The sequence below is a fragment of the Tauraco erythrolophus genome, chromosome 4 (assembly GCF_009769465.1).
Source record: "Tauraco erythrolophus isolate bTauEry1 chromosome 4, bTauEry1.pri, whole genome shotgun sequence".
Classification (NCBI taxonomy): domain Eukaryota; kingdom Metazoa; phylum Chordata; class Aves; order Musophagiformes; family Musophagidae; genus Tauraco; species Tauraco erythrolophus.
In genome coordinates this window covers 75,075,673-75,219,851 of record NC_141468.1, presented here as the reverse complement: position 1 = coordinate 75,219,851, position 144,179 = coordinate 75,075,673, and the positions used below count along the sequence as shown (strand labels likewise).

The window sequence follows — 144,179 nt, the reverse complement described above, 5'->3', positions numbered from 1 at the left end:
CCACTCTGTCTCCTGAATTATGTGAGGTCCCCTTTGTCCTGGGGGTACAACGTGGGGCTGCACACGTGCAGAAGCTCAACATGAGCCGGCAATGTGCACTGGCAGCCCAGGAAGCAAATCGTATCCTGGGCTGTATCAAAAGAAGTGTGGCCAGCAGGTTGAGGGAAGTGATTCTGCCCCTCTGCTCAGCTCTCGTGAGACCCCACCTGGAAGACTGTGTTCAGCTCTGGAGTCCCCAGCATAAGAAGGACGTGGAGCTACTGGAACGAGTCCAGAGGAGGGCCATGAAGATGATCCGAGGGCTGGAGCACCTCTGCTGTGAAGACAAGCTGAGAGAGTTGGGGCTGTTCAGCCTGGAGAAGAGAAGGCTCCGGGGGGATCTTGTTGCAGCTTTCCAGTACCTAAAGGGAGCCTACAGGAAAGCTGGAGAGGGACTTTTTACAAGAGCGTGTAGTGATAGGACAAGGGGCAATGGCTTTAAACTGAAAGAGGGCAGATTTCGATCAGATATAAGGAAGAAATTTTTTACATTGAGGGTGGTGAGGCACTGGAACATGTTGCCCAGAGAAGTTGTGGATGCCCCATCCCTGGAAGTGTTCAAGGCCAGGTTAGACGAGGCTTTGGGCAACTGATCTAGTGGAGGATTTCTCTGCCCATGGCAGGGGGCTTGGAACTAGATGATCTTTGAGGTCCCTTCCAACCCTAACCATTCTATGATTCTATGTGTGGTGCACCTGGGCAGCACATTGGGTCTTGGCAGCAGCGCTGGGTTGCTTCTCCAAACACAGCATGAACATTTCCCCTGCGTGGTCTTTTGGAAGTGTCTAGAGAAAGTCTTGAAAAGTCCTAATAGTTTTATTGGACTATGTTTAACCCACTGACTGATGGAGAGTAGGGCTGATTGGCCTCCACACTGGTTTGTCCTTCAGCACCTTGGAGCAAGGCCACCCCTTTGGCAGGGCAGGGGTCTGAGACATCAGGAACTCTTGTTTTACCACTTCATTACTTACCTGGACAGTCATCTCTTGCAGCGTAAAGTTTGCTATTGCTGGCATCATATTCAAATAAAAAATACTAAAAATGAAAATGCCCACATAAAAAGAAAAGCCAAACCCAAACCAGAGTTCAAGGTTGCTCATTAAATTTGGGGCTTTCTGTTGCTTGTATGAGAGAAATGAGGGACTTGGATTTTTTCCTTCCCCCTTAGCCCTTCTTCCATTTTCTAATTTCTTCTGGTTACATTCATTTTCTTTCCCAGTTGCAGTTCTCTCGTGTTAAACCTGCACTAAGTCATGAGCCAGGGATGTGTGTTGTTCATCACACCATGAGGACCTCGCTAGCTGTACGTCTTGATGCAGTTTTCTGTGGATGATTGCAGAGTTTGCAGATCCTTTTCCCCCTCCCTCATAGCTGTTTGTGAGGTTTTGAGCCCTTTTCTTCTGTGAGCCTTGCTGCCATGGTTTTCTTTTCAGTGGTTTGGATGCTGAGGCTAGCAGACGCGCCAGTGCCATATTGCTTGTTTTCAGCAGCACTGCTGGACTATTTAACTTTTTTCCTGACTCGGATCGAATCTCAGAGTTTGGTTATCTGTGCTGTTTGAAGTCTGCCTCCAGCCATCCTGGAGGAGCTTTGGAGTCCTGTGGGTCCTGGACTGCTGCTCTTATATCAGCTTCACTGCTGACTTCCTATGTGATCTTGGAGAAGTCATTTTGGATGCAGTCTTCAAAAGCACTGTTGAAAGTAAGTGAGACTTCTGCTCCTAAGCCTTTCAGAGCATTGTTCTGTGTCTTTGCCATCTGTTTGTCTTCCCACCTCTCCTCCTAATGACTTGTTCAGGCTGCCAGCTCTTTGGAGCACTGCTGCTTCTTCTTGCTGTTGCTGTGTACGTGCCTTTGGCCTAAGGTGGTGGCATCCTGGTCTCAGTTAATAGCGACAGCATCTTGGGGTGGACAAATGCAGGACTGAACTGGAGCTCCCCGTGAATGAATCTGAAATCTAGGCTGGAATGACCTGACCAGGGGATGCTGATATTAAATGTTCTTTTCAGTTAATCAGTGGCCTGAATAGAGAGGTGTATGCAGGGCTGGGTGCAGCCCTGATTCACATTCAGGAGTTTGCATCTGCAGGCCTGGGTCACAAGCAGCGAGCGTGGAGGAGCCAGCGACCTTCAGTGAGCCCACGAGTTGTGAATGTATCTGACCCACGTGAGCAAGGCAGCAGCTGCTCGTCAGGGCTTGCAGATGCTGTACGTCCAATCTAACGAGCATCTAATGCTCTGGTGCGGGCAGTCAGTGATCCGAGAGCCAAAGCAACGCACTGCTGCAGCCGCTGCAAGTGGAGGAAGGAGAGAGTAAGGACCCATTACCTGCCTTTAATGAACCTGTACCCAGCTGTGATGTAACGAAAGCTGCAGAAGGTACAGGTGGGACTGTGGGTAGTGCAGATATTATTTTTTTAATCTCATTTTGGTTGAGGAAATAGAAAACATTGCTATGTAAAATATGATTTATTTTTTTTAGAGATAAATATTTCCAGGGAGTTTATTCCTCCAGCATTTCCACATACATGTTACGGTATTTGAATGAATGTTTTAAAAAGAAGAATTTAAAGCAGAAAACCTGGTACATGACTTTACGTAAACGAATGATGAATACACATCAGTTCCATCAGAGGTTGACCTGAGGTGCACAGGAGATACTGCTGGGTAGTGGGAGTTGTTGCTCTTTGTGCTGTTTCTTTGCAAGTGGGAATTTGGGGTCTTAACTTTATGGCTCTGTTTTGCAAATCTGGTATAGCGCTGCTCGCTGGAAAATGTTACAATCTATGCGAAACTATAAGTATTCTGTGCCACAAGCCTCAAGTTTTCATCACTTGACTATTACACCAGCTGTGTGTAATTAACAGCTCGACATCAGATGACAACTAGAAAGTTACATTAAAACAGAAAACCTAGACAACCTGATTTTCTATTTTAGTTTTAAACAGACAAGAATAGACACCACAAATGCGTACTGGTCCCTTCTGTGGACATATTCTCTCTAACATTTCTTAGAAGTTTTGCTCTTTTTAACCGAGGACATAACTGGCTGAATGCATATCAAACACGTTATTCATGCTAATATTTTCAAATTAGAAGCTATCTGTGGTATATTTTACAGAAACTGTTTCAGTGCTAGCCAAAACCTGAAAGCTGCAGTTACTGGAGGTCTGGCAAGACAGAAATCTAAGGCTGGTTTAAAGGAGCAATGCGTTGTGAGTGCTTGACTTGCCTTCAGGAGCAGTTCTGACAGACGGAAGGTTTTAGGCTTATTAACGTTGTCAGTCAGGCAGATGGTTTAATGCCTGTGTTGTCCATGCTGAACAAACATAGAACTGTCACAGAAAGACTGGGCTGAGGCAGAATGTCTGCTCAGAGCAAGAAAAAATGGGGACTTCTTTGTGTTATGGCTCTTGGGTATGGGTGACACTCACGTTTTAGGAGTGCCCAGAAGAGCGTAGCACCTGAATCTCATTGCATTGCCTGCTTAAATGGTAACCAAAAAAAGTGAGTGCCAGCCCTGAAGCACACACACACCCCCGGGCTTTAAGATCCTCCCACCACATCCTTTCCCTAGGACTGGCTTCTCTGCCGGCAGGCTGCCCGCAGCACAGCACAACCACATGAAACCCGTCTGGCCGACTGCGAGGTTTCTGGTTACAGAGCCAGCTTCAGAGTGAACTTGGCCCTGGCTGTAGAGTTAATTGGAAATATTTGTCCAGCGAACTTGTCTGGCAGATTTCATGTGCTGTTTGATTTCCTCGTTCTTGGAGGAAATATATCATCTGATATCCGTCATATCAGAATGTGTGGTTTAGCACAGTTGGTTGGTACCGTCTAGAGGAGTGGGAAGGATGGCGGGTGAAGCCAGCAGACGGTGCAGTCCCCAGCGAGGCAAGTCCCGTGGACTTCCACCCACTGGCAAGACTGAAAGGGATGAGGGGGGTGAGGATTCGGCCAGCAATTTTGGAGGAGGAGGGTTGATGGACAGTGGCCTGCTGATAGCAGGCGCTGGTTGGATCGTTGGCATTCAGTACAATGCCTTCCTTTGGGTAGAAGTGATAGAAGTAGGATATCTCTGTGCAGGATCGTTGGCTGATTACCCCAGTGTAATTGCCAAGAAATCCTAATTGCGTTCGTTCTTTAATCCAAAATGTTCTTAACTGAGCCATCTGAACTCTTGAAAATAAAAATATTTGTTCCATTGCTGCATTGAAAATGGGTAAATCTCTTCTTCCTTGCTCTTTTTAAACTAGTTGAGCAATACCTTAACTTTGTTTTAAAGCTCTTTTGCCGAGTTTTTGTTTTAAGCACCAGTGACAAGAATATGAAAGGAATTAGAAAAATATTATGGGATTAAGACAGAATCTTGCTTATACACAAAAGACATGTTGATTCCTTGTCCTCTAAAGAGAGCAGTATAGATTCTGAAATTAAATCTGGTGTAGACAAATACCAAAGGAGCTCATGTGCAGTAATGTATATGGTAGGTAAGAAAGTAATGCATGGAACGAGCTTTGATTTAAAAAAAAAAAAAAAAAAAACAACAAACACCCCCCCAAAACAGTCTTTAAAGTAATAGCCAAAAATCTATCAATTTTTAGTGGGCTGAAGAAAAAGTATTCATCACCTATGTTTGTGAAGAAGTGGTTGTTTCTGTCTATGATAAATAGCAAAATTGGGTACACTTCGGACTTATTGATTTCATAATATGTTGTTTCAGCCTCTCTCATCAGCAGAGAGATGCTTTGCTGCATGGACAGACATTTTTCTAATTTCATAGTAATTTCCCATATTGATTAAAATTACATGGGATGCAAAGTAATTTATTTGATACTTCTTTGAGAGTTGTCCTCCACATCTAATTTTCAGTGAATAGAAATGCCCCCCTTCATATTCTCTTCCTTGTAACCACAGATATGTCCACAGTTTTCATAACAATGCCATGTATATGGGAAAGAAACTTTTTTTTGTGGAAAATGACATACAACTCTCTGGATTCCTGTTTGTTACAAAATCTGACCAAAAAATAATTACTTTAAAACTCTACTGAGTGGACTTTCAGCTATTTGAAACTCCCAGCTAACTGACAGTCAGTCTTAAACCATGAACTCTAAGCTTGGTGCTTGCAAACCATAAAGTTAATGTCAATGGGAATCTTACATCAGTGAGGACTTCAGGATGTGGCCGTGTGCATTACTCTGTTGCTTGTTCCAGTTCCTGTTTTCTTCTCCCTTTGAAAGCCTCGTTTGAAGTTGCTTCTTAATCTCCTAAATTGTTGACTTGAAAGTGCATATCGACCCTCTCAAGTATGAGTCACACCAGCCCTCAGTCATCAGTATTGTCCAGAAATGTAACATTTCCCTTCTCATCTCTTCTTACCCCCTTAACCAAGGGCAGCTATGATTCATACTGTAAAAAGACTTGATTTGCATTTGATATGAGTCAACAACTGGTTCAAGATCAAGAAACAGCATCAAACAGGCCTTACAAAAAGGGAAGGAAGCTTTCTTGTTTACTGTGCTGAATAGAGGCAGAAACATACTTGAAAAACCAAAAGGTAGGTTACACTGTCTTGAAAACCCCTTCGCACAGATACTACAAATGTTTGAAGAAATGAATATGTGTTAAAATATACTATGTTCCAAGCAAATCAAAATGTTGTTTCTTTCTTAAACATCCTTGCCAAGGAAACATTTCTGCTTTAATTTCTTTACAGAAATCTTTGTGCTAGACTCTTTACAGATGAACAAAACGATGGAAAAAATCTCCCATAAGAAATCCTTTTAGGAATGCACTTAAAGTGTACAAATCTCATCTTTATTTTAGACATAAGTAATTATGTGCTTACCTGCTATTGACATGCGTAGGCTTTAATCGCCTCTTTAAAGTTAAGTACATTTATAAATTATTTTCCTCTATTGAGGTCTAAATGCACAAAGTGAGGCAGAGATCTAGGGAGGGTTCAAGACAGGTCATACAGCTATAATAAATCCATAGGTCCCTGCTCGCAAATCTAGAAATTTACTTCAGGGATCTTGAACTACTACCATTGATCAATTCTGAATGAGTAATACAGCTGAGCAGGAACAGACACGACGGAATGATTGCACCCTGTGGTCTCAGGGCAATTTTCCTTGGAGCAAATTAATATACTATGCTATGAATCTTGTCTGTCTTTTACCATCTCTTTTTCAAAACTCACTATGCCCAGAAGGTGACCTGTTTTTTTAAACTATCTTGAAAGAAGAAGCTGGAGGAGATGGAAAGGGAAGTTTTTAATAACATAGTAAAGGAATTAGTATGTTCTCCCTCTGCTTGTCTCTTAATATTCAGCTTCTGTTGCTTCACTTTTCCCATCTGCCATCATCACGGTTGTCCACCTGAACTGTAAGTTCTGTGAGGCTCATCTTGAGTCTTTAGGTGGTGGCCAACAAATCACAGAAATGAATAAACCTGTTTTACAGGAAACAAGTGATTTTTATAACTGCATTTGCTGTCAAATACCTTGTGTGTGCTATTTTGTGACTAGAAAGACTTCAAGCCATGTGATATACTGCCACAGTATGTCTTCTGCTGCAATTTGTTTCAATATATTTATAAAAATTTACAAAAATGCATTGTTAGTATCATTGGTTCTCCATGGGAGGTAAGTTATATGCAAACAGAAATTTTATATGTAACATCATTTATTTCATGGTTGCACACTCTAATGGTGATGTTTCTTGAAATTAGGGATAATAATCCACAACCAAAACATGAATAGTTATTCAGCTGTATTTATAAACCTATGTACACCAAATGTGGCCTGTGTTTCTAACCTTGTTTAAAATTACATCAGTTCCCTTTTTTTGCCCCCCACAGTTTCCAAATGTTCCTGTATTTTACATACGTTGTGGTGGTGGGTTTTTTCCCCCCTTAATCTGCATTAATTCTCAGGCAAATGCTACAGGTTTCTAACTAGTCTTCTCCACTCCTGGTATCCACACACCTTTCACATACTCACTTTTGTATTTCCTGTGTTAAAGTTTTACACACTAGCAATCTAGAACCTGTGAGTAAGGTGCCATCTGCAACATAAATTTCTCCCTGAAAGCTGTTAAAAGGAGGAGGTATACGTTCAGAAGGCCAGCCAGCCCTCATCGCTGAAATTACCTTTTGCAAAGTCTCACTTTAGCATTATGGTCTCTTGCAGTGACAGACCGCATCCCGTCTGAGACCGAGAAAGTTCTCTCAAACCTGTTTACATGAACAACATCAGACTCCGGTGTTGGTACTACCTCTCTTTTGTTTAAAGCTCAGACAGAGTGTCTGCTGACAGGAGGTCTTTTCCAGGTTTATATTCCAGCTATAAATTATCCAACTGCAATTGAAAGAATAGCCGTTTCAAGCAAAGTTGTGTTTGTGAAACCCTTTTCTGTGCCATTGTCGTAAGCAGTTTGCAGTCTGCTTCTACAAAAAAAGGATCTGGGTTTTTTTTTGTGCATGGAAAAGCAGTGTAGACTTTTCATTTTCCTGTCCTGATACTGTGTTCACTGGTATTCAGCTGAAGTTAGGTTTCCTGCAGTGTTAATTACAGTCTCTGGTGCTTGCCATCTTCACAAAAACGTCGTTGCGAGGCCCCACATAATGGGCTCAGTTGACAATTTTGTTTAGCAATTACCATCAGAGAATCAAAGTAAGGATGTCTTCTTTATAACTGTTCTTAGGCTAATTGTTATGACGAGCATCTTTCATACACTATCCATTTTTTGCAGATTAAAGTTTTTAGATCAACAGTGATAGCAGCCCGATTGGATACATTTTTTTCAGCCAAATTTATCATTCTTGTGTACTTTCCTTCTCTGTAAGTGGAGAAATATTGATAACCATCTATAACCCCCCAAAGCCTAGGAGGGCCTCTAAGATCAGTCCTGGTTTTCCTACATGAGTTAATTATTCACCCTTACATTTACATTGCTGTCTGTCAAGTTTCAAACTGACACCGCCGGCTCCGTGTCCACGATACCATTCCATTCTTTATACTCACAGCAAAATGCCATTGGTAAACTTCAGTATCTTCCCGTGCTTGGATATCCTTTTGTGAAATGTTACGGATGCAGAGCGTAGTCTAAAAGTTACAGTAAAGTTAAAATTTCACAGATGTGAACTCTCTTTCTAAAAAATTTTCCACAACCCCGTTGAAGTACTTGGGATGGGATGAGATGGAGAGGAGCAAAATACATTTATTAAGAAACATCTGGAGGCACTGGAATAGGTTGCCCAGAGAAGTTGTGGCTGCCCCATCCCTGGAGGTGATCAAGGCCAGGCTAGATGAGGCTTTGAGCAACATGGTGTAGTGGAAGATGTCCCTGCCCATGGCAGGGGGGTTGGAACTAGATGGTCTTTGAGGTCCCTTCCAACCCTAACCATTCTGTGATTCTATGATTCTGTGATCTTTCCTGGTAGATATGTGGAGTTCTGTACACAGGCATTGGCTCACCCTTTAGGAGGTAGGTGTAAGTAAATAGTTTCCCCTTTCTCTTCTGGAGCTGGTAGAGACAAGACCCATTCTAAAGCTGCATCAGTACTCTCTGCTAGATTCCGAGTACTACATCTGATTTCTTCCTTAAGTTTTAGTCTAAATACGCTTCTAAGTATGTGTTGGCACATATATAAAAGGGAAATTGAGTTCTGTTAACTTTATTTCGTATTCCGTTGATAGGTTTTCTATGCCATTAAAAACATCTGAGAATATATTTTCTACCTTTTAGTGGCTTCTGTCCTCCTACTGTATTCGCTTTCTTAACAACCTAGTATCTGGCATTTTCACCCCTAGAGTAAGTACTCCCTTTCCTGAAAATGTTTTATAAGAAAACAATTATAAATGTTATTTCTTCAAGATTTTGTTATACTTTCACATGGAGTTCATATCCACACATAATGGTTTGATTTCACTGTAGTGTCATCAAAGAAAGCTTTTATCAACTCGTTTTCATATAAAAAGGTTTTCTTTTCAAAACTATTTTTGTAGCTTCAGCTAACTAGCAGCCTGTAACACTGGGTGTGAGAATAACTTATGCACCAAAGTCTGACCTATAAAAACATGATATTTCAGTTACTGGTTATTGCTGTATATGCAAAGAGTCCCACAATGTTTTCCTCTCTTTTCCTCTTCACAGTAGGGGCATGCACACTCTGTTCCTTTTTATCCTGGGGTTTGACTATGTCACAGCCTTGCTAAAGCCAATGTATACAACATGCTCTGCCTTCCCTACTGCCTTTGTCCAGAGGGATGGTCAGCTTGTCAGAGAAAGCAATGAGGTTGGTCAGCATCCTTTGTCCTTGGTAGATCTTTGGTGACTGCTCCCAGTCGCCTACTTGCCCTTGGCATACCTGGAAAGGGCTTCTATGAGGATTTGCTCTATAACCTTCCCAGGGACCAAGGTGAGGTCGATTGACCTAGACTGTCCTCCTTGACACTCTCTGGTAGATGAAGGTGGTATTTGCCTTTCTCCGGTGATCAGGAATCTCCACCAACGGCCATGACCTTTCAAAAGGACAGAGAGCAGCTTCGCAATGACATTGGACTGCTCCTTCAGCAGCCTTGGACCCATCCACTCCAGTCCATGGAGTTCTGCACGTTCAAGTGGATTAAGTGATCCCTAACAGATCTTCCTCTGCTATGGGTTCTGCTTCACACCCACACACTGTGCTAGAAGTCTCAGGTCCTTGGAGGTCTGGGGGCAAAGCCTACCAGTGAAAACTGAGACAAAAAGGCATGGTGTAACTTAGACTTTTAGATGTCCTTTGTCACTAGATCCCAATGAGCAATGGGCCCATGCTGTTCTTAGCCTTCCTTTTGTTGTCAATATGCTTGTGAAAAAACCTTCTTGCCTTTCACATCCTTTCTAGTGCCAGCTCCAGCTGAGTTTTGGTTTTCCTAGGTCTGTCCCTGCCAGCTCAAGCAGTGCCTCTGTTCCTCCTGGGTAGCTCGTCTGTGCCTCCACCTTGTATGGGCTTCCTTTTGGTATCTAAATCAGATCAGTCTTCCTCTTCAGTTTCTTTGGTTCTGTGATCCACAGAACCAAATCAAAATCTAATTACAAATTTAAGCAGTCACAGTCAAAAAATTGTTATAAATACCTCAGAAGTCTTTCTATCTTTTTATCTCTCCTAGGAAATTTCTATCCCTGTAGCTTAAGTTTTCCTTCATTTTCCCTCCCTTTTTCATGTCTTCATGAAGAGGAGAATGTTTCTTGAACCTCTTCCAGTTGTGTGCCAGATGTACTGGAGCAGTGCTGTGACTGGCATAAGCCCTGCACTTACTCCTTTATCTTTTCCTCAAGTTCTAGAGGCTGCCTCCAAGTTTATGGCACCAGATAATGCTCAAGAGTCATCACCACTCCGGTGAGAATTTTGCATTGCAACTTCTAAACTGTGGTGAGTCTTCTAAAGAATAAGCAAACTGTGAAAAGAAGGAATTAGTGAGAAACTGAGGCAGAGAAGGCTCTCCACAAGGACAGCTAAATTTAAGGACAGGGTAAAATTCAAAGGCTCTATGCCTTTTAGAGGGCTAGTTCTCTTGCAGCATATGTCTTCTTTTGCTCCAACCCACAAAAACATTGCCATAGTTCTCGCAGGAGCAATAATAAGGTCGTTTTTTTAATCATGTTCCAGTTACTCTTGTGCTTGATCTGGAAAGAAAAATGCAGGAGACCAATACTTGGCAAACTCTTTTTGTACAACAGTTAAGATTAAATAGATGTACCACTGAGCCAATAATCAGAGAAAATTTGTATCCAAAGCCGATTGTGAAAATACATATTCATTTTTTTGAAAACGTTTCCAAACTTACTTGCCTTCCGCAATATTTCAAAGAAAGCGTGTTAATTCACATTTTCCCAGTTTTCTCTGTGAACCAGCTTCCTCTCTGAATAGTCCACAGGCTTTCACTGAAGGTACCGATACTTAAGATAACATTCTGCTCTTTGTCAGAGACCGCTGCTTTCACAAGATTATTTATATTGTATAGATTATATTTTGAACGGGTGTTTTGGCATAAATTTTGAAAATTATTTTATTCCAGTATTCAAGCTTTTGGGAATTCACCTTTTCCCAACAAGCTTTGAACTGCTCAAATATTAGTTGAAGGATGAGAATGAATCACAAACAAAATGGAGTAAAACCTAATTTTGCATTTCTAATGAGTTATTTACTGATCATCTCACCTGCTTTTGCAGTGTAGAAAGGAGGAGACAGATAAAAGCTGAGTGCCTGCAAATTCATATTTTATTTGTATAGAATAATGCAATTCTCATTATTACAGTTTCAGAGGAGGGACACAGAGCAGTTTTCGTATATTTGTCTGTAACACGTAGCATAGGTTGTAAAGCCAGACTGATTTTAATTAAAATAAATACAAATGAGTGCAGGTCGTAGAAAGAGATCAGCAAAACCTGAAAAGTTTTCTACATCAGAGCATGATTCAGCTTTTACAATATCTCTGTGCTCTGATGCCTGCAGAGTTATGCTTATGCATTGCCTGTGATCTGTTTGGGTCTTGCATTTTCTCTTGAAAGAAGTTCACAGGAAAGTTTTGATTTGTTAAAGTACTCGAAAGTTAAATGGGTAGCTTGAAAAATGCCAAGTGAAATGGCATCTTTCAGTGTTCACAGCTGATTTTCCTATGTTTCAGAGCAATGTAACTCTAAGCCAGTGTGTCACAGTACATGAAATTCCTGTGAAAGTCAGTCAGGATATATCCTGTAGGATTGTTATGGAGCATGCAACCGCGAAATATGGATCAGAAAAATCAAAATGGACCCAGAAATCTGCAACTAGTTAGGGCTATGCAAGATGTCCACAAGGAAAACGGAAACTGCATGAGATTTGTTTAGTTAGAGGTTTTGTTTAGAAGTTCAGAATAAAAACTGTGGTTGTCCGAAGGTCTGTTCAAGTTCACTAACTTGCCTACCGACTCTAAATTCATGTTCAAATAAACCTGGGTTGATTTATAAACTGGTATCAAAATCACACTAAACTTGTGGTTTCATACAGTTTAAACTGGCCGTGCTGCTAGACCAGGTAGCACTCGGTGGTTTTGGCTGGGTTTTGACCGGCGATCTCGAGTTCGTTAGAGCCCCAAGCTCAAGGTGGAAAGCCTGGAGGTGCCAACCCTGCCCCGCTTCCCCTCGGGAGCCTTTGGCAGGGCTGCAGGAGTCGCGCAGGGGAGCCAGGTCGGCTTCTGCAAGGGCAGGACTGTAAGCGAAGGAATCGGTCTCTTTCCCGGGAGTAGAGACGCTTCCATGCTGGATCGCAGAAGAAAGCGCGTGTGTGCGTGTCTGTAAAGAGCTGAAAAGCTGATTTGGGGAGTGTGCATTCAGACAGAGGAGTAACTGCTGCAAATTCAAGACTTATTTATCCAGTTGTGAGTTGAGAGTGTTTCTACTTGCCTTATTATGTCTGCTAGTATTAACCTCTTTCTTCAGCGCATGCCAGATTTTATCAGCGATACATGTTTCGAGAGATGAGTAGCTATTCTTAAAATGGGGCTTATGTTTCCGTTACCGCTTCTTCTGCATCTGTCTTTGGTGATTCGGGAGTAAATTCATCCACTTGTCCTCTCTGAAGTATAACCCTCCACGTTTCTCCTATTATGTGCATAATTTCACATATTACATTTATTTCTTGCACTCTATTTATTTTAAAACTTTATTTAGTCATGTGTCTCTGTGTGCATTTAAAAGGAGCCAAAAATATTTACGAAGCAATTTTAAAGCTTAGCAATTACTTTTGTGGGGCTTGGTATTAGAGTAGGTGCTTTAAAAGCTGTGGTTGTATCGACCTTGGCTGATATTTCCTAATTATTCATATCTAGAGGTGCTATCGGCCGTCACAGAGCGTTACCAGCATCATTTTAAGCTCTCTTCACCTTCTTCAGTCTGGGTTTTATTTGAAAAGCAGACATGCAGTCCCCAGCGAGAATTAAAGTAGAAGCATTAGCTTGCAAAATATATGCCAATGACCTAATGATTCTGACATTTCCACAATACAAGCTTTACAAGAAGGCATGCAGACAGCAAAGTCTGTTTTTCTATCTCATATTTTTTTAATGGCTAAATGTTTGGAGGAAACAAAATGGATTTATTCTGCTCAATCCAGGGTATAATATCAGGACTTATCCGGTTCCGGGCCCCAGGGCTTCAGACAACTAACAAAACACATCTTACTTCTGCTCTGCTAGCTCTCTGTTATGCTTTTCACATGCAGGAAGAAAGAGTAAAAGCATAACCCAATTGAATAAAGCAGCATGGCCTGCTATTCTTTGCTTATGAAGCATCACATGATAGACACCAAATTAAGAAGAACCCCCCACCTGTGGTTAAGTATGTATGCAACTGTCAAGCCGTTTTCTATAATACAGAGGGAATTTTGCCATCCCCTTCACTGCCAGAGTGCAGGAATATGTTAAAAATGTTAATGTCTTACCAAAGCACGCTTCATTATTTTTGAATAATCCGGTGATTTTACGCCATTTAAATAAAATCAAAGATGCTGCTCCCCAATTTATTTTGAAATGCTCCAGCTTTTCAAATCTTTTGCTCTGATATATGGAAAGAAAACTAATCTGAGGTTCTCCTTGTAGAATTTAAGTTGCAATTTGTTTTTTGGCTATTCAGTCACTGTTTATGTAAGGATGGATAGGGATAGGGCTGTCTGCCATGATATGGTAAAAAAAATAACATCTTTTCTAATAAAAATAAGATGCTATTTAAACAAGAAGTTAAAGGAAATCTATCCTCTCCATTGACCTTTCAGACTGTGGTAAGCATAGAACATATAGTGCCAATTTTATGACAGTCGCGTCAAACAGATTGTGTATGATAGATTTCAGTTGCGATTTCGAAGAAGGTTTTCGTAGTGAGAGTTAGAAGGAAAAACTTATTCAAATGTGTTCCTATTACTTTCTGTACAGTACCTTCATGGACCAACCACCTAACACCTAAGACATGCCATATTCAAGAATATGAAAAAAACCCCATGGGGGTTTCTGGTTCATTTGCTTGAAGGACTCCAAATTTTTTCTGTAGTTGCCCTGAGAAGTTCCAAGGAAATCTGATGGCCATGTCAAAATCTTAGAGGTGTCTGAAATTTGTTCGGATACTGGGCTGGCAATTTTGTCTTTTGTGGTTTTTCTTCCTCTCCCTCTTTTGCAGTCTTTATCTACTTAGGTGATGAGCTAGTTGCGGTGATTTCTCATACCTACGTATATTAGGGGCCTTGCAGCAAAAGGGCTTAAATTTCAGAGGTGGCCTGTGTGCAGTAAAACCCTGTAAGTTTGGATTGTTTTCTTGTGATACAGTGTTCCGTAAATAAGCAATGAAGGAATCATTTCACACTCATGAGAAGGAGCTGTACCACCGTTTCTGTGACAGAAATATTTCAAATACCTGGCTACAGACCAAGGCAATGCAAGCTTCAAAAGGGGCTCGTCACTCGGTGTGAAAGCCCAGTCTTTGCAAAGCGTAAGAATCGTTAGTTGCTTTAGCCTGGGATTAACACATCTCCTTTTCTGCCAAAATTTCTTCCCTGCAGTTGCTGTTTCTCTCGGTGCATATAGAGGACAAGCATTGCTAGTGCCATCATTACCGTACGGCGTCTTTCTTTTCGTTTTAACGTGGGCTTCTGTTTGCTGCAGAGGTGAAAGCTGCGGAAGCCTTCTGCCTTTGAAGAACTACTTAAGATGAAATGGTTCTGAAGTGCATTTAAGGGCGTTTACTTTAGCCACTTTATTTTTTTCTTTATTTTTATTCCTATTGGAATTGGCTAGTGTTATTCATTAAACTAACAGTTTCTCCCCTGCCTGTTCTTAAGTGTGACTTGTGACCTTGCAATCTGTGTATTTTGTCATCACAATGTGTTACCATGGAACTGATTTTGATGTCATGAATAAGGGCATTGTGAGTTTCCACGTTCCCAAGCATATTTGAGACACAGGTTTGGAAACAAAAATGACTTCACCGGTTAAATATTGTTAGATCCTATAGTATATCAAAGGTAAGAATTCTTGTGCCCTATATTCCTTTACATAGAAGAATCTAAGGTTAGGAATTTCAAAGCAGGTATATACAAGAATGACACTACAAATAACATTTCACAAGATTAAATATTTTGCGAGAGCGTTGAACTCTAACCCCTTTATGTTTCTGTAGACAAAAATCTTTCATATCGTTCATGGAGACTCCTCAGACTGTCTAATACGGAGCCTATATAAAGAGGAAGAAACGCAGTGTGCATAACAGCACTTGGATGCTGCTTAACTCCTTCAGGACAGTAGTGGCCAAAGGGAATTTTTTGCCTGAGATCGCTCACAGGCAGACAGAGGGCAATGTAGCATTGCTGGATCTGAAGCTGAGAGTAATATTTGGACATTTTTCAGAAGAGAGCCTTACACAATGCACAAAGGAAAAATAGGGTTGCCTTGTGCAGCAGAGCGCATGTGTTGCGTGCCTTAAATTAAAAAGAAAGCAAGTTCTCTCAGTGATCTACCTACCAACATGAAGTTAAAAGAGCTCAATTGAATCCCTTGTCAAGCTGTTCCCCAGGGTGTTTAACTCATCACAATTAAAGGATTGATACGATTCTGTAGTAACAAAAAAGTTTGAAAAGCCTCAAGTGAGGTTAAAATCTGGGTCGCATAAGAAGTGCTAATATAATAGTGACCTCAGATATATTTCTGTTTATTTCCTCTGCTATTTTTTTTGTCCAGTCGAGATGTACCCATCCTTTGCATTTTACACTCTAGCTCAGTACCATTTTGCTCCTGGAAGCAGGCAAATATGTCCTCATTAAGTAAAATTTATGCTAATACCATTCCGATTAGCCAGCAGTCATTGATATTCACTCTCATTAGCTAAATTAGTTCGCTGGAAGACATCCCACTGAGGATTTTTTTTTTTTTTTTTTTTGCTGTTTTAAGTGGAATATAAAATGTATGGATTCACAGAGATGACAGATGATGATAATTATACCCTGTGTTTACTCAAGCAGGTTTTTTTTATCCTAAAGGCTCCCAAAGTACTTTGCAGCATTTACATCTGCAAGGAGAGAGAAGACTCCTTTCCTTCTCCTTCTGAGAAAGAGCCTCTGTCAAAAATATAGAAGCCATTCCGGTTTCACTGTTATTAGGACAGAGTGCACAAAAGGAATCTTCGATTTTGAGTTCAGGAGCACTTTTCAGTGAGCCAGAATGCAGGTCGGTTCATAGGAAATCTGGCTGGGGAATAAACTCAATTCATGCAGTACCGGACTTTCTGCGTACAGTCTCTTTTGGCGTAGTCTTGCAACTGTGACTTGTCATCTCTGGGAGTTTCGTCTGCGGTAATACTGCAAAACTAGGCTCAGTGTGAACTTTCTTCAAAATTACAATGATTCTGTCAGCCCACTCTTACACATTTTGGTTGAGAGGACTGATAATTTCAGCTGAGAATTTTATTATGTTTTCCTGTGTTAAAACATATATGATTAATTCAAGCCGTGGCTTAATACAGTCTGGTATGATGCTGTGATGAATTATCATCTATTTTCTGCTAACTCTCTTAAAGGGCTGGTTATGCAGGGATGACCACGTAGGAAGCTGTTATTGCCAAGGTGTGATAATCTTGTCATCAACACTATTAGGGTTAAGAATATGTTTCTTTGTATCATAGCTTCCATTTCAAGTGCCAGGTGGAAAGCAGTTATCTTAACGCCTTATATTCTTAGTTAAATTTTTTAAAAAATCACAGTAGATGCCTGTCTCTATATTTATGCATATGTATCCTTTAGAAACTCTGCCTCTATATTCTGCTGATAAAACTCTGTTCGCACTTAGATATTGGCACTGCGTATACTCTGTTTTCTTTAAAAAGGGAAAACATTTCTCTGGTCCGTTCAATCCTTGACATCACTGGAAGGATTATAAACAAGGATGTCTCTTCGTGCCAATTTTTTAGCTTTTGAATCTGTAGTCAATACTACTTCATTTAGGCTGCCAAGCAGCAAGCAGATGGCAGCAACAATTGACCATCAGCAATGGCAAGATGGGAAACGCTGGCCTGTAGTGACCTTCAACTGGGCTTGAAATTCCTCAGTTTGTCTTTGAATCCCCACTACTGAATAGTTCACATCACTCTTGTGCAATAATTGCAGTTGTTTTCACATGTGCTCTTCTGTTTCAAATCATCTCACTCTTATATTGATCTCATCTTTTCTTCAGTAATCAAAACTAATTTCACATCCAAAAGATGCTTTGGAGGGGAGGTCTGTGACCACAAATAGTAACGTGAAACCACCCAGATGCAGATAAATTGCCATTCTCCCTCACTGGGCAGAGAAATTGCATCCTAATAGTATGGCAATTACTTTGTTTCCATGGTGACGTGTGTGTGTGAGAAAGCTATAAATAATGTTTGATGTTTATAAACAATTCAGTTTATACTGAATTATACGTACTATTTGTATGCTAATATCCAGGATGCACTTCTAGTTATCTCACAGCAACAGAATAGCGAACAAAAAGCTGAAAGTTTTGGAAGTGCTGCAGTGAACCATGAGATTTGGTTTTGAGGGTTTTTTTTCTGCATTTACGTCCAAAGAAAAAGCTGCATGAGCTGAATTTATTTCCTTATCATATGGTATATACTATATAACTAAAAAAAATTTCAGAAAGAAAAGCTCACAGTGTTAACAGATTATTTTGCTACCCATCATCATTACTATACTGGGATTTTGTCTCAGAAGGGTACAAAACATTTTGGTAAAAATTCAGCATACTGTTTCTGCGCATGCTCATTTTTAAGCCTGTAAAATGAGAAAATGTCTTCGTTCAGAGTTTTAAAATTACTTTTTCCCCCTGTTATTGCATAATAGCAAAAGATTTTCTGCGTTTTCTTTCTGCACTGCGTTTTCATGAATACTGCAAAACCAGCGAAGAGCCATCAGCGTTTGCTCAAATAAGGTAATAAATTCACTTCAATAGCAGCGTGTTTGCTAGTCACAAATCGTCGTCAGGGAAAAAATGGGATGATTCCTACTGTTTAATGTGGTTGCAAGGATAGTTGCAGTGAAGGCAGATTTTAAGAACAGGCATGCGAATATCCCCTGGCAGGTAGAAATATGTGGGCAGGGGTGCTGCAGCTCTGAGACGAAGGAGTGCTGTTGATAGCAGCACATCAGAGGCACGAAGGAAGTTCCTCCTCCTTCCTGCGGCGAGGCTGGGGAAGCACAGTTCACTTCTGCAGCTCCTTGGCCAGTGGCCAGCGCGATTAAAACGCTGCACCCTACCTCAGCGTGCTTTAATTGCTGCCTACACACTTTGCGAGCGGTGTTTGTACTTGTTTAGCTTGGGATCTTTGATAGGCTTAGCAGCCAGGCTGGAAGAGGGAAGCAAACACAAGGGAACAAATTTATGTTAACAGACGGTAAGCGCTCCTTGTGCATAACACCTGTGGGCAGACACGTAGACAGCGGTGGGTATGCCATTTAAACAGCAAAAGAGTGCCATTTACCCATTGTTTAGGAGTAAATGAAATCCATTGCATTAAATTTGTTCCTTGGCAGTCATCCCAGTCAAACTGCCATGCTGGTTAGCCGGGGACGCCCCTGTATTTACATTAAAATAGTTTGGAAAATTTCACCTTTATTCGTGCCCTGAGTAGGCAAACACGATCTGCTCAACACGAGGTGTGCTGGCGGCTGGGCTCGCGCCTCGCCGGCTCCTCGGTCCGTGCTGGGGCCGTTTGCCGGTGGCAGGGAAGCCTCCCAAGGGCAACAGTCTCCAGGCGATCCCCTGAGGGAATGGGGGTCCCCTGTGCCTATTTCCTGACACACGCCACTGCCAAAATGACATGAATGGAAAATTTGCTTGATCAGCGGAGGGGATTGGTTTGTTTGTTTGCCTCATCCACACTTGTAGTGACTCTGCAACCTGTGCTGAAGATGTGTAACAACACATTCTCGTGGCAGCAGGTTTATTGTGCACTGATTTGTCGCTGGTCTTGAAAAGAAAGACGCTTGCTGTCAACTTTTGGGAAAACACCAAGAAAACGAATATGACCCAAGGCTTTCTGATTAATAGAAGCTAAATGTTGTGAGATTCAATAGGGAGCTGTTAGCGTTGCAACAGGGCTGCAGTGTCACTTGAGAAGAGCTCTGTGCTGGGGCACCGACTGCATCTCACTCCTCTCTCAAATAGTTTCTCCATCACTGGCCACCAAGTGTTCTCTTGAGCTTGGTGCCACCATAAGCAGAAATGACCACACCGATGCTGGAGCACCAGTTTTCGAGCAGTTTAGCTGTAGCTCTCAAAATCAAGAGTTGGAGACTTGCATTCTGCCCTCTTCTCCCCCAGAAGATGCAGAAGCCATCACCGCCTAATGGTGCGGAGAAGATGAGTGCTTTTCATCAGGCTCTAGTCATGGCTGAAAATAACTCCAGCCATGAGTTGCCTATGGTACGGCTGTTGGTATGAGTATTTTTGTGTTTCGCAAACGGCTGGGGAGATGTTGAAAAAGCCATGCCAGTCTGTGCATTGCCACAGCTGGTGTGTGCTCCCTGGCTTTCCAGGTTTGGTTTGGTCTCCCTGAAGTGTCCTCTGCTACACCTGACCTCAGGATCAAGTCCTACCAGGGTTTTCTGAATGAAGGAAAAGGGGAAACTACCTAGTAGTTGCACAATATTTCACAAATAAGATCTCAAGTCTGGCCAGTAAACTTATTTAATCACTTCTGTTTATTTTAAAACTGTGAGAGAATATGACAACCTGACTTTGTTTTAATATTAAGCTTCTGCTATTTAAATGTTGTTTTCTGTGGTTTTTTTTTTTATTATGTCTTTAAAAAAATACTCTTGATACTTTTTGACTTTATATATTTATCTGAGATGTCTTTATCTAAGATGAAGATGACAGTGTAGTCCACTTTGGTTTGTTTCGGGTGTCTGAGCTTGGAAGAATGGCGTCTTATAATATGTAGTATATGTCTGAGAAGGCTTAGAGAGAAGAAAAAGAAGGAGCTGTCTTCATTTGGAACTGAATATGAAACTCCACCACTGTCACGTGGTCGGGATTTTTACCCAAGTAGAAGGGGAAGAAAGATTATGGGCTCTATTTGAACAGAAACGTTCAAAAAGATAACGTACTCCTTAAGCTAGGAGTAAAATTATTTTCCCATCATGCACATGCACAAAAAACAAAATCCTGAAAAGTATTCTCTTTGCAAGGCAGCACAAAAATTTATAGTTCTGGGATTTCTTGGATCTGAGAGAGGGTCTGGCTTGGACCAGAGAGCTTCCGTCAGTCTGATTATTATGAAATCTTTTTGTATCTTGTTTCTTTCCCTTTTTTGAGCTTTTAGCTTAAATATATTAAAATACATAGTTGGAATTAAATAAAATTAAGTCATTGAGGAAACCTACTCTAAAAAGTTTTCTCACTTGACATAAAAAGTCTCCCATTTTTATGATCAATTTGAGAGATTCATCCTAACTCTACCTTATTTTGGTCTTGATTAACCTGTCTTTTTTCACCAAATAAAATTTTTTTAAAAGCTCTCTCACAGGTTTGGATTTTTTCCAACCAAGGTAAGTATGTGAACATGTTATAGGAGAGATGAATGTCTGCAACCCTGCTGGCCTTGTAACTGTTGCAATTATATACTGAGCAGGATCTGTGCTAAAATTACTCTTCTGCACAGATACCATCTTTTCAGTAGCTTTAATTTTTTAAGCTTTGTGTGCTGTTTTTATAATTCATTTTTTTTTACTCTCTGCAGCTTTTTTTGAGTGTGTGGGCTACAGTACCATTTTGAGACTAATCCTGAAAATCCCGTGTTTGGAGGTCTTTTTTCAAGAGCTGAATTACTGAAAAGTAGTAAAATATGGGAATGATGCTAAACACAGAGCTTTTAAACAAAAAGCATTTCAAAGTTTTCAAAACTGAAATGGGATGTTTGGGATGAGGCGTTCAAAAGTGAGAGTCAGAGGGATTTAATCATTTTTGAAACCAGAATTAGAAAACTCTCATTTGGGTCACTGCATCCTCCAGTCCAGCTTTGCTGGATGTAGAGTCAGAGCTGAATTTGGTGGAAACCTTCACCTTTGACAAGTTGCAGGTCAGGAGCTTGAGCAGGGCCTGATTTGATTTATTGCTCCTGAAATTGGTGTGGCTTACCTCACAGTTATCCACGGTTGAAGGATAAGCTCGGTTCCCTCCTCTTTCAGCTGGAGATGATGGGAGCAGGCAAACACTTCACTGCTCTGAAGTGCCAGCGGAAAGGCTTTCCAGACTGTGGCCAACACCCTCTACAAGTGCTTTTTGGATCTGTCTCAGCTTGAGCAGAGACATTTGAACAGACATCAGATCGTGAAGGGAGTGTAGCGAACTAAAAAGCTGAAGTGGAGAAAGAAACTCGAGCGAACCCACCTAGGGAAAAGAGGCATCTCTTGAATGCAAAAGGTTTTAAAACAGAAAACCAAGGGCACTGGTTTTTAAAGGAAAGCAAATAGAGGCCCTTGGAAAAGCATCCACTTGGCTGTTTTTTAAAAAAAATGATTTCTGTTTGTTCTCTTTGCTGGTGGATGATTAAAGATGGGGAGAGAAAGGAGAGAGGAATGCCTGAAGACAAAAAATTGTCAGCTGATACTTTCACTGAGTGGGCTTTACATATACATATTGACTTGTGCATACATAGTCAAGGGCTATAAAAAGGGTTCAAACGCGAGTAGAGGACATTGGACTTATTAAACCTTAATTTACACTTCAGGGAGCCATCACCAAAGAGGCGTATGACCTATTATCTGCTTGTAAAAATTATTTGAATGAAGTACTGCCCCTCATTTTTTAAGGCAATATAATTTGAAAAATATGCACTGATTAAAAATAAACATTCTCCATACAAACCTTATTATTGTAATACTAAGTTTCCAAACACAGTCAAATCACACAGTAGCCCTACCAGGGAGTGTTTATGGCACCTTGCTTCCTCTTTCAGGTCTTTGGGACTGAAAGTTGGTATTTACAGGTACCTCTAAAATGGTGATACCTCTAGATGAGCTAATGGGAGCATAACCTCGCTCAGGAGTTTCTGTTTTATTAACCTGAAGACTAGTGAAGCGGAGAACGAGTAAAGTCCTTCGGAGCAAGGAAATATGATGTTCTGACCCAATGCCTGTGTGCTTTTACTATGACTTTCTCCTTTTATAAAATGAATTTGATAATTTTGTTGGATATCAGAGGGATTATTTCTATTTCATGGAAAATTTTCAGTGCAGAATATTTGGACTGTTGCAAAGGATTTGGAGATGAAGAGTGTTAGGGGTACAATTAGTCAAAATTAGCGTGGGTGAAAAAAATCCAGGATATTCAACTTCTGTAAAGAGACCTTCAACCAGAATAAAAGAATCTTGTTCAGGGGCTTATGCTAAGAATAAAATGTACTATTAATGCGTAGGAGTGGCTCTGTTTGACTAAGAAAATGCCATTAGAACCAAGTATTTATGACTAAACACACTTGAATAGAAAACATGCAGAGAAAACTCTTGGTAGTTCATTTGTCAAAAGCTGGCTGAACTGTAGCCCTGTAATAATTATGTACTGGATATCACAGACAGAGAAGCTGGTGACCGCAAACTGACTTCCTCATTCTTTCTCCTTCCTCCAGGAGTGGTTTGGATTAGGTAGTCAGCTGAAACTTCCAAAGCACGTATTTTCTTACCATGCTGCTGTGACCAATCTGCAGGTATTTCTTGCTTAAATTCCCATTATATGCTTTTTTTTTTTGTCTTTTGTTCATGGAATGATAAATTTATTAACGCATTGACTTAGTTAAATGCTTCCCAAGTGCCCCTGCATGCGTGCAAACACACAGACAAATGCAGAGAGGAAAGCAACCTATGCACTGAAAAAAAAAAAAAAAAGACAACTGGGCATTGCTGAATGTAATCCAACAACTTTCTGGTTCCCTGTCCTGAACAACAGATATTCTGTATCACCTAATATTAACAAACAAAAGACTTTTTCCCACGCCATTATATATTTACATTAGCCTACTGTTGAAGCTTGGCACGTTGGCTTCCTAAGACTATTTGATCCCAGATGCAACTCGGTGCCAGAATTGCTGGAACAAAATGCAGTGGGTGGACAAACCTGTTGTGCTGCATTGCTTCTAGCCTTTTAAAAACAGAAAGCATTTATCTGACTCATTACTGTAAATGTACTAACAGAGCATGCCGGTGATGATTTTCTGACTGAAAGTGCCTGCATCTGCTCAAAAGGTTAACACGGGTGCAAAGTAAGTGCGTATCATGACACATTTGTTGATACCAGCCAGGGGCAAATATTAAGTAGCTTATCTTTTAAAGAGAGAGATAAGGAAGAGGGGTTGTGAGATTCTTGCCAATAAACCTGTATTCATCACAACTGACGCTCCCGTGCATTGCAGTAACCACGGCGGGTAGGGCTGGTGATTGGAGCCCCGGACTGAAAACCCTGGCCCTAACTCTTGACGTTTGCTGGAGCCTTTGGCAAGTGATTTAGAGCTAAATTAGGCTGCCTCCTCTTCCTGAGTAGGTGAAGGGGGGCAGGGGAAGGTTTCACACATCTCCACTTCTCCAACTGCAAAAGGAGAGCTTTTTTGCTTTCCTTTGACACCTACAGATAAAAAGACGTACAAATGAAAGGAAGAAGTGTTATCAGGTGTTATTATAGTGCTGATGACACAGTACAACTGAAAGGAAATTTGGAAAGTTTGTATCCTTGTATTTCAGTAAGAGGCCACAAAATCCACTCCCCTTGAAAAGGGAAAAATTGAGGAAAGATCTTAGTGAAATTGCTCTGAATATTTGCAGTGTGTATTTTTCAAATATGCACACATTTATATATTTTTAATATATTTACATATTTTTGTATGTACGTGTATGGAAATGTGTGTATGTGCATTAGGCTTTTTATTTAGGATATATGATACAATTTGATGAGTGCCTGTTTTGCTCTGTAAGGGTGGGTTGATGTTTTTTAAGTAGTTGTATATATTTATCTTTGTCTTTATAAGATATAATACTTACCTCAGAAAGGTGTTGAGACAAGTAGCCATATTCCGTGTGATGGCTAGCGTTACTGAGAATATCTGACTTATATTTCACTGCTTTTTTAACAAGCCTAACCTGAAGGCTGAACTCGGCTTCAATGGCAGGGTGCAATCTCTGCAGGTAATTGGGATGCAGCTGCTGTGAGAGGCTTTTGGCATAGCCTGATGTGCTCAAGAACAGCAGCCTGGGTGCACTGTGATGGAATAACGAGGAGAGCGTTACAATGCTCACCCCTTAGGATCTTTCAGAACCGGTATCATAATACTATTAAAAGCTTCCCCCCGCGGATTAGAGTTCTCTACACAGCGCAAATCTTAAGAGGAAGTCAAAATCATAAATAAGCCGCTTTGTAGGAAACTGCTTCATCGCATCGCGGGATAATAGCCTGGCTTTTACAATTCTCTTTGAAATAATTTCTGCAGGGAAATAGTTCATGCATAAAATTGGGGGTCGGAGATTGGTTGGAAGAGATGAGAACAGGGTGGTAGTAGAAAGAAAAGCGAAGCCGATTTCATTGACATAATACAGTGTCTATTCCACAACACGTAAAATAATAAAGCTTGCAGTTAAAAAAAAAGCCTAAGGAAAATATCGTTAGTGCCCAAGAGCAGCTGAGGCAAACGGTAGAGGGGAAATGGGAGTTCATTCACACGACACAATTTTTGGCACTTAATTTCAGCAGATGAATTATCCAGCGCATCTCCCTGGGGTTTTTCTCCAGTTGAGAAGGAGGAGAGGGTCTATCAGAGCTGAACTAACACCTCCCCCAGAGCAAGTTCGCTCTCCTTATTGTGGAGGGAGCCCAGAGAGGCGATCAGCTCACTTAGCCCGTCTTTTAGTCTTTTAAGTTGAGTGGTGTGAATAGTCTTCAAAATGCCTTTGGGTTTCCCTTTACCCAAAGATTGAGGGAATGCTCCTTTTTGTTCTCAGCCACAGGAATTAAACAATAAGATCAAAATCTTGTAATCTCCTTGGGAATTCCTTTTAGCTGTATGGGATCTAAAACGCTGGTTTTCCCCTAAATTTCTGGGCAAATGAAGGCAGAGGCTAATCACACAGCTGGTTTTGATGCAAACATTTCCAATGTCTGGTGCGGTGCCATTTGTTTGGGATTGCCTATGAAACAAATATCTTAATTGTTTTTAATACCTATGCCCAAGTTTAAATGTCATTAAACTAGTTCCTTATTGATCTTATTGTCTGTTTACAGAAAGAATGCGAGGACCCAGAACCAAAGTAAACTTTATTATTCCCAGTGTTTTGGTCTTTTGTAGTACCAAATTATGGAAAGGACCATCCTATAAAATAGGATCACACTAGGGTCTCCAAACAGGTAGCGTATTGCTTTCAGTAAAAACAACACAACTGAAGATTTTTAATTTACAGCAGTGTTATTCCCTTTGCCTCAGCACTCTGTGGAACACATTATAACCGACAACCATGTATTACGTGAAAACTGCCATCTTTATTCTTCACCAAACAAATCTTTTAAAGCACATATATCTGCAGGAATGTGCAGGGGAAAACAAACAAACAAACAAAAAAAAACCACAAAAAAAAACCCAAACAAGAAACTTTACATCTTAATTTAAAAGAAGAGATGCAAATTTTAAATTTGCAACTGCATCTCCTCTGTCAGAAAGTGATCCCCTACAATTTCCTAATAGCAGCTAAAACACCAAAAGGAAAATACTTGCCAGCCTTTGGGTGTGCTTGTTCTCCAGTGAAACAGTCTGGATTTGCAGAGATGCAGACAGGGACTTTGGATATGAGGGGAAAAAGGTTTGTGGGTGAAGCTCAGCCTGCAACGCGGTTTGTTTTGCGTGCAGGAGGTTTCTTACAATATCAGTATTACAAACTGAAATTGCTTACAACTTCCCCTGCCTTTCCAACTTTGATGTTTTTTTTCCCTTAGACATAGTTTTAGTTGTGTATATCCCACATCTCATTGTGGCGGTCACTCGGAGAGAAGAATGTTGGGTCTTTACTGTACCGCCTTCGCTGTGGGAACTGTCATTGCAACAAAAGGTCTGAAGGATTGGAAAGGAAACGTGCAGTCATTCTGTCCAGTTATGAAAATTGCCATGAATGCAAATTATCTCTAGCTTTGTACAAAGCGTTTTCTGTTGAACACCCATAGTGTCTTCAGTAGAGAAAGGCACATCAAGTTATTCGCACGGGAAAGTTGCTGTAAGGGAAGGTCTTGATTTGATACGTTCAGTATCACTTTTGGGGTTTAACCTTAAACTAAGAAAGAAATCCATGGAAATATGATTGAAACTTTGAGTGACCTACTCGCGACATGCTTTAGATTTGTTAAAAGATTTGCAAACCTTTTGATGAGTTTCATCTACTTTCCAGATGTAGAAACGAATGTAGTATTACTGTTCACTATAAAAACTTCCTGCAGCTCTAGTAACAAGTTTCCCATGATGTAATTAGAAAGAAGGTGCAGTGTTTTCTTTGGCATCTGTAGGTAAAATGCTGTGCATTCTTATACTGCTGTAAACCCAGGGCAACTTGGTTCATTTTAATGAAGTTTTTTTGGACTTAGTTCATGTGCAATTTGGGCATACCTTTATCTATATCTGGATGTCTTCCCTGAGGGGCAAATACAACAAAGGTTGTACATTTTCCTTAGATTTTTTATAGGAAGACACTATTTTCAATATCAAGGAGGTTACTACTACTCTGACCAAGGTAAATGCTGCAAAATCTTTTAAGTCCAGATTTGGGTATGTTTTCAGATGTGTCCCTAACTTGCTTGAATGAGCTGGAGCATATGCAAGTGCTGAAGTCAGAGCTTTCAGGACTCTCCTCTATGCCTCTTACTGCTCTTTGTTCACTGCTCTGTTATGGTCGAGAACCGTTTTGGAGTCTGATGCCACATTTCTATCACAAAACATTTACCACCTTCTTATTTGAGCCAACCAAAGTCTCTGGTAGTAGCAAAGTTGGTGCTTGTGCCAGTTTCTCTGTACCACTGGTGTAGGAGGATTACTTTGGACTTTGATACCAAACACAGGCACGTTCATTACTGTTTCTCACAAAACACAAAAACAGCTTTGGACTTGGAATCTGCCTATCATTTGTCATCCAGAGAAGCCTATACACAAATGGCCTTTGCATAAGGCCTTATTGCCTTATATCTTCTTTCTAAATGAATGACAAACAAAAAGAAAGGGAACTAGAAGGGGAAAAAATTAAGTTTTAATGGAAACACATTTCATCTTTTGTTTTCTGCTTGCCATAAAACATTAACATAGTAAACAAATTGATCGTTGCTCTTAAATTCATTAATAACATACAGTATTTTGAATTTTGTCATGGCTAAGGTATGGTTAAACGACTTAGTGTCGCTGGTCGCATTCAAACTTCTATTGTCACAGTTCTCTGACATCAAACTACATTTTTAAAAACTAAAGTTGTGTGTAACCCACTTCTGTTCTTAGATACCTTCGTTAAAAGGTCACCCTTTTGGGGGGATGTTTCAGTACGTTAGTGGTAATAGTGTTTTCTGACCAAAACTGCTTTTTCTTGGGACATAGTTTAAAGTCCATGCGTTTTTGTCGTCAGCCCCTGCTTTGTGCCATACAGTACCTTTCTGAATGCTGCACCCCCACACAAGCAAAGCTTTTATAGGATGCTCTGAAACGTTATATTCTAGACAGCTAATCTGTTACCATGGTGTTACAATAGCTGACAGAGCTATTTGAAATAGAGATATGTAAAAAAAAAGAGAAAGTGTCACTTTGGTCCACTTTTTAGAGTGGTTGGTGTTATAATATATAACCTTTTTTTTTTCTTTTTTAACGCAGTGTAGTTCACAATAATTTAAAATACTCTATAGACATTTAAACGATATACAATAATATAACTTAATTGGATTCCTCAATTGTACTTAACAAATACTATTCTAATATATTTACAGTATCTAGTACCATAAGACTGTGCATTACTGTGCTTGGGAGCTGTATTTGCTTCCTGTCAAGAATGTAGTGAAAGTACAGTATATCACTATTATTCAGCAACAATACCCATGAATCAAAGGGACTTTAAATTATATGGAGTGACTGTAGCATTTTTGGGGGCCGCTGTGGACTTCTGTGGAGTTGCACTCGTTCACACCAAGGCTGAGTTTGAATTTCAAACTGATAACTTAGAAACCAACAGCAACAACAAAAAAAAAAACCATGAGCTCTTCAATTTTGGATTGCTCCATGGGAGACTCATCAAAGGGGTCTGATTTTCAGAGGGTAAGTACTTGGGGTCAGAAAGGCGAGTCCTCGTGAGTGTTTGAATGAAGGTCCCCAGGTGATTAGTTACTTTTGATAATACAGTTCCATAAATTACAGACATAATCCTGACTCATTCACATATCCAGCGTGGGAGCTGGTGGAGCAGTAGCTCCACCAGCCCCTTGCCCCAAGAGCACTGTGTGCTGTGGGAAGTGCTCCCATGTCAGGTGGGGAGAGCTCATGGCTGTGCAGCCTCTCGATAAAAGTAATAAAATGAAACAAAAGCTGGAAATGCAGATACACAGATGTTAGGAAATTTTTAATCCAAGTTTTCAGAAAATCAGGTAGGGACCCTTGCTACAAGCAAACATTTATGTGATTAAATGTGCTGTGTTATGAGCTCTTGGGGTTAAAACCACTAGATTTTACAGTAGTAAAATATCTGAGGAGTTTTTTTCAATCTCTTGTAGGGAAAAGATGCGTGAATTACAGTTGAGTGCTGGTGTAAAAAGTCAGCTTCTTTCTTAACATCCTTGTATTTACCAGGGGGTATCTTATTGCCAACCTTAGAATAACGACGACACAGACTAACCCAAATTTTAGCTTTCTTATGCTTGTGAAGCCACCACAGGTTGCAGCAACCTAGTGCTAAGCTACCACATTTTTATTAACTTCTCAGTTCATACTGAGCATAAGTTATTTAAAACTATTGGTAATAGTAACTTTCCACTGTTAAAGGCAAAATGCAACGCTTGGAAGATCCTGCCAGTGCATTTGACGGCAAAGCAAAACCTTTGATCTTTGTCGAAGCATGTGTCTGTATCCTAGAACTCCCTAGGAGGAGCTGAGGGCAGGTGCTCCACGCCTTAAGCCTGAGTCTAAAAAGAGTCATTCTTATTCAGGAGGCAAGTGGGAAAAGTCTTTATCAAGCATTTGTAACCACAGTTTCGAGTGATCTTTTTTGCTCAGTTCTGGTAATTGCTTAAGGCCTACAGTAATTGAACTCTCTAATAGTGGAGTGACAACAGATCAGTAGCATTGAAGAACTTAGGGAGAACCAAATACAAAAATCATAAAGTCAGAGTTCCAATAAGTTTACATTTAGTACAGAATTAAGACATAGCTACCCGTTAGTGCTTAGAATTTTTTGATACTATTAAAAACATAAATAATTATTTTTAGTGTTCATTCAAAGAGTTCCAGTGTCACTGGCAGCTGATGTACTTTTGTGAACTTTATTTTTTCCAAACTGATAGTGGAGTATTTCTGCCATAGACTTTGTCTCCCTACCAGTTGTTTTCTCTCTACCTGCTTTCTTAGAAATTTAGGGTTTGCAGCAAGACTGCTGTGTTCTAGTCAGTGAAGGTTTCACTTCCTTAAAAAAAAGTCTTTATTTGCACAGGGCTTGGTGGTTTTGTTGTTGTAAAATAAAACAAAGTGTCTTTTTCTTTTAAATCTCATGGGAGCTGCAATGCAATCAGCTTCTCTGATATGTATAACTAAAAACACTTACTAGGAGACCTCTGCAACACCCAGATTGTAGTTAAAAAACAAAAAAAAGAGAGAGAGAGAGAAAGTTTCATGTGGTTGTCAACTTCACCTTAATCCTGTTGCCCTTGTTTCCAAAGCAGTTACAACAGCCAGCCAGCCAAAATGCACCATCCTTAGAAGTGTAAGTGGTGGGGAGGGAGTGGTTGTTGTGGTATAGGTCGTTTGTTTTTTTTCCCAAAAAGAAGGTTAGATGTGCAAAATGATGCTGTCATCGTTTGTTGTACTCCGCTTTCTTCACTCGTGGTGATTTGTTCTGTTCGTTTGCACATGATGCCGTTATTTGCAGGTGAACACCTCTGTCCGCTCGCTACACGTGTTGCACTTCACAAAGCAGCACCAGTGGAATTTGCAATTACATTGCCACACCTTGGTGTACTGGTGTGTGTTGTACCCTCTTCCGCAGCACATCATGTCGCACCCATCCGCGTTGGGAGAGGTACGGTTGCAGAGTCGTCCCTGGGTACCGACGCTCCCCGTGGAAGCGTCTTCCTCACAGTAGTTGGGTGACTTTTCGATGTACACTAAATCCGTTTCCATGGGTTTCTGGTAACTCTTAATCTGCTTGATCTTCAGGAAGGTCGGCTGTCTTAGTCTACTGGCTCGTACCACCTCCACTTGCACTGCAGCATTGTATTTCTCTTTCAGAATATATCCAATCTCTCTGAATTTAGGAAGCGTGGTCCAGCAGGTCTTAGTTGTACAGGAACCTGAAACTCCATGGCACTTGCACTCCAATTTCATTCTCTCTTCGAGAACCTATGTGTACAGACATTTGCACATTGTTACTGCAGGAAAACAGTATTGCAAGCTTGCCAAAATCTCAGTCTGTTTAGTTCATATGGACGTTCATTACCACTGGTTGAAATTTTTTAAAGGCATGCTTATAAAGCTTCTCACCTCCCAGCAGAATGCTTGCAACACATTTTGTTTTACATGGCACCTCATGGGAAACGCAGTGTTTTGTCATTTTATTCAAAAATATTTGCATTCTGTTTCCAAATATTGAAGAAGATTTACTCGAATTTCAGAAGACATATCTTTAGAGACAAAGTAATTCATGGGACAACAGTGACTTAAAAAAAAAATCAAACCATTGTCATTTTGAAAACAGAAAAAAAAAAAAAAGTGTTTTAAGATTCAGAATATTTAGCCTTAAGTAATGTTCAAAGAATGTTTAAAAAATTTTCACCAGCTTTAATATCACAGAACAAAATATACTATGTGGCTGAATAGGCATTCATGTTCACAGCATAATTAAAAATTTTGCCTATACCAGCAGTGGCCATACCAGCATACCTATTAACTATTTAACCCACAGAGCATGCCATCCCCTTTGTAAGCAGCACTCCTTGCAGTATGTAGCCCAAACATCAAACAAACGTTCAGCCAGAAATACCTTTTTTGCACCAGAGCAACAATTGCACAATGTTAGAGGAAATACAATCCACTGGAAGGGTCCTGCTCAGCTGTGAGCCAAAGAGAAGTGGGAGTGTTTACTATTGCGATTGCTAGAGGACATTAATCTGGAGGAGGTTAATCCAGCATCAGATGGTCCTTAGAAGGAACCCAAACACTGACGGGGGCTTGGGCTCATGCTCCGCTCCCAACCTCCCGCCTCCGCTGCAGCCGAGCGGCACCACGGCGGGCACATCCCTCCTTCCCCAGTCACGGGTGTATACCTGGGGGAATGGCAAGCAGATGCCCTTCTGCGCCCTGTGTGCAGCGGAGGGGAAACCAGCCTCACGGAAGCGCCTCTGTTTTTCTGCCCTTGTGCTACCACTTAAGCCTGACCACAATTACACCCGCAGTCATCATTAGCTTATGAAAATCGGGGCCTAAGAACAAAGCAAACTGATCTTTCTCCTTCGCAATGGGATGCTAACAAAGAAACACGAGCTACCGAGCTTGTCTTAAAGCATTACTGATGCTGCAGACCATCTCCTGTAGTGGTTTCGTTGCAGATCCCAGAACATGACTGAAATGGGCAAAGGATAAAAGGGACGAAATCTGAGTACAATGGCATAATGAAGTAGAAGGGAAGTAAAAAATGCTTACTGCTTAAGAAACTGGCCTTAAAATAAAAGCTGTACAGATCTGGTTATCCCTGCAAATAGAGGGCACCCTCCTGAGTTGTTTGAGTTTCACTTAAATTGTATGTTTTGTTTTTTCCCAAATTTCTGGGGTTTCAATATTAAAGAGAATATTTGATTTTGGATCTCCTTTGCCAACATACAGTAGCAAGTACAAGATAGCCAAGCATCCTATTCAAAAATTCCCTAGACCTTCTGGAACCACAGACTTTTCCCAGGTCAAGGTCAAGTTAGCCTTTCAGAGACAGAAAAGGTGATTTCCTGGAAGGTTTACTGAGGTAGGGAAGAAGCTTCTATAGCAGCAACTACTCTAAAAAGAAAATCAGCAAGGCTGTGATGAGCAGCTTTTTATGGACACTGGAAAGGCCACTGCTCTCCAACATGCTGTATCACCTTCCTGTCTTCCCTACGGAAAAAAAAAAGAAGCCAGAAAACTTGCCAAGGTCTGCTGCAGCAGCAGCGTTTCAGTGGCAGTGAGAAGAGGAATGCCTTATGGAACACTCCGGGGTCTTTCAGGATTCCTCTGTCTCTACTTCGTGCCTGTGCAGAAGAACATGATTTTTCAAAGACCCTCCCAAGCAAGATTCCCACCCACAAATCTGGGTTAAAATAATCTATTGGTATTTAGGTGGGCATGTAGATATGTATAAAAGTGCTTATAAGTTTTGCTTGATATTGCTGAAATACCTTTTTTTTCAAACTAGCCTGTTTCTATAGCTCTCTCAACCACATGCAGTTGCAGCCACAGAACTTCAGCAAAATCATGACAAAAAGCAGATAGAGACAACCTTCTCTATGCCTTCGCCAAAGAGCACTAAGATCTAAGGACTTCCAGGAAGGTGTTACCGATGGAATGGATCTGCCAGACCTAATTCATGCTCCTCTTCTCCCTAAGTAGTAGATCTTGGTGAAAAGCAAGTTTGTGGTTTAATACGTATTTTGTCAGGTTCTGCTTGTGTTTGTGATGCCCGTTTTTTAGTTTGAAAAGGCCAAGTCAGTAACTTGCTCAGGGAGTGGGAGGAGGTGAAGCTTGTGAGGCTCCTTATTCTTGTGTGGACTCAACACTCTGGACACTGTTCCAAGGATCCTCCTCCATCTCTCTGGTGGATGTGCTTCCCTGATGCAACAGAGAGTGTCATTATTCCTGAAAAACCAAGATATCACCTGTTCTGGTGTCCTAGGTGATATCTTCGTATATGTGTATTCATATAGGAATGTGTGTGCATATATATTGTTTGCCTTTGGTTGAGATGCTGCCATTTATATACAGCACTGCCTGACACCTCCCGTAGTACAGTCTCCAGCAACTTTATCGTAAGTCTTGATTTCTTTTTTTGTTGTCTTTTCTGAAAGTCCAGTTTTGTGAGTCATTTTGCTGTAAAGAAATCTGATTTCACTGCTGTATTTTTTCAAAGGTTCCCACTGTTTGTGATGGTGGAAGAACTTGCAAATGCAAGCCACGCAGGCTCAAAAAAGCAGAAGTTTCAAAAAGTATTAATTCATGATCCTGAAGCCAACCTCACAGGTTTTTTTATTTTTTTGGAGGCTTCTCTCATGAATGTGGAATGCTTGGGGTTACAACGCTGAGCGCAGGCCCAATCATCAGGTAGTTAAATTCCTGAATGCTATAATTTGTGTGCCCACAGTCAGCTGTGGGTATCAAATTGTGCCCAAAAACTTGGAGGTCAGGGAATACAAGGCCCAAACTAAGCAGATTCTAAGTAAGATTTTTTTTTTATTCTTTCCACTCAGATGCTGCAGAGCATTCCTCTTTGCTGACAAGCCAGCATGCTCTGGCTTTCCCAGAGGTATGTCTCTCTGCGTGGTATCTCAGGCAGCTTCCTGCTCTCCAACCAGGTGCCACTGGACCTAGCAAAGGTGGCAGGATTTGACCTGTTCCCTCAATGCTGTGAATGAAGAGCAACTAACATTTTTCTTCCTAAATGTCCATCCAGCTCAGTTTTCCTCAGCAAAATTCCCATCAAAGCTTTGACCCTGAGCCTTAAAGGTACTTGTTTACTCAAATCTAATACACTATGCTAAGCTAGGTGCCTGATTAAAGACTGAAAATCATTAGCTCATACGACCCACTCTCTCAGCAGTTTCATTTGTCATATGTCAGTGCCTCGTATCTAATCTTGGATGGTTTACAGCAAGATCTACCTCCCAAAGCAAATTCCCATCATTGGACTGTGCTGCCTCAGACTAATTGTAGGAACATTCCTTAGGTCCCTTTTCCACATACGGGTGCACTCCCACCCCAGTGTCACCTTGCCAAGTAAAATTTTCTAACTACTGCTACTTCGTTAAAAGAATTGTGAAATATAGTGTTAAAACTTTCTTATCCCACATATTTCTATACCTATATAAATCACATGCTGAAAATGCAATTTGAGGGCTCTGCACTGCCAGTTAAGTAGAAAAAGACTTGCGAAGACTGAAATAAAACAAAATGATACGCATGAAAAGAAATTCATTTTTTCAATTCCATATCTTAGACCCAACTGCATAACATCAGATACAGTTTCTGTACATATTAAAAATCCTATCTGGGTAAAATATGTAAAAACAATAGTAACATTTTGTGTGTGTTTGTTTTGGCTTGCCTTTTCTGGTTTGTGTTTTCCTTAGTGGAAATACACATTTTTGGACCAGATGTTGAATGTAACGAAATCCATATTACTTTTTTGACTGCAGTATCAAAAAGAAATAGAAGACTTCAGGAGTTTTTTCCCCATCAAATATGCAAGTTATTGACTTTTGTTTTGGGTACTACCAGTACCAAGAGATGGATCCTGATTGTAAGATCAGGTCACCACCCCTTTGATACTCAAGCGGCTGCTCAAGTGGCCATCAGCCACAAGAGCTGATGGCTTGCCAATGATATGTAAGACCTTAGCCTCAGTGCAGCCTGGGGTCCACCACTGCTGACAAAATGCTTATCTCATGGACCCAACATTAGTAGCATGTCATACTACTCCTCTAATACAAATATCTTGAAAATATTCTTCATTGATAGCAGATCATAGAGCCCAAAATTGACCAGTTCATGCCATGTCTCTTCAGGTTGTGCCCAGCCATGTGAAGAGAAGACATGGAGCCAGCAGGAGAGGAATATGAGTGCTTCAGCTGCATATTTTTCTTTCTGCTCCTGTAAGGTTGCTTCTTCAAGCATCAAAACAGTATGTATGCTCTGTGGGATGGGAGATGAACAACTGAATTACTGTGCTTACTCTCTCTCTCTTGTCACATCCTTATTTTTCTTCTTGTTTAGTTTGATGGGAGTGGGGAACCTCTGCTTTGCAGCAGGTCTGTATCCAGCCACAGCATGAGATGGCACTCGTCAGAGCTCAGCAGGACTGGGGACCCTCTGAGTTGCCGAGAGGCATTGAGTCACCTCCTCCTGCCCTTCACCTGCCTCCCTAGGTAAGGCACACACTCCTGTAGTATCCCCACTGAATGCGTTAAAAAAAGTTAAGAAGGTCTACTGCTTTTTTTACCCACATTCTCCTCTTGGCCAGTAGGAAAATAAGCCTGGGATTTTGAGACCTGCTGCCCATCAGATGAAAGCCCCTACTGTTATGAGGACAGGCTGTAGAGCTTAACCATCTGTGCCCCTTCACTGCCTTCTAGAAGCAGAGAAAGTAGCTTCTAAGTTTGAGCAATAAACTGTTGCAATTGGTTAAAACTTTCTGAATTTTATTTTTACAGGGAAATGTTGCAAAAAGCAAAAATCCTGAGAAGCAGCCTTTAAATCATTCCCAAACCGAGTGCAATTGCAGGATTTCGCTCTCCTTTCTATGGAATTTGCGGTAAAGCTTGAAGGTAAAATTTTAAATATCATCTTAGAAGGGTTAGAAGTATTTCATTGCTGGTTTCATTCAGGCAGTATAGAGATGTCAGGTTTGAGGGGGTGCGGTAATATTATACTAGATGGATGATATCTGTCTTGCATACATTGCATGATATGCATGGGCATGTGCATTCCTAGAATAAAACCATTTAGCAAGTCCTAAAATATTTGACTATATTCCCCCTCTAATTTTAAAGCAAAAACGTTCAAAAAGTAGGATAGTACCAGATGTAGCTTCTGGCAGTCAATGTTAAGGGTGTGTTTCTGGAAGAAAAAAATAGGCTAGTAAATCCAGCCCAACTGGAAGCAGGAGAACTATCCTCATGAGATTTTGAGCCAAAGCTTGCATATTCAGGACATATGGATAAGCATTAGCTATCCATCCAACCCACCCAAGCTGTAACACCAAACTTTTTGAAACTGGATTTTGAAACTGTCTGCAAATCAGTTGAAGTGGGAAAGCGGAAAGTATGCCATCAAGCAGAACTATCAAAAGCTTTTCTTTCATGAGTGTTCTCACAAGGGATGTGCAGTGAAATAGTTTGTCTCTCTTAGAGAAAGAAACTTACAGCAAATGATGGACTCAGGGCTGTAAAACCTGGAAAGTCACATTCTTTAAATTGCTGAGATGGCTTAGGAGACAAAGTCACATTTTGAATAATATTTTAGGCTTATAGGAGCTTAAAACTAGTTGGCTTTCATTTTTGGAACTAGGATTTGGACTCCTCTGTGACTTTGGAGCATTTCATCCAGGGACTTTTTTTAGTGATTGCTTCTAATTTTTATGTCCTGTTAGGTGACAGTGAGGGCAGTTTGCAACATATTAGGGCATGCTGTGCATCTTGCAGAAGTGAGCTTATTAATTTAAATGTTTCATGTGGGGTGAAGTGAGCTAACACTTTCTTACACATTTTATGCACAGACAACACATAAATATGTATAAATCTGCATAATTATGTACACATACATATATGTGTGTCTATGAATGTATATATACAACGTGAATGGTGACCAACCAATCACCTCATTAGCTGTCCTACCGCCAAAGCATGTCAGCAAAAAAACTCTTCCCAGTACCACAGTCCTGTGGCGCCAGGAACTGCGAGAACGAGCCATGGCTTAGATGGAAATGTTGTCCCAAGCAGTTGAATAATCTCTTCTAAAGAGAGTCTGAATTTCTTTTTTTTTTTTTTTTTTTTTTTATCCCCACACTTATTGTTTCAGATGTAAAATAAGATGTTGTCATCTTCCAGGCCTTCCAAAAAAACAACAAGAAAAACCCATCGACATTGCAAAGGAATAAATATTGGGATGGTACCAGGCTGAATTGCTGGCAGTCAGTGTGATGGGTGTGTTTCTGGAAGGGAAAGGAATAGGCCAGCTTTTTCTCCACATAACCACAGTCATTGTCTATCGTTAAGAGCCTAATTGATTGATAAACTGTTAGAAGCATTTCTTTTGTTCTTTTTGGTAAAAGCTGTGATCTGCTACCAATTTGTCAGCTTGCTCTCTTAGCTCCCCCCTTAAAAACAAACAAACAGAAAAACCCATTTTTGTAATTGAGATTCCCCATGAGAGCCCGTCATTGTTTTGAAGCTTTCAACAAAAAGTTAAGATTAATGGCGCGTGTTCCCAGATGTTACTCTTTCTAAGTTCATTTATCCCAGAATAAAGATACTTGTTTCTAAAAATACGTGGTAGAAAGCTGTCTCATAAAACAGCATCAAAGCTTACTTGGTTTTGTTGGTATTTAATTTTCGTTACTCTATCAAACTTTTGCCCACAGATCTCTCTGTAATCATTCAGATTTGCAGCAAGCCATTCTTTCAGTAACGTTTGCGTTAGACTTACACTGATCTTCCTTTGGGGCTTGTTTTCATTTACCACACTTGTACTTTCCATCCTGAATCACAGCAACCATTTAAAAAATGATGGTGAAGTTAACTACTTCGCTCTTTTGCACAGCACGGCGCTGTTCTGCTGCAAAGCATAAATCTCCCATCAGCAGCGTCTCGTGCCACCAGGAGTCGCTAAGAATTTATTTCTTCCAAATGACACCGATTTGTCACTCGTGCTATTCATTACAAATTCGTTAGAAACTTCACAAACTTGCCAATTAACTGGAACAATTCTTTGAAACGTAATGCAGAGCCATTAGGGATGCAGTGCACGGCAATTAGGGGATTCATTCTTTCCACAGTCATCAGAAATTCCCTGAAAAGCCAAATATTGTCTTTTTTCCAAGGATGTACTTTATCAGAGTGTTGTGCTGAGCATCTCAGCCCCAGGATCAAGTTAAAGAGCCCCAGAACTATTTCGCCCCTCATCTGTTTGCAAACTTCGGGCAATTATTTATACAGCATGCCATTTGTTCCTCAAAGAGAGATTCCTCACGATTCCATTTTTAACAGAAGTGAAACACCAGCAGGTCAGCTTTTGAGAACATTTCTATGAGAAAAAAAAACAACATTGTAGTCACTTCTATAGTTAACAAACGCCGCTGTCTCCCAGGTGCGTCTGGGACAAGTGCTGGGAGAGGTTGAGGATGGGCAAAATTCCTGCCTTGGGTCATGGAAAATTCCATATGAAGATATAAAAGAGCATCTAAATTGCTCTGAGGGCAAAACTGTGGGTCAGAGTCCTAGATAATGATCCTAACAATGATCTTCTGGGCACCTGGTAGAAGTCTAGTGAGGTCATCAAGGGCCTTCCACTGACTTCAGAGCAAGTTGGAAGTAACTGTAGGTGGGGGTTGGGAGCTCTTTGCATCCTTTTTTCCTCATGTTTCTGTCTTAGGAGACTGTGGGATTTAAAGAGAAGACTAAAATGAAGGTAGCAGATTTATTGGCTAAATATTGTTCTTACCTAACTCAAAAAGCCAATTGGTATGAACTGAGCCCAGACTAAATAAGAGCTGTGAGCTTTACCATTACAGATGTAAAGTGGGGTTTAAAATAGTGAAAGTGCTGTGAAATATAAGACCTTGGGAAATGATCCAATGTTCATATAATCCAGTTGTTGGATTTTTTTTCCCTATGCTAGTTTTGATAAGATTGAACTGTAACTAAGAAATATTTTAATGGTTGGCAGAATCTCTGTAGGAAGGTACAAAAGCATATATTTTCTTTACTGTCTTGGCATTCCCACTTTAAAGTCAAAAAAATTATTTGAGAACTTCTGAAGCAATACAGAGGTAAAAAAAAAAATCTGAGTTGCCTGTGGTCTCGTTTTTACCTTTTATTCCTATTCAGAACAAGGGAAAAATATCCTTGCTTTGGTTCTTAATAGTAGTAGTCATGAACCAGAGGCTTGGCTCCAAACTGTTTCCAAATGTTAAGTTACACACAGATCAGCAGGATGGTACTGACTGAGTCTTATTCAGAGAGGTATGAGCTTTTCTCAGTTGTGTCGTGAGATTTTTGGAGGGGAAAAGGAGGAGGATGGATGTTCAATGTTATGCTTCAACAAGTGTCCGGACATAAATGCAGTTATTTCTGGCTTGAGTGTGAATAAGAACCATGTGGAGTGTGTCAGGATGACATCCACATATAAGCAAAATCTCCTGGTTTCAGATTTTGTTTCAGCCTCACAATGCAATCCAAGTTTACCCAGGATCCTCAAAACTGCCAAATTTCAGGTGGATGTAGGTCAGATTTCAAGTTTGCCTTGAATTCTGATTCTCAGGAGGGACTTGTGATTTCACATTGAAGTTGCATAAAACTCTGTGGCTGCTTTTGTAAAGGTCCAACCCAGAAAACATATCCTAGTTTCCAGAGTTTTGTTCTAACCTTAAGTTTCAGTCAGTCTCAGATTCAGAGTGTCTAATTTATACAAATAGCAGATGATCTCAGGTGAACCAAAATCTAATTATTACTAATTATTATATACTGTACAACTTTACATATTCATTTCATGGGAATGTATGTCATAACACCAATATTATTTCTAAACATGACCCCCAAACCATCTTTTATATGAGCACATTCCTCAGGATTTGATGAATTGTACTTAAAAATGAAAACAAAAAGCTGCACCAAATCCTTTCAGTCATCCTTAGCTTTCAAAAACAATTATGATGCATTAATGATTACAATAAAAATATATAGGTATAAATAACTACTGAAAACTGCCAACAGCAAAAAACGTGGGAATTCCAAAATACTATTTATGAAAAAGTGTATTTGGGAAAAAAAACCTATGTTGTCAGTATTTACAAGCCTTTTTACTCCTAGCTGAAAAACATGGAAGTGAGTGTTATCATTTGGTTTTGCAAGAACATTTGCAGAAAATGAAGGTTTTAGAAATGTTAAAATAAATGCATTTGCATGAATGCTGCTACCAGAAATATCTGTGAAAACACACACTCCTTGGGTTTGCTTATGTCCTCCTGTTTATGAAATTCTGATGAAGAGTAAAAATTTAATTTGCTTAATAAGAATCAGCAATGCGGTCTAGTGGTTACTGGACTATATTTAGACCCGGGGGCACTTGGGATCAGTGCCGGGCTCAGATGCTGTGCCACCTTCTGTCCTTGGGCTAGGGACTTCAGTATTCTCCATCTTATGCATCCCCTTTTGCTCTTTTGTCCCTCTTTCACGTCTAGACTGAAACATGTTTGAAACAGGACATGCATCAGCATCTCCATGGAGTGGTACAGTGCCCACCACAGCGGGTTTCCAGTTTAAGCAGGGATGATAATGCATCTAGCAGTAATGACGGCTCCCTTGCAAATTTAACATGTGGCTTCCACCTTCTTTTGCATCCAAACATAATGCATGACGCCAAGATGAAATGTCCAGGCTAAAAAAAGTCATCAGACCTCAAGCTCATCTTCTAAGCTGCTGGTCTTCCACATTCGTGGCAGCAAGTTTTGGGAAAAAAAAGATTGTGCCCCTCTTGAGGGTACTTTTCTGTCTGGCTCTTCAGTTAGCTGTCTCCTTCACATCTGGAGACCTCAGTATCAAGCATCGATCGAGTATCGATCCTGTCTCTGCACTTGAGATTATGCCCCGTGACTGCTCTTTATCACTACGTTGAATTTATATAGTACTTTCATGCCAGTGGATAACTGCCCATAAACCACCTTTGGCTTCAGTGCACAGCCAGCTACAATTCCCAGGTGGTTTCGTTGCATGCACTGGGTGTTAATAAGCAAAATACAGGCAGTAAGATAATTGTACATCTCTGCCCACCTCAGCGGCTAGTGCTTGGTGTGGGACTGAAAGCACACACTGGTTTTGAGGAGAAAATTTCAGTCTAACTTTGGGGGCTAGGTGTGGAGGAGTGACACGTTGGAGTCTCCTACAACACTGGAGGGTAGAAGTGGCATTTTTTGACCTGGGGGAAAACAGTTTGAAGAGTATAGTAAAATCTCTCCTGAGACAGGTACGTATTATGCAGAAAGTTTTGTTATACTTTTTAAAGGGCAAGCTTTGAGACCTGTGAGGGTTGTTATTCAATGGACATAAATCAACGTAGCTCCATGATGTTTATTGTTTCCATTGCAAACCATTCAGTCATGGTTGTAGACATGAAGCTGTTTCTTCTTCCAAAGTGACACTTCTGCAGTCATTTGTAGGCTGACAGTGAGAAACGGACAATTGTGCGTTTGCTGTGAAGTGTGTATTTCATTAGAGCTGTGGTCAAAGAAGTGTTTTGGTTTGGGATGGAATAAATATCTGCGAGTGCTGTGGGAATTCAGCAATGCAGACACTCTGTCCTGTCCCATCACAAACCCCGACATCTCTTGCTAAATTTTTGCAAAGGAGATGAAAAACAAAGATTTATCGTTATGCCAAACAGCTCCAGCAAAGTCCTCTCTGTTATCAGTGGGACTGGAAAGCAGGCTTAGAAAGCAGAAACGTTTGAGGGAGCATCTATAATACAAGGCCAGCTCTGAATTAAAAGAAACAGCAACAAAACGTAAACATTAGATGCCATCAGGTAATTCGATGTGGGTGTGGGATAACAGCAGAGAGAGGGGTAAGTTCTCAGGGAATGCCTCCTGCCACCAAGCCAGCCTCCCCCCCGTCCTCCAGTGCACACGTTTCCCCATCCCTCATCCTTTCTGGAATACCTTTCTTCCAGCCTCATTGTTGTGCAAGTTCATCAGCCTCCGTGCATTCTTTTTGATTTCTCGGGCATCAACAAACCTCCGGGAGAACTCAATGCCGTATCTGATATCCGCAGAGCAGCCTCCCCACTTCCAGCCCTCCTCCTGGTTGTAGTAGCCCTGTTTCTCTCGGTCACAGCCACAATTGCTGAGGTTGCCCTGGCTGCAGGCGGCCGTGACAGCGTGTGCAACCCCGGCAGCAGTAATGGCATAGGTGAACGCAGCTTCCCTGCTTCCTGTGGAGAGAAGCCAAAAGCTGATGGGTTGGCAGCAAGGCAGCACTTACTTAGTAAAGAAAGTACACACATTATCTGCAGCAACGGTGTCAGGCAGAAAGGTGAGGAGGGCATTACTTCTAGTGGGTAATTCTCGTTCTTACAAAATTACATACGTATTTAAAATGCTTGGCTCAGCTGGGACTTATTACCCTAGGATAGTCCCATCTAACCCCCTTCACCAGAGGGGAATTATTTGACAATGAGGTGAGGCAACACCATTTGGTCTTACGCTGTCTAGTCAGGTTTGCAAGCTGAACTTTGTCTTCAGATGAACAATAAGCGAGTCACTGGTGGCAGTGCTCGCTGGAAAACGGTGGTTACCTCTAACCATTTGCACTACATGGAAAAATAGAAGTGTTCAGGCAACATAAGAAATACCAGACCCTTTCAGATGTGTGCGAGAGGACTAGGACACAAACGGGGAAGATTATTAATCCGCCTTTATAAATTCTCCAGTAGCACCCATTAGTGACACTGAGTGTAAAGTGTTGCAAGAGAGGCCTGTAGAGAGAAGAGCTAGATAGGTTTTGTTTGCTTTCAAGGTAAAGTAGAGGCTACCCCTTTCCCTCGCTGTCTTCTCTTACATGGTAGTTTTGCTGTAACGACCCTTTTCTACCCCTACTCTGACTCAAAGCTCTGCATTAGCTGCTGTGGCAGCATTATTTCCTCTCCAAAACAAGTGAGATACTGTCGTGGAAGCACAGTCTTGTTTAGAAAAAAGTTTTTTCAGAGAACATTCTTTTTTTTTTTTACTATGATACCACCAGCTGCCAAGGTTCCTCATTCCCAGCTCCGTGTTATAGCTCTTGGTTACGAGTATATGAAGAGAGGAAAATAAACCCCCTTTCTTTTCTAGACGCTGGTTGGCTGAGTCGCCTGTGGGATGCACATAAGCCAGGAGATGGAGAGGCAGAAAGATCGAAAGGGATGCTACAGCCCATTCCTGCTCTCACGTGAGACCGCACTCTGTCAGTGGCTTCATGTAGGGCTGGGTCATGGCCCTTGGTGTTTTGCTGTTCATATTTATAATGTTTCCCTACAAATTCCCTTCTCAGCACTATCATCATTTTCCTCTGTGTGTTTCTCTGGTGATAAACAGACAATCTTGTAGTACCGCAGCCAAAGAATAACTGTAAAGAATTTGCAGAAAGTTGCTGAAATGCTTTAATGACCACACACAGAGCTTTAACATCATTAATGGATTTGGGAAGGAAAAAAAAGAACAGATTTTTCTAGAGGAGAAAAAAAAAAAAAATAAAAAGCTTAGAAGCTATTTTTAATTTTTTATTTTAGGATTCACAGATACCATAACTATTCTGCAATGACCAGTGTACAGTGAGGGGGGGGGGGGGGTTATGTTTTATATTCCTTATTTTCATAGATAGCTTCCTGAAAGGTTACACCGCTGCCGGATATGAGAAAGATCCTACAAGAAACAATCATAAACTGCTTTTTGGCACCATTTGCTTGTTCCTCTAAAGCAATAAAAAAGAAACTTAAGGTAAGAGAAAAATAAAAGGGTGCTGTGTTCTTCAGGTACCAAGGTTAAACTGACTCATGTATTATTTGAGTACATGGCGCAATAGAAGGACTGACTCTGATTCCAGACACAGGAGTGTTTTGTTGGGGTGTACGATGTGTGTAGTCTGGTTCAGTGGTTCCCAAAGCGTGGTCTGCAGAACACTGGTGGTCCAGGAGGCCACGGCAAAGGGTTCACAGCTAATCCGCAGAGCCGTATTAAACACTGTTTTTAATAGTGTTTTCAATTAAAAGTTTGATGATAACGATGCCTGGTGGTCTGCAAGAAATTCTGAGGGTTGATAGCAATCCAAAAAAGTTTGGGAACCTCTGTTCTAGTTCCTATTGTGTTCTCTAAAAACTCATATCGATATTCACGCCTCTCTTCTTCACCCACTAGCTGAAGTCAAAGCCAAGATATGTGTTTTAAAAGGCATCTTGTTGACTTGCACAATTTCTTTCTTCATCTCCTTTCAAAACAATCTATTCTTAATCTATAAATTGAAAGATCAGAAATATGAGATATAATAGAAACTGCATATATAGATACATTTTCCTTCCTCTTCAGAATGAGAGTAGACGAGAGTGCAAAATCAGATCCAGGAAAATTTTTGCATTCGAACACCTTTGAAACACATGTAGAAATGCTTATAAACAAGCAGAAGCATTTTCCTGTCAGGGAGCACAGCAGCTGTGAGCCACAGTTCAGTAGATTTACTCAGAGATTAACCAGCAAGAAATTGCTTACATTTTATTTTTAAGCTCAATGTATTCCACATGTATGCAGAGTAGAAGGTAAGGCGTTTTATCATGGCCACTGTGTCTGTGACCTGTCCGTGAGTTTTCACACAGCGCTTCTCTTGATCAGTTTTGTAAAACTAAAGAATATCTCGTATTTTTCTGCCTTTTGCTCCACCTCGTTCCCATTATACCCCTGATTACGTTCAGGAACAGAGGAAAATATCTTTTCTTCACCCACTTGAGAGCTATAGCAGTGATGGAATTATCTCAAGTCACGGGATAAGATCAAATGGAAACCATATTGACTCTCTGAAGAGATTACTCTTCTCTTTCAATGCAGCTCTCACATAAGAAGGGCTGAGAAATAAACCTGGCTTGAAAATCAGATTCCTTTTGCAAGTTGTCCTGCTAAGAATTAAGTTTTTTTGATTTTACGTGTTTTTAGCTAGAGGATGTTCCAAAACATCTCTTGAACTTCAGTGTAAGCATTACCTCAGCAGTTCTCTAAAGTCCTAGGATCAGTAGAGTCTATCAGAAAATGCTGATGGAGGAGGGAGGGGAACCTCTGTGCTCAAATAATGTGTCTGCTGTACACAAAGCTTTCCATTAGCATGTCATCACTTGGAATCAGTTCTAAGCAAGTCTTTGTTAGACAGCTAGAAATATTTAAGTAATGATTGCTATGATACCTGAGTGGAGAACAATAATCTCATTTTATGGAATTTTCTGAGATTTCAAAAATATTCTTGTTCTACAGCAAAACAGAGACAAGTCTTTCCAGAAATGTTCATGAAATGGAGGAAGGTTATAAATAGCAGAAGATTTGAGATTTGACCCAATTTTGAAGCTAGGTATTTCTTTTTCCAGTGAATAACCTAGTTATTTGGCACTATATATGCTCACTATCTGTGTCTCAGAAGAAAAAATATGACTTTTTAATGTTTTCTGTCACGTAGACCAGAATAATTCTGTTGAGATTTTATTTTGGTGGAAAAGATACTTTTTTGTGCAACCCGTGGATTCATCCATTTCCCTCTTAGAAATGCCTGCTTTAGCATTGAAGATGACAGTTCTGATTTAATTCCCAAAACACAGAATGAATGGTTTCATGAGTAACGTGAATGTTACTCTGTCTGATCTGATAACTGTCTGATCTAATAACCCCAGTAGAAGATCACCACCAGTGCTAATTGAAATGAAGCCTTTTGTCTTTGGTGAAGGTGCTGAAGGTCACTTCTTGCAATCTGCCAGGCCGTGAGAGAAGTCTTGCCTGTGGTCTGCCGGTCTGAGCTGCTGCCATTTGCTTGGGTTCATTTGCATTCTAACTGAGGGCTGTATTTTAAAAGTGCTTTAATACCCAGTAATGCAGGCAGTTGCCACTCAGACAGACAGCTATTGGATGATTGCTTCCTAAAATGAGTGATTTCTGGCAGATAGGGTGAGAGGAGCCTATTTATCCGTTGTTGCAGTCCTGGAACAGCCTATACTTTACTCCTAATTAAGATGTCATCTCTGACTAAGTTTTAGAAGGCTAACCGAGCACTAAACTTAGCATAGTCTGATATGGAAATTATTACAAGTTCCATAATTGCTGTAGTTTACTACACTGTAACATGCATATATTCAACAGCGTATTTTCAGCATGTTAGCACAATCAGCTGAGAATCATGTATGCTAAATACATATTTTGATTATTCAGCTGTGAGCACAGGGTTAAAGATTTAACTGCTTCCTAATTGTTAGCAAGGCATCTATTTTTCTGAGTAACTTAATGAGAATATTGCTATTCAACACATCATTCTGAAATGTCTTATGTCAGCAGCTAGATAGTAAGTCTGCCACTGAATATCAGCTATTACGACTGTAATTTAGCTTCAAATATTAAACTATAGAATATACATTGTTTAGCCAGTAATTTGCTAAACCTTGGATCAACAATGATAGAAAAAGATACTACACGCTGCTGTTAAACAAAACAAATGCCTCATGTACTTACACAAGACACCAGACTGATTATATGACACAATACAATATAGGTCAGTGGTAAGAAGAAATGAACCACGGCAGAAGTTTTATTTTTTTGCAAAACCTATCCTTTACAACAAGTCTTCTTTGGCAAGTAAAAGCTGAGGACATATCGAGTCATGTTTTATGGGCAAAAGACAATGGATACATCCAGATGAGTAAACTTAAAACTCTGACAACAGCACCCTAAGTGGGATTGGATGAAGACTTTTACAGACAAGTTTAGTTCCTTTGTAATTTTGTATTTTATTCCACACACTCATTAGCAATTCTCAAGGAAAATAGTACAAGCTCTTCTCTTTGGATTCAATCCAAGGGCAATACAAGTCAGTGAGAGTTTTCTAACTGTCTGGAGCAGTTCCTTTCTCTATTTGCATTTTCAGTGTAATTAATTAATTTTTTGCTTTATAATCTAAAAGCAGGGATTGATTTAACTTCTCTGTCCCTCTAATTTACTATACCTGGTGCTGCATGTCAGAACTACGGACCACTGAAATCACTTTATACAAGCAGAAAAAAACACCATAGAAAAGCAGGGCTGGCAGGAACCTCAGGAAGGTCTCTCATCCATCCCTCAACCTTAAGGTAGGCTAATAACATGGATGTCGTTCACAGTAGCTTTTTACTTATCCTGTTCTTAAAGATCTTCATTGGTGAGGATTCCACAACCTATTCCACTGCCTCGGGGCCCCTATGGGTACACATTTTACTAATATTAAACTGAAACTCTTTCAGAATGCAAGCCCACCTCTTCTTCCTCTACAGATGCTGAGAGCCGATTGTTCCCGTCTAGCAGCAGCCTTTAAATATTTAAAGACTTCCACCCCTTTCTAGATATGTTCCATCATCAGCCCTTCCAGAGCAGTTTTAGGAGCTCTGATTGTTCTCCCTGCCCTCCCCGGGCTCTCCCAGTGCCCAAGGCCTGCCTTTGCCTTGCGGTGCTGTGCAAGAGATGAGAGAGGGAGCTCCAGCTGAGGCTTTGCCTGCTTGGGGCTAGCACAGAAGGAGCACTTCATATGTCTTGCATGCTACACTCCTGTTTACTCATGCCAGCATGGAGTTTTCACAGCAGCAGGATTTTTTTTGACTCTTACTCAGTTTGCAGTCATCTTCTGTGCAGCTGCTATCACACCAGATGTTTCTCATCTTGCATTTGTGCAGCTGATTATTCCCACGTATAGATCCCCATGTATTTGTCTTTCTGATTTGCCTCCTCTTTCTTTTTTTTTTTCTTTTTTCTTCTTTTCCAGATCATTTCTCCATGATCATTTTCTATTTTGACCCAAACTTCATCCAACTTCCTTGCAGTCCTTCCCAGCCTGACATCATTTGTAAATTCAAAGTGCACTGGTTATTCCCTTGGTCAAGTCAAAAGTGTAATGCTGACTCATACCAGATCCAGCACAGATCAGAAAGGAAACCCAGTTAGTGCATCCTTCCATTTTGATAACTACCCTCCGAGTACAATTTCTAGATAGTAGGTACCCATTTGGTGTTTCCTTAGTTTTCTTATGAGAATGTCACATAAAGCAGTGTCAAAACCTTCATTTAAGTCCAAGATATATGGTATAAACTGCTGCTTCTCTGCCTCTGAGGCCCTGGGTGGCAAAAGAAGGAAATTAGATTGGTTTAACATGATTAGTTCTTGACAGATCCTTGTTGACTATTACTCATCTCCTTATTTTCAGTTATAAGCTTACAAATAGGTTTTTGTTCCCATATTTTTTCACTTACTGAAGTTAAGCTGATTGGTCCTATAATTCTTTTCTTTTTTTTTTCTTTTAGACAGAAGAAATACATTTGTCTTTTCAATTCTTCTTAATTAGAGTTCTCCACAAGTTTTCAGCGCTAATGGCTGTCAGGACTAACGGCTCTAAAATTACTTCATTAAATGTTCTGAGATGAGGGACAGCTAACTGGAAAACATTCAGCCTGGACAAATACTTCCTTCTGACTAAAGTTGAGGTGGTATTTCTCTGATGATTGTATTAGTTCTATAACCATCTGCTCACCATTGACCTTTTTAGTGAAGGCTGATGCAAGAATTGCTTGGCCTGCTTGGCATTATCCTTGGTTTACACTCTCCTCAGGGGTCCACTCCACTGAGTAGTGGACAAGCTTTTTTCTTCATCTTCCACTCACCGACAAAGTGCCAACTGAAAGATTACTGTGTAGCCTGACGTTAAAAAAACAGGTATAGTCATATGTGATCATGAGGTTCCTCTTGTAGCACCTGTGCTCAGAAGTGGTCTTGAATGATGAACCTGGTGCAAATTGAATATCTGTTACTCTGACAGGACTTTCTGGTCAAATCTGATGGAGTCTTCTGATGGTCATGTTGTGTAACGTACTCTTTAGAATATTTATTTGTTTCCCATTTCCTCCCTAAAATCTTTTTTTTTTCTACTACAGTCTAATTAAAGTAGTCTTGTTTAATTTTACTTCATCATGATAGAGCTAGAGCAAGAGTTGTACATGATTTCAGCGCCTTCTTGCTAGATGGCTCATGATGTCTGTTTCCGACTACACTTGGTTGGGACAGAGAACATTGCAGATTTGAAAGCCAAGAATGTGTAGTGCTATGACATAATGGTTTATTTACAGTTTCTTCTCTTATTCAGCATTTTTCATCTCTAGACTCCCACTAAGTTTTTATGATTGGAAGTGCCAGAATTTTGGCCATTCGTCTAGAATCACTCTGTCAACTGGATTGTTTTCTGTTGCTCATGTGGGTTTGTCAAATTTTCTTTTAGAATGAACTGTACATGAGCCAGATTTATTTCACACTTGCTTTTTTGCAGCTCCTTGCTGTCCCTATTTATATACTTTCAGAAGCATGTCTTTTAAAAAGAGCTATTTACTATGCCTCTGCTTTTCACATTTTTTCAAGCATTTTTCCAATTTCATGGTTATTTTCTGAAGGCTTGGTGGTGCTTTCCACAGTGGTTTCTGTAATGAGGCTTCCAACAATTTACAGGGGTTTTTTACTTAATTTACCCCCTAAACATATTCAGTTAACTCCTGGCAACCGTAAACAATAGTCAGCGTTTCTGTTCCAAAGTGAGCATAGTTCTGTTGTGTTTCTGACTGTCTTTTGGCAGCGTGTCCCTTGGTGGAGTTTTCTGGGACAGCTCCTGTGAGGTTAGTAAGTTAGCTGTGATCTTTGAAAGGATGTTTAGAAGTGCCCAGAGAAATATGAAATTTTTTGGCTCTCCCCTGTAAAACTATATTTGTTGCAGCAAATATTTTTTACTAACTCAGCCCTAACAAACAATCTGTATCTCATTCTTACAAAAAATGGGGAAATTAAGTTTTGATCCAAAAGCACAACTGCTTGTTTTTGTCAGAGTTTAATCAGAACATGGTGCTAAGCACTCATTTAAAGAATGCACAAGAGCATGGCTTGAGAAATACACAGTGCACAAAGCATGAGGAGGTAGTTCCCAGATACACTGTACCATTGAGAAAAGCCTGTACAGTGTCACAGCTGGCTGTGTTTTCACAATGCTACTGCTAATACTGTCAAAGTAGTATGTGGGAAGCAATAGCTGGAGCAGAGAGATCGTCTCCTGCCTGTGTTCTTCTCTGGACCTACTGACATCCCATTGTGGGACTTAATGATTCCCTGCTGAATGTTTGGTGCTTTTTCTTTTCAATGATGACTAGTGGTTTGATATATCGTAATATGTGAAAGCTCAGCTGGAGACGTCTTGCAGTGTACTGTGGTTTTAAAAAGTTCTTTGCACTCCTTGTCGGAAAGCTTGGGCTCCTGAAGGCATCTCAGAGAAACTGGGTCCTAAAGTATGCTAACATCCTTAAATTAAATGGGGCTATGAGGAACCAGATGTTGTTATAATAATTCGATCACCTCAATCTATTCATGATAATATTTCTTATGTGTAGGATTTGCCAATGCGTTATGGTATCTTTTTTTAAGGACATTTCACAGGGAGAAATAAAAAAGAAAAAAAAAAACATTTAAGAAAAACCAAAGGGAATCTATAGCTGTGTGGGCATATATTGTTCTTGGGTTTTGGGGCTTGCTCTTAATCTTGTTCTTGCACTGCAGTATGGCCTGTTAAGGATTTCTGAAATACCTGTGTGATGCTCAGCAAGCGAAATGTCCACTTTTATTTAAGAAATAGATGCTTGCCACATCATCAAACAAAAACCCCAAAAACAACACAGCAGAAAACAAATCTCCACTCTGAACCTTCCAGGGAAATGGAGGACAGTACTACCATATTTTTAAAGTAGATTTGTTTTCAGGTCAATTTCATGCTCAATTTAGTAGGATACAACACCAGTATAGGTTGCTACCAAATTAGTCACTGAGATTTTCATGTGCATGGATTTTATACGCTTGAGCCTTTAGTGAGTGAATCGGTTCAGAACGGATATTCTCCTTGGATGTCAATAGCGGATCCTTCCAACCTAAATTGTTCTGTGATTCTGTGATTATATTTGACTTTGCTATGGTCACAATTTCACAAATACTCTGTCATCCTTACTATCATGCTCATGAATATTAAGAAGTCATTGCCTTGCAGAATCAGACCTTCTCAGTGGACTCTCTGCTGGGTCAGTATTTTAATTAACTCATTTCAATCATTTCAGTGGCCTGACATAAATATACTGTGTTGAAGATCATCTCTTTAAAAATAAATCTACACTGCCATTTGCATGAAGTCATCTTTTCCTGTATTATCTTATGTCACTTCTAACCTAGATAATAAATCCCTGAGGGCAGTGGTCATGTCTTTATTCTTTTGTAAATCACTGCACACACCTGTGCTTTGCTGTAAAAACATGTTAAATAATAACGCCTTTCAAAGGGTTCATTGAATTATGAGTAGTTGTAAGCACTGAACTCCTATACCTGGGCATGCCAGAGTATCTGAGGGTGGGTGTCTCTGGGTGTGAATGCCTGTATATGTTGCAGATGAAATTTCAGCTCTTGCTTCAGAAATTCTTGAGGCGGTTTAGTTAAATCGTGACTGTTACCTCAATATATTTTGCAGAGTCTATTAATGGGCCAGTACCACTTTGCCACAATTATTTAATTACAGATATACTAAGTGATACCCAACTGAAATCGGTGTTAGATGTAAATCTGTTTATGCAAGAGGTAGTCCTTGCCTTAAGAAGCTGCATCTTTCAGCTGGAGAGGGCAACAGAAGAGAGGTACTTTTACCTCTCTTTCACAGGGGCACAAGGAGGTTAAGGCATATATCCGTACAGCAGAAGGACCTGTAAAAGAACAAGCTGTCCTCTTGTTGGGCTGTTTTTGTGGGAAGGCCACAGAGGAATTTAGCTGTAGACTTCTCAACCAACAACTGAAACACAAATTCAGGGAGGATGTCCATGCAGCTGCATGATGGGACAGGAGAGCTCCAAGAAAGAAGCAGCAGCTCCTGGGACTGCGACTTCTCTGCTCTGCTCTTCCACATACTGTTCTAGCATAATATTGAACTGGTCATCTACCATCAGAACCATAAAGGGATTTGGACACAGCAATGCTCAGCATCACCATGCCTGCCAGAGAAGTACCTGGCACTTAGATTCCACTCCTAACATTCTGAACTCACACTTCCTCATATGCCATGCCTGCATAGCATTAGATCTACATTCTTTCTTTACTTTTAATTTGAAAAAATAACTAATTCAAGTGTCTTGCCAAAATTTTTGCTGAGTTTACATTTCCTTCTGTTTCAGATAGATGCTAAATGTTTTCATGTGCCCATTTGCAGTTGATGACATTTCTTGACTACTAGTAAGACTTACGCAACTTTAACCAGAATCTTAAAAGCTGTCATCTTCTATTTGTCAGCATAGACTTTTTTCTCTTACTTGCTTCTTATGTTAGCCAACACAATTGTTTGAGATATATATGTGTATTAATCTAGAAACCCCCTTTTGGAAGCACATACAAAGCAAAAGCAGTAGCAAGCGAGCCTAGCCCAAGATATTTTGCAGGTGTGAGGTACCGTTTTCAGATTAGATGCCAATTTTTTACAGTATATGAAATTCATTACAGTATATGAAATTCATTACATCTATAGGGCAAGAGCTAAATCTGCAAAGGGATGTTGCTCTAAAGCCTGTCTCTTAAATATTCTTCCAGCTGGTATTTTCCATGTGGCCGGAATAGGAATCCAGCCTTACCAAGCACTGAGAGAGTCAGACACCAAAAAAGCAAGACTTCCAGAGCTATCAAGCTGCATAAGGAAGCCCTAAAACTGGAAGTAGAGAACACAAAAAAAAGAGAGTCTAAACTTATCCCATCAGAGAGTAAAGCCAGATTTCCCTGCACAGTGAGCCTTTCCAACTATGCTGGCAGCAGTCATCTAAGTGTAATTGCTGAGACTATATGGTGGTTTTAGAAAAGGAGATCCCACCCTTAAAATATTCCACTATCAGTCCCTTATCCTGTTTTATATTCTGGGGAAAAAAGACTTCATTGCATTAAAAGCCAGAAGATGACTTTGTTGGTTTCATTGATTAGGATAAAGATATTCTACTGAACATAATATAACTTTTTCTAATATATTTTTATAGGTTTTTTTCCAAAGTATCATTTAATTTGATTCTATCAAGTATAGAATTAGGATGATTTTATATAAAATAAAGTACTAACTCTACTTAGTCATGACATTTGTAAAATAAGGTTTATGCAGTTCATCAGTATCTTTTATTTAACTGAATTACATACACTAGGCATCTAATTGGTCTAGACATGATCTAATAAATAAATATTTATTTAAATTATTTGTCAGATTTTCAGTCTAAATCCAGAGAAATATCATAAAATGGCATAACCATCCATCGCATTGTAGCTTTCACTGCAACAGCAATACAAGAGGAGAGTTATATCAAATAAGTATGAAATAATGACATCTAGAAATACCTTGATCTACATACCCTTTTTTGGTAATAGCAATGAATATGGAGAAAGTACTGCCCAACCTCAGAAACAGTGACAGCCAGGCTGAGAGCTCTGAAAAGCTCATTTCAGATGACTGGTCATGGAGAAAGAGCTCATGTGTGCCTGGGATAGCACTTTCCAGGCACAGGAATTGTTATGCTTTGATCTTGTCCAGTGACTGTTCTTCAAGGTGGCCTCAAGATATTCTTCGAAACTGTATAGACATAGACAAAAGACTATTTCCTATGCTTGACAAAAAAAAAGGAAAAATAATTTGTGTCAAATAGTGTACCAGAATGTTGCCTTTTTCTGTAAAATTCTGCAGAGGGATGTAGCAGAGAAGTTCTCGTTGCGTTTGCTGGGAATTGCTGTTGGATCGTCTCCTGGAGGGTAATTCTGCATATTGTTCATTAAGGTTGTCCTACAAATCCGTTGCTCACATAAATTTCTGGCGTGGTTTCTGATGCCTGGCAGGACACCTTAGAGGACCAACTTAATATGTCCAATTTCACAAGCAAACATGTAATATGAGCACTATCACTGGTGGCTCACCACTCATCCTTTAAGTGAGAGGGTTTTAATGTGTTTCTCTGGTGCCTTCTTGGCAAGGTAGGGTTTGACAGGTAAGATGCAGGGAGTCTTAATGTGACTGTTTAGGATGTTACCACTCCCTTAGTATCTCCCATGGTAGCAGAAGGACCATGCGTTATTGGCTTTAGCTTACAGTCCAGCCCAAACCAGCCTTTCCTTGGTGGCTGCAGCGCAGAGGCTGGGTTTGCTGATCATCAGGCTGATCACAGCCTGTGTTCAGCTCTTCTAATTCTGCTGCAGAGATCACATCTTCCAGGCATAGGGCAAATAGCTGGGCAGTAACCCCGTAAGCCACTGGCGTCCCCTGTCAGAGCTCAGATTTTGTGGAAAGCAAATGAGAACGTTCTAGTGAAAGGGCTGGGTTGAAGGTTGCTTTCGAATTTGCTTAAATATTTTCCAAATGCTCCTGCACTGCTTGTGTGGCTGCATTCACATTTCTTATACATTTGGCTTGCCTTACAGTCATTCTGGGAGGAGAGCTAGGTTCAAGTAATGGTGTCTGCCCTTCTTGGTGTTCAAAGGGTCTTTGCCTGGTAGTCAAGTTTGTAACCCCAGTGAACAAGACACGGCACAGATCACACATATGAAAGAGATTTAAAAGAGTAAAGAGCTCAGAGGGTTTTGGATAAATACACAAAGTCTAGATTCTGGTCCAAACCTCTCTGGTTTGCAAAATGAGTCTGGAAGCATCACAAGAGCAAAGCCTTTTTTTTTTCAGCTCTGGAGTTTCTGGTCCTCACAGGAGTTGGGAATTAACAAGATTCACATAAACAAGAATAATTATGTGAATTTTCTCAGGACTCCTGAAAGATACCGAATCAGTGTTTAATCTGAACCTGTTCAGCTAACCTTACCCGTCAGGTTACTTTATCTAGTAGACTAGTGGTTGTTATTTATTATTTGTGTTGTGCTAAGCTTGTGTTTTGCCAGGTAGTGAGCAAGCTCACCCTAGGATGCTACTCCACACCTGCAAGAGTTTGACAAATGGGTGGATGCTGGCCCTGTGAGTTCAGTTGAAAAAAAAAAAAAATGTTATGAGGGTACAAAGATCAAATTTCTAGCCCACAAAGAGCTTCCATTGGTTTTAAGTACAGTACCCTAGAACTGAAGGATGAGTTTTGAACAAAGATCAGAAGCAAAATCTGTAGATTTTTACCATACTCCAGCTTCAGACCAGGATTCAGGCTTTGTGACCAGGAAAGGGGGGACAAGTGCCTTTTTGCAGTATAAATACAAGAGTATTTAAATAGATTGCTATTAACATCAGTCTTCAAGACACTGCTTATGTAAAAGAACTTTAAAAAAACACTAGCAAGTGCCTCTACTACAAATCCCCCATTAAAACAAGATGTGGGTCTCATTAAATAATCTTTTCAGCCCCTCTCTTTGTAGCAGCCTTTTTCCAGATTGAACTTTGAAGCTGACCCCTGTCTTTGTGATGGGCCAAACCAAAAGCCAGATCTGAACACCACTGAACTCTGGGAAAGTTCAAATCTATCGTTTGTGGTTCAGGTTGAGCTCTAATTAAAACAGACCAGTTAGAAAGGCAAATGTCCTAAAACCAAAACAAAACAAATGTTTCACGTGAAAAGTCTTGGATTAGGCTATATGGTACCCAGTAGTGTGTTTGTCTATCACATGATGTAATGTTCCTCTGGCTAACACAAACTGACAGCATGCACATGCTGCTATATGAAATACTCATAGAATCATAGAATCATAGAATCATAGAATGGTTAGGGTTGGAAGGAACCTTAAAGATCATCTAGTTCCAACCCCCCAGCCATGGGCAGAGAAATCCTTCACTACACCAGGTTGCCCAAAGCCTCATCTAACCTGTCCTTGAACACTTCCAGGGATGGGGCATCCACAACTTCTCTGGGCAACCTGTTCCAGTGCCTCACCACCCTCAATGTAAAAAAATTCTTCCTTATATGTAGTCAAAATCTGCCCTCTTTCAGTTTGAATCCATTGCCCCTTGTCCTATCACTACACGCCCTTGTAAAAAGTCCCTCTCCAGCTTTCCTGTAGGCTCCCTTTAGGTACTGGAAAGCTGCTATAAGATCCCCCCGGAGCCTTCTCTTCTCCAGGCTGAACAGCTCCAACTCTCTCAGCCTGTCTTCATAGCAGAGGTGCTCCAGCCCTCGGATCATCTTCGTGGCCCTCCTCTGGACTCGCTCCAGTAGCTCCATGTCCTTCTTGTGTTGCGGACTCCAGAGCTGAACGCAGTATTCCAGGTGGGGTCTCATGAGAGCAGAGTAGAGGGGCAGAATCACTTCCCTCAACCTGCTGGCCACACTTCTCTTGATACAGCCCATATATTATATGCATACATATTATATATGTATGCATACATATTATAATATGCATACATATTATATATATATGCATGCATAATATTCCTCGCATACACTTGGAATTTAACTTTGAGCAGGACACAATAGTCACGGAAATACTTCATGCTACGTAAAACCTATCACCAGTCTTACTGCCACTCAGATTTGAGGGAAGTCTGCCGCCTTTCAAACTTTCCATGCCTATCCCTAGTAGCACAGTAGCCCACGGTCTTTTAAAAATCAGTGTCTTGCCTTCTTTGAGGGAAGCTTATGCCTCATTATGTCAGCAGAATGTGGAATATTGCCACTGATCCCTGAAAACAAACAAGAAAGTGGTGCTGCAGAAACTTCAGTTGTGTAAGAGGGCAGGGAAATCCCAGCTAACTCTCCCGCCAAGAGCTTCTGTTTGTGCTGTAGTTAATACTACAGTGTCTGTAATAAAGCAACGTGGTTGATCAATAGGTGAGGGAAAAGCAAACAAAAGGGATGAGAACTTGGTTTCAGCATTACTGAACTGACGAAGTAAAAGAAAATGGGAGACAGCAAGAAAAAGAGAAAGGGAAGGAGGGGAAAAGTGTTCCAGCCCCATCGCTCGTGTCAGGATGTCGCTGTGCACCAGTGGCTGGAAAAAGGGGGGCCTTGGACAGGAAGATTTACTCAAAGAATCACGGCGCACATACAGCGAGCGTACAGTAAGTAACCAGCAGCTTCTCTCCCTGTGGGCTTCATTCTCTCTTTTATGTCACATGTAAGTACTGAACACGTAAGTGTTTCCTCTTTGTGAAATTTGTCTTTGGGATCTTCATAGACAACTACCTATAGTTTCCAAAATTCCTTCTTATGCAAACTCAGCTAATAATCTCACCAGGCCTATTCTACTGAGATTTTTCAGTATGGTCTTTTTTCAGGCTTGGACTCAGTTTCTAGAAATGAAATCCCTGCACCACGTTTCTGTCCTTTGCTTCCTGTTTGGATAAAAAGACTTCAACAGCAATCATTTTTGATTGATGATCCCAGAGTGTTTCACAAATGTTTAAGGGGAGGTTAGTCCACATTAATTAAGCCTTTCAATTCCCCACTGAAATTAGTCATCTTTAGTCTCCAGACCACGAGATATGAAGTGACTTGTCCAAGGTCACAAGAGAAGTATATGGCACAGCAGGGAACAGAGTTCAAGTCCATTATCTCCTGTTCCGTGCTTTAACCATAAAATGATAGTTTTCAATTGAACTAGGAGCCGCAGGGGGTGTGAAAAATGATAGGAACCGTATGGAGCTTCTTGAGGTGATGCCTTCCTCTTGGCTTGGACAAAGAGAATGAAAAATTATTTTATCCATTCTGAAGGAGTACTTCTCAGGTTAAAGAATATTCAAATGTTTTTACTTTTTGCTCAGAGGAAATTCTCAGTTTAGGCATTTCTTTATTGGTAAGGTTGTAATAAAAAGGACAACCTTTCTAATGAATCGTTCTCAAGTAAGATAATTAATTCTATTTACGGCATCCTTTAAAACATACCAAAACAATAGGAAGCAGTAAAAGATGGACCTATGCAACGGAATAAGAGACTCACAGTATTTTCTTCTGCATCAGTTTTGTAATGTTCGTGAAAAAGGATTGCCAGGAACCTAGGTATCACTTTAGAATTTTCTTTAAAGCAGGAAGTAGAGTAGAATGGGAAGAGAGACCTACTCATATCCTACACATGATGATGTATTGATTTAGAGCATATCTAGTTAAAAGAATCGCATGGTCTCGTGACATTGTGAGAAGTATGACAGAAAATGTATGCTTATTGACTTGTGCCAATCTTTCTCTGAGTATGGAGTATCACAAGTGCTTAGGAATGAGAAGCAGTTAGAGAACAAAAGCCCACTTCACTGTTTAGGAAGATTCACCACCTTTGCTATACAGTTAATAAAATGTCCCATGTGTTTTCGCCTGGGATACTAGCATTGGCAGTTTTCCAAAATACAGCCTTATACATCAAGACTATCCTTCAGAAATGCCCTGACCTCAACCTTCTCCCAGCTACCTACCATTAATAACCAGAACTAGCCCAGCTTAATGAAACAGCAATGTACAGATGCTCTGTACTGACCACTTCTGATGTTGGAGCCTGCTCTTTGCCATTCGCCATCACCAATTTTTCCTGCTCCCAGCCCATCTCTTTTCCTTTCCTTCTCCTTTTACATGCATTCATAGATCTACACTCTTTCCCACTTCCTCATGTCCCCCAGCCAGGCAGTTGAAAGGCTTCCATCGTGGAGATTGAAAACATACTCCATATTAAATGTAACAGAATAGTATGACCAGCAGGTCCATGTTTCAAACACATTCAATTTATATCACAGCTGAGAATAAACAGCAGGGGAAGCAACTTGATGGGTTGCTGGAGGCTGTGGCTACCCTTTCTTGTGGAACATGTCTCTGTCACTTGCTAAATAGGTGCACCATCTGGTGGTAATTTTGGACTCCCACTTGTTCTTAAGTTTCCAAATAGCAGTGGTGGAGTTATGCCTGTGGTTGCAGCATTTTTTTTTTTTGCCAGTATCTGTCTGAAAGTCATCAGCTAAGACAACTTTTGCAGGTACTACTAGTGAATGAGTACCAAGAATAGCTAGGCTTTAAATGAAGGTCATGTTTCCATGTCTGCTGTGTGTGGCAAGCAGGTATATTAAGGAACCACATGGTCTCCTGAGAAATGTACATGGAGAGGAGGAAAAATTTCACAGACAAACCAAAATTAGACATTAACTGACTTAATACCTAGTCAGGGAGTTTACGCTCCCAGGATAGTCAACTGGGACCTCCAGCCAGTCATGCAGTCAAATTAAGATCCAAATCGCCCTCTGGAAGTGCTTCTCTCTCTTCTTTGACCTTACAAGGAATGCAAGCTGACTAGGTTCCTGCCTTAGACATCTCATCCAAATGCCTGGAGCTATGTGGTATGAAAATGGGCCAAAGGAAACAAGTGAGGAAGAGGGTCCCCATTTTTCTGCCTCTATTGTCTGAGTTCAGCAACAGAGACAGAAATCACTGCTACCTCTTATGCCGTTCCCCTCAGAAACTGCAAGGTTGCATTTACCATGTCAGATGCAACATTGTGTGAAGACCTCTTCTAAAAGGATGGGCGAAGGCTGAGCCAGACAGAAAACAATTTGCCACATTGTCATGAAGAAACAAGTCAACAGGTATAAATAAATTGTGATCTATTAATAAACTTTGTTCATTTTAGCAACTTTAATAGAGCTCTTCAGTCTACAGCAGTTCAGTCCATGTCTGTTGAGCTTCTATCTAGAAATAGAAGTGTCTTCTCCCAGTGCACCATTGAGCTTCCTGAGGAGCAGTCTACTTAAAGACTCCTCAGCCATCCAAGCCCACTTTTTACACCAACACTGGTTACATCTTAGCAATTATCTTTCTTTCACAGTCCCAGAAATCATAGGTTGAACTTCTGCAGTGGAGAGAGCATCATAGATTGCAACAGATTATACTTGTGGCTAGAAGTTTCTCCTAGATCCACTTCAATCCTAAGGCCAAATCAGATCAAAACTGGATAGGTGTGACAACTTTTACTAGCTGAAGGACCCATCATATCGTCAGCTCAATCTTGCGTGCTGGCTTTCTCTATGACTTCTGTATTCTGCAAACCACTTGGGCATGCAGTTTAAGTGAAACACTTTCAAACCCTCTTTTACTTTAATATGACTCAAAACAGAGGATTTAAAGTTAAGCACATATTGGGTAAACAGAGCACCACTAAAGTTGTTGGCCAGTTTGAATCCTGAGAGAATGGCTACCTTATCACTACCATGCTAGATTCATTTTTTCAAGCCTCCAAATAATAGATGATATACTCCTCTGGCTTGCTTGCTTGCTTGCTTTCATTTTAATTTGCCTCTTGTATGAGTAACAATAATATTATACTTCACAGTTATGGACATACAATACACCAGTAAGAAATAAACTACAGTCACGGGTTATTTAATCCAATGCTAAAAAAGTCATGCACGATACTCAGGAAGGAAATTTTGTCAATTAGAAAATAAGATATTTGTCAGACGTAATATTTTGGAATATGCCGGTCACTTCATTAGAAAGAGAAATTGCTCGTGACTAGAGGCAAGTCAGCAAACTGCATGGATCAATGAGGTAAGCCCGAATGCTAAAACATTTGTTTGCAAACCAAAATGTACAGATCAACAAACGCTATGTTTTTTGTAATGTTTGTAAATGCCTCTCTGTGCGTTTCAAGCTTTTCAATTTAGAAACAGATGGTTTACCAAACAGAACGTATCCCAAAGAACAGAGGAGGGAAGGGAGGGAGGGATGCTGCTACACATGTAACTCTGAAGTCTAATGTTATGTTTAGCCTGTCCTGCCTGATGTAGAGGTTGAACTAGATGACCAAACCTATCATCTGTAATTCTAGGGAAGAGACTTTGACAACATAGTTAACCGCAGGAGTAAAGCTCAAGGAATCTCCCAAGTCATTAGAACCCTAAGTTATTCCAGGATCACATACTGGCAGGTTAGCTGCCGTCCCACGCTACCTGTCATCTTGCGTAAAGAACTTTCCTTGCAATGGCATGTTTTGGCAGCACCTGCCTGTTTGCAAAGTTTCTCTGTACTTCAAGAATCAAATGTTGCATAGTTGATTTCCATTTAAATAGTTAGGTTTTATTTGAGTCCCTGCTATGGAATTCAGCTCCACTTTGAACTTCTGCTCATACCCAAAAGCCAGGAGCCTTTTTAGTGGCTGTAAAACCCTCGCTTTAGTGAAAGCAGTGGCAAAATTTCTACTGACTGCAATAGGCCCAGAATTTGGCCCCTGTCATTTTGGATTAAGCCCAGCACCATTTTATTTAACTTTAAATATTATTTCCCTTCCTGTTTTAAGCATGCATTACATTGTAAGTCATTGGCCAATAGGACTGGGACACTGGAAGCAACTAATCGCGTTAGCATGCCATGGATCATTTGTAGCCATCCATTTCATTACAAAGTGACATGAAAAAAATGACATTAAAGGAACGTTCCAAGTGAGGCGCTTAGAAGGAAATGCCAAACTTAATGTTGCTATGCAAAGTTAGCCCTGTTGTGTCCAAATTTTGATACAGTATTCAATTAAATAATAGCCTAGAATTTGCATACTATCTTTTCCACGGGACCTCTGGCTCACTCATCCCAAGGCAGACCAGTAAAGTAACATGGAAAATTTTATCCTGAGTAGCTAAAGACAAAGTTAAAAGCAACAGAAAATGAGGATTTTTGTTCTGGCAATGCTGAACAGGAGATAATCAGTTACAGGTCATTACAGACTCTGCCTATAAGGCCACATTGTACAGTACTCTTTTCCACTACAGCTAATTATTTATTAGGATGATCACAGAATGCCTAAAACCATAAGTACCCACTCCTCTCCAAAAAAAATGTTTCTTTTCCACGTGGACACTTAAATGGAGCTACTTCATTTAATTAAAACCAGGTCCATTTAGTTTTGCACCATTGAAACAAAGTATTAAACTGCATCCCCACACCAGTCCCTTGGTTTTCTGAGAACATTAATAGCCTTTTTTTAACCTGAGGTTTAAGGTCACAGGAAGGCAGTGCGTCACGCTACGTGATGTCTCTTATCAAGCTGTGCAGTCTGTTATGGAACCATATAGCTTAGAACGCATACAGAAGCATGAGAGAGCAGAGCTCAGGAGACAGAGAGTCTTGAGTCTCCCCAGTTACAATTCCCTGCATCAATTTACATCAATGCACTTAACCAGTTTAAAATTAAGTGCACTTAGCAAACCAAAATGAAGTTGTTCGAAGTCAGGTATATCAGTGTATTTTAGTTTGAAAATGCCTACAGAAAAACATCTGTTCCAAGAAAATCTTCATTTTTATGTGTAAAAATGGAATGTAACAGAAGTTTTAAAAGTTAGCACTTTCCCCAGGATGGAAATTCCAGATTTCATTCAGGTTAACATCTACCATTTCTCATCCAGCTGCAAGCCACGCAGAGTTCATGAAGTCATTGTATTAACATATTAGTGCTGTTTAGGATAAGGATGCCTGCCTTTTAAAGCAAGCCTGCTGCCAAAGAGGTAAATATTTAAATGGCAACAATAACATTTTAATTGAAGAGAACTTATACTGTTCTTCAAACTCATGACCCTTGAGTGAAAAGAAAACACAATCAACCTACACTTGGACTAGACAGTAGTACCTTACAAAAAGACCAGGGAGTAGAGAATATAAATTGAGAAATACAAAAATTTGTCTATTCATGGTTAGAAATTATTATATCCTACAGGTTATATATGATAGACATTTCTTTTATAGGGAGACAAACAAAAAGAGATAGAGATTATAATGTAGCAAAGAAACATTTTTTCTGGTAAAAAGTCAAACAGAATTTATTACTGTCAATGCATAGTTTACAAATGATAATGTCTATTCACGTTTATCTTTTCCTCTATCATTTGCAGTGTGTTTTGAAAACATTAATTAAGCCTCACAAGACCATTATGAGGTTCTGGCATCTAAAGGCATTTTTAAAGCACAGAGAAATTATCACGCACGGATTTTCGAATTGATTTGCTAAGCTGGGAATCCTCCATCCTCTCAAAATAGGATTTTTCTTTAATACAACAGTACTTCCTTGGAATAGAAAGATATTTTTATTTTTTTAAAAACCTCCGAGTGACAGAAATTCACTAAAATGAAAAAGAGTCTGAACCCACAACTCTCACAATAGGTTGTCTCCTCAGTTGAAATAATATAAATTCTCAGCACAGTAGTTGTTTCATAACTTTTTTCCCAACCTTTCCCAAACTCAGCTGCTGCCAGCTGGGACACTTATTTTCTTATTCTGGTTTAGGCTACTGTCCTGGTTTGCTCCTTGTTATAGTAAAAAGGTTATCCACCCTTTTTACAGTCAGAAAGCATGAACTGTTTGAATCAATCCTTTAATCTCCTCAAAAGATGGTAACACAGACTAAAATAGCCCTCTCACTTACTTTACCTTGTAACAACTCGATTATATCACAGCTTTTTTCCCACTGTTTAGCTTTCCATCGAAATGAGTTGCACTGGAAAAACCTTTTTCATAAGGCAGCTTGCATGCCTTATAGTACCTACTGACCTTACTGCTGTAGGGTAACTAATTTAAGTATGTAGATCTTTAAGTGGAATAAGCCAGCTTTGTTCCAGAATGGCCTTTCTGCCTTTGCAAGGCAACTTATGGGATAGTCACTGACATAACTGCATAAATATATATCTAATAAGCTAGAACAAATATGCTGGATATCCTTAAGGTTAAGGATATTTTTGTTTCTTCTTCCAGCAACATGTCAGTCATGAAAAGAAATGTGCTGTTTGAGACGTTTTAAGGGAAGGCTTTGCAATGAGTGGTTCCACTGTGATAAATCTTCCTGCAAAATGAGCACGCTGAGGACGTCTTCAGATTTGGGTTTTTTTCTCTTTACCAGCTGCCTCTGCCTGCCTGCCTGTCAGTTACCCAGCTCGTATGGGTGGTGGTTCACTACGCATGTCTTGTTTTGTGTTTTTTTCTTTAATTCAGCCGAATAATGAGAAAACTCTCTCTCTAAATAACTGAGAATTACACATCTCGTTATACACCACTGCACTTCCATTAAAAACTATCCTTGCATAAGCCACAGCTCATTAAATTTGCCGTGGTATTTATAGCATCTACTAGTTTAATTAAATCACACTTGCAAATGTGATGACTCCATATGACATTTTGTGAAATGAACATCAGCAGTCACTCCAAGGTAGCCATGTAAGTAATAAAGACCCAGTTTGTTTTGGTCCTGCGTGGTCTTCTGGAAGTCACACACAGTCCTAGCACAGATTTCAGCTGATTGAATGCATCCTTTGCACCTCTCTCCTGGCACCTCTGCTGGACTAGGAGTTGAAAGCCAATGCCATCCCCTAAGAACCCACCGCTCACACTGAAACGTTTTTTACCATATTCTAGCATCAATGCAGACATCCAGTTAAAATTACTGAAAACCAGTTTCTTTCTGATCAGCTGCTTGAACGCTCAAAGGTCATTATTGTCTGGGACCATGCTATATGACAACAACAAAAAACCAGAAATTTTTCTGCATTAGGTCTAAAAGCTACTGTGCAATTGAGGTTCGCAGTAACTGACAAATGCCTAGACCGATCATAGCACCTACTGCTATGACACAGATAATTACTGCCTTTCCGTTGGTGAAGTGTGTACCCTGCTCTGTATCACATTTAAAATAATCTAATTCCAACTCATTTTCTCCCTCCAAATTGTTTCCAGCTGTACAATTCCTTTCTTTCCCCCATATTGTTTTTATTGGATATAACGCAAGTCTGTAAAGATAGATTTTCCCATAATAAATACACAGATGTTAGAATAATAAACATACAGTCAACCTGATATATGAATATTGCTAAGCATTAATAAATATATAACTAACAACATAAATCGATTAAAAATTGGAAAATGAGAACATAAAGTAACGGAGAAAGAAATGGCAGGAGGAAAGACAGGCAAAACATGAGCTAGAAAAGTACTTACTCTAAGCAAACTGTCTGGATTCATTTACGGTTCCCTTTATTGATTTGCTGATAGCATTAAAGCACAAGTATGGTTGTAAAGCATTCCTAAGAATGCCGCCTGTCTTCTTCTATTGGAAGTTTTCTGCTTGTACTGAAAGTCAAGCTTTCCAAGTTGGCCAACTCATACCATAGTAGACACCACTGTGCTAGATTAGTGTATCTGCTTGGACGCAAATTTCCATTTTTGGAGAATAATGAAGCTCTCTACTCCTCCCATTTTTGGTAGGAAGTTTTTATGAACATTTGGCATCTCGGTTAAACCACCATCGTGGCCCAGAATAAAAATGACTGGATTCATATGTGAGTCTGAATCCATATTTAATTAAGCCTATATATGGCCTGAACCAAGAATAAGTTACTGACTGACACCCCCTCAGCATGTACAATAAAACGTCAACCCTTCTTCCATGGTGCCATCACTTACGTATCTTTCATGCCCAATTCCATGTTTTTTCAGGCCTGCAGCTAGAACACTGGGATCCAATGTGAACTTAGTTACCTATTTCCAGTGAAAATACAGAAATTATCACATTTTTTATAAGTATCTTTTCTTGAGAAGATGTTCCCTTCCCTTTCTTAATCTTCTGTTTGAAATTATGCTGTCTTCTTAAGCAGTTTTATGTGTGCATGTGTATGAGTGCGTGCTTGTCTATAATCGTGACATTCAGCTTTGTTTTCTGATTGTGTTTCTCAAAATAACTTGTAAAGTCTTGTTCACCTGTGAGTTAATAAAATCCATGCACAGATTTTGCTGGTCTTTAAAACGCTAGTTTTCTCTCCCACCCTTTCCCCTTTCTGCCGCAAGAATGGATCAGAAGTTGAGAATATGCATGACGACAGGAAGCGTCTTAAGATGTCGTTCTTCTCCTAAACCTCTCACGGCAAGCAAGGTTTTAACCTCACTTCAGATGCATCCTTTCAATATGCCAGAAAACTACAGATCAATACAAAAGGTCAGAGATTTTTTTTTTTTAAAAATCCAAACTCCCTTGGGTTTTGCCAATTTGTTGATTCCTCCCTGTCAGATGTCCAGTTCAATGATTTGCCAAATTATTGTACCAATGACACAGCCAGATGAATACTAAATCATGATCATTTTCCACATCATGAGGCTGACATAGGAGACATCTACAGATTACTTTTGATATCTTGACAGCTATATTTTTCGAAACACCTCTGTGTTCTGTGCCTCATTTTTGCCCTGGATTTAGCACTGGTAAGAGCAGTCTGTTTATGAGCACTTCAATTTAGAGAATTCCCGTGGAAATGGTCATTGTGCAAATAATTAGCCAGAATAATCTGCTTTCAAAGAACAACAGTAGGTTGCACTTCTGTTGTTGGTTCTGACTCCATACTTCAGAGGCTGCACTGCTGACTATTTTACTTGGAGTTATTTACTTCCAACAGTTACTAAAGATCTGTAACTTTTAGAGGTACCTACATGATAGATTGCTTCAACCATCATTTCGGGGAATAGAGACCAGTCCTTAGTGCTAGATCTCTTTTGGAGTAATAATGTGATAGGACCAGAAGCTATACTCTTATAGATCAGGGTCCTTGCCTTCAACAAGTTAGAAGGACAATTATATTTCAAAAATGGTTATCAAGCATCAAATGCCGATTGATATATCATCAAGAAATTAATTTGTGAATCCATTTGTTAAAGAGGTGATCTTTAAAGAGGTAATTTGTTAAAGAGGCTTATAGCAAGAGGAAATGAGTGGAGGGTGCAAAAGATGACTTTATGTGAGAAGCTGGCATGTAAACTACGGATGAACGCACAAAGGTGACAAATACAGGTATGTACAGGGACAGCATGAGCAAAGTGAGTGTAGTAGTGACTTTTATTTGGGGATGGCACAACTATGGAAAAGTTCCCAGCTATAAATATACCAGAAAACGCTATTCACAATGCTTGGCTAATTCATCCCATGCTACATCCTTTGTTCATGCTACAAATTTGGATCTCTGTCACTTTTTATCTCTGGCTGCTATAAATCTTTCACACCAACACGAATGCCCCGTGTCTAACATAATTGCTACAGTTGTTATTTTGTCCTCTGAACAAAGTATTTCAATTGCTTTTGACTCCCATGTATTATGTAGGTGGTGCAGCCCACATTCACTCAAGTACCTCTTTGAAAAAACAGCTCAGCAACAACCCAGCTTAGCTAACTTACTAGGGATTCCCCTGGCACATTAGGATCCCCAGAAGTCACAGGAATGGACATTTGCTCCTGCGTCATGCCTTCTGGCTGCTGCTTGGTTGTGAACAGAAGACACGCACAGTTGTAGTGCAATGGCACCCAAGAGGTGATGTTGGCAACAGATGCGCAGCTGTTGGAGAAACCTCATGCTGGGTGAGTCTGAGGATTTGCTTTGAATTTAGCGGGGAGAAGTGTTGCATAAGGATATAAATTAGAATAACCCTAAGTCTGCACTTGTCAGTGCTTGTGGTAGAGCTTTGGCCCAGTGGCTAAAGAGTAGGTCCTCTCTTTTGCATACAGATATAGAGCAATTAATATCACTTTATCATAGCTTACTCACCCTCTCCTCCCTATGACTTGAATAATTTGCCTTGATCATCTCCCTGTGTGGTTCTGGGAAGAAGCTAGGTGAGGTTTTCTCTCATGTGAAGTAAAAACCATGCCCGTCCTAGTTAGTGTTAACTCTTTCTTCGGTCCATTCAGGCAGAACCAAATGTCTGGTTTAGTGTTTCTATATGTGTCAGACACGGATGTGTTTTGTTACACGAGTGAATATTTATGCTTACAAGTAGTTTGTACCTTTTAAGTTTGGAGGTTGTTTTAAGCTTTGTCCTTTTTTTACATTTTTTCCCTTAACTAGTGTAATAACACCACTTCCTAAACCCTATCCTTTTCCTAGATACTGACCACATCGTCTCTGGGTGCTAATCCACTAATAAAACAAACAAAGACATGTGGATTATGGGATTCTTTATAGACCTGCATGGAACTCAGCTGGCTCAGCTGGCAGGGGTCATGTAAACCTTCTCCATCCGTTACAGTTTGTGTGGTTTCACACCCAACAAATGTCAAAGCAGAACTCAGCTGCAACTGCCAAGTTTTGTCTGCATTTGGGTTAAGCCATAAAAGAACCCACCAAATTCCACATCAGTCATTTCAGACTTGCAAGAAACCACCCAGGTTCGGTGAAGAGGTCAAGAATCTGGTGAGCATTTTGGCAAATATGGCCTGAACAGTGTTCAAGAAAACCCTGTTTTTTCAAACTTTGTATAGGCTGACCAAACAGATAGCTGGTCCATCCTGATGCTAAACAATTTTTGTTCCCTGTAGCTCCTATTTTGTATAGAAACATTCAGAATAAAAGCACAGGCATGACTTGTAGTCCTCTTTATGCATTTGGACTGTGCTCACTTGCAAGGTTTCAGAAGATAAAAGGAGAATCTCTGTGGTGTAGAGGATTATTACTCATGAGTACAAGAATAGAGTTGAGATGTCAACTTCAAGGGCAAAAGTGATCTCACAGAACTTAAGAGGACTTACTTGTCTAAGGGTCAGAGCATGCCTGCAAGCTTTGGCAGATCAAGACAACATAGCATGAAGAACTACAGTGGTGGTAGGCTTGGCAACTGTATATTTTCTGGCAGCAACATCATTTTGGACATCAATTTAAGACAAACAAACATAAGACCAACCAAGGAGGACTAAATGTTTTTCTGGTTCCTTTAAAGTTGAAGGTAAAAGTCGAATGTTAGGATATTTCCTGTATATGGTGTCTTGAAGATGTTTGATGCCTTCCACTTACACTCTCTTTAAGAAACAGAAGTTAGGCAAGAAGTATTGTCTAAGCAGTATTAGGAATGTCTTAGGACAAATGTGGGAAGATACACTGATGAACAAATTCCTCACCATCAACTTTTCAGCATCAAAACCAAATTCTACCAAACTTCTTTATGAAGTTCAAAAAGTTCAGACTTTTTTTTTTTTGGCCATTAATTTGGTTTACTGTGTCTTTTTATTAGTAGTTTTAGCTGTCTGCACTGCTGTGATTTGGTGTGGAGTAATGCTCACAGAATAGAATCATAGAATCATAGAATGGCATAGGCTGGAAGGGACCTTAGAGATCATCTAATCCAACCTCCCTGTCATGGGCAGGGACGCCTCTCAACTAGATCAGGCTACTCAAGGCTCCGTCCAACCTGGCCTTGAACACCTCCAGGGAGGGGGCATCCACAACTTCTCTGGGCAATTTATTCCAAAGTCTTACCACCCTTGTACTGAAGAATTTCTTCCTAAGATCTAATCTAAATCTCTTCTCCTTCAACTTAAACCCATTTCCCCTTGTCCTATTAGTGGACACTCTTGCAAAAAGTCCCTCCCCAGCCTTCCTGTAGGTTCCCTTCAGGTACTGGAAGGCAGCTATTAGGTCCCCCTGAAATCTTCTCTTTTAAAGGCTGAACAATCCCAGCTCCCGCAACCTGTCCTTGTAGCAGAGGTGCTACAGCCCCTGGATCATCTTTGTGGCCCTCCTCTGAACACGCTCCAACAGATCTATGTGTCTCTTATGGTGGGGACACCAGAACTGGACGCAGCATTCGAGGAGGGGTCTCACAAGAGCAGAGTAAAGGGGGAGAATCACCTCTCTTGACCTGCTGACCACGCTTCTCTTGATACATCCCAGAATGCGGTTGGCCTTCTGGGCCGCTTGAGCGCACTGCCGGCTCATGTTGAGCTTCTTATCTATAAACACCCCCAAATCCTTCTCTCAGGGCTATAGAATAGGACAGATTCTCTGTGAGTGTGAGTCAGTTCCCCTGATGCCAAAGGATTTATTCAATTATAACACTTTACAGCTGGGCCACTGTGCCCTTAGAAAGTCCAGACCTCAGTCAGAGTCTCAGATTTGCATGTTCTTTGGAAAAATATTCAATTCAATCGTTGACTTCAGCGTACCTCAGCTTTTGAGTGTTTGTTTCACAAGGGTGTTGGAAAAAAACCACAAAGCCTTCTTCTCCAGTAACGACCAAAGCGCCATGTAAGTCGTTTCCTCTTTGCACAGATGGGATGAAGTGCTATGCCTTTTTTCACACACTTTTAACAAGATTTTATGTCTGACCAAATTCAGTTGTGTTGCAGGCACAAGACTCACCTGAACCACTGAATTCAAGAAAGAGATGTCACCCAAAGAAGAATCAGACACAAGAACATGCTCCAGCCCCACTAAGAAGCTGGATGGTATCACTCTGAGCACACTTATGAGAGTCACACACCACAGATAGCAAGGGGATGGTAAGTGGGCAGCCCTTGGGAAGAGAAGGAAGGTCAGGGGTAGGCTAAGGATACTGAGCTGGGTTATGAGGAAAATAATGATCTCAGTGCATAATCTTCCCTATGGTATAGTATCAGACATAGGGTAAGTGGAAAGCGATCACTTTAACTTTTGCCAGCTAACAGTTTGTCAGGCCAAGGTCCTGGATTATTTTCTTTGAATAGGTTTCCTGCTTCAAATTACTTGCAGTATTTTCTTCACAACATGATAGCAACACTAAAATGGATATGTATCGCTGCCGTATATTGGAAGGCCAGTGTCGTATGCACTGTACTTCCATCAGTTAATTGGAATTCTCCCATTGCTGAAGCTTTTGCAAAGTCCGCAGAGGTTTTTTTTGGAGCTGATTTTAGTTCCTTTTTGATTGGCCATAACACACACCACAGTTATCATGGCAACCTCTTACAGGACAACAATTGGAAATATTTTTTCACAGGGTGTGATGACTGTGTCCTTGGATGCCTCTGCAGGCATGTGGGTCGTTGCTGGGTGTGAAGTTGCACAGATATAAATGACTTCATCTAGAGATCTCCTGTCTCTTGCCAGTTGTTTTCCAATGAGTGAAAACACACAGACCACAGTTGTTCTGGAAGCATCACTGTTGAACTCCAGTAGGCAAACACCAGAGAGATATAAACCTTTCCAGGACCACAGTGAGAAAGCTGAAGGAAAACCAGCCCCAACGCATCACTTCAGTACTGTATCAGAGACACCCTTACCTACTCGAAGCTCTTGTCCAAAGACTGTTTTCTCTCCCAGCGCGGAGCAGTTCCACCTCCCGTACCGAAACTGGTACTGGCACTCATTGATTCCCATTTGTGCCCCTTCCCCGATCACAATGATGGCATCAGGGCGGCTCTGGCAGATCGCTCGCTGCCGAGGGGCCAGGCCTGGGATTTTGTTGCAGATGATATTAGCTCCTAAAGCCACCACAGATGACAAAGCTCTGAAGAAAAATAAAAAGCAGAAAGACACGTTATGACCGAATTGAGGCTATTAATTGCTTTTGCCATGTGCTGCCATGTGGCAGGCAAGGCACTGGACAAAAGGGGAAGGATTGGAAGGTGGGTTCCTATAATTATGCCAACTTATCCCAACCTTTCTGGTCTGGCAAAAGAGGTTGCAAATCTTGAAGCAATCCCTGATCTGATTTGTGCCAGAAACAACAAAGAAATGGAATTTTGGCACTTTTGCTTCCAGTCCTACACAGAGCCATCAGCTGATGAGATGTGGAAAGCAAGACGTATTTAAAAGCAAAAAACAGTGATAATTGATTGTCCACGTATCTCTGAAACTCATGTCTGCTTTCAATGGCCTAGGTAGATTCAGGCTCAGTGTTTTAGTTACCGCAGCCAGTTCATCCATGCCTTGTCTGAAACTGTTAAGCACAATTTAGAGAATGACTTGATGCTACCAACCCTCTTACCCATTATTACACTCAGGGTATTGAGTGATTAATGAAATGTCACCAGCATGACTGTGCTTTTAGATCTGGCAAATATCATGGAGCACACAGGAGTGATCCTTAATATGAGCCATTCAGACTAGAAACATTTTAGTTCTCATTCATAAAGTACATTTTCAGAATTCATTATAAAGTTTGCATGTGACTTGCACCTGCCATATGTTTTCACTTTAGTGCATTTATTTTTCATTTTTCAGCTCATTTTTCAACATCTTCACAGGCTCATTTTTCAACATCTTTACAGGCTACATTTTAAGTGGCAATATTTTGAAAAAATAAGAGAACATGAGATGTTCAGTGATGCCTCGAATTGCATCTAGCAAGTACCAGCCAGGCCCATGCCAGGATGCTTCAGCTGGCGTTGGACAAACCAGCAGGAGCAAAGAACACGGTATAGCTACAACAGCAAAACAAGCCTTGCTCAGCCTGGTGTGCTGGATCTTGAGACAGGTATGCAACCAAAGCCTGGAAAAGCCCCTGCCATGCTGCCCAGCCAACTGTCCTGCTCCTCGGCTGGCAAACTGGGGTGCCCAGAGCATCACTGCTTCTCAGCAGCTGCAGGGAAGTAGCTCTGCAAACCAAACCCTCTCCCCTCTTTAGCTTGTCCCCGCCTGGTATTGGATCATACAGGTAATTTCATTTTCCCATCAAATGCTGTTGTTGACCATCTCTATGATATAAAGATGCTTTCCCAGCTTGTGGTGCAGCACTTTGGGTTTAGGTGGAATTTCACAGTAACAGAAGTCACCATAGATAACAGGTTAGTAACAGGATACAGACTAACTTCCCCATTACCTTCCTCTCCATTTTGAACATTGACTTAAGCCTTTCTTCTTGGTGTTAAAAATTTCCCACTGGAAATGCTCTTTTTGAAAAATGCTGGCTAAACAAAATTTAATTGTTTTAAAGGAATTTATCTACTTGATTTCAAAGGTAACTGCAAAATTACATGAAAGTTGCATTTCAAAGAAATCAGTGTTTTATTTTGCCATTTCAACAAACTATAGTAAAGCCAGAGCAAAAAGGGTGAAATGGAGAACTCTTCCTTGGCCAAGATGAAATACCACTTTTACTGTGGAATGTAAATTCCGTGATGATTCTCTCTGCCTTTAATAGGTACTTGTGCATCTTTTCCGAAACTAATAATCCATGAGAAATTCACCAGTTGTGTGTTTTTATTTATGGCTTAGGGGGTTTTTATAGTTATAAATACAAGGTATTGTAAACACAGAGTATATGTGCCCTGGGTACTACCTATTAAACAAGAATAAACAAAATGTAGTTGCAGCTCCGACCACTCACGGTGTTTGGAACAGGAGAGCTCAGACCTGTAGCTTTAATTCATGTTCCTCTGGGTTCTGAGCAACAAAGCTGGAGCATCAATTGGAACCAGCAAGTCTCCAAGATTCATGCAGGTTTTGAGCTAAGGTTGGCCCACCTCTACTTAAACAACTGAATAAAATATTGAAATTATGATCTCTTTAAATCAGGACTTTCCAAGAGATACGATAATCTTCAAAAAACATCATGCGTTTGATGTAGAGATAATAAGATTCTCTGACCTTTACAATTGCACTTAATATATTAACTTATGGCTTCAAAAGGTAATGAATATCACAGAGGAAAGTATCAATATTTAATTTTTTAAAATTCAGGCACTTCTCAATACTGAAAAGTAAAAGTGTTGTTTTCTTTCATAGCTCATGGAGCTTTAATCTCTCTGACTTCAGTGACTTTCCACGTCAATTAGGATGTATATTCTGAAAATGTTGCAGTAAAATGCAAAGTATTTTTCCTTTATAGCTGATGTGTTGTATTCAGAATCGTATACTCTTTGATGACTCTAAAATGCCAGGACCCTTTCCCAAATCATGTTGGGATCTAGGTCTGGCCCTTCCATGATTTTAAAGTTATGACAAGTGAAAGGTATCTCATACAAAATAAGTAACCTGAAGATGCTGGGGGAACAGGGGACTCTGCCATTACAGCTTAGATCATGGTTCTTCTCCTCAAGGGAGGCTGAAAGGAGCCCAGGCCGGCCACTCACTCTCTGCCAGGACGCACAGGGAGCAGGTCAGCGGAGGAAAGGGTGAATTTCTACAGCCGTTCTGTAGAGCAGAGGAACAGACAGGGCTCCCTGGCAGCAGCACCTCCCAGCTCAGGATATCCAGCAGTTCTCCGAGTGCCTCTCAGGCTGTGCCCCATCCTTACCCCATCCCCTCCATCTGGCTTTGCCCCATTCTCTGGCACAGAGCAGGTGCCCAAGTGTCCTGCAAGACCTCCCCGTAACCCATTTCCCTCGCAGCAGGAGCTGCTTCAGACACTGACACTTCTAGGAAAACCTAATCCTGAAGGAATTCAGGGTTGAGTCCTGAGAAACATACATGCACAAGCAATAAAAATTTAAGTTGATGCTCGACACAATTGCACAAGACACACAGTTCTGGTCCCCTGGCTGCCCAACAGTCATTAACTTACTGAGGCCGCGTAACCAACTTAATGATAAAAATTCTGTATAAAAGTTATTTGTATATGATATAAATATTTTTTAAATATAGAATAAAAAATACTGATAAAAGCTATGAGATAATTTTCTGACACCATTTTTTTTTTTAAGTGCTGCGCTGAGCTCCCACTGTTTCCACTAACCTTTATCTCAAGTTGAGCAGCAAAAACTTACGACTTCCAAAACAAATGAAAGCAAGAGTCGGCTGCAGTATCTACCTTACATACAATTTTCAGTTCAGTTGCTTCCTCCATACACTGTGCTACTGTCTCATAATTAGGCAAAAGAGTGTATCTTCTGGTCTCCCGTTGGTTTTGGAGCAGACCTTGGTCAAAGTATTTTAATACAGTGGGTCAGTTTATTCATCCAGAAAATAAGCACGATCATGTCTGCCTCAGAAGGTATTGTGAGGATATCACAATTATTACGTGTTTGTAAAATGCTTTAGGAAATTCCTCGTTAAAAGAATTAAACTGCAATTATTGGGGGTGGAGGGGGTCTTTGTTATTACTTCCAGGGACTTCCCCCTTTCTGGCCTGAACTTACGAGCATATTCCCTCAGATTTGTTTGGCCTACTTTTAAATTGTTACTGTAATTTCAGTGCCAAAAGAAATGCTGAATCATGAAACCGAGGGTTTGGAAAACTCTATTTATATTAAAGAAATGCACCCAACAGCATTTCAAGCTTCCTCTCCCCTTCTTCTTGCGGCATCCCTCAGTTTGTGCATCCGTCACACATTCAGGAGGGTTGTGCCATGCTCCTGCCCCTTGGCAGATTCAAAGCTACTTTTTTTTTTTTTTTAATAAATGGGGAACGTTTCACTTTATAACTGTCTAAAGGCAGATCCCCATACCACATTTTGGCATCTTCTCCCATCTAATATTTCTCTGCAGTGCAAACTTCCTTGATTCTTATCACAAGGAAATCCTGAGTGCAGTGTTTTGTTAAGATTTCTGCTGCAGTTTACAGTAATTGTAACCATCCCGTACCACCACGACAGCCCGCGCGTGTGCACATATGTGCACCTACGCTTAGAGTTTTATGTTGGGTCATCCTCATGGGCTATCCAATTCAATGTCATCCACATGGGTTGTCCAATTAAACAGCGTTAGTGGAATAATGTCACATTTCCTAAGCAATTAACGGTAGTGGTTGGTATATGTTTAGTCATTAATCCAAAGGAAATACCAAAATTGAGCAGTAGTTATAAGCTATTATATTGTATTACTATTACACCCAAATAAAATAAATATATATATTTAAAAAAAAAAACAAACCCCCACAACACTGATCTGGGCTTGGATAGGACCTTGCAGTTCAAACTTCCAACAAACTAAACCTGAGGAATAATGTTTTGGAAGGCTTAATTTCTGCATTGGAATGGTGAAACATGAAGATTTTAATTTTTGGAAAAAATAACTATGACTACAGTCATAGCAGGAAAAAGTTCATGGCAGTGGGAGACAAGTTTCAGCTTATATTCTGAAACAATCCTTGTTTAACTATGCAAAGACAGATGACTACTGTCACAAGAAAAGAAAATTCTCCCTCAAAATGTATTTCCTATTATGGTTGTGTCTTCTCTCCAGGACCTAAACAACTACAGCTTTCCTTTTCACAAAGTCATGCGGAAAAATCGAAAGATCACAACCATGAAAATTATTATATGTTCCAAGCAATTCATAAAAGTAAAGGTCTTTGAAAACACTTCAGAAATTAAATGCTAATGCCTAAAATTATGTGAGTTTTAAGAACATAATATTTAAGGCAGTATTGATTGTCAGATGATAAATGTACTCCTCATTCCTAATCTTCTTTCTTAAGGCTCTATTTTGTATTTGCAAATGTAGGCATTTTCTTAACTTGCACTCACTGGTCATTTCATTGATTTCAAATGTTACGTTCTTGGGACTTCAAATGAATTTCACATATAGGAAGGTCGACACTTGAACTGTAGTTTATAGAGGGAGTCTTTGCACAAGTGGAAAATATATAAATGTAAAGTAAATCCTTATAACAGACAGTTGTACAACCACATGCACTACGTAAGGAAAATTCTAATTTCTACTGTTGTTAGAAGAATCTGAATTTTGACAAAATTATGAAATAGAACTGTCTTATGTATAGACACACAGCAGTAACTAACCAGTCTTCAGAGCTGTCCCCAAGCTCCCGTACAGGCACGGATGCGTACTGAGATTTCTCTAAGGAGCTTAAAATTCAGTTCACACACTTATATAAGAAAAGCAGATGTAAAACAGAGAGATTAAACCAACAACATTTCATACAGACGAAGCACTTAACAAAGTTGCTTTTAACCTTTTGATTTAAGGAAAAATAGTTGCCTTAAAAATTCTTCTCTAGCAATCCTTGCTCCCTGGGCAAACAACATTTTATTGCAGGCCACGGGTGCCTTCAGGAGCTTACACCTTCTCCTCCAACACCCTCGTTCATTTGTATTCCTGGCTGCACCGCAGCACCGTGCACGTCTCCTCCCGAGCTCCTGAGCCAGCCTTGCTGCAAGCCCTTTAAATAGGCACCCGTAGGGTCACCAGGATCTCACTCCTAACCCTGCTACTCAATGTTCACCTGAGGCTGCTGTGGGGCAGGGGCATTTTCAGCCAGAAATGAAGGGATTTAGCCACACGAATCCCATTAACAGCAGAGAAGCCGCATGGCTCAAACCTCAGCGCACTGTACCGAGAACTCACCCCACCCTCTCCGATAAAAATCCCCATAATGGATTCTTTGTTAGAAGGAACCGCCGAGGTATTTTGTGGTGACACTGCGACTCATCTGAAACACTACACCGCTACCAAACGGTTTACTTAATTAAGAATCCCTAAGTAAATATTTTGAGTATGTATCAGTTGCAGAAATTGGAAGGAGCGTCCCGGGCTCTGAATGCCATCTGCATATGTTTAGGCTTTCAATTTTGTTTTCCAGCACTGGCTTTGGGAAGCCGTCGTTCGGCACATGTGTTATTGAAACGGAAATCAAACGGGGCTGCACGTTACTGTCCTGCAGCTCCGTCTCTGCCGGAGCTCCAAGCCGATCCTTCAGACGGGGGGGCCACGGACAGCAACGTGTTCGCTCTCATCAAATGAAAGGCAGAGATTTCTCTGAGGAGGTCACCCAAAAAAAGAGAGCCTGGTAGGTTATACAGCGCGATTGCTGGCATGGTCAAGAATGGAAGTGGTGGGGTAGGTAAGTTGAGAGATGACTCATGATGACTCACACTCCAAGCCTTGGAGTCACCCCTTCCCCTACCTGCCAGCAGGGAGGCACCAGATGGCTGCTGCCATGCCGGCAGGGAACAATGAGGCTTCAGGAGGAAGGAGGGGAGGCATCGCCTGGCAGAGAGGTGTCCCCAGGTGACAGTGCTGGCACGGTGGCGGCCGGTCTGCTGCCCAGGGACCTGCACCGACAGGCTGTGCCGCGGCAGCCAGCACCGGCCCTGGTGCGGAGTGTCCTCAGGGGCCCCACGTTCTTGACTCCGCGAAGGTGACACTTTTATGCAGTCCCTGGTCGTGCGGCATTTACCCCTCTAGTTTTCTGGCGTTACCAAAGGAAAGCTTACCCTGAGTACCAGGAGCAGCAGTGCGGACGTGAACGTTATGAGACAAAATGGAGCCAGTAGAAGCCCCGTTACTCAACAGAGCACCTTCCACCAGAAGAAGGGTTTGTAGCTTGCACCATGTCTTTAGTTGCTGTGCAAAACCATAGGAATACCAGGGGTCCTGAGCCTGAAACAGAGGATAGCTGGGGTGTGGTACTCGCTTCGGCTTCCAAATGCAAGATAGCTGAAGCTCCAATCAAAGGTCCAGGAGCTGTTCCTCGTCTAGATAGCATTATGCCAAGGTAGGAAGGCTGGGAGTGGTTATAGACAAAATTTGACTCTCCTACTCACCAGCTTTCACAGATCCCATCAGGGCTTGGTACCAGCCTTTTGCTAATTCTTACTGTTCACACCAGAGCAAGAGAAAGCAAAAGCATCTATGGCTCAGGAGTGTTTCTGGCATGATAGCTCCCAAGAATTATCCCCCAAAATGGCAATCCAATCTGATTGTAGGTCGACCTATATCTTATTTAATGTATGGCTGGTCCACTGCAATAATTTTCATTCATCAGTCAGTGAGGCAACACTTCATATGTAACAGGGTATCTTCAAGCCCTGTTACATCTCTAGTTCACCTGTATTTACACCGAGGAAAGACTCATGGAAAACAGAAATGCCTCACATGCCTCATAATTCCTATTGTATAGATCCCACTGGCAAACTGGACATTCACATTGGATGTTTACTCTCTTACAGCGGGCATCCTGAATTTGCAAGGCAAACTACAATATAACAAGCTTTTTCTTTCATGTCTCCACTCACATTATTCAAGGGCCATCTTGTTATATGGTGGAAAACATTCACATCTTGTATATATAAAAATTAATAAAAGTGAAATAGGATGTCAAAATATCTGAAGAGCAGGAAACATTGATTCCAAAGCAATTTGGGTTTCAAGAAGCGTTTGGTTTGCTAAACCGGAGTAAACTGATAGGCTTTAGCAAGCTGTGGCCTGTGTTGGAAGCTGCAGGGAGGCAACAGCTCTCCTGGCATGCATGGGACAATTCATGAAAGGCTGGACTATTCCTGCTTTGGTTTTGCCAGTGATGAAGGTGGTGACACACATGCTGTAATTAAACTTATCTGAGTACATTTAATGAAAAAATGTATTGATAGAAAATTCTTTGATTCCTTTAAAAAAATGAGGACCTTATCAGATTTGGAAATCAAACTGAAACACTTCTGTTTCATAAAATTTTTTCTTACAGCTATTTAAACACACAGTTAACAGGACCTACCATTTCAGTTCTGCAAGCACACACATACCTGTGTTATGTCCTGCAAAGTACAGAGCAACCAACACAAGTAACAAAAGTGTTCATTCCTGAATGCCAAGATGCCTGCTGAGCAGTTGCAGCTGGTATTGATGTCTAGAGCTATTATTTGCCTTCCACTCCATTTCTGTTTTCCTTTAGCACTAGAAAGAGTCTTGCTGATATCTAACAGAAAGTTACAGAGTTGTTTGCTGAATAGTGATCCACCACAGTGGAAAGCAAAATTACCTTGCAGAATAACTGTGGTGGGATATTGCCGTTCCCCTGTCAGGGAATACAACCTTGAAATACCAAAACGGCCAGAAGAGATAAGCCACACATTTTCTGTGTCTACACAAAAACAATTCAATATTATGGAGTAATAAAAATTTTGCACTTCAAGATGTAAAATCCATGTTTTTGTTCTGTTTTTAATATAGCAAATAAGAATGAATAAACTCTCTCTATCTCACATAACATACGCATAGATATGGGTATCTTCCAAACTTTATCAATTCCTAGCCTTTATTAATCGTAACTGTAGTGCATATTTTGGCTTTGCCCAAAGTTTAGCAGTCTGCTCTCTACTGTGTAAAGGTTAAGAGGAGAAGAGAAAGATTAAGTCCTCCAGGCAAGATCCAAGACTTGGGAAGACTACACCCTGCTTCATTTGTGAGATCTGATGAAAAATGTGTCACAGTCATGGTGTGGCTCTGAAACAGTGGCAGAACGCTTCTCATGCATGGAAGCTTATATTCCTTGGTTAGCTCAATCTAAAATGTCATTCGGTTAATAGCAGGGATGCATTGTGGGTTTAAAATCTTAAAGATGGCCTGTTGGTGGAATCTATTTTAAAATATATGTTTTGCTATATTTTCTATTTAAGTATATGATGTATCTTAATTTTTTGGCTTTGCATGCACATGCACAGGACTTCCATGGATATGATACAAAAATTGAAAGAGGAAAGCATGTAATAGTGGGTCCACAGGAAAGGAAGATACCTACTTCCCAAAGGGAAATCATCTGGCTTTACTGCTATCGTGGTTCAGATAGGAATTCATGTTTGTTAACCAAGATGTGAGCGGTCAATGAGAACAAATTCTGAAAATCTACTAATAAGCCATTAAGTAGGAAAATTTAGTCTTTTGTGTTAATTTTAAGACTACACTGCAGCGGTTGATAATCATGAGGATGAAAGCATGTATGTGGCTTTAAGCTACACCTGAAAAGCTATCCAAAGTAGTTTGAGAGGTCCTTTTAAGTGAGGAAGGTGAAGAGACCATATTGACCCCACACACAATGTGCAATTTGGACTAAATGACCACTGGAGGTTGCTATTTGTGCATAGATATATAACCACAAATCAAGCTGTCTGGTCTTGAACTAGAAGCAGAGGGGAAAAAATTAAATTCACTTTGTCAGTGAAATTGAATTTTTGTACACTGAATACACCAATATACTCTGAATCAGGATTTATTTCTTCTTTTCTTTTCCTCACCACTATTTTCATGGCGGTAAATCTTCACTAAGACCATAAGAGATCAGGATATGAAATTAAATAACATCTGCAAACAAAATTAAAACCAAAACCCCACAGGCTTGATGCTGTCAGGTTTACTTGCTGGCCTGTTTCTACACTGGGAATGAGTTCATTGCTCAAACCAGCGGCAGCGTTTGTTATTCCCATCTGCTCTAATTGTGCCACTTGAGGCAAGACTGTTGTCTGCCAACATAGAGGATGAAGAGCGTAAGGTCTTCTCTTGATTTTTCTCTACAATTGATGAAGCTCTGGGATGACACACCATCAGGGAAAGGGTAGCCTCTCCTGTGCAGATGTGCAGGAGGTAAGGAAGAAAGTATAAGGACTGGGCATATCCTTGATGGCTCCCAACTGTACCAGGCAGATTGTTGCCTCCCTGACATTCTCCCAATTTGGTTGCAGAGCCTTGAGCTTTTTCTCCTTAATGATCCACTTTTACCTTTCCCTCAAATTACACTAGTTGGTGTATACTTATTTATAGTGAACACACTTACATGGTTTCCAAGATAAGGGAAAAACTGGGAAGGAAACACAAAGTCCCAGAAGCAGAAACCGTTGACCTCCCCAGGTCTGGCATGAAGGCAAGTATTCTTTGCCCTTTTTCAGAGCAACTAATTACATCACTCTTTCTCCCAGGTAATCTGCTTTTGGAATCAAGATATTTTGCCTCTTCTAATATATTTCTATTGATTTAGAGGCCCCACACCCATTCTGTGGTTGGTACTGTCATGTTGCTACCAGTAAACAAAATGCCATGTCGCATTCCTCAGTAGCAGCTTGGCACAAGCAGAAAGAGAGTCCACCGAAAATTGCAAAGGCACAAGCTGACGGAAGCAGCGGAGCGGCATCTGTTCAATTTTAGGTGTCATGGCAGATACAGCCTCCCTCCTGCCCTTGGTGTTGAAGATGCAGAGTAGTTGCACAGTCAACCCTCCTCTCAGATCAGCGCACTTCTGCACCATCGCCCTGCTGTGAGCTCAGCCTCATTCAGATACACCCAGACTAGCTCTAGGTGACCTGTCAGAAGTTGCAGTGTAACCACCACAGACCTGACATCAGCACGGGCTGATTGCCTGGGTACTTGAACTGCTCCGGGGACAGGTTTGGCAACCAGGAGGTTGTGCTATGGGTGACTAGATGGGCAGCTTTAAATGAGCTCACTAGGCTGGTTGCGACATGAACATGCTCCTCAAACAGAGTGCTTTGAAAGTCCCCTTCAGCCTGCACAGCTCAGATAAGATCTTGCAGAGCCTTCATTTAAAGAAGGAAAACGCAGTTAGGACCAGTATATTAAATACAAGAGATCTATCACAGATTTCAACATGCTAGATGCATAGTTGACACTCGTCATCCTTTCCTGGTCGTGCAGTCCTATTTGCTTCAGTGGGAAATTTGCTGTTAAGCTGCAGGTCAGCCTAAGTAAATGTATGAGACTACATCCCTGCATAAAGATTTCATTGTAAGCGCCAAGCCCCAAAATGAATCAAAGAGGTAGAAGCTTTGCACTAAGACGGATATATAAGAAACACAGAGTGCAGAAACACTGCGCTAGGCAGGGTTTTTTATACTTTTGATATATATTTGTCTCAAAACAAAAGAAAAAACAATGCAGCATATTTTTGAAGAAGTACCAAACCAAATTGCCCTTGTAAAAATGTTTTTCTTAATAGCCTATTAATTCATCAACTAATCTTGCCTCTTCTCTTCAGAGTCTGTTTGGTGACCTTGTTTTCCCAGTGACAAAATTATTTGCAGCCTTTCTGCACCATCATAACTAATTGTCAGTGAAACTGCTTGCTGTTTTTATGGAGCAGGCTTGCATTCCTTGCACCCAGCGAAACTCCCACTGGCTCTTGATAATCACGCAAAGAGAAATTCTGATCCATGGGACAGATAATTTATACTTAACTTCCTTACATGAATTATCCCATTGAGGTTGCGAGACAGTTTGTGTACGTGAGGTTATTCACGTTAGTAAGAGAGCAAAAGAGGATTCGGTTGTGAGTACACTACGAGACTCATCAGATCTTCAGATATGTTCCCAGAAGTTGGACATTACTACAAAATGGCTGAAGTGTGAGAAAGCCTTTAGGGTTAAAAAAGTGGGTAACCCCCCCAGAAACTGTAGAATATCAAAAATACATTTCCTATGCAGATTTCCAAACACTCAAAATATTATTGTATTCGGCACGTGGGCTTTCTGCTCACAGAAACAATGTTTTACAATCTGAACTGTCGACACTGGCGCAAAACAATGCAACACCCAACAGGGTTATCCATGAATTTCTAAGGTTTCTTTCAGCTGCTTATTTCAAAATTTTAATTTTGTGTGATGTAAGAGCCATGGTAAACCACACAGTAACTTTTCTAGTTCCCTGGCTTGTTGAGCTTATTCCAGGTGTTCATGAGTATTAGTAAAAGCCATTTTGAGTTCTTTTTCCAGAGGGAGTTTCTAAATTTGGTAAGCTGCCATAAAAATCATGCATCTGTGTTATTATCCCAGTGGCCCGTGTTGGGTGTGTCCCTGGCTTTTTGAAAATCGCTATAAGCTTGTGAAAACAGCTGGATGAAATACTTCTCCTTCTAAAATATTTTCTCAAAAGATCACACGCACACTGACAATCATACCTATGCAAGCATTTACCTGCATTTTTGTTATGGTGTATATTGACTCCAATTAAGCTTCTTCCCGCCTTCAAACTGAAGATGCTGTTGGTTACAGGCATCTTGCATGCCTTCTTCCTCCAGTTCTCTTTCTAAATCTAGTAATTCAAAGAAGTGCCTTTATGGCCTTGTAATCCAGAGAGTGAACATATCTGAAGAGGTAAGTGATAATAAATGTTTGGGATTCACAGCTGAGCCAGCAGAGGTGATACTAAAACAGCTGCATTAAAATAAAGCATATGAAATCTATAGAGTGTATAGGCAGATGGTGTGGCACATGCAGTGTCAGACAGCAAGAACCCAGAGCAGGTTAAGCTTGGCTTAACAGCTACCTCTGAGTCACACTCTAGTCTTCATCTTCTACCAACCTCACACTCTTAGATAAATCTTCCTTCACTGTTAATAAAGACTTACTCGGTTTTTTCCTGATTCTGTTGCTCTTTTGTCACTGATTTCTAAAAAACTTTTTACCCTTAAGTGCAATAGAAATTGATAGAGAAGTGTAACTTTTCAGTCTGAATTACATTTAACCACTCTAGAGAGGAAAAACTTAAACTAACAATAACATCATACACTATAACTAAATCTTGAAACTACTAAATTTTCCTAAATATCCTACAAATTAAGTATCATTAAGTTGTATGGCACTTACCCACTACTCAGAAGGTGATGTTAGTTAAAAAGGTTTGTGATTATAGCCAAGGATAGTCATGGGCATGCTCTAAGATGTGAAGTCTGCAACCTGCATTCTTAGCCTCTCCCAGTGGGTACCCAGATGACGTGAGGCACCTTTGTGTACGGTGTTAAGCCAACCCTGGCAAAACAAAGCGCACGCTTATCTTTAAGCATACCAGCAGAACGCGTGCATCAAAGGATCTATAAGTGCATGCCAAAGCACTCTGTTGGACTGGCATATGTACACACAGCAGTGTGTGGAGCTGGCAGTCGTGTGCTTACATTGAAAGGCTCCCGTTAGGATATTACAAGACCACAAACTCTGGAGACTGAATGAGCTGTGTTCCCCAGAGAGAGTCTTGTGAGAAAGCAATGTGGTAATCACTTCTGTCTGAATGGTGATGGGAAGGTACAGTATTAACGACAGAAGGGAGTATATAGGACAGAAAGTGACTTTAAAGAGGCAGTAGTCCATCCAGCTTCCCTGAGGCAGGCTCAGCTACACACTTCTCATTCATGACAGATACTTAGTAATATATATAAAAACAGTCTAACTTAATTTTCCTTAAATTTCAACAATTAAAGCTCAGTGTTTCTTCTCTGACACCCCATGGAAACAGAGAATATTTTGTCCCCGGAGGTCTTGCACCATCTTTTATGCTTTTTATAAATCTTCTGCAGAGCAAAACAGTCCTCGTTCAACTTTTCCTCTCAGGAACAAGACCTCCAATCATTTCTATCACTCTCTTCAATGTTCCCTACTACTGGTCCATGCTTTTCTGCACAAGAAGCTGCTAAACTGAATACGACTGTCACTGAAGGAAATACACTCCCCTCTCCTCCTCACAGGGATACAATAACAACTGGTTTTGCCACCCCATACATTCAGTGCCATTCTGGATGCTGCTTGCTACCCGCTGATCTACCCCAATGCGGCTGTGACCAGTGGATATCTATCACATTCTTACCCTTCCTTGCTCACCAACATTATGTCCCAAACCAAACTCAAAGTGTCCCTCCGTCCTCTTATCACAGTCTGAAAAGGCACATAGCAGAAGAGGCAGGAGCACTGCTCCTCTCGAGTTTGGTCCAGCTGGAAACTGCCCTATGCAAGGGGGATGGCTGACTCCACTGACTTAATTAAAGACCAGAGACCCTAGGCAATCTGCAATACTGAGGATCCCTGACTGCCCATGTTGGATTAACCACCACACTCTAGGATTGCTGTAGGTGAGGAGGAACAAGCTAACACAGAAATCATTAAAATCATATTGAGAGTGAAACTCGCTTTATCGAGTGTATCAAAACCAATACTGGCTCAACATCGAGGTCTTCCTTTGTATCCTTCGTAGTAGTATGGGAGAAAAATGAAGCAAAACACAGCCAAATCTGAAAATAGCTACACATGGAGGGAGGAGAGAAACAGAGTCGAGACCTGAACTAAAGTGACTATTTAGTCCTCATTTTACAGTGAGTTTCCATTGCTTCTGACTTCTTCAGTTCCTGCATGGACCCAGTGTTAAGGCTGTCTTGCAGCTGTGTCAAATGGGCTCTGCAAAAATATTTTGACTCCCTGAACTTGTGTCTCACCCCCTCGTTAGTGGAACAGTAGCAGTTGTGCAATTAGTGCCCAGATATCAGCACTCCTTTGATTTGCAAATGAGGGGAGTTGCAGCATCTGACTTTTAAAACGTGAGACAGATGGAAGGAAAGTATGGTAAAAAGTGTAGAAACACAATTTACATAGATTATGCGTGATATTTACATTAAAGCTTTTAGTGTCTGAGACAGTGTAAACTCTGCAAGTAAAAGCATCCTCACTAAATACTTAGAATACAAAAAAGTTGTGTTTTAAAAACGTTTATCTTAAGAGTCTTAGAAATATTGCATATCTTGGCTCCCACCCATACACAATCTGAATCAATTTAAACCACGCTTTGGTGCATTATTGAATAGAATTACAGCAGAAGAAACTAGTTTCCCAGTAAGCGACAGTCCAAGTAGGCTGGACGCGTTTTGGTTTCATTGCACTTCTGAGGCTCAGAACGACTGCGCAGGAGAATTTCTTTAATCAGACATCTGTGAACTGGCTAAGAGAAGTAAGGTGGCATCACTTCCAGCCTTACTAGGTCATTCTCTCCTGTCTCAAAAGAAAGTCAAAGACATTGGTGTTGTAAGGAATGACACATTTTGGTGAAAAAGTGTCTTTCAGTTGCAGGCTGAAATGTAGTCTCTGTTGATTTTCTAGGCCAGTCTGTATGCTCAAGGGGCACTAGGAGTTAAGAGTCCAAATCATTAGACGCTTCTGAGCTTGCTGTACTTCCTGGATTTTCTATAAAATGTGGTATAAAACTTTCTATCCAATACCACTTTAAATAAACAGCTCTAGAATGAAGCCAGCGTTTACATTGTTATATTCAACTTCTGAGCATTTCGTCCTAGTAAAAATCAAAGTGCCTTATTTTATTGGATTACCATTGCGTTATTCCATCAAAGTGAATCCTTAAACTCCAGTTTCTTTAGCTCACACACAAAGAACTTGTACCATATCCTTGAGCTTTCCTAGCTTAGCTTATAGGATCCAGGATGAAAGTTTACTGTCACGGAAAAACAAACATGTAACATGGGAAAGACATCACTGTAATAAAAAATTACATGGAAGCTGAAAGCCCAAAGTAACTATGAGAGCTGGGTTTTGGTTTCTTTGGATCTTTAATCCCTAGAATGGCTCGATTTTTTTGTCCAAATTGTTCACCCGGGTCTAATGACCATTGAACAGTCTAGCAGGCACTACACATGAGATAGGATTAGGAGGTCATGGGTTCAGTCCGTAAGTAGGACCACTCACCCCTGTCACAAATCTACTCAGTTGACAGACAATTCTTTGTGATGAGTTGGCCACCCATTTGGAGGGTCAATAGAAATCTCACTTATTTTGAAAATTTGACCATGAGACACAAACTGCCTTTCTGTGTGGGGAAGCCCACCCCACAGACACCCAGGAAAAAAAAAAAGTCACAGTTCATGCTGTTCAAAATCCATCCTCCCAAGGCTCTTCCTGTGGCGGCTAATATTTTCCAAACTGAGTGCTTTTATCCTGACTTCTGATGTGTTCTAAAAAGTACTTACAGAATGCTGTAATTATCTTTATTTTAAAGGAAAAACTAGTTGCAGTGGGTGAATAGCATACATATTTGTTCAGTAACTTTAATCAGGAGAATGTTTTGAATGCTTTCACCAAAAAAAAAGGTATTATAAAATAATACCTTAATGCCATGTCTTAAAGTATACTTTAGACCTCTCTTAAGCATCTCGCTTGTTATGCTTCAAAACTTCCTGTCACCCAGAAAGAAGAAAAAAACATCAACAGCATTCTTTCTGTCTTAAGAAGTGCAAAAGTAAGAAAATCATCCCTTTGGGGTTTTTTGTTTAGTGTTTGGAAAACTATAGCTTCATGAAGGATCTGATAACTAACCCATATGGTGCATGATCCTGATAATACAATCCAAACATTACAAACCAACTCCCAAAAGCTAACAAGAATCAGTGTCTTTGTTGTAGAACAAAACAATGCTAACCCAAAATCCAGTTCCTCTGGAGATACCAAATGCCTAATTCACAGTGAAAATAGGTGGTGATAGATGATGACGCATGTCCTGCAATTTGATGTTGCCTCCCAGAGATGAAACAGAGGGCTTGATCTCTTGTGGCGTTAAAAATCCTCTGGCATTTTTTGGAGTCAGAGAACTGATGGAAAATCAGATAATTATACTTGCCTGTGTAAAATTCCTGTAAGTATTAACTATATATTGTATTCTCCTCTTTCTGTTGAAGCAGTTTTTCTGCATTTGGTCTGCACAACAACCATCCTAGCTTTTTTCTGCTAAAGTTGGCAATAAGCAACCTGCTGATTGCTTGAGTAAACGTGATATCGTTTCGTGTAGAATGGCTGATATTTTCCAGTTCCGAATGGAATGATTCTACCTAGGAATTTAGACATGGTTTGGTGTTTAACTCTATGGCCTGGCACATGTGTCAGAGGCCTGCAACTGTTTTGAGACTCCTTCAGAAGGGACAGAAATATCATAGATTCATTACTTAGTTATATACAATGCATACAAAGTGTAGGTGAATGTATCTCTAATTCAGAAAGAAAAGGTGTACGATTTTGTGTGTCAGGATGCTCTCTGACTGGAGCAGTGAAATGATGCCAGGATGGATTTTGGCCATAACCTGCCACAGCAGAATGTGGGTAGCAAAAGAGCTGACTTACAGTATGGCCAGACTTGTGAAATGGGCTTTTTGAACTTAAATCATGTACTTTGAGGATCTCAGGGCTTTCTAGAAACAGCAGTGAATGAATCCACACTGCACAGAAGAGGATGATCACCCTTGTTTTTCTAGGAGAGGAAAATGTGATTCACAGAACTGGAGGCTTCAAACAGGAAGCTTGATTTTATAATCATTTTTGTGCCATAGACTCTTTTTGAACCATAAATGCCATGATCTCTAGCTAGTTTGGTTATTTAGCTCAAAACCACCTTTGTGCTATTTCAGTGAAAGACATAAACACCGACAGTCAGTTTCTTGGTGAAGGGATTATTCTGCCAAATGTTCAGCACCGTGTATCCTCCATCTCTACACAATTTCACTGCTTAAAACTCTATCACCGAGAAAAGTTCATCAAGAATAAGAAATGTTTCCTGTGACAAATAAAATCAGTCACTCGGAAGAAAAACATAAACCCAAAAGAGAAATAAAATAGTTTGTGGTATAAGGTCCTAACACATTGCAGCTCACTAAAGTCATTTTTACTGACTGAAATCTACAGCAAGACCTGGCTGAAACGCTAATAACTTCCAGGAACGAGATAGGAAAGACCAGAGAAAACTGGAAATCTTGGGAGAACGAGACCTCATAGACCAAACCTGCTGCCCTCCATTGTTAGAATGTTACCTATGTCCATAATGCGGTCACACCTGTGACAGCGGCATGGGAAGATCTATGGAGAGACCAAGCAACGCAAAGAAGGCACAAGGGAACACAGTCTGGTCTGAAGAAACTGGGCTCGGTAGGGCTGCTGGTCCACGCTAAGCACCACACTGCACTGCTAGTGGTACCCAAGCTAAGCAGGGTCTGGTGACACCAACAGCTGCAATATGCAAACATGGCAATAGCGATCCCCAAACAGATGTGCGCTATGGTGGAGATCATTGAGCTGCTTGACCTTTGATGACTCAGTGTGACAAATACAGGGATTGCAAAGGAAAATAAAACTCTACATAGCTAAGATAAAAAAAGTGATAATTCAGCAGTGGGTGTTTGCCTGATGACTTTTTTTCAGTTATAGAGGAAATTCTCCTCCGGCTCTTCCAATATATAGTTTATGTATTTTTTAATTTGAGAATGAGGGGATGAAAAAAAATTCGGCACGTTTCTTTTGGTAAGTTTCTAGAAACTGATGCTGTCCTTCCCTAATTTCCCTCTCCACACTCAATGACTGCAGTATTCAGTGCTGAACTGGAAAAACCTTCTCCGAGGGTGAAAAGGTAGTTCCTTTTCTATAATCATTCAGTCCTTGAATTCTGTGTAGAAACTGTCAGCCAGGCAAGGGCAGATAATGGCAGCTGCGGTGTTCTGGGCTGCTGGAAATTATCCCCAGGCTGATCAAACTGACGTCATTCAAAACTACTGGTTTCATCACGATCTGAATCAATGGTGTGAAAATAAAAAGTTGTATTGTATTTGCCTACAGCAATTTGTCTTCTTGGTCACTGATTCTTTGCAATCCCCTTATGTCTTCACAGGTTTAAAATTACGCACCAAATACTGCAGATTCCACCAATATTACCCGCACTTCACTTAATTCCGTGAACTCACACTGAAGCAAGCTAATATTTTCAAACTGTTGCTATTTCAAGCTAGAAGGAATGGAATTAAATATTCCCTTACTCTGAAGCATGGTAAACCATTGGGTGGCTTTTCTTTCTGTCTTATTGACAGACTGTCTTCCTAGTGCCCGAGATTGTTGAGTTTGATTGCAAGCTGTTGACTTGCAAGCTTACAGCTGTCCTGGCCTGCGTTAAGTCGTAAGGAAAGTTGTGTAGAAAGCAGCCAAATTGTAACCTGATGCTGGTATAGATGACTAAAAAGAAAACATGAAGTAGATCCCTGTGAAGATTTTCTGAGTTACGGCAGCCAGGAATCGAAGCCGGACTTCTGCGATTTCTGTACAGCAACTTTATCAAGGAATTAAGTGTTGCTGCAGCAACTCTACACTTATCCTTGGCACACTGTGTTAGTTTCTAGTATTTTTTCTTAATTGGCATCAGCTGTCGGTGGAATTCAACACATTCTGAACCTTTCTCTGCATATGGTGAGACACTGTACAGACAAACCAAATCATTTTCAAACCTGTCCTGCGTGAAATAAAGAAAAGCCTAGGGTCTTAAAAAATCAGGGATTGAAAATTCTTAGCAATAGCAATAGATGAGAAGTGGTACTGTTAGAAATGTGAATGCTGAAGCACAGAGCTATGCAAAAACCTGTTTGTTTTGAATTTGAATGTGGTAATTAAGCAAAAACATCTTCTGCTTCACAAAGCTTTTAATGAACTTTAATGGAAGAGCTGAAGAAGAATATCTTATATGGCTCTCTACCACCCTTAGTGAAATTTTTCACATGTGGTATCTTTGCCAAGTAAATTCTTACTCAACTCGTAAGTGCTTATTGAAACTTGCAGAATTACTACTTCCCTTTTGGGGCTGAGAGATTCCAATCATTATAGTGCAATGTAAAGTAAGGGATCAAAGCCCCACACAGGAGTTTGTAGAAAACTGTTAGCTATAGTTTCCAAAAGATATATCATTTTAAATGGAATCAAAATCAAGCAGTGGCTGGACACTAGATTAATTTTTGCTGGTTTTAATTGTCTGCCTCAGTATCCACCACATTTTTCAGCCTTGCAGCTTCTAAATGGCATGGGAAGCCTCACTTGTATGTACTTGGTGCAGTATTTTACCACATTTATCTTCCTATTGTCTTTCTGAATGAGAGACCTGAGCACTATAATGGCAAATCAGGGATATGGAAGGGCAGATCATCCCATATGTTTAGGATTTGAAATGGAAATGTGAGAGATGGTCCTCTGGAGTCACAGACTCACAGAAAATCAGGCAACCTGACTCAGGTCTTATGCTGCTCTGTTCACAGCTAAGATATCGGCTCACTTCCCATGTTCATAACCTGAGTCAAGTTGCGTGAGAGAGGCATCAGACAGGTCCACAATACCGAGAAACTACTGGTCCCAAAGAGCAGCCTACACTTGGCTCTTCTTGTTTACCTGTTCTTCCAGGAGGTCCACAGATGAGAGGTGGAGAGCCACTTATTCAGTGGCTTGGACACTGTATCAAAATAACAAGATCTGGTCCTAGTCTTGGCTCTGATTTTCTATAGGGTATTTGAGCCAGGACAGAGATTGCCCATTTTTGTAATCTCTTCCACAGCACCGAATCAGTGCTAGGCATTAATTTGGTTGAAATATTAATTAGAAGGCACATACCAACTGACTCCCACATAGGTACCACCAGTAACAAACAAGCTAACAGCAAAGAAAGGAAGCATTGAAAAATTAAAGAGTACCATCATTTTTAGTGCTTCCCTCTGCCATCCAAATTATCCTTTTCAAATTCTTTCAAATGATTCTGATCGTTTCTGCTGTAGTTGCTGTTATTCATTTGTGCGGAAGAAAGATGTTCGGTTGGGATTTTGTTTCATCTTTCTAGCTGCCCATAGGTTTTTTTCCTAGCTGAGCTGATGATGTTGCCAAAGTAGTAACTCTAAAACAAACCATCCTCTTTGCTTCTGCCAAATATATGTCAGTGTTTTCCAGCTCCAGAGAAGGCATGTGAGTGTAGGTATAGCAAATCTTAAACATCTCCTTCAGGTAGCTCAGCAGTACCATCTTAAGGCCCATTTTCAAATTCAGCTATGTTAAACAGACTAACATTAACTAACATGTTATATGCCTAAGATGTTAATGTTAGTTTGTGTATCAGTTATCTCCTACTAAAGACAAGGAGGACATACTAAATACATTATATCTCAAATTCTTGTCAGAGATGCAGCCCAAGTATAAATACAGCAGAAGTTTTGTGAATTTATAAATGCCGACTATGGTGCCTCCCCACTTGGCGATAGCACTCCTCTTCTCTGCTTCACTGTCCTTTCCTTCCTTGCTTGCTGCACATCCCCCCTGGTCTGGAGCAGCTGTGCTCCTACAAACAAACTAAAGCTCCCACACTGTGCCTTGGCTAGCACAACCACAGGATGCCCATACCTGCACTGCCTCTCATTCCTCCACCTTGGAGGAAGCAAGTGGCTGCTTCTAAAACTTTGTAACATCACCCAAATCCTCTTTTGACCCCTAAAGAGGTCACAAATTACTCCTCTGAGAAACCCAGAACTAAAGCACGTGGTGGAAAGGACCCAGATTTCGTGTGAGCGTTTCCCAAGGTGAACAGCCCATCGCTCCCCTTAGCGGTTTGCTTTGCTGACTCCTGCTGTAAGGTTTGCTGTCATAAAAATCTGAATTATTCTGTTTTCAGCTTCCAGTCGCTGATTCAGACACTAACGTTTGTCACAGAAAAGCAAACGGCAGCCAAAAAGAAAACTGAAACCTCTGCAGTGCAAAATCTAGTTCTGCCCTAGGACCCTGACGGTAGCACGCTAAGATACAGTCGCTTTCTCTCTCTGCACTAACCAATCTCGCTGCTTTTCCTCAGGGTAGTTAAATGGTGAGATAGCAAATTTAACCCATTGCTTCCAGTGGCTTAGGTTCTTCCTAGCTGCCCACTCTTTCTGGGTGATCAAAGGCTGGAGGTACTACAGTGCTCACTCTACAAGCTTAGCCACAACCTAGGGGCCTCTTGCAGGGAGGACTCCCACCTTTCCAGGCCTGCCTCTTGGCCTTGGAGCTAACGCTGGAAACAGGGGCGTTAAATACTTCTAGTTACTGAAGCGGCTTGGTGGGACTCACAGGGGAGCTGCTGTCAAGCCACAACATCCATTTTCTCCTCAACTACCCAGCAGCCGTGGCGTAATGATGGCTTCCAACTAATGTTGCTCCAGATGGAATTTGGGCTGATCACCGTGAAGCTAGGAGATCTCTGTTCCATGAGCTTTGGTCAACCTCAGGCCACCACTCTTTTGTTCAGATGTATTCCACAATATCGTGCTTCTCCTACCACCCTTTTTAATTTATCCTGGCCTAACGCAGCCAAGCTAGTTTGCAAGCTGCACCTTTTACAAGTCTTTTCTTCTTAAAAAAAAAAAAAAAGAAAAAAAAACAACAAAGCAAAACCAGAAATTTCCAGGGTTGATTCTTTCTTTCAAATAATAGGTAACTCCATCTTTGTTACAGATACCTGCACACAGACATACACCAGTACCTACGCTCACACACACCCAGCCATTCACCTTCCTTTCCTTCTCTTGCAAAGTGTAATCAGCCATAGAAATTACAGTGTGTTGTGAAATCTTCATCTAAAAATATACCTTGTTTTAATAAGACCTACAGTTTAAGAGTTAGGATGCATTTAACCAAGAGCTTATAAGCAGGGTGCAGTCTTCAGCAAAATGCCATGTGAAATTATCACTTAGCAGTTTTCCATCAGCTGTGTGGCAAAGTTTTAATTTGCCCTGTGAATGCTTCTGTTTCTTTGGCAAGGCACAAAATAGTTCTTTTTTCGCCCTGCAAGGCACCCGAATATGTCTTTTCATTTACTCATTTGTTGACACAAAGGAGTCCAGTGTAATAGGCCAAGTCGATGTATCTCTTCATTGTGAGTAAGGCTAGCAGGATTAACTTCCCAAAATGAAAGGGGTGCAATAAGCCACATACCAAAGTCATTAGAGTAATACGAGGGATGAATTTGGGTAATGCCTCTAAAATCCCAAACTGTTAAATTCTAGGATATAACAGGCTTCAATTAACTTGTTAATTTAAAAGCGAGTGAGTCAATACATTACAATATGTCATAGAGGAGGCCCCAGAAAATCAAGTATGGCAAGAATTGTTCCCTGAAATGCAGGGGAAAAAAAAAAAAAAATACCATTTACACAATTTACATCAGGGTTTCATGTCCTAGTTGATTCTATCATTCTATCAGTCTTTCCATTTAAACCACTGTAAGCGTAGATAATATTAACTGATAGAAAGTAATCCTACAGTAACATTTTAAAGTCATGAAGTCCAGCACTTCTAAGTCAGGGAATGCCAGAATGAGGACTGACAATGAAACTTTAATTCTGCTGTCTTCTGTGTGTGCACAGTGATACAGCCTGCAGTTCAATGGCAACACAACATTTTTTTCCACAGAACCCTCTCCCCCACTTAGTGAATGGGGTGGATGCACTCCTTCGATGAGGAATTGCTCTGTCTTGCTTTCTCCTTGTTCACTGTGCACACCCCTGGCTTTATTAGCACTTCAAATTGCATTTTATTGATGAATTCTGGCCTTGACCTCGACCTTGGCTTTTGTATAGTTCTGATCAATACAATGTGTGAGAGAATCACAGAAAAATCATTTTGTAACACCCCTTCGAGCAGAGGATACACGATTCCTCCCACAAGAGGAAGATTTAGAAAGATTTAACCATGAAATATTCGCCAATCCAAGGAGTCCAGTTCGACAACTCTTAAGACACCAGCCTTCAAAATGATTTTTTTATCTGAAACACTGATCCATCTGACTTCTGCTGCAGCTGGGATTGCTCCCCACTTCAGCAGGTCACATCCAGGAAATCCGAATCAAGCAATCAAATACAAGGAACAGCTACTAGTAACTTTAAAGAAAAAAAAGTTTACATGACTCAGCTAGCAATATACAGTCCGTTGGGCCACGGAAAAGAGCAGGACGTAGATCCCAATGGCAACACTCAAATGCTTGACCTCCTTCTGCTCCCCTTGGACAGCCTGTGCTCAATCACAGCCCTGGAAAACAGCCTACCGACCCAACATCACCCTAAATAAATGCCCCAGAGCATGCACTCCTGAGGCAGGCATCCTGTAGAAAAATGTGACCGTGAATTAAAGACGACGTATGAATGCACGCTTAGGCGGGAGCCAGGCCCAGGATCCATTGGCAGTTCTCGGGAAAAAAGAAGTAACTACTCAACAGAAATTTTAACCCAGACTCGGAGTTTTCAAATGTCAAATTTGGACACCACTGTGATACTAAATGAAAATTCCTGTTCAAGAGCACTCTAGAGATTATGAAAGAAACAGTCATGAAGGTCAGGGCAGTATCCTTTTCTGTAGCCTCTTCCTAAGAGTCTTCCGAACTGTCTTGTCTGAAATTACTGAGGCAGTCATAGAACAGGAAAAGTTTCGACACCAAATTAAATGCATAACAATCCCTTCTAAAATTTCAGATAAAAATTCTCCCTCCCTGCCTTTGGCTTGTAGTATGTACAGTCCTAACTTACATCAGCTGTGGCCCAGTTGCTCACCCCTATATCCATTCTGAATAGTGCTCTACTTAACCTGTAGATGGAACCACCTGAAAAGGTTTAGAGTCCAGCATTGACAATTACATTTGAAATCCATTACAATCTGTCCTCCAGAAAAGGAGGGGAAAAAAAGATCACTTCTGCATGTTGGAAATGCCCAAAGTTTAGGCTTTATTCTATAACATTCTGGAAGAGTCCAAGAAAACTGCCTTTTCCTAGGCATTTTACTGCTGCCTTATCTTCAAAGATGCATTCCTACATATTTTTCCACAATGTCTTTTTTGTTATTAAAATCAAAAAACTATGTAAGAAGATTGTTATAATGCCTATCATTTCCTTCACCCTCCAGTGCAGTTTCTAAAGAAAGAAGAAAAATGGATCGCTGACAGGGTATTGCACCCAATAGGGCAGGCCCTTGAGAGAGACAATGTTGTGAAGTAAAAGTAGTAAATGGTGATCTCTGCATTGACAGAAGTTCCCAAAAGCAACTTTCAGAGATAAAAATATTTCTACACAGATCATAAGCCTCACATTTCAGTGCCATCTGAAAACCAAAGCAAGCAAGACACATAAAACTGAAATGAAGCAGCACTTGAAAAAAAAAAAAAATATCTTGCAATGCGTTTTGTGCCAAACTTATGGAGTTATGGAAAGAAAAGCCACTAGAATAAGAAGAGTTTTTCTTGCATTGTTCATGCATTCTAGCACCCTCTTAATAAGCGATTACTGGGAAAAACAACACAGCATCTTTCTGGAAAAGCTAATCATCTGATCTTGTTGTCCATGCCACATAATTGCTGCTAATCCGTATTCCATTATGTCATATTCCGCAATACCCTTCCCTTTGCGTTCACAGTCCTGTTATCTCTTTTTCCTCTGCTCACGTCTTCTTCTCTGGTCTTTCTAACCACAGGAAACAGTTTTCATGTACTACTTTCTGAGAGTATGTGGTTGCTTAAACCTCTTTGGTATTTGTGATAAATATTAGTATCTGTAGGATTCAATTGACTCACACAGCAGCCCTCTGCTCTTTCATGGTATTTGCCTTCCACCCACACTCTCTACCTTCCCAGATTTGAGCTCGCTTCTCTTTCTCTCTCTCTCTGTCCCTCCCTGTGACTCACCCTTGCTGCCTGGAAGTCCCAGGCACACTCTGGCAGCTCTAGAGATTGTGTTACCTCTCCCGGAGCTGCTGCTGAACCCCTTACATGAACTAGAAAACAGGTTTGCTCTGCCTCCTCCTCAACTGTACATTGACCATGGCACTGATAACAAAGACTGAGAAGTTGTTCTTCTTCAGGAGCAGCAGTGCGTTGGTGTAAGTTGCTCTTCACTATCCCACCTTCTAAGAAACATTGCTATCTACCAGTGCCACCACCCTACCCAGTCCAACAGCCTAAAGAAGGATGCCACTACTGCAGCACTTCGGGACTATTTTAACTTATGAGGGGCTTTTACAACTCCCATTCATCAATCTGAAAATCCATGCAGCACAAAGACTGCCAGTGCTGCATTTTTCCTTGAACTACTTGTGACCCATACATGTAATGGGATTATGGGCACAGAGCTGAGTGTTGTCCTCTGCCACTTTAGCATCCATCCCATTTGCTCCCTTCTAACTCTCTAGCATCTCAGCATTTTGTTCAGCCTGAAGAAGAGGAGACTTCAGGGAGACCTTCTAGAAGCCTTTGAGTACTAAAAAGGGACCTACAAGAAAGCTGGAGAGGAACTTTTTACAATGGCATGTAGTGATAGGACAAAGGGCAACGGCTTTAAACTGAAAGAAGGTAGATTTAGATTAGATATAAGGGAGGAATTCTTCACTCTGAGGGTGGTGAGGCAGTGGAACATGTTGCCCAGAGAAGTTGTGGCTGCCCTATCCCTGGAAGTGTTCAAGACCAGGTTGGACGGGGCTTTGAGCAACCTGATCTAGTGGAAGGTGTCCCTGCCCATGGCAGGTGAGTTGGAACTAGATGATCTTTAAGGTCCTTTCCAACCCAAACCATTCTATGATTCTATGATTCAGGCAGCCAGGCTAGCTCTAATTCATTTTAATGGGAATTAAACAAAGACATTTGGTTGTCTTCTTCACTAGGCCCCATTTTCTGTGCGGTTCACAGTGCTGCCAGAGGTGCCTGAGTTAGGCAACCAGGCATCTCAGGTTCCCTCTACCATCAAGGAAAGAGCCAGCCGCCTCCCAGGATGATTCAGAACAGAGGTGGATTGAATTACTCCATGGACCTGCCTGTTTCTCCATTAACTACAGGAGGCACCTAGGGAGGCCAGGCTCCGAACTTGAGAGCCTCTCCTCATTGCCTAAATTTCGTTGTATGAATCCACCTCTGCATGTTGCTGCAGATAAACATTCAAATGGATTGCAACACACCGCTATCTTTCACAGCTCCTTTTGTTCTTCTCTTTGTTTACCTCTTATCATGGAGCAATTGTGGTTTCCACATATTGAATTTTTCAAAGGAAAAATCCTACCCACGAATAGGTATTCCAGCTGACTGTGAACACAACTCTGGATGTTAACACTGAGGTCAATTTTCTGCCACTTCGCAGCGAGTCATCTGCGAGGAGCCGCTCTGGTATGCCTCGGCTTTAACAGGAGCTACCAAATATGAACAGAAGCTGCAATATCTGCCATCCTTCTGGGCCACATGTTAATGCTCAGTGTGCATCATCGGCCACTCCTGGGCTTGATCCAAAGCCTATTGAAAACAGCAGGAGTCTTTTCACTAGATTAATTGGACTGGGAGGTCAGTTCTCCTATCAAAAAGAGTACTTCCCATGTTCATCAGTGTGTGACAGACAGGTGGGTTTTGGATGTTTCTTGAGAAAGGGGTCTGAGCTACGACTGGGTTGAGGTATCAGTTCTTCAAAGATCAGGGGCCATTCGGGTCCACTGTTACAGTTTCTAGTATCTATACTTTTTAACGCTGGTGGTGGTGCACTAATCTTCATTTGTCAGGCTGGGGATGACTTGTCATAACACATGAGTGGTTTAACAAGTGAAGATAAGAGCCTTTTCTAACACTAAGCTCTTCTATATCTGCTCCATACAGCACTCTGCATTTGAATAACAGGGCTGTGGAGTAATCTCAGACTTGCACTACCATTTATGGCTTAGCTTTTGACTTCTATGCAATTAGCAGAAGTGGTAGCATTTATTAGCTTTCAAAGGAGGCTATTCCCTCTTTCTCCCTCCCACTGCAACCTCCACACCCTCCCTTTCAATCAGCTGCGTCTCAAACTGGGAGGGAACTGGAGTAATTTGACTCACTCCATTAAAGCAAATTAATTGTATCAAACAAAGGTGGCCTGAGCCAAAGTCCATTTAAGTCTACAAGAGTCTCTGGAGACTCCAAAGCAATGATTGTCCTCAATGGCAATATGTACGTAGGAAACAAGGGTCAGTATGAACGCTCATTATTGTTGCCTTAGTGTTCCCGTCCTGCGCAGGACCTTGCCTGTGGACACGTTTTTTCCTTTCCTTCCCTGCTAGACCAGAGGATGGTGGTAGATGATGAACTCCAGTGGTGCTGGTGATTGGCCCTACTAGAAGCAACTTTGTATGGGCAACAGTAGAGCAAAAGTCCAGCAAATAAATAAGCAAATAAATAGCAAATGTTATAATGGCAATGAACGGAAAGGGACAATGCTAGGGGAGGAGTTACTGTCTTTAGAGCAGAGTTGGAGAAGACTGCAAATAAAGGGTCATGCCACATCTCTGTGTATGGGATGGTGAGGCAGCTGGGGTGCAGCTCTAAGAGGCACTGGGAAGGGAGCCAGTGCTCTATGCATAGCCCGGGAACGTGTGCATCTTCAGTGGGGTGTACAGACAATAGCACGCACGTGTGAGTGAATGAATGTTCTCCAGGCTTTCAGGGAAGGTGATTACCTTCATTAAGCATTTAACAGTGCTAGGGATGACAGAGGAGATGGATAATTAGAAGGAAATCTGTCCAGCACCCAGATTTTCCAGAGCTGAAAGCCAGATTTCCAGCACAGGAGTAGTCTGGTTTCCTAAAGAGCTCTTATCTCCTTCAGGCATCTACATGATGTTACACATTCAGCATGTTCCATATGCAGATTTGTCCCTTTTGATTTTGATGATTGCAGGCAGATTTCTCAAAGAGGTCTGAGCTCCTTCCTTAAAGCCAGCTCTTAAAAAAGCGACACAGACCATCCAAGCAAAGATCTGAGAGCAAAGGGACAAACTAAACAACCCTGGTCAGGAAAAAAATGTAACTGAAAACAGTCTGGTGAAGCAATTGCCCACCCAAGGGAGTGTGCTGTGACCAAAGCACACACGTCACCAGTGGCTGCTGATGACACTCAGCCTTTCGGTGTTCGTCCCATGGAGCACATCGGGCACAGGCTTTAGATATGCTCTTTAGAGCGTGTGGAAAGTTTTAAACACACATGTGTTCCCACTGAGTTCAAACCGGAGCCAGTGGGATACTCCCAGGCTTAAGTACTTTGGTGAACTTCGGCCACAAAACGTCAGCCTGTTGCTGAACGGAGCTAGGCAGGAACCCAACACAACAGAGTGCTTTGTTCCTCACATGCATCGGTATCGCTGACATCGTGGTGATATCAGCTGGTAAGCTGCGGAAATGCCTCCTACATTACTGATCCTGCACCTCTCGTACTCTCAGTCCATTAACCAGGCTTGCTGGAGCCACTTCTGAAGCCCCAAATCTAAGCAGCAGTTACAAAACCTCTAGCGCAGAAATAAACATATTTCCCCCCAGAGTCAGTATTTCCTACATCAGAGGTGCAACAGTCGGTTTTGGATGATTGACAGGCTTCATATGTAATGTCTTGTAAGTCATTCCCACTGGAAAGGAGTGTGCTGAACTGCTGAGGAGCTAGGAATTGTCTTCTGTCCATTTCTAGGCCTTATACAATCATATTTATTGACTCTGGGGCAACCGTACTTTCATACAGACTGTGGCCTCAGGTTGCTTAAAAAGTGCTCCTGTTATGACATGTTCTCATTTGCCCCGTGGCCTGTAAAGTAGGAGGCTTTTTACACTCAGAAAAATACAATTGTGTTTTCTCCTGGTTGCAAGTAACTATGCTAGAGAACAAAATATCGCATCCAGCGTTGGGACCAAAGCGAGAAGACACGATGCTGAACTTTGGTGTCCAGATCTACACCAACTGCCAATTCATTAGGGTGGTGTCAGCTGAAAGGTTTTTGCACAACTGTATACCTTCACAGCTGGACACTTTCACAACTCCACAATGCTGGTGCTATATTACAGACAAGTCCCTGAACTCTTAGTATTAAAACCACCTGGCTTTAGAGAGAGATGGTGGGCAAGACCAGTAGCACAAACAATATGTTTTATAACTCTCTCAGGTATTGCTAGGATAAATGTTTTTTCTGTACAGGGCACCACACAAGAACACAGAAGGCAGGCGCTGCCGGGCATCACTCTGGGCACTGTCTGGCTGCAATCACGTCCCAGCATACAGAAGCACCCACAGGCTCTGCTTGTGCCATGTGTGGGGCTCCAGGAAAGCCATCTCTGGAATACGTGACGACAGAGGCAACAAGGCTTTGCTGGCAGAAGTTTACACACACAGAGCAACGCTTTGCACATATACTGGCAGGCTCCCACACAGACCGTAATCGGGGCCAACTGCATTAACATGTCCTCCCTCACTATTTGGAAGCCGCAGCACCGTTCTGATCCTGAGTATTTTCTTAACTAGTTCATTAGCCCTTCAACATACAGACTACCGTAACCTTGCTGTTCCCCTCAGCCTGCCAGGAGTCTGAAACAATAGCTCTGAGGGAAACGTGAGCTGCACAGTTCATGCCACAAATCTGCTTTTCCTGAAATCTGGCGAAAATGGCTATTAGCGTGCTTAACCATTTCACTCCTAATAGTGTAACCAAAAGCTTTTAGGCTATGTGCTCATGGGTCACTTTTGGTTGAAGTAGCAGCTAAAAAGGACGGAGAAGGTTCCTCAGAGTCATTGTTGGTTGTGGGACTTAAGGAAGGAAGTCAAGCTCTGCACCTTTGCATAACAGCCCTGCTCCACCTCCTGTCCAGAAGATATCCCAAGGGTTCAAGCCACCAAAACCCCCTCCTGTGGAAGCTTCCCAAGGTCCAGAAGTGCCAACTCCCAGATCTTTGTGTCCAAATCTCTACTTCTCTGGCAACCACTTGCATTAAGGAGCCATAGGGAAAGGATTAACACTGCATAGTTAAATCTGGAGAAACACAAAATGCCATGTATTTTATATCAGAATATATAAATGCACAAAATAAGTCTTTTAACAGCACAAGAGGTACTGTCCAATAGGACGTCTTATGTGACTTCAGAGGTATAATTTAACTGCAGTACTACCATGACACATATTGGTGACACAAGTATAGGCCAGATGAGCAGAGCTCCATTTATTTTCTCTCTCATAAAATTCAACTTGTTTCCAAAGTCACAGCTCTAGTGAGATTGAGGATTTTGATGAAGAACAGTGTTTGAGTTAGGCCTTGGAGCTAGTCCAGCTCCAGAGGTGGTGCAATGCAGAGGAGGAGAGCAAGCAGGCATAAAAATGCTAATAAGAATGCATGTAGGATCTTAAAGGAAGAAGCGTAGACAAGTATCATTCTGATCATAGTTTTCCCCCTGTGCTTTTCAGGATGGTTAGCAGCAAAGTCCAGCATTTTTCTATCTGATCTGAAACGTGTCAACATATTACTGGATGATTTTTGAGAATTCCCCGCTCCTCAGTAGTTAAATTTTGTCCTTTGCAATTTTCAGATTTCTGACAGAACTGCTGGTGACAGTTGTAATAATATTCTGTAAAATGTTGTGGTGGTGATTCTTTGAATGCCTTTGTGGTTTGCTGTCCAGAGTTATAATAACCTATGTTTGCCCAGATATGTGTTCTCAACTTGGAAGCACTGGAGCTAGCAGTTACTCTTCTGCCTGGGTAATGGCATGTGTGTCCCAGGGTGTGTTGCTGAACGTGTGAGTCTCCCTTCAGGTATTTGCCAGGTGTTTTCTGGTCCCTGGGAAGCATATTTTTGGGTTCACATCTCAGGGGAACTGAGCGACTCAAGGTTTGTTCTGAAAAGTAGAATCCACCCGTGAGATCATAGGTGCTTTCTGAGCCTCCTCTCAGTTTCATGTGTTTCTCTAACAGTTATCTCCTTTCTTAATCATTGTATTGGAGAAAAAATAATGGAGGGAATAGATGAGAGGGAGAAAAAGAAAATTACAGCTCTGTGATTCTATTACGAGATTGAAACCAGCATAGCTACACTGAGATTAGTTTTGACAAGATAGTTTACCTCAGATGACAATCTTGCTCTGCTCATCTCAAGAAGTTTAATTGGAGTTCCTCAGAAAGATGAGACACAATAGCCAGCTTACATTAACATTTGCCTGGTCTTAGCTCTACGCATATATGTCCTTAGTGAAAACTGCTGAGTGAAACTTTGAGAACCAGGCTTGTGAGACATAGATCGAAATCACAAGTGTGTGCATGAGGCACCAATTTCAGCTAAAACTGTGTGCAACTTTGTAAAGAGAACTCTAAACAAAGATAAAAAGAAGATCCCAAAACCACTCATAGTCAGTCATAGAGTGACTCCACCTTCTCTGAAGTCTTTCTATATCTTATAAACCCTTTATATATATATATTTGTGTTCAGGAATAATAACAGAAAAAGAAGAGAAAGATGTGAAGTATGTATGGCACTGGACTTAGTTTTATATAAACAAAGATATATCCAAAAAATACTTTACAAAGTAATAAACTAGAACCTGGTAGTGCTATAAAAGCCAAGGTCTCTATTCTGTACCAATCAATAGCTCCTATATATATTCTAAAAACCAGATCCTAGTCAGCTGACATACCAACAAGAGTTAGCTCTAGAGATGGGAAGAAAAGAGTTGAATTTAATTTGAGAAGAAAATCCTTCATGGTTTGGCTGCACATAAACAATGCTCTACCCACTGAAAGCCTGGCTTTTGAAATGAATTCATGCTCTAGAGGAAGGAAAAGCCAAGCATCCTCTCAGTAGCAACTGTCCCAGTTCAGCCTTGCACACTGGTATCGCACAGCATTTGCTGTGACTGAAGAATTGTAATGTTATGTATTGCTTGTATTGCTATTACATGCTCCAGTTCTGGACTCACAGGCCAAAGAGTTCATTTACCCCAGTGTTCACAAAGGAAATCCTGTAAAGAGAGCCTTTAATCCATGTCCTTTTTAACTGTTAGCATCACAGCATTTCTGAGTCTCTATACTTAAAAGTGCACCCGCATAAAGTTTTAGGTTTTGTGGATGGCAGCATATTGGGATGCTAAATAGTAAAATCTTCCTTAGGAGTTCAAGACCCCCACCAGAGACCCCAAAATCCTGCAACTGTAGAGCTAAGCACAATTTATGTGAAGCAGCCATGCAGAAAATCTTCTTCCAAAGCCAAATTCTCTTATTGATGTAAACTGCACTTTGTTTCTTACCTCTTTTACGTTCCCTCTCCTTCACTTCTCCCCCTGCCCCCTCCTCAAAAGGGGGATCATCCTCTTCCAGTTGAAATTAGCCAGCTATGAGTTGTGCCCTCTCCTTTATTATCTCTCTTCCTGACCAGTGATGGTCAGTAGCATCCTTGCTGGGGACCAATAAGCCTCAGCAGCACAGAAGGTGTCTCCGGGCTGAGGTCAGTTCCCTGAGCTGCTCTGCTCGCACTCTCTGGTCATACTTCCTAACCCTGCACTTGCCTCCTGGTTCCAGGATATGCTGATCTCCAGACTGTGGTCCTCATGCCAAGTTGCAAAAAAGCTGCTCTCAGGTGATTAAACGTCCAACCAACTGATGGGGCCATGACTTGGACCAGCAAGACAGGTTGAACGGTGATCCAGTTAAGCGCTGAACCTCCCAAGAACTGCCTCCCTCTCTGGTAAGCATCCTACAGCCTGGTTTATTCTCCAGCTCAATCTTTTCTGTTTTCTATGTCACTTCTCACTTTTTTCCTTCCAGTTGCTGGAGCCTTACAGCTCCTTCGCCTTTTCTCTTCCTGGATTGCTCACTCTCCTTCCCATTGGGTTTTCCACCTCACGCTTCTCTCCATTCCCTTCTTCCTGGAGAACACACAAGCCCTGCCCTAGCTGTCCCACATTTGCTACCCATCACTTCCCATCACCTTTCATCTCAGACTCTGGAGATGATAAGTTTTGTCCTCACGAGCAGCCAAGAGGCTGAAAGGAAAAACCTGACTTACTGATATAAACCCATCCGTCCCAAGCTGAGATTTCACTGACCATCTGACATTGTACATTTTCAGCTCACTCTTCATGGGTTTGCTAGTGAAAAAGTGAAATTGAGAGTCATCATTCAAATTTAGAACTTGCTTTAAGAAAGAGTTAAGCATGTATTGGAATCACTTTGTACTCGATGAACACACAAGGGTGCTAGGCACTGTGTATGTCCTGTTTTCTATGTCTGGGACGTGGTCTGCTTAAATATATGCCTGTAACTACAAGCTCTCTTAAGCCAGTATGCTTACACTTCATGTGTTTTCTTGAATTTAAGCCTCAGTTGCCATTGAAAGAGAAGCTTCTATTCTGGTAAGATAAACTATACATAAAAAGGCTCCAAAGAAGCAGAGAAACTCAAAAAAAGAGAGCCCTGTAGTGATGTATATATTTTTTCAAGAATTAAAGAATTATTATTTCTATACCTATCTGTATGACTGCATATAATCTTTCAAACACATTTCTTTCCCTACTCTTTCCATCTTCTTCTATTTCTCTTAACAGAAACAATTTTTCACAGTGGAAGGATACGTTGAATAAAATAATTTTTTGTTTATTATTTTAAACAAAATAAAAGGAAATCCAAAATATATATTTCACAGTCTAATATCAATAAACCACTGTGAGATATCTACTGGTAAGATGCTCCTGACACTTTTCTTGTGCGATAGAAAGCAGATTCTACCACAGCCTCACAATACCATCAACTCAATACCACCACTTTTTCCTGTATCTGTTGCTTCTGAACATCCATAGCTGTAATGGATCTGCTCAGAATTTTCTGTCATCTTAACAGTCACTCCTTTGATATGCTTCACTTCCTGTGTAATAGAGAAGAAGAAGGTGACGCACTGTTCTGAGGAACTAATGCAAGCAAAGTCATGCCTTTGTGCTAGGGTAAATGCAAATTACCCCCAGGAAAGAAAAACCCAGTCTCCTCTTAGGATTTGCTTCAGCTCAAGGGAGAGTTGGTGGCAATATTGTGCAGCTTTGCATTATCCAAGAAAGGCCAGAAAGACATTCCTTCAGTGTGCTGACAACGTGCTTCTCATCCTAGGCATTCTCTGAGACTGGGTCTCTTCTAGGCAAAGAGACGCAGCTGCAGAAAACCAACCAAACTAAGAATTTCAGCTGGCCCTAGCTCCACTCACAGGTGTGACGAAGAGAAGGACTGGGATCTGGGCTGAGATCAGGAAAACTCCACTCCAGTTCCCTGCCCCACTGGGCTGTGTGATTTGAGCCAAAGGATTTATTTAGTCTCTGCCTTCCGCAGTTCTGTGAAGTAAGTCATCTCCTGACAACACGGGGTGCTAATGGGCATACGTGAAAGTTCATGGTGGGTTCAGCAGGGAACACTGACAGTATAATTAGCTGCTGGAAGAGCTACCAGCAAAGCTGCTTGATGCCACAGGTGTGATACATATCTGGGTATCTCTGAAAGAGCAAGAGCAAAGAAAGCAACGTGATCATCTTCAATTTAATGGCAGTTTCCCTCCTGAGAGATTGTATGGTAAGTTTGAAGGTGTAAGAACAGCTTTAGGTCTAAATATAATTCCAGCTGAGGTGCCAGAGTGTGTAAACACTATCTCTGAGAGCTCATTTTGGATCACACCACATGGATCTGCCACCTGTCATCTTCCAAAATCTTTCCCAGCATCTGAACCCTCTACAATCAAGTAACGAAAATTATGCACCTTAAAGGGCCAATATGCACACTAAAAATCAGCAGATCAAAGTAGAATCTAGGACAATAAATATCGTGTTCCTTCTTTAAAAAAATTATTCCGGGAAACTGTATGGCTCAGGGGATCGGGATATGGAGCCTTTCATCGCTGATCCAAACATGACCCAAGTCAGTAGTGACTAAAAAAATGGTTACCGTTTGGCAGATGCTTTGTGGCCTAGAGTATTTGAAATGAGTTGATGGTCTTAATCCAGTTCCCAGTGGACAACTATCCACATCACAGCAACCACCACCACAATTGGCACCCTTATTGGCAGCCTTAGCAGGTTGGCCAAGGATTAAATAAGTACAGAGACTGAGCCACCCGCTGATGCCTAGCTAGAGATTGCCTCTCTAGGTCATGGATGAGACACGAGGATGGGGTGGAGTGGGGAAACTCACACACCCTCTGCTTGTGCTGTACTGGTTTTGTGGGTAAGGAGAGGAATTCATTTTCCAGGGCTGTGATTCAAGCACCCTTCATAAGCAGTACATTCATGTACACACATTTAAACACAAATTTAAAAAGGAGTCAGAAACAGAGAGAATTCCGGGATTTGCTCTCCTAAAATAAGGCGCCAGATTCATTTCTGGGGAACTCATCCAAGTCAGGGTAGTAATTCCAGGGCTGGCTTTAACAAAATGCGTACAAGCAACCTGTAAAGCAGCTCTGCTTTGAGAAACATTCCTTTTGCTGTGCTATGTTGTCAGTCATCGCTTTAATTATCTCACAAGATGTCTTAGAGTGAACATAATCCGTGCCAGCTATTGTCAGAAAGCTAAAGCTAATTTCTAATTAGGTATACAACGGCAACGATCATGTAAGCAAAGATCAGATACACCTCAAAAAACATATCTGTGCAACATGAAGAAAAGCAGGGCTTTTGTTAGCACTGAAAGTGTTTTTCATTTTCAGAGAGGTTAAACACACCAGTCCCTATGGTTTATCTTTACCCAACGTAGGAGATCTTCCTCCGTGAGTTGATGGATTTTACCATTTCTTTCCAATAAACAGCACCATCCTAACAAAATAACTGTGAGCTAAATCCTGCAGTTATTCAGGCAATGCTCAGATGGAACCAAAACTTCAACTTTAAACTAGGAAGCACCTAGGCTGGCTGAGTGAAGGGCAAAAGGCACAAGTTTTGCACATGCTTCCCTGTGTGAAGGCACAGGGCAATCTTCCTCCGCTTGCAGCCCAACCAGGCAACACTGGAAGAGGAACCGCAGCACACAGACAGGAAAGGCTTCCCCAAAGTCACACCAAGACCTTGGCAGCACTTGAAGCCACTTCTGTGCGGTTTCATTTTATGCCTCTCACAGCATTGCAGCAGACATGGCAAGCCATGACAGCTCTGCCCAAGTAAAGACCTGGGGAACGCATTCTGCAAGCCAAATTCTGGAGGCCACTCCTTTCCGATTCACCTCTGTGATAGCCAGAGCACTTCATCATCCACTGGACCTTATTACACCAAATCTTTAATAAGAAGGCAGGAACTTGTGTGAGTATCTGACTGGTATTTTTCACTATCAGACTGATTTAACACCCAGCTTGCATACCTATAGTAAGATGGAATTGCAATCCAGCCTGTGAAAGCAAGGCATCTTCTACCTACAAGAAGGAACTGTCATTGGATCTTTGCTGCAGTACGTCCCTCATACGTTTCCGTTTTTAAAGCTCTCCTTGCAAAACAGAAATCCCAGGAAGTGAAAGTGGCAAACTCTTAAAAGATTCCTTGTCTGTGATACATGTGAAATGGAGTGTCTTGTCCCAGGGAGCCATTTCCATTTGGTTTTATTTGCACCTGAATTAACGCTTAGATTAATGGGTCTTCGTGACGGGAAGGTCCGGGTTCGGAAATGATCAGAGAGGAAGGTGGTGAGAAGAAAGATCTCCTCACTGTTAGTTGCAGGAACACCACTTTGCACAGTGCGTTGCCTGACTCTGGACGTCCACATGCTCCTGCCATGCCAACACATGTTAGATGTGAAGAGCACCCTAACAGAAGTACTTGACCTAAACTGAACAAATTTCCTAATTGCAGTAAGACAACACTTGAGGGTGTGGTTACCACAGAAAATCACACCCATGGACAGATTAGGAGCACCTGGCTGCACCTCATGCCTCCTAATGTCCCAGGGGCATGATTATCTCATCAGGTGCCACCTGCCAAGTCTTGTTGCTGAGGAGCTGGCTTTGGCACGCTGCGCAGTTGGGGTGGGGAGAGGAGAGGAGCACACAGGGGCGGGCACACATGCTTGTCTCAAGTGCATTCCTCAAAATTGAGTGTTTACACCCGAACGATGCTTTGGTTCTGCTCAGAAGCACGTCTGCATTTGGGGGTTACGAAGGAGCAAGCTGTTGTTTCTAAATCCTCCCCTGCACCCCTCACATCCTCAGCACACTTGCATTGTGTGTTTCTGGTTTATGGATATCCCTGAACTTGCCACTCTCCAGCCACAGATTTTCCCATCACTCAGCGCAGCTTACAAGAGACTCAAACAGATTAATGAGCCTGAAGAATTGCCCTGCTGGCAATTTTCAAAATGCTTTGCCTTTTTCTCCCAAGAAAGGACAAAGCCAAAGTGGGACACAGGCTCTATGACTTCCAAAGTGCTCCAACCACGGAAACAGCACGCTGACTTCAAAGCGGAGAGCATGTGTCCAGGTGAGGTTATGCTGTGCGTATTGCCTCTGCATGCAAGCCCTTCTCATCACCCCTATTCTCTTTCATCCCCAGTTCAAGGTGTGAAGCCTAACCTCCACGCAGCAATTAGTGGATCACGGCCCAGCAAGAGAAGACAGACTAAACCTCTGCCTCTGCCAGGCCTGTTGAGCTCCTCTGGAACAACAAAGGTCATAAAACACAAGATAAAGCTCTGAGCCCAGAGGTGAGTTACTCTCGGTCGAAAGGGTCTGTCCAGGGAACAAACTTTCAGAGATTAGACTAATCCAGAGTCTGATGACCTTTAGGTCATAGTGCAAGAACTTCCTCTTTGATATACCTTTTGCAATATAACCAGAGTGACATTAACAACAATAACCTGACCCCATCCCTCCCCTCAGAAGCACCTACCCTGGGCAGAGCTCCCCAGAGACGGAGAAGGGAGAAGAACAAAAGACTCCAGGAAGTCTACTAGGGATGTGCCAACCTAATTGTTATGGGTGGTGCTCAGATACTGTGATGAGAGGTGCCAATAAAAGAAAACAACCAAAAACTGTAAAGCTAGATGATGTACCCTTGAGGCCATGGGAGTGGAGAAAAAGGAATTTACTATGAATCAGATGAAGCCATCTTTATTTGTACTCCCACCATCGGCCCTTTTGATAGCATCAAAGTCCACTGGATTTGAAGCTACTCTGACAGACTTAGCTGTAGCCCACAGCAGTAGGGAACAGACTTAAGCCCCGTCCTTTGCTCCTTGCTCACCGTGCTGTACAGCAGCGCTGTCCTCCATCTAGCAAAATCCTCCTCTCCTTTGAGGCTCAGCACAACAGGTCTGATTCAGAAACGTTCCCCTTCCTCTTCATTCCCCTTGAATTTCTCACCCTGAGTCATCGAACTACAATACAACTTTAATGTGGAAAGTTTTGTGGGTATGTTTTGTTTTCTTTTAAGTTCAGAAAAGAAAAGGTACAACCAGAGGGGGGGGAAAGAAAAGCGTCTCATGGTTGAGAGGACTCTTTTAACCAAGGAGTCACATGGCTCCCTGTCAAGCAGCCAAAGGAGTCATAAGAGATGGTGCCATTGCCCTCAGCACTCCCTTAACCATGTCCTGCCTGCTACCCAGCCTGCCACCAGCCACCCCGCACCCTGAGGCCGGCAGCTCTCCTCAGCCAAGCTTTGCTCGGCTGTGCCCATGGCGGGGTGGTCGGCTCCCATGGAAAGAGGAGGCACTGTCAGGAATAAATGATGCTCGTGACTTTGGTAAGCAGCGTTTTCCTCTTGCCCTCTACCCTAGGCCGCACTGGACACAGCGGTGAAGCAGGCAATCATGACGCTGTGTTTCAGACGAGACGCAATCGTACCACCTCCGCTGCTCGTGGTCAGAAAAGACTCACTGAAAGTAACGACGCAGCACTTACGCCGCGTTTTCTGTTTTCAAAGTGCTGCGGCAGCTTTCGCTCTCCTGCCCCTCCCCTACCTCCAAGCCATGCCAGCGTTGTTATTGCCCTATTAAAGCTGTGGGAAACTGAGGCAGGCAGAAGTCAGAATACTGCTATTCAGCATAGAACCATAGAAGGATAGAATGGTTAGGGTTGGAAGGGACCTCAAAGATCACCTAGTTCCAACCCACCAGCCATGGGCAGGGACACCCTCCACTACACCAGGTTGCTCAAAGCCCCGTCCAGCCTGACCTTGAACACTTCCAGGGATGGGGCAGCCACAGCTTCTCTGGGTAAACTGTTCCACTGTTTCACCACTCTCATTGTAAAAAATTTCTTCCTTACATCTTATCTAAATCTACCCTCTAGCATCTCAGGCATCAGTCCAGTCTTGGACCTTGCCTGTCTTCACCACAGAGCAAATCCCACAGTGCTCTTTAGAGGGGCTATCCCGCTGCCCTGGCTGGGATCCAGATCAATTAGAGATGCACCTGGGCTTTTTCAGATGCTTTCTTGCCTTGCTGCTGGGGATGTTAGGACCAGTGCTGGTCCTGCATGTCCATACAGCTCTGCTGGGCCCTACGTAGCAGCTGCTGCATTCCACCCCAGCAGTGCGTGAAACGATCCTTGCCCAGTTCACTCAAATATTGGGAGGATTAATTCACTTACGATCCTGAAAGAAAGAAACTATTATTAAATAGTAGTCAAATTTCATAATTATGTCTCACTTCAGCCAGATTAGGAGGGTGGATATGATTTCCAGTCCCAGTACTGCAGCACTTAAAACAATTCTAGATTAAATACACCTCAAATTGTTTTCCAGGCTCAACTTGCAGGCAGACACTGGTTTATATCTTTATGGCTTATGCTCACTTCCAGCTTTGAAAGCTGGGCTGCCCCACGACGCCTTGCACACAACGCGCAAATGCCACAGTGCTTTTTAAGTGCTTCTCTCTTCAAAAATAAATAATGTTTTGTTTTTATGTCAGCTCTCACTGGCACCAGAGGCCATAATGATTCTTTCAATAGCCCATAGAACTGATTTGGGGTTTTGAATGACATGGCCTCCTATTAATATTGCTTTTGCTGTATGTTCTTGGGAAACATGGCTACATTCCCTTTAAATTGTGTAATACGGCAGCCTGTGCCAAGGTTGTACTCGGATGGATACTGGAACAACAAGGCTTGTGCTGACTTTCTGTTTGGTTCTCCTCTCACTTACACCAGAGCCAGTCCTGCTTTATTAACTTTCTGAGCTGCGGACATAACCCCAGAGGAGAGATGCCTTGGGCCCTCAGGGCTGAAAAGACAAGTTATAAGAGCTTCCCAAAATGCTACACAGATTTATAGCGCTGGCCATCCAGAAGAAAATATTTTCGAAAGCCTTCGTTGCACATTCCAGATCCGTGCTGGTGGAAGATACAACTCATCGGCATTGTCTTTGTACCACAAATCTGTCAGTAAAGTTCCTGGAGTTCAAGAAGTTTTGAAGGGGGTGCCACTGATTAGCAACAGGGTGGCTCTACTTCAAATAATACGTTTGGGACACGCAGCGCAGTGACCAGTGGACATGGGGCCACTTCACAGAAGGAAATTCCTCTGCCGCATATTAAACATCTGAGGCTAGCTTTTGCCTTCATTTGCACACTTGCTATAGCACTGGATGTCCTTTTTTTTCTTACTACTCAGGAACTCAGGGTGAAATTTGACCTTGGACAAAGAGCTGGAACAAAGACTATGTCACCATGATGATTAAGTGGGATTTTTGCATAAACGTGAATTTTATCCTTTGTGGGTTCCTGCCACGGTGGAAATCTGATCCACAAGCATAGGCTGAAAAGAAAATAAATGTTCAAAACTGTAACTACGTCGTGGGTACGAACTGTATGTACTATTAAAATTACTTCCAGAAAAAGATAAAATAACTCTCTCCTTTAGCCTGTCTTCAGATGTTCTAAAGAAAGTATGATTTGCTGTAAAATAATTAATAGGTGATAATCATCTTGCTGTCAGATCCTAGTAAAAGAAAGATTTTTTTTTTGTGATGAGAGCAATCATTTGGTCTTAACTGTCTTAACTTTAGAAAAGCTGTCTATACTCCATTAGAATCGAACGAGGCAGCTAACTTGCAGCTCCATTGCACTATCAAGAAAACTGCCTTTTAGAAAGAAAGCCCAAGAGGAAAGCATGGAAAAGGCAACTCAGTGGTTTATCTAAGGTTTATCCTAACAACGTGTAGGCAGTAACAGAAAAGTGAAGTTGTAGAAATACATTGCATGTGAAAAGAAAAACCTACTGAGAAAAAACTTTAAGTCTCTGTATCTAGAATTTCTTCACATTTGCTCTAGTTGAAGTATTTGCAGTGGCCCTTATGCATGTGTTGTAGCAAAAGCAAATACATAGGAGTTGTCTCAACAAGAAGTAGTCAACAAGTCCTACGCAGCTCTCCGCAATGGAGGGAAAAAGTATCCTTTCACTTTTGGGGAAGAATTGAAGGGAGAGTAAAAGAGAAGGAGAGGGTGCTAATAACCCTTAAAGGACTGAAAGACATTTTCAAGGAACCTGTTGTCTTTGGCTTATCTTCCAGACCACTCCTGTGCCTGAGCTCCTGGTCTTTCTTAGCGTCCCAAGTAATTCTGGGCTTGTAAACCTGAAGCTTTCAGTGACGAGTTTTTCAGCCTTTTGCCAGAGTATTCCCATGTGCATGGCACAATCCCAGAAGTCACGGAGATTTTGCTCTCGTGCGTAGGTATTTTGGTCATGGTTCTCATGACTAGAGGCCTGGGTGGTTCTCATGCAACTCTTCCACGTAGAGCGCTGCTGTAATACTGTATCAGTTATATACCTGGGGCAGGTTGGGGTAATGCTGTACAAGAGGGCAGTGAAGCATCAAGGAGGAAGGAGCGAAAATAATGAGAAAAATCAAGAAGACAGGTGAACCTGGAGTTGCAAAAAGCCATCTGCCAGGTAGTTGGCAGGTAGAAGTGGTTTGCCAGCACACACAAAAGGCACTGGTGAGAGTCCACTGAGGGTAAAACGACACACAAAGGTTATGGGCTGAAAAAAACAGGCTTGCAACATTAACCAGTTCTGTAACACATGGTGTCAGCACATCTGCAGAACTCCTTTGATCTATAGCTGGTCCCAGCTTTTTGTTGCTTGTGCTAACTTGGGAGGACTAGAGTGTTTAACTCCATTTTGGGGGTTAGGAATCTCTCTGACAGTATTTCAGTACAAATTACGCAGTCCCATGCACTGGGAAAACACTTGGCACTGTTCTACCTTCAGCGTGCCATGCTGCCAGGTACACACGGTGCATTTTTTCCATTGCATAAAATGTGTTTGTCAGTCTAACTCTGTAATTGCAGTTTGCTTTATTTAGTTCTTTAAAACTTCCTTTGAAAGATTGTCTTCCGAAGGCTTAGCCTTATTCTTTGTTTAATATGCAAGCATAACTGCATTTAATCTTCCCCATTCACCTGAATATTTCATGTTGCTTTATACCTACTTGTTATATTATGCTAGTAATGCAGCACATGTAATAATTCCATGCCATCGTCCTACAAATTCTGGATGCTGCCACTTTTCCTTATAATTACTGAAGTCATTACTTTTTTTCAATTTTAAGGCGTGCTAGACATCTAATTCTCAGCACATGCTTGCCACAAAGGGTTGAGAGAGGTGCCTACATCCAAATGCATTTGGATTCGTGGATATTCAGAACTTGAGTGCTTGGCCTAGACCATGGCAGGGAGAGGGGTGGCCAGTCACAAATTTACCAAAGCTCTGCAGTTTTAGGCAAAGAATTTTAGTCTGAGTCTCTCAGAGAAATGGCGGGCTTTATTTTCTAGAGCTACCAAGAAGTAGCCCACTTTAACCGCCCACTGTAGGAGAAGATCAGGTTCGAGACCATCTAAAGGAACCTGAAGGTGGACAAGTCCATGGGACCTGATGAGGTGCATCTGCGAGTCCTGAGGGAACTGGCAGATGAAGTTGCTAAGCCACTATCCATCATATTTCAGAAGTCATGGCAATCTGGTGAAGTTCCCAATGACTGGAAAAGGGGAAACATAGCCCCCATTTTTAAAAAGGGAAAAAAAGAAGACCCAGGGAACTACAGGCCAGTCAGTCTCACCTCTGTGCCCAGCAAGATCATGGAGCAGATCCTCCTGGCACCTATGCTAAGGCACACAGAAAATAAGGAGGTGATTTGTCACAGCCAACATGGCTTCACTAAGGGCAAATCCTGCCTGAATAATTTGGTAGCCTTCTATGATGAGGTTACAGCATTGATGGATAGGGGAAAAGCAACTGACGTCGTCTACCTAGACTTATCCAAAGCATTTGATACTGTCCCACATGACATCCTTGTCTCTAAATTGGAAAGACATGGTTTTGATGGATGGACCACTCAGTGGATAAGGAATTGGCTGGATGGTGGCACTCCAAGAGTTGTGGTCAACAGTTCAATGTTCAAGTGGAGGCCAGTGATGAGTGGTGTTCCTCAGGGGTCAGTACTGGGGCCAGTGCTATTTAACATCTTTGTTGGAGACATGGACAGTGGGATCGAGTGCACCCTCAGCAAGTTTGCAGATGACATCAAGTTGTGTGGTGTTGTGGACACGCTGGAGGGAAGGGATGCCATCCAGAAGGACCTTGACAGGCTGGAGAGGTGGGCCTGTGAGAACCTCATGAAGTTCAACAAGGCCAAGTGCAAGGTCCTGCACATTGGTCGAGGCAATCTCAAGCACAGGTACAGGCTGGGCGGAGAATGAATTGAGAGCAGCCCTGAGGAAAAGGACTTGGGAGTGTTGGTGGATGAGAAACTCAGAATGAGCCGGCAATGTGCACTGGCAGCCCAGAAAGCCAATCGTATCCTGGGCTGTATCAAAAGGAGCGTGGCCAGCAGATCGAGGGAGGGGATTCTGCCCCTCTACTCTGCTCTTGTGAGACCCCACCTGGAATACCGCGTTCAGCTCTGGAGTCCCCAACACAAGAAGGACATGGAGCTGCTGGAGCGGGTCCAGAGGAGGGCCACGAAGATGATCCGAGGGCTGGAACACCTCTGCTATGAAGACAGGCTGAGAGAGTTGGGGCTGTTCAGCCTGGAGAAGAGAAGGCTCCGGGGTGATCTTATAGCAGCTTTCCAGTACTTAAAAGGGGCCTACAGGAAAGCTGGAGAGGGACTTTTTATAAGGGCATGTAGTGATAAGTCAAGGGGAAATGGCTTTAAATTGAAAGAAGGCAGATTTAAGTTAGATAAAAGGAAGAAATTTTTCACTCAGAGGCACTGGCCCAGATTGCCCAGAGAAGTTGTAGATGCCCCATCCCTGGAAGTGTTCAAGGCCAGGTTGGATGAGGCTTTGGGCAACCTGGTGTAGTGGAGGGTTTCCCTGCCCATGGCAGGGGAGTTGGAACTAGATGACCTTTGTGGTCCCTTCCAACCCTAACCATTCTATGATTCTAAGTCACATTACAATCACTCTCCCATCTGTGTGTGGCAGCTTCAGTACAGGGAAATAGGCTGTATCAGGCAGGTAACCCAAGCTCACGGTGATTATGGCAGCCCAGCATGCAAATATTCTTTATCTTTCTTGTTTCTGCTGAGCAAAAGCATTAGCTTTAGGTGATCCTGAAAACAGCCAATATGCTTTGAAGGTTTGCTTGTTCTGCCTCTAAGCCAACACCTCTCTGGGGGACAGTAAAGCTGAAGTCCTATTCCAAATCCTCTTATAGAAGACTACTATTACAGTATCATGTGAAAGGAGTATCAAAGGATCTCAACAGAGCTCTCCTTGAACGTGAGACACTGCACAAATAGAGGTCGAGAGAGCAAGCTTATCCTAAAGAGTGCAAGGTCTCAGTTATAAGATGAATAATGTGCAAAAAGCAGGGAAATGACGGATTTACACCATAGTCCAGTGACTGAGGCAGGGACAATCCAGTTCCCATAACAGCTAGTTTTACAACAGAGGTGGATACCGCCCTGAACGAACCAGGATGGGAAGAGCCTGCCAGATTGTGTTGCCCTGACTGTATCAGCTAATGCGGGAGCATCAGTCACTCTGGTTGATATTAACAGGGAAGCTGTGCCCACCGCCCCCTTGAAGGTTCTGCACCACAGAGCAGGCTGGCTGTCCTCTGCTTGTATAGCTCCCTCCCACACTACGCGGACCAAGAGACAAGCTTCAGGGACTGTGTCCAGCAGTTCTAAACTTTAGGCATTAGGCATGAGTACTTCCTGTAGGCATATGAAAAATACGCGTCCCTTCTAGCTGGCTTACAACGAGTGCAGAGGAGCCCTGTTGTAAAGGATGTGGTACTGTAAGGACACGGGAGCATCAGCAGAACAGATGTAAAATGTGCAGAGAATTTTTCTCCCTCTATATTTCCGAACCAGCCAGTAACACCTACTCGCTAATATGAATTACTTGCTATATTACAGTGTTAGAATACATAGCCACTTTGAAGATTTCTGCTGCTATTACTACATACACACACTCTCTCTTACAAGTTATTCCCAATCGCTTTATAGCAAATAACTAAATTAACTCTGTCTATGTACCAGCAGATAATCCCCAAAATAAGCTTCTTAGGAACCGACTCTCATGTTGCTAGTGAATGCATCCAGCCCTAAAGAAGATGAACAGTGAAAGGAGTACACTAATGGAAAGTTATACTAGCATCATCTTCTTTAGAAGCAGCTAAATATGTGTATGTGTACAGACACAAGTGCGTTCAAACATGCACTGCAAGAAACAGTGCCAGGCAATATTATATACAATCCTGGGTTTTAGACATTTATACTAATTACATCGTCATGATTAAATGTCAGTTTTATACTTTAAATATGTAATTGGATTACTAAAATATGTCCAGAGCATTAAAATTCACCAATCATCCTACTACCAGCTATTCTAGCTGCAATCAGTTTTCTTTTTCGAAAAGTCAGACGCTAATTGCTTCTGGTTGTAAAAATGTTTACAGTGTCTCTGAGGGCCAAAGGTTAGTAGGCAAGCACGCCAAAGAAGATTACTTTACCAGATAGCATACTTACAATATAGAAATCAATTTTATAAAGAAATTGGTTCTTTAAACTAATTTTGACTAATTTTGGATGTAGTCTACTATAACTTAACTTTCTTCCCAGCTACTGCACACAAACCACTGAGGCCCAGGTGTCTTTTTCATTCTGAAAACGAAATTTCATTTCATTGTTGCCTTTTTCATTCTGAAAATGAAATTTCATTTCATTGTTGCCTTTTTCATTCTGAAAATCCCTTTTCATCATAATGAGATTTTTGCTTTACAGCTTTCCCAGCAGAACAAACGAGCTGCATCGCGTGTCCCCCCATCCCGCCCTGACTCACACACACGGAGAGACAGAGCACAGACACCCTGCGCTCGGTTTGCTCATCCGCTGCACATTGTCCCTGGTGGCTTTCTCTTTATCCCTGCAGGACAAGCAACTCCGAGGCCGAGGAGTTGTTCTCGTAGCCAAAAGATGATAGAGATTTCAGGCAAAATTAACGTAACCATTGACAGCGCATGGGAGTGCACTAAATAGCAGCTTGGGAAGAAGCATCCTCCCCTCCAGAGAGCGAGGGTAGCAGAAACAGGCACCAGAAGATAATGCTCGAACAGGCTCTACTGCGCTTTAATCTTCAAAAGCTACCATTAGTAAGCCAGAGAAGTATATTTACCCACAAGATAAACACCACAAGTTCGCTAGGCTACTATCCATTAAGCACTGAAATAGCTCCTCTTTCTTTTAACTTCCAAACGGGAGCGAGGCGAAGCACCGCGGCGTGCCTGGCTCTCGCTGCCGCTGCTCCCCGCTTGCTGGGGTAGCGGGGGGGCGAAAGGAGGGGACACAGCTGAGATGCAGCCAGAGACTGGGTCCGGGGGTGGCACGGAGGGAAAGCGAGGAGCCGGGGACGAGGGGGCATCGGGCAGCCCCTCCCCGCCGGCCCCGGGCGCGCTGCTGTCTCCCCGGGGAGGCAACCGGCTCCGTCCCTCTGGAGTGATGGATGGAGGGAGGTGCGCGTTGGTTTGGGACTCCGCTTTGTTGGGTTTCACCTCCTGATCCCTTTCCCTTCTGCTCGGCTGGACTGCAATAGCCACCTCGGCTCCGGCTCCGCGGGTCCAGCTCCGAGTGACCTGCCGCGGAGGGGCTGAAGCGGGATGGCCCAGGGAGAGGCGAGGGAGCATTATTTATCCGCAACAAATTCTCATCGTCGCGGGGCAGCGCTCAAAAGATCCCCAAGCAGTTCGCTCTAAATAAAGCAGGCATTGCTTCCCTTGTATTTCCCCTCAGCAGTCGCCTTAGTATTATTATTATACTTCTATAGCTTTTGCTTTCGGACCTTATAATTATGTCACACAGCAAGGGAAACCGCTAGCATCCCAGCATCTGGTGTGCGGTTTAAAACTTTTGTTTCAAGATTTGGACTATTTATAGAAGGAAAACTTTGTAGGATAGTAATTTCCTACGGTTTTGAGAAAAATATGGCTACGCTTATATTAAAAGGGTGTATTTATTTATTTATTATGACTCCTTCCTCCTGTGTTTTGTTGTTTGGGTTTTTTTTTAGGGAAAAGAAAAAGATAGCACTGCCTTTTTTTTTTTTTTTTTTTTTTTTACAAGCTTTTGGTCACCTACCAGCAGGCACATCTCGACTATGCATGGAAACAGGCAGCTCTGGCTATTTGGTTTACTGAACAGCATCCGACCGAATTAAACCTGAGGTGCTTCCATAAATTAAGCGCCTTTAAAAATCGGTAGCCAAGGCATATGCATTTCATTAAGAATTAAGAATGTAGAAATAGACCTTTAGTTTCTTTTTATGGGTGTGTTTATTCCTACTTTTCATCCACAGCAGTGGCTTCTATTTTTCCACAGCCCGCAGAAAATACGCACGCACACGCATAGAGGAACACACGCACACGCGTTGTTTATGTGCATACGCTCCCGTGCATGCATACAGAGGAAAAAATAAGATGTATAGATATATAAATCCACATACAATTCAGGGGTAGGAGCCTAAATTTTGCACCCGCCGGGGTGCAAAAAGGTCTGAGCTCGGCACGGGGCTGGGGAGAGAAGGGAAATCCCGCAGCCGAGGGGAACGCGAGGCCGGAGATACCAAGGCGCGTTGTCCCCATCACCGACCAGAGCTCGGCCGAGCCGAGGCGAGCCTCTGCCGCAGCCCCCGGGACGCCTGGCCCGGGCCCGGACTCGGACCTCCCGCTGCGCTTCCCGGAGCTCCCTCGGGCCCGATCCCCGAGTCCCAGCACGGAGGGGCACACCGCGCTCCGGGGCTGGGGGGATGCTCAAGAGAGGGAGAAGAGTTCGGATTTTAAACCGGCTCCACCGGCCGGACGACCTGCCGCCCCCAGCGCCCTCCTCTCCCCACGGCTGCCCGAACGCGTGGTCGGGTCCCGCCCGGAGTGCGGGAGAGCAAGAGCCCATGACAGCCCCCCGGCAGCCCCTCCGGGCTCCGGCGTGCAGCCCCGGCCGGCCCCGGCTCCTCTCGGCACCGCGTCTGGCCGGCACCGGGACCCCGGCCCACCCGCCCCGACCCCCTAACTCGGCGCCCGGCGGGGACGGAGACCCGCCGGGGAACCTGCAGGAGCACGACGGCGGACGCTCGCCGCAGCCCGCACGGACTAGCCCAGCCGCTACTTATCCACCGCAACGTTAGATACAGATATAGATATTAAAAAAAAGAGACCGAAACTCCTTGCAGTCCCACCCACCGACTCTCATTTCCCCCACCCCTACCTCCACCCCCTTCCTCACAAGGAAAAGGTCCTGGAGCCAGCTCTAACTGCGGGACTAGAGATCCCTCCGGAGCAAAAAGCAGCCGGCGAGCAAGCGCCTCCGCGGCCGGAGGGCTCTCCCCGGGCTGCGGGGATGGGCGCTCGCCGCCGGCTGCAGCCAGCCCCCCGCTCCGCGGGATCTCCGCGCAGAAAACACACTTCCCCCGACGAGCGCGAAGCGATGCCCATCTCCGGTTTGGCAGGAGGAGGAGTCGGGGTCGGAGTCCCCAGGGGAGACGCCGGCCGCTCCGCGCCCCGTGCCCCGCCGCCCTCCGAAGGTGCGCCCGCCCCCGCCGCGGGCACGCCGGGCCCCGGCCCCGCTGGCGAGGCAGCCCCGGGAGTTACCTGGCGGTGCGCACCTTCCCCCGGCGGGGTCCGACCAGCAGCGCCAGCAGCGCCGCCACCAGCACAGCACCTCCGCCGCCACCACCATCACCATCCTCACCACCGCGCACTGCACGGAGCTGCCGCCCGTGCTGGCTTCTCCCGGCTCCCTCTGCTCGCTTTGCGCATTGCCCCTAGGTAGCTGCTAGCGGGGTCGTTTCAAACAGTATTTTGAAAAAAAAAAAATAAAAAAAAATCTGGATCACTTACAGGTAACTCCCACTGGTAAGGATGAGGAAAATCTGAGGGTAATACACTGAGAGTAACACACTGCGAGATGAAAAAAGGATCATGGCTGAATCCCGTTTACACTCTTGGAGTTCGCTTCCTTGGTTATTCCTTTCTGGCCCCCCCTGGTCGTAATTCCCCACCCTTTTTGGTGTCAGCTGTGGCTTGAATCTGAGTTGGAATCCAGTCCCTTGGGCTTGGGGGGGCTTTGTCTGTTTGTTTGTTTGTTTGTTTGTATTGTTGTGTCTAATATTCCCCTGGTGCTAATGCTGCTCCCTGTGCAGAGTATGTGCTGCTGCTGCTGCTCTCGCTGCTGCTGCTGCCTCTGGGCTCCTGCCTGTCATGTCTCAGTGGTTGGAAGTTGTTACAGTGGGTTCTCGTGTTGGAATGAGGATGGTTTAAGGGATTTGGATGGCAGAAAGTGCCTCTCTCTCTCTCTCCCCCTCTCTCTGTAACTCTCCTGAGACTCGGGGCTGCCATTGGGCAGCCAGTCACTGCAATCCGCCTACTTTTTTCTCTCCCTCTCCCTCTCTCTGGGTTTGATGTTGTGTTGTTTGGCTTTTTTTTTTTTTTTTTAAAGGGGAGGATGACAATGGAGAGACACTGATCTAGCCCGGGCTGCAATGAATCCGCGCTCCCTGGCTGAGCCCTCTCCGGACGCCGGGCTCCGCAGGCGCTCCTCGTCCGCTCCGTGGGGCGTTTTTAAAGCTCTGGGGCGGCCGGCTCCCTGCCTCTGCCCTGGCACCCTTTCCGCTCAGCCCTGGGAGACATCCCGAAAGAGCTGGCAGCTCACAGCTCCGCTCTCGGTTAATTGCTTTATTACGAGCGGCTGCCCCAGTTCCCTCGAAGGGTTCCGCCGTCCCTCCAGCTTCGGCGGGGGTTTGGCTCTCGTTGTCCCAGGTGGTGAAAATTAAGCTTCGATCTCAAGGGGATCTTTCCAAAAAAAAAAAAAAAAAAAAAAAAAAAAGACGTATATGTTGCCTCAGCCCTCCTGAGTGAGAAATAAAGACGTGCACACTCGTAGCTTCCTGGCGAGATTGGGTTTCGCGTGAGAGAAGGGGAGGGAAGGGACTGGTGTGAAACAGCCGGTGCAGGGGGGCGGGCGGGGGGCGCAGCGCCTCGCCGGGGCGGCAGCGGCTGCTGGCGGCTGCCGGGTGCCCGCAGCTCCCGCCGCTCCCGCCGGAAGAGCTGGCGTCTCCTCTCTTTCTCCCTCTCTCCTTCCTGAGAAGATGCCAGTCCGAAGAGACGTTTCCCGGCAGGTTAGTTGCCTCTCCCTTGCCTTTCCCCCGAGCCGGGCGGCTCCTGCCCCCTCCGTGCCCCGGGGAGAGGGGATGGATGCTCGACCCTTCCCCGCTGCGGCGGGCGGGAGCCCTTCGCCCCGCGTAGCCCAAATTGTGCGGCAGACAGTCGCTCTTCCTCTTTACCTCGTTGGACGTTTGTCCTTTTTTTTCAGAGGGAAGGAAAAAGAAAAAAGATAAAAAAGTTTTAGTGGTGGGAGAGATGGTGGAAAGAGGCGCGCTGCGGATGCCGGGGTTAGGGCTTGAAAACGAACCCCGAAAGAGAAACGTGCACCGCCGATAATTTAGCACAAACGCAGCCGAAATGAGCAAGAACAGGGCTCCGAAGTCTCCTCGGTCCATAGGGTTTGTAAATGTTCGTCTCAGGTTAATTGCCTAATGACTGAAGGAGTTTTCTTGGCCAAGAGCTCTTCCAAACAGCCCGGGAACACCTCCTCCAGTTAACCAGTCCCGGCACACGGGCGCAGCTGTCTCCGTGACACAACGAAATATTCCTTCAGATGGAATGGGAATTGCAGAATTGGTGTCAAAATGTTGTCTGCCGTCCAATACGCGATAAAAATCTTCTCGGGGTTTGGTTTCATTTAACCACTTTCATCTACAAGTTCAGTGCAGGCTCTGGGACAGTCAAAGTCCTTTTGAGAAACGCTAATCTCGACTAAAGGGACAGGAGCTTAAACCTTTCAACGATTATTTACATCCCAGAATCGTCTTATTTATAATTCTTTAAGATTCTAAAATCGTCGTATTCATACTTCTGTAAGTGTGCGCGTATGTATATAGAGAGAGAGACATACAGATGTGTGTCTCCTGTAGTGCCCGTTCTCCCTCTCAGACATACAGGCTGGGGCTGGGGCAGCTGTGCTGGAGGTGGGCTAGGAGAACGAGTAGCGACTGTTGATGCTTTATTTGTAGCATTTGTTCGGCTTCTGATACATGTTTTAAATGTGCATCTGCTTCTAGAGATGTGCCTGGGGGAATGAACAAAAAGTGTGTGTGGGGGGAAAGTTGATTGTAAAAATGAAAAGTAAAGGCTGGAGTTGGAAAACTTCGAACTGGGGTTGGCAGAGTTTGCCTCAGTCCAGCTGAAACGAAGACGGTTTACCAATCTTCACAATTTTCGAATCGAAGCTGGTTTTATCCACAGCTTAGCTGTGTAGGCGAAGGAAACTTGTATAAAAGAAACTAAAACGTGCCGTTTCTTTTCGGGAAGTTAAATTTTATTCTAAAACCACGGGTCGGTTATTACGTCGGAAAAGTGACGATGATGATGGTGATGATAAGAATAAGAATACCCTTGTAAATTGCATCGAAATGGTTTCTGTGTCAGCCGGGGGTCGCGAGAAGTGCACTCGTTCTGTTGATTGAAGCTGAATATATTCCCTTCAATGAAATGATGTGGCACTGGAGGAGACGGTATTGTCGGTAAGGTCTAATACGGGCGTTTCAGCATCTGTCGTTCCCTCTTCCACAAACAACGCGTATTTTGGACAAAACAGGGGCAGAACGGCACTGAAACGGTTGCCGACACCACAGTCGGGCAGATGAAGCTGAGCAGGCACGAATAAAGGTGTTTTGTTTTTTGTTTTTTGTTTATCTGTCTATTCCCAGCTGCGGCTTCCTTCTTACCCCAAACCTGGAGCCTGTCCGGCGCAAAAGCACGTCGGAACCCGGTAAGAGCTTTGAAGGTATGCCCGGGAGGTAACGCACCCCACCTCTTTCTGGTCGGAATTGGGTATTTCTTATATTTCACGGAGCTGCAAGTTTAATGTCAGGGGAAAGAAGAGGGGGAAAGATGAGTCACCTAAAATGGGCGGATATCTAGTTGGCAGGAAGGGCGAGGAGTGGCAGCGGTGGCAGCACAACCCAGGGTGCTCGTGGAGGGGCCGAGGAGCGTGTCGTCCCGCCGGGGAGGACGGTGCCAGGCAGCTCCGGTGTCGCAGTCGTACCTTCCGGGGCTCCGAGCGTAAATCCCGGGGGAACTGCTCCCGGGGTCTCCGCGGCCTCGACGGGACTCTCGGCGCTGCCACGTGGTGCCCGCCGTCGAGGCTGCGCCCCAGACGCTGCCTGCCGGGGGTGCCGGGCCGGGTGCCCGGGTGCCCGGGCTCCCCGCGGCCGGACAGCCCCGGGGACAGGCGAGGGGAGCGGGATTTCGTTGGCGTTCGCTGGAAACGCAGCAAAGCCAAGGCGAGCTTCGCCATAGGGGCAGGTAGCGGGGTGGGCTGGCTCGTTCCCTGCTGCAGCTCCCCGAGAGGGAGCGGCGGGCTCCGGCCTCCCCGGGAAAGGGCAGGGGTAGGGGAGCGGAGCCCCCGCCCCGCAGCCCTGTGCGCCCCCAGCTCCGCTCGGCTTTGCCGCAGGCGCACGGGGGAAGCGTCCCCGCCGCCCCTCGAAGGGGTGCCGGCACATTTCGTTGCTCCCTTGGGCAGCGCCAGCTCCCACCGCCTGCATCCCTCGAACCGCACCTTGACCTCCTCCCGCGGGGGAAGAGGGTCCGTCCCGCTCCCCTTGGCTCAGCCGCGGCTGCCCCCCTGCTTTCCCTCCAGAAAAGATGAAGAGGAAAAGGATGGGGTTTGCACCCAAAGCCGCGATCCGGGCACTGCCCGCAGCTCCATCTTTCCGAAGGTCACATCACTCATCCCCAGAGCATCTGCTGTGATTTGCATCTGTGGTACAGCTGTGAGTTTTAACTTCCGACGTATTTATTAATTAAACTGGAGCCGAGCGCTCTGCGATCTTCGCAGGAAATATTTCGGTTTCAATCCCGCTGCTAGCTGAGGTCAATATTTGATGTGATCTATTTTCGCCAAGGGATACGTGGAGTCAGCAGGATGCAGGCGCTTTACGCTTTGCAGCCTGGACGGAAACGTCATTGACAGAAATATCAAGGGATGCTTCACCTCACGCCTCTCTCTCCGGCAAACTCGAGGATAGGAAATAGAAACGGGAACAACGGGAATTCCTTGAGAGGGAGGACTACCGGAGCCAGATCTTGCTTTCTCCTCCTAACCTGGACAGAGGGGCTTCTTTGTGGTACCCTGCTATGGCATCCCACGGGCCGCCCCCAGCCCTATCCAACAGCTGGGTGAATACTTACGTATTCATTGCGTTATTTTCTCTCCCCTCGGTCTCGCGTTTGCCGCTGAAAGCGGAGCTTTTAGCACGTTTTATGAAGACACGAACACGTGCTACTCAGCAAAGGGAAAAATGGAGAGAGAAAAAAAAAAAAAAACCCACACCAAAATCCTGCCCAGTCTAACCTCTTCGCTATCCCTGCCACAACGACTCTCTCCCCCACGCTGCAAAATAGACTAATGCACTGGAAGAAAAACTACGTTATATCTGACTTCATCTCCCCCCTTTTCCTAGGCAAAGGGCTCACGAGGAAAGATATCATTACACTCAAAGGATATGGTTTCAACAAAATGGTAGTTCCAGTGGCTGATGAAAGAGGAAATAATTGCATCCCACACGCCTAGCCTAGAAGTAGCCCCGGATCTCAGAGCAAATTTCTCTCCTATTGTTCAAAGTGAAGTGTCCTCAGCGCCTCGCAGGCACGGTGATGGATCTGATGGGATTTCTGTAAGGGCTTTTACTGTTCCTGCTGTCCACTCGGTTTTACTTTCAGGCTCAGTCCGACAGCGTTCTTGTGATTTTTCCTCTGAATCCCCATTCTAAACCAGCCACAATCAATTTCGAAAAGAGATCTGCCTTCCAGACTGTAACATGTGCCCAATCTTCTGTTCCCTTTAACAATAAAACCGCAGTGAAAGCCAATAGCACTATCGTTACCCTCGTTTTGCAAAGCGTTTTCCCTGAGCTCGCCTGCCTCTCTGCGAGGGATGCGTTGTACGAAGTCCTCCAGCTATTGAAGCAGCCGGGGGTGCCCCAGTTATCGCTTCATTTACGGATGCACAACCTCACCAGGTTCACTTCTCATCTAAACAACCCCCCGTCAGTCTGAGCCTGGAGGACGACCGAGCCCATCGCTGCCGACCACCGTCACGACAAAGGGCGGCGCAGGTATTGAGCCCCGCAGAGGTCAGAGAACCGGGCGCTCCCTCCCGGCTGCGGCAGGCAGGATTTGGGGCTGTCCCCGGGCACGGGCGCCGACCAGGGCAGGGGTGGACGCGGGTTCCTCACCGGGGCAGGGCAGCGGGCAGCGCGGAGGGCGTCTCCCGCGCCCCCTCCGCGCCCGCGCATCCTCCGCAGGTCGCCGGCGGGACAGCGCTGTGCTCCGCCGGCCCCCGCGGCGGCACCTGCGGCTGTAGGGGCGGGCCGAGAGCCGTGCCAAAAATAAATAAATAAGCAAACACAGAGGGCTCCAATCCGGCTGGTGTCCGCCGAGAGCCTGCTGGGGACCCTCCGGACGGCAGCCGGGGGTCACCGACCCTGTTTCGGCAGCGCCGCTTCCCTTCTCGCCCCCGAGGAGCCAGATTTAATTCCTCCCCCCCAGGGTGTAACCTTAATCCTCGGCTCTGGCGTGCTCCCTCTTGCAGATTCCCTCCCTTCCCCCGCCAGCCCCCTCCTCCTCGCCGCTGCCCGGGCTGCTGATAGGGGGGACAGGGCTGTCCCCGCCGCGCATCGTGCCCGGAGCAGCGCCCGCGGCGGCGGCGGGGCGGGCGGGCTGCGCAGCCCCAGCAGGTCCCGGCGGCCGGGCGAGCCGAGCCGGGCCGGACCGGGCCGGGCCGCGCAGTTCCCGGCTTGTCGCTGCCCCGCTGCCATCCCGCTCCGTGACGGGACAAGGCGCTGCGCCGTGCTGCCCGCCGGCCTGCCCGTCCCTCCGGGGAATTGCCCCCGCTCCCCCGCCTTTGGGGGCTGCCCTTTGGCTCCCTCCCCCTCGCCCCCCTTCGCCCGTATTGATTTCAAGGTGGGAAGCAAACGTTTTTGGATTGCAACTCACCTTATGCATTCTTGATCATTAAAAAAAAAAAAAAATCAATCCCGCAGCTATGCAAAGACAGGATCTTTAAAGAGTTTGTAGCTCGACAGGTAAGGACTCGGCTGGGGCTCAGGAATGTGGAAATTCAACTCAAGTCAGCCTACTGCGACGAGCAATATTAATAAGGGCATACAGGTACGGGAGGGGGAGAGAGGCAGAGGGAGAAACTTGGCAACTAAAATAACAGAGTGATCTCGATCGCGGTGATCAAATACCGAGGAGCAAACGGCGGGCTGCCCGGGACCCCCCGCTGCCAGCCGGCCTGCGGGCCTCCGAGCCGATCCCGTCGGCAGAGCCCGCTCGGCTTCCCGGGCGCTTCAGCACGGAGGTAGCCGGACCAGTTGTCAAGTTAATTTCAACACGTCCGTGTGATGGATAGAAACGCAAATTGTGTCTAGGCCTGCATAAAACAAATCCCTGAGTGCAGGTTCAGAGCAGGGATTCCCCTCCTCCCGCCCCTTTCGCCTTTTTAATACTTAAGCTCTGCTCTATTGTCCCAGCAGCAGCGGCTGAGTTAACTCTGTCAGGCTGCTTTTTTTTTTTTTTTTTTCTCCCTGAGAGTACTGTACGCCAGAGATAATATTTAAGTTCGCTTAAGCAGTATAAATAAAAGGATCCGTCATCACCCGCGACCGGCTCCCTCCCGGCTCGGCGCTGCCGGAGCGCCCCGTCGCTCGGCGGCCCCGCAGCCGGGCATCGCCCCGCCGCGCTGCCCCGGGACCAGGGAGAAACACGGCCGTGCTTCTGGGGGCTGCCACTGCTTGGACACCCGGGGGAGGTGGTGGGGCGGAGAGAGAAATAATCACCTCTTATTTTCCTTTTTTTTTTTTTTTTTTTTTTCTCTTTGCAACATTTTGTTCACAGCTCTTGTAATAACGTGACCCAAAAGCCGAGGAGATTTGTCGTGCACAAGGACTTACCCTAATTTGACATAGATGACTCCAAAGCATAGAAACACGTAGAAAATCCACTTCCGAAAGTTTCTGTGCATGATCTAGAGAATGGACTGAGCCATAAAAATTGCACAAAAAGTCGAACTGATCTTGCCGATTAAATCCCAGTCAAGAGCATTGCTGAAGCTACCCAGAAGCAAAGCCGGCCGAACTGTAAAAAATCAACACCGCGCAGACAAGCAGCTCTTCCCAGAGCCATGGTGACCGAAACCGGCTCCGATATTAAAGCTATAGAGGGAGGGAAAAATAAAAAGAGCTGCTCAAAACCCCAAGACAGAGTCTGAGGGAGAAAATGAGCAAGCACTGATCTCGATCAACTGCCTCATAGAGCCCTGAAGTTCAATGTGTTTTTACTTGTTCTGACTTCCCCAGGTAACACTACGTATCTTGCAATCTGTGGCTCCAGGTAGGAGGATCTCTCTCTCTCTCTCCCCCTCTCTCCCTCTCTCTCCCTCTCCTGCTCTTCCCCCCACCCTGTATGTGTCAGGATCTAAGACATATCTTATCTGTCTGTGTGCATGTGCGTGTGCGAGTTACGCGTGTGTTTGTGTTTCAAAAGGCATGTCCTTAAGCCGGAGTGTTGGGGAAAACACGTGAAACGTATCCAATAAGGGAAATAAAGGACTCGTCTTCTCAAACCGAAGCATTTTTTCATTTCCTCTAGTATGGTAACGCGGCTGGATTTGCAATGTGTGGACTTCGCAAAAGAGATTGTCAATTCTTTTCTCTTTATTTTTTTCTTCTTTTTTTTTTTTTTTTCCCCTGCTCTTCTTTCTAATCAAGAAGAGGCAGACATTAACCCCCGTTTGCTTACAGCTCCGTACCCTAAAAGGCGATGTGTGTGTGTGAATGTGTCCCAACTATTCCTCTTTGGCCATCCGACCCTGTTGCACATTCACAAACGCCTGTCACTAAATTTGATTTAATTTTCCACCGTAAGAAAACATACTTCCTCCTTTAAGAAACACCTATACTTGGCTTTTAAGACGAGTTTAGGATATTCAGTTTGCTGCTCCTAGGGAGATTAATCACTGAGACAAAACCTTTGTGTTCAGACACCAGCAGTCAAGCAAGGCTTCCTTTTCCTTCTGTCTTTTTGTTGTGTTTTTGTTTTGTGTGTGTTTTTTTTTTTTTCCCCCTGTCTTTTCTTTCTTTCTCTCCGTCTTTTCCTTTTCTTTCTGACTGATTTCGGAGCTGCTCAGTTTATTCCTGCATTCTGTGGAATTATCCATTCCAGTCTACTACACAACGTGTGCCTGTCTGGAGGCATATATCTGCATGCATATGCACGCTTAAGTAGCACTCAAATACAAGTTTGTGGGCTGTGGTGAGTTACATAGATATGGATAAACCGGTGCACCTATGCCCACTTACACACATACATTTACATACATGTAGTAACAGTAAACCCAGATAGCTCTAGGCATCTCTCAAAAGAGAATCGGCTAAACACCAGTAAAGGCTGAAAGGAAAGCAGGCAGTGACAAGCAAGCAAAAGAGGCTGAACACAGAACTTCATCGTAAAGTATCACTCCTGACGGAGAAAACAAAGGATTTTTTAAAGCCCAGCCAGGCTGCCGTGGTTGAAGAGATGCAGTGTGAAATCGCAGGTCGTTTTTAGAGGACTCCCACAGTCAACGCTGCCCACACTTTGCCGTCACCCACCCAGCTCCCGAAAAGAGGGTCTCCTCGAGGCATCGCCCAGAGATCCCAAGCCAGTCCCTGGGAAGGGGAAGCAGAAGCGAAGCGGGACAAAGAAGGGCCCTGCTGTGGGACGGAGGGGGATGGCCGAGCCTGCCCTCCCCGCCGCCGCCCTCCGCTATCTCTCCCTGCCGATCGGTTTCGCTCTGCCTTTCCCCCCGCATTCCTCACGTTTTATTCTTTAATAATCAACGCCCCGGCTCCTGCAGGCAGCCGGCCCTTCTCCAGACCGCTTCTGCTACGTTTTCCCTAACTACGAACAATTTGTCCTTTCAAAATGCTGCGTTTTCCCTTCACGCTCTTTCCATTGTATTTAAACGTCCTTTATTCCCCCCCCCCCACCCCGACCCAAACCCTTTTTATTTTTTTTCATCCCCACTATTTTTTTAAGGATTTTTAGGAACGCTAGGGCCGTGTTTCCTTTTTGCAAAACCATTTCTCCAAAAGCCTCATGACTTTACCCATAGCTGCCATCCAAACCTTTCGACCAACACCCAGGGGGCATTCAAGACGCAGCCTCCCCGCTCCTTACACCCCTCTTTTTTTCCGCTTTATGAAGCCCTTTGCAAGCGGGGTCCCGTCCCTCCCGAGAGCCCCGGGGGCTGGGGCGGCGCTGGGAGGCGCGGGGGCTGCGCAGGCCTTCTCTCCGGCCGGGGCGGGAGGAGGCGCGGCGGCCGGGCCGTGCCCGCGGGCGGCGGCAGGGCCGAGGCGGAGGCAGCGGCCGGTGGCCGGGAACCGCTGCCCCCGGCCCCGCACACGCCGACGCGGCGCCGTGCCGCGGGCAGCGGGGCCGGGGCGGCTGCGGCGCCGGGCGCGGCCGCGTCCCGCGGGGTAACACCGCCACCCAGGGGCGGCAGGCGGCGGGGGCGGCTGGGCTGGGCCGGGCCGGGCCGGGCCGGTCGGAGAGGGGCGGCTGTGGGGACTCGTGGGGGCGGAGGGCGCGGTGGGGGGAGCTGCCCGTTCCCGCCGCGCTGTGATGGGATCATAAGCCGCAGTTCCCGGCCCCTGTCCCCCGCCCCGGGCCGGCCCCAGCCGCGGCCGTCGGCTTTTAACAACGCGAAGTCCGGGTGTCGCCCGTGGGCTGCCTCCCTTTCCTCTGCACCCCCCCCCCCCAAAAAAGCCGGGCGTGGGTCTGGAAGCAGCGTGGAGGGGCACGGTTCCTCTCCGTGAGGCTGTGCCGGTTTGTACGCGGGAATTAGACGCTCGCTGGCCAGGGAGATGAAGAGCGAGGGGCTCAGCAGCACAACTGTTAGTTGTTAGGATTCTTCTCTAAAGGTCGCTTATACGTGTTTCTTTGCCCTTTTTTTTTTTTTCTTACAAAACCCATGGAAGTAGGACTGCAGTTCAGATTACCTCCGTCTCCTCCACGGCTGCTCTGACCATCAGGCTAGCACGTCCTGTTTGCTCCTCTGAGTGGGTGAGTCTCATGTTTGCATGTGAACCCAAGAATTTTCAGCAAAAGAAACTAAACTAGATCGTATATAAACTGATGCGGAGTTAGCATCGTTTTCAGGGCAAAATATTTCTATATTTTTGACCCTCATTCCACTGTTATCTTCGGCTAATTGATCTGAAGATGCTGGAGTGGGGAAAAACAACAGATTTCTTCCCTTCAACATCAGTTTAACTACTGCTGAAAGCTTAGGCTGAGGATAGGATAGGTTTCATGAAGCTTAACAATTCTGTGATTTAAGAAAAAAAAACCCTGTAGAATATTAAAATAGGTAACTCTTACATTAGCATTCAGAAATTCACACAATTACTTTATAGGCAAAGTATGTAAAGCTCGTTGAGCTACTTTAAACAAATCCCACCGTAGCAGTGCTAAAAGACTTCCTGAAAATAAAGTACTACTCATAAATACAAAAGCATTGGTAGACGTGAGTTGAAACTATTTGCTGAATGCTCTTCTAGTGCACAATCACTATTTATTTCTCTTCAAAAATAATTGGCATGACAGGTGAGACAGTCGATTGAAAATTCAGTAATTGATTTTTCCACCTGTGGACCTTCTACTGACAAAGCTTAACGTTCACTCCACTAAACCCACAGAACAAAAGGTCATCTATACCACACTGCTGCCTGGTCCCCATACCTCCTAACCTTTTGATAAAATGGCTTCTGCGGTAAAATATTTGAAAGGCCTGTTGGATTTCAGCTTTCACAACCTGTCATAAACGCATTTATCCCCACTCCAACCAGAGAGGCTTTTCCTGCAGCTAGGGAGAAGAACCCAAGTGACCTTCAGAAGTCACCAGTCAGGCTGTGAATTTGTCTGACAGCTTAGTCCACGGGAGGTAACTACTGGGTGTGCAGTTACTCAAGGGTAACTCAGGTGTCAGTCTCTTAAAAAAGGAGATGACAGGGATGGCATCCACTGGCCGAGGCATGAGTCTCCTTTTATTCCAGCCTGCACATCAGCCATACTGTGCTGCAAAGGACACAGTGCTGTTAGTCTGCCCTGGGCTACTATGGCTTGTAGTACAGGCGGGAGACTCTGTCCCAGAAGAAGGAGCAATCCTCACAGTATGAGGATTACAGGCTGTGAAGCTCTGTAAATGGAAGTATGACCAGAGCCGAAGGGGAAAGGAATTTTAAACTGTTGGTCACAGCTCACATCACCTTCCCTAGAGCTTATTTCCAAGCATAGTGTTCAAAATCAGAACAAATCCCGTGAAATTTCTGGGCAATGCAGGCAATAGGGATAATTCTCTGCGACAGACTGCTTTACGTGCCTTTTTCTTCTCTCCGTCCTGCTCAGATCAATCACAGATAACCAATATGCTTGTTACAGGTCCTAAAGGCTTAACTACAGGGAAAATCCAGCTGCACTTATCCCGGCCAGCCACTGTCTGGCACTGTTGCTCCATGCATTTGCAGCGGAAGGCCCCCCCCGTCTAAGAAAATAAAAGTGCGACAATGCTCCTCAGGGAAAACGTACAGAGTATATGTGGTTGAAAAAGAAAGAGAGGAAAAGAACTAAAAGAAGAAAAATGAAAATAAGAAGCATACAAAGAGAGGTCTCTTATAGCTGACCAGGATCTTACGCACCATTTACAGGTGTTCTTAACAAATGTCTATGTTAAGTATATTTTGTATGTATGTTACCAGGCCTTTGCACATGAAGGCTTTTCTTAAATTACTCTCTCTCATTTACCCAGCTGCTTCCTATGTCTAAGATGTCCATTCTTTCTGAGAGACCACCAAACCCACTGTCTGCCTCTAGAGCTTTTTTTAAGACTTGGGATGTCCTTTGGTGAGCTTCTGATGCCGAGCCCTGTTCTCCATCATCTGGTCTTTAAGCTTCAACTCAGCAGAAGGGTATAAAACTCATCCAATGAGTGATTACGCTCTTGGGACATACATCTTGCAAGGTGTCCAGCACAGCACCAGTTAATGGCAACAAAAACTTTGCACCAAGGTCAAGGTTTGAATCCGGTCTTACATAGTAATTACACTCTCCATTGCTACTTTTAGTTGTGCTCTCACTTGGCGTTACGCAAAACAGCATTTGTCCACACCTTTGATTACCACTGGCTTTCATCTCAGTTCCTTCCCTGTTCTCCATTCTCTGTTTCTCTCACTTTTTCTTACCTCTATTTATATCTCATTACCTGGAACGTGTTCTAATTCTCAGGGTATCTGTCTTCCTCTAATTCCTAAGCCTGCTAACATGTCATCAGTTTAGGAGACACCAAATTAGATTAAGAAGTAACGTAGGAGTCTACGCTCAGTTGCTTTGTGTTTCACGTTTTCAGGTTAATCCCGGTTTGAAAATTTTTGTTCACTTTTTGTTGCATCAAAGCTCAGAGGCATTGCTCAAGCCATAGAAATGTATCATTAGATGCATTACGCGTGTCTGGGGTACCAGCATGAAATGGAACTAAAGGAGATTCTCACTAACACCTCCCTTGCTAAATGGATCTTTATTGGCTTTGTTGTACTGGACTTAATGTAATTTTAGATTATTTTTTCTGTTCTTCATGAACTAGTTTCTTACTCTGTTAACTATGTTAGTCTGAAAGATTCTCGGCAGAAGAAGGTTCAGCAGTTAAAATGGAACATGAGTCAGCGATATCATATAGTTGCAAAAAAAGTTAAATACTCTGAATAAACTGGCAGGTTGTATGTACATGTTGTATGTGAACTAACCCTTTTACTCTTTGCAGCAGTAGGAAGCCTAGACTGAGGGTGGTGAGGCACTGGAACAGGTTGCCCAGAGAAGCTGTAGACGCCCCATCCCTGGAATTGTTCAAGGCCAGGCTGGATAAGGCTTTGGACAACCTGGTGTAGTGGATGGTTTCCCTGCCCATGGCAGGGGGGTTAGAACTAGATGATCTTTGAGGTCCCTTCCAACCCTAACCATTCTATGATTCTATGACTGGTGGATGAACTGTGTCTTCTGGGCAGCATACTTCAAGAAGGATACAGGTCAACTGGAGGTGACCCAGAGGTGAACAATAAGATGTGTAGAAGACAGGATCCATGAAGACAAGTTGAATCAGCTGTGTTCATTTATTTTACAGAATCATGGACTAAGCAGAGAGAGGATAATAGTCTTCGAATGTGCAAAAACATGTTGCAAAGATGGCAAGGTAAGGAATTGTTCTACACAGACACAGGGGATAAGTGGATCTGAGCAGCATTTAGGCAAAGCTAGCTGAAGAATTAGGGACGATCTTCCCAAGATTTAAGATCAGGTTAGGTAAACATCTACAGAAATTTAGTAGTGTAGGATCCTACCACAGGCTACAAGCATCGAGCTCCCTTTTAGACATAATGCCTATGATTCTATGACTCTGTTTTCAACCACTGTGCTGTGAAAATTTTCTTCTTCTCCATAAAGCACGGCAAGACATAAAATAAACCTTCCCAACTTTGAAAGAGCTTCAGAAAGCATCTAGCTTGACCAAAGGAGATGTACTGATCCAGCAGTTCAGAGGAACTCCCAAAGCAGTTGTATCTAGGGTGTATTTCATTTCCTTCTCATCTTGCAGTAACAAGTGCTCTCACTGGTCCTCACAAAGAAAATGCCTAATAAAAGGAGTCTTTGCAAATTTCTGATTAGTTCAACAATTCAGAGATTTAATGTTTGAGACTTTAGATTTTGAAACTCCTGTGAACAACTTTCACTCCATGCTTCAGGTAATACAGTGAGACAACCTCATTGAACCCAAGTCTGCTGTTGGCCTAAGGTAGCCCAACTGAATGCAATCCAAATACTGAGTTCAGCAAGGTTTATACTGCAATCAAGATAAAACAAATTTAGTCTAGTTATTTAATCTGTAATCAGCACAATCTTCTATTGTTGTTTTCGAGTTATTTAAAGAGGAATCCCTCTCTTCCCTTTTTCTAGGAGCCATTGCAAGTCTCTAGGTCAACAACTACCTATGATGCAACCAAGCAATATCAGGACTCAGAAGTAATTTTTGTTGTGATCTACATGCTCATTCCTGTTTTCTAATCATATTCTCAGACATGTTTAGGTGGGCAAACATCTTTTTAGTTATCTGTGTTTTCAAATGAGGAGTACAAAAGATACTATTTGGGTTTAGATTACACTTAAATTAATCTTTTCAAAAGCTTGGTGAATGAATAGTTTTATGGGATAAATTTTTTTTCCCACCTATTGCATGCTGGAATTTTCATAATATTAAAAGGGAAGCTGCACATTTTTAAGCAGTCTATAGGAGAGTCTTTTCTCCTAACTGATCTTCTATTGTAACCTTACTCCATCTGATGCAAAATTCTTTTTGGCTTCTATGAGTTGCAAACCAATGAGCATTGATAATCAGCCTGTGAAGACTAAAGCTGTACCTGTTCTGTGTGCTTGGCCTGATGTTTTGTCCCAGTGAAATTGCATTATTGTTTGCATCACAGGAACAAACCTTGAAATCTTGCTAAGGCAAACAGCATTTTTGCCTTGGTTCAGACGCAGTGAGACACACAGTGAGTTTGTCACTAGGGCAGCATCCCAGTGTAAGTAAGGCCAGAGGGGCCACAGTGCCAAATTATAGGATGAGGCTGTAGACAGGGAGCATGGCATTCTTCTACCAATGCTAAGGGGAGGTTGCTTCCTTGCAGAAGTATGAGAAATATTCTTACCCTTTAATCACCAAGCAGAAAACTCTACCAGGACCTACTATAGCCTCTCCACCACTGCAGCTGTCCCCTCGTTTGATGTTAGCTTCGTCCCTATTAATGTGGAGCTAGATTGTGAGTCTAGAGTTGGGGGTCCTTTTGATTCCCTCTTCAGGTAAACCTCTGCAGAGGTACTTCTCATTGTAAGAAGCTGAGGCACCTTGGTAAGAATCATCAAAGGTATACAGTAGGAATACTCATTAGAAAAAGAAGTGGGAGAAACATGGGGGGGGGGGAAGCATTAGTGATAAATAAAATGGTACAGTGGTTCTCTCCTCTGATTGAGTCAGACGTCAACATTTGGAGCTCTAAGGTCTAGTGAGGTTTCCACTTACCCTGCCTCATCTCCATCCATCCATGCCCCTGTCTCATTGCTAGACAGTGAGAGAGGATTTTCTCATTTCTAATTTGGGTGGTGTGGAGATTACTCATTTCCCGTTGGCTTGACCACAACATGGATGAGCTTACCTCTTTTTTAATTTATCAATTTATCACTGGTGATACAGCTTAATCATGTGAATCTTCTTTAGCAGTTCATCTTATTGCTTTCAAAGATATTACTCATAATCTCTCAGATAAACTCAGATAAATGCCTCTGTGGGATTGCCATCAGACCAGTGAATCATCACTGCATTTAAGCATACAAAAATCGTGTAATTTCACTAACTGCAAGTACAAAAATCTTGTAATTTCACTAATTGCAAATAACAATATAAAACACTTGCCTTTTTTTTTTTCCCCCCTTCTGATTTCTAAACTACATTTCCCAGAAATCTCAGGTCTAGAGTCAAAGTGCACATCCATCTCTTGCTATAGCAGCTCTAGCTATCTGGTGCGGTCTCCTCTTAGGGAAACATCCTGAAAGGCGAACCGTAAGTGCAGAAAACCTATAACATCTTTTTCCCTCTCATATCAAGAAAATATTCAACACATTTCAGCAATCGTAAGAAACTTTATAACAGCAGCCATATGTTTAGGTCATATTCTGTATCTTGTAATTGAGCTTTTAAACATTCTTTTTTTTTTCCTAAGAATAACTCATTAAAGGACTTGATAACCATCTCTGCATAAAAATACAGGACTTCATAGATTTTATTCATACTGAAATTATTAATTTGTTTTATTGTATACTGCTTGCTATTTTGAGATAAATCTGTATAAATGCGTGCCCTCCTGTTTGGAATAAAAGTATCGTCTCTCAATTTTGTGTATGTTGTTTCTAAAAATTACTTGTATGATCCATATTTATATACACTTGACAGTATGTCATTGCCAGATTTCAAAAGCTAATCGCAAGCCTTCCAACGCTTGATGTTTTTAGATGACAGATGAGATGAGAACCTCTGGATTTTTTTTCCATACATGTAAAATGCCAAGAGAAACTCCTAAATGTGATTTTTTCCCCCTCTCCTCCCAGAAACTCTGGCCTTCTGAGAAAAGAAAACACATCTAAACCTGCTATTTTTAAAATTATCCTGATTTTTAAAGTAAATCTAATAATGGGAGTGGGGGGAGGGAGTTTTGAAAGCACAGGATTGATGATACTAATGTTGCCAACCTAAACAGGAGGACATTGGTTTGTTTAGCTTCCTGTCTCTTCCACCCAGCCATCATCGAGGACCATCTACTGCTCTTACCTAGGAGGGACTGCATTTCATTTAAAGCTACAGTAACGACAGTGCTGAGATATATGTCCATTCGTTAGCCTATTTCTTAAGAGTTCGATCTATTTCTAGTGTCTTAAATCTAAAAAACCTGCCCATTAAAGAGGTTTTCGGGTGAAGATGATGCCTAGTGAGTAGTTTTATAAGGCTGTGTCCAACTAAGTTTACCCTTCATTCACCCTTCATCCATTTTCCAAAACATTTGTCTCTTTTACAGTGATATTTTAATCTTGCCTCTGACTAACCTAGCTATGTTGTCGCACTGCAGTCCTATGGTACAATTGCATTGGATGTATTATCTGAGTTACACAGAAACGGCCAGACTTTGGAAACAATCTAGAAAGGTTTGCTACTCTTCCCTTTACAGTTTTCAACAATTCATCAAATAATGTTGTTTGTGTCATGTCCTCCCCCAGGTCACTGAATTATACTGATCACTTATCTACAAATCTTTCCTACGTTTTCTTTCTATTACAATAAGCCCCTCTTTCATCAGGATTATCAGCAAAAGCTGCAGGATATTTTATCTGGCTGCAATTCAGCTTCATGTGGGGGTGCTCACATGCACCCTGCGGTATTGTGTGCACTTATAAGTAATTTATGAGATGTTTAAAAGTACATACTTTACTTTTCAGAGTTAACTCTTTGCTTGAATCCAGTGTCTGATTAATCTCAGTACAAGATTTCTGTAGAGACCTATATCTTAAGTGGTGTTGACTGCCTCTACTCTTTCATCACCTTCTTTGGAGCTCAAGATTCTCAGCATTTTTTTGGATGCAGCCCTGACATACCTTACATGCATTACAAAAGACGTTAAAAAAATTCTTTCCAAACCAAGCACAGGTTTACTGAGCAGAGGCCCAGAAGGGCAGTAGCTTCCCCATTATGCCTTTCTGGCATGACACCTGCACTCCTGCATTGAGGGTTGGACTAGGTGACCTTGAAAGGTCTCTTCCAAACCATTCTATGATTATCTGAAATTATTGTGTGGCCGCCATAGTCCCCATCTCTCCTCCCCATACAGTTTGCTCCCTGAATGCTGCAAAGCATGAGGACAGGTTATCTATGGAAGCATGCAAAAAAAATCCTGTAAGACACGGGCTGGAAGGTGCTGAGCTCCTGCGGTACCTACCATCTATGACAGCAAAATAAGTAAAGCATGGAGCAGAAATTAGTTATTTAATGACTTCAGCAAACGGAGTTTCCATGACTCTCCCTTAGTACAAAGTCTTTGATTCTCTGTGGCTTCAAGAATCAATTTATCTTTCTGCTTTTTTACAAGAAGGGGGAAAATAAGTATACGTGCCACTGTGCTTGTACCTGTGCACCCATACCTGTGCCTCCAGAAAAGTGAAGAATCATAAACAGTCCTTGTAGGACGCATAGGTTTCACACCAGGGTATAAATGAAATTCTTTCAATCCTCCTTGGGTGCAGACAATGACTTTTTTCTACACATTCCTACAAGGGTTAGCAAATTGGAGACTAACTTGGTGACTTTTACATGATACTTTTATATAAACATTAATAAGGAATGCTGCTTGTGCTAGTAGGAAATGGTGGGACAATATCATCTGTCCATGGAGATTTTTTATATAAAAAAGATTAACTGTAAAGTAGCTATGTTCACTCACAGGGTCCTAAGCAAAGAAAATACATACTTCTCACCAGGAAATGTTTTGAAATAGTCTCCGTATATATGACAGTGCACGTAAGCCAATGATACTTCTTCCTTTTTTTAATGGTTGTCTATTGTCTGGTCTAGCTAGAAGACAAACACAGTCAAGAATCTAGGAATCCTGGCTGCTAGATTGTCTCGTTTCCTCTGTTAACCTATTAGACATCCTCTTCCTCCTCCTCAAGCTGGTACTGCAAAACAGAATTGCTGATTACCAACCTGAAATGATCAGTCCCCAACGTCCTTCCAAATCCAGAGTAGAGCCTCAAAATCTAGTACCACTCTGTGGGATGTTCCTCACCACTTCACATTGTGTTTGCGGGGTCTCTGGAGGTAGGGGTTTATGCTGAGTAAATTATTCCCTCTAAACCAATAGAAAGCTTTATTCACATAATCATTATGGGCTTGTTTGTGTGCATGACGGAGCTAATACAGTCTCTTGTCTTTTGGTCTTTGATTGGTACAACCATGGATTGTTAGGCTATTGTCTACTGAGCCTCCATGAGCCGTAAACTAAGAATGTATTTATTGCTTTTACCAAACAGTCTGTTGGCTACATGTCTCCTTATTACATTTTTTCCCTCCCTTTTTTCTTCTTTTAGAAAGTCATAACTTGGTTTGATTCTAAAGGCAATGTCCCATTTTGTTCCACAGACAATGTCTCTCACAATCAATGGAGCATAAAGGTAAGGGGGAAAACCGCTCTTTTGGCTGACAGCTGTAGGTGTCCATTTACTTCTGGTAATTAAAAAACAAAAAGACATGCCATTTTCTAGAAGTTTCTTTTCAAGTTTCCTATTGTTGTATGGGTACTTTTTCTTTGTAATGTGGAAATCGAATCTTAATTGTCTGTCATTCCTTAGAACTGCATTGTGCCAGCTCTTGTAGAGATTGCCCTATTAATAAATCTCACTTTTTGGTGTCATAATACAGAACCATCTGTTTTCTATATGTAGCATAAGTATACACTTTGGAAGAATCTGATACAGGACAATAAGTATCCAAAAGGCTTTAAAGGCGGCTATTATACCTACTTATACATTTACAAAAAAGACTGTAAGAGAACAGAAAAAGTCAGGTAGTAATTTCCAGAGAAACTGGGAAAGAACGGTGATACAAGAGAAAAATGGTGTGCAGAAGAGAGTCAGCAGACACTGAAAAGAGAAGAGAGGCATTAATTGGAATAGGAAGGAAGGAAAGATTTTGAGACCAGTGAAAGAGAAGCACTTTGGTAAAATGAACCATTGCATTAAAAATATACAGGAAATACAGCATTTCTTTGTTATTTCTAAGAATTTGTAAGTAAACAGCTATATTTTGAAAATAAAAATGAAAGCTGGGTTCCAGAGTGTAATCCTACAGCAAATGTAGTAATTCTGGAATCCACGAGACCCTGTTTCTGCTAATAATTTCCATGGCTATAGCTCTCTTTTTGAAATTACAATCTGCTACCTCTCCTTCAGACTGATGTGACTTTTCTGACGGTCTTCCTTGTAGATGCTGGCAGACCAACTCAGTTCCAGTTGTTTTAAGTGTATTACATTGCTTGTCTGTCAAGGCATTCTGCTGATAATGTAGTGAAATAATACAACGCTTCCCCATAGAAATTGAACAATTGGCAAGTGGGCACCTTCTGCCTTTTACTTCTTTGTCACAGATTACTTCAGCTAGTCATCGTTCATGTCGTTTGTCATGACATTAAGGAAATCTGAGTATACTGAATTGGACACACCTAGTGCTAGTCTTCGCTGAATCATTGGCCTACTGAACGACTTCACGTGAGTCACTTCCATCACTGTGTCTCCTGCCTCATCGAGGACACGGTCCTTCTCTATGTGCTTTCCTATCTGCTCATAGTGCTATGAAGGACAGCAGTGGTATTATTAGTGATGCAAAACCTAAATGGATCGCAGTAGATAGGGTGATACAAAAGAAGCAATAACAAAGCCAAAGGATATAAATACACCTCCGTCTTTAGATGTTTGAGCCAGCTTTGCTGAATGGGAAATGCCAAAACTGTGAGCTAGACCTTTGTCTTCATGGCTTGCAAAAAGCAACAGGGATGTTTTGATGTTATTACTGACAAGACCGTTAACACTTCCTTACATACAGGGCAGGGTATTGGCTGCTCTTGCACAACTCGTAATGAAGGTGCTTCTGAAGAAGTCATCTGTAGATGCTAGTGAATGCATCAGTTGTTGCTCCTTATAGGGAATATTGCTGATGGTGTTCTCACCCAAGAGGCCTTCTTTTCTTTATCTGTTTGACTACTAATACGGGTGAAACAGGGAAAAATTACCATTTCCTCCCAGGGACAGAAACAAATAAAGAGATCAGGCTTACCTTATTGAAGACACCATATGTATCTTGCAAGATATACTGATACTCCCTCAATCACTCTTGGCTTGTTCAAGGAATTTTGTGGAAGTACAAGGCCTCTGTTTTCAGTGGCTAGTTCTACTCCCTTCATAAACACTGGATACTACAATAATGATCTACCTGTCTTTTCTAAGAGCACTGAAGTTTCCAGAGACACTGGAACAGACTTCCTAGAGAGGTGGTCAATGCCTCCCAAGACTGTCAGCGCTTAAGAGGCATTTGCACAATGCGCTTAAGAACATGATTTAATTTTTGGTCAGCTCTGAAGTGGTCAGGCAGTTGGACTAGATGATTGTTGTAGGTCCTTTCCAACTGAAATATTCTATTCTATTCTATTCTATTCTATTCTATTCTATTCTAATTTCTCAGTATGCAAACAATTCATATGAAAAAAAAACTTTCTTTTTCCAGTTACTTAGAGAAAATGAAAGAGTAGATTGAGTCAGGCTCAATTCAACCAAGTTAACGGTGATACTGGTATGCAGATGTATCTAAGAGGAAACAATTCAGGATGACAAAGGCATACTATTGATGCAGGAACAATTTTCACACTTCTGCCAAAAGACACAGTGTGTTTGTTGCATTTAGCACAAAATATTAAAAAAAAAAAACATATATACTAAGCAAGTTTCCTTGGACCTTAACATGTACAGAGAATCCTTCGTTTACTCGGGGCTCAACTCCAAATCACTGCTTTAAGAGTAAACCATTACTGAGAGGTAAAGAGCATGAGAATGGATACAGTATCAAAACACACTCCAGTTTATGCACCATTCTGAGTTTTGATGTGTTTTTTTTCTTTTTTTTTTTATTTGAACATGATTCCTTGAATAAAAACTTCACACAGAGAGAATTCTCATGCTATGAGACAAATCTCCAGCTATGTAAACCTCGAGTACTCATTTAAAGGAGCTCACTTATATTTCTTTTGATAGGTTTACAACTTCCCATTTCTCTTCCTTCAGTTGTTATTGTTTTACCACTCTCTATGTTCTGCATCTAAGCTTACAAGATGCTACTGACCACACAAACCAAATTTAATATCCTCTATTTGGATTCCTACCAAACCACAAGCCATATATCCTATTATTTTTTTACTAATTTTTTCTCTCATTCTTTCTTTTATGTACTTCTCAATCTCATAAGAACAAGCTCAACTCTTTCTGTGGTGCTGCACTAATGTAACTGAAATTCAGATTTACTCCTCAGAAATTGAAACTCAGTTTCTTCTGTTGATACCAATAATACTTTTTCCATAGACTTCCTCATTCTCCCACTATTGTTTTATGTTACAGCATAATATTATTCTAATTCAATCATTTTTCAAGCAATCTAATACAGCCCAAAAGTGGATTAGCCAGCAGGCACTGGTAGACTGCACATCCATCAGTTGACAGCTACAAAATCACTGGATAATTAAATCCAGAGAAAGAGATCCAGAAAGGGAAGAGAAGGAACAATTCATTTGTCTCCAGTTCTCCATCTGTTGCTGTTCACTCCATACAATTGAAGATCAGCTCCTTGGCCTTTCTTCTTCCCGCCACCCAAAGCTGGAAGTGGCTTCCACCCCTGGGGCAGGAGAAACAATGCTTTGAGAAACTAAATGCGACATAAGGGAGGAGATGTCTGATCCCCCCACCCGCTTTTGTCCCTAGGCAGGAAGTTTCCTCAGAAGTCACACCAATACTACAGTATCTACAAAGGGATTTGCACCGTGATGGCTATGTTAACGTAACTGCACCACAGCATGCAACCCTATGGCTTGCAAGTCCTGAGCGTGGGCATTCTGTAAACCATCTGTAATCTGTCCTAAAAGCAGGACAACACATGGTACCTTTCAATTATAGCGAAGTAAACAGAATGTCATAAATCCATGGCGAAGCACTGAAGGTTTTCTCCTTTGTGTGCATATTTATGATGGGCTTTTTTTCCTTCTTCACATTTCATCATGTTTTGAAAAAACAAGGGGGTGAATCAGATGTTTTTGTGAGCTTAATTTCTCTCTCTCTGCCCTCCTCTCCTGTCTCAAGTAAATGTCACCAGAAGATGCAAGCGTGCAGGTTCCCTAGTCATGATTTCTTTTAATCATGTGCCTTTTCTAAGCAGTTTTTCACAGATCGCAGAAGTTATCTTCAGAACAAAGAACGAGCTTGAACTTGTATGTTCCATTCATAACAGGATGTCTTCCTTCAAGCTGGCTGAAAAACACTTTGCCAAAACTAATGATAATACCGATTAGTAAGAGCATTACTATTTCTATTCTTTGAGAAGGCTATTTACTATTTGTAAATAGTAAATTTATATTTA

At 42.5% G+C, this 144,179-nt stretch overlaps 1 protein-coding gene across 2 annotated transcripts; it reads right to left on the bottom strand.

Annotated features, from left to right (window-relative positions):
* Positions 1-30,207: 30,207 nt before the first annotated feature.
* On the bottom strand, positions 30,208-128,348 carry WNT7B (Wnt family member 7B). 2 transcript variants are annotated; one of them, XM_086610507.1, is made up of 4 exons: positions 128,278-128,348; positions 71,049-71,275; positions 41,951-42,222; positions 30,208-30,687 (listed from the first exon to the last, which is right to left on the bottom strand). In XM_086610507.1, the coding sequence occupies exons 1-4, from the start codon at positions 128,346-128,348 to the stop codon at positions 30,208-30,210; spliced, it is 1,050 nt and encodes a 349-aa protein (XP_086466633.1). The 2 variants fall into 2 exon arrangements, with proteins under 2 accessions (XP_086466633.1, XP_086466632.1); XM_086610506.1 differs by lacking the exon at positions 128,278-128,348 and adding an exon at positions 121,103-121,185.
* Positions 128,349-144,179: the final 15,831 nt, after the last annotated feature.

Excerpts from the sequence above, each read along its gene's own strand:
- WNT7B (XM_086610506.1), bottom strand. The coding sequence starts at position 121,185 with ATGATCCTTTTTTCATCTCGCAGTGTGTTACTCTCAGTGTATTACCCT. Across the intron at positions 42,223-71,048 it reads TGGACAAGAGCTTCGAGTAG|GAAGCAGGGAAGCTGCGTTC; the intron begins GTAAGGGTGTCT and ends TTCTCTCCACAG. Across the intron at positions 30,688-41,950 it reads ACAATGAGGCTGGAAGAAAG|GTTCTCGAAGAGAGAATGAA; the intron begins GTATTCCAGAAA and ends CTGTACACATAG.